This window comes from Blastomyces gilchristii (genome assembly GCF_000003855.2).
Source record: "Blastomyces gilchristii SLH14081 genomic scaffold supercont1.13, whole genome shotgun sequence".
In the NCBI taxonomy this organism is placed as follows: Eukaryota; Fungi; Ascomycota; class Eurotiomycetes; order Onygenales; family Ajellomycetaceae; genus Blastomyces; species Blastomyces gilchristii.
This window is the reverse complement of record NW_003101670.1, coordinates 637,681-773,348: the sequence shown is the minus strand read 5'-3', so window position 1 is coordinate 773,348 and position 135,668 is coordinate 637,681. Positions and strand designations below refer to the sequence as shown.

Sequence of the window (135,668 nt, the reverse complement as noted above, 5' to 3'; positions counted from 1 at the left end):
TTGTTTTCATATTATAAAGATAAGTTATTCTTATTTCTTTCTTCTCTCTTTTCTCTTCTTCTTCAACTCATCACTAAGTTCAAGCTGATATAAAAACTATTAAAACACTCTTAGAAACTCTCAAATTGAAGAGTATAGACTAATTAAATTTTAAATATAGAAGAATTAAATTATATTTAATATTATTAATTATTCATTCTCTCTTAATAAAATTACAGTCACATCTTTTCTTCTTTCTCTCTCAAATAAAACATGACCTATGAAAAGTGAGTATCATGTCAGATTATAATGATCAACACAGCCTCAGTATGCAGAGCTGTATATACACAGTGTGTACTGAACTGAGAGACTGTGTGAGTTACAAATCAGTGCCAGCATCTCAGAGAGAGCTATGCAGTGTGAAAAAGCTGCAACTCTCAGTCACAGAGAGTGAATCATCACAGTAAGTGCATGTGCATTGTATGAAAGTAATACTTTTTAATAATACTCAGTCTCTGATATCATGAAAATAGAGTCTCTCTGTGAGAATCATTTTTATCAAAAGTCAGAGAATCTTATATTTCTCAAGATCATCTTCACTCATCTTGTCTGTGAAATCAATGAGAAGAATCATTGATTTCAGCATTCTGCTCTTAATGTTATTCAAGTGACAGCAGAGTTCATTCTGATCATACTTTTTAAGTGTATATTTTCTAAATATTCACATTTATACAGATATATACTGATTATTTATTAGATAATATTAAGACAATGACTCATCACAGCTGTGTTATTCTCACTGTGAGAAATACACAGTTGATAATGAATATTATAAAGACTCTGAGAAGTAAGTATTTTAAAAGTACTGTGACTCTGCAATCTTGATTTTTTTTTTTTTCTTTTTTCTTTTTTTCTTTTTCTTTTCTTTTTTTTTTTCTTTCTCTTTTTTTTTTTATTCATTCTGATTTTTTCTTGTTTTTGTTTTGTTTTTTATTTTTTGTTTTTTTTTTTTATATTTTATATTTTTTTTATAATTAAAATTATATAAATTATGATCTGTGTTTAGAAAAGTAATAATATTTAGTAACACTCTCTGTTGAATTTTCAACAAATGAGTACTATGTTATGATATTATGTAAGTGAGAAGTGATTTTATAATTTCATTTGATATCATTCTCAATAATGAGATCAGAATGAAAATGTGACTAAGAATTCAAATATATTCTTTATTCAGAACTAGATTTTTATTTGAAAAGTGAATCTGAGATCTTTAATATTTGAAATAACATGATTTGAGATCAATGTGATGAATATAAACCATGATCAGAAGTAATGCTTTTAGGCAATATGACAACTGTAAAGTTTGATCCTGATCTCAGACACGGTTATACGGTCAGTCTACTGCCTGCTTCAAAGAGCTCATGACAGAATATATTAATGAATTTCATAGTTAATCTGCTGAAGTTAACAAGTGATAAAGAATATAACTCAATTTTAATTATTATTAATCACTTTATTAAGATAATATAATATATCTCTACTTATAAGAAAGTTAAAGCCTCTAAATCAACTGATCTGTTTCTAGACATTATAATTTATAATCACAGTACTCTGAAATTATTAATAACAGATTAAGAATTTCTCTTTATCAGTAAACATTGATCTGTTTTTTACTATTATCTTAAAATAAAATGTCTTCTTAGCACTGTATTTCATTCTCAGACAAATAATCAGACTGAATATTAGAATCAGATATTAAAACAGTATCTTTAAGCATTTTATTTATATTATTACAATGACTAACTTAAATATCTTCTAATTTCTGAATTTATATATAATAATGCAAAGAATACAATCTTAAAAGTATCTTCTTTCTATACTTATTATGAATATAATTCTTTATTACTCAGTGACATTACAGATAATGTTTTAAAGAGAAGAATAGATAGTCAGAATATTAAATAGAAGCAGAGAACAGAGTATCTCTTAATATCAGAAGTAAAAGCTAGATTGAAACTTTTAAATAAAATTTATAAGAAGACAGTGATAAGTATTCACTACACTCAGAAGTAACAGATAAAATACTATAATTAAAAACATCTTTCAATGAAGTTATTAATAGAGAATCAAGTACTACTTTCAGTAAAGAATATCAAGATAATAAAATTATAAAAGAAGCTCAGTGAGTGATAACTAAAACATTTTTCAGTAATAAGAATAATAAGTAAACAGATATATATGTTGAAATTAATCTCAGAATTGAAATCAACTTATTCTATTTTTCACATTTTCTATTTAAAGCTTTATAAGTAATATCTCAGAGCAGAGTCATCTTAGTCAGATAATATCAAGATTAAGAGTGATAGTAAATATCTTATGCAGAAAATATTGAATAAGTGAATGTATTACAGCAAGCTTTAATATCTCATTAAATGAAAAGATTATTTATTATCAGAGAATTCATGAGAACTGATTAAGCATTTGAAAAATACTGAGAAAGAGATTATAAGCTATAAGACAGCTAGTAGAGATCATCTTACTATAAGATATTAAGTAAGAAATACTGCTTAAGACTTCTTATTTTTCTCAAAGAGTTTTTTAAAGATAATCTTACAGTGATAAACTGATATCTTGTAAACTCTGTAGCACTCTTCTTGTATTTTCTTTCAAAGAGTTTTTTAGAAGTTTAATAAGACTATATAAGTATAAAATTCCTGAAGTAGTTTCTGAACTCACTACACACTATAGTATAAGCTCTTTAATTACTCTACTATTATTATGACCTCTACACATCTAGATCTATTATAAAGATAGAGAGATTAAGATCAGAGATTCTTTAAATTATAAGAGAAATATATTATCTGAATTTTACAACTTTATCTATATTCTTGAACAGAAATTTCATCTTAATCTAAGCCAGTTTAATTCTCATAAGATATAAGTAATATATATTATGAACCTTCTTGAAGACATATCTGTAACTACTTAAGTCATTAAGAAGAAAAAGCTTGAGTGTATTAACACTAAAATATCTTAATGCACACGAGTCTCTGTGTGCAAAGACATTGCAGAGCTAAGCTCAAAATAGAAGGCCTCATAAGATTGATTTTACAGCTTATTATTAATAATAATAGAAGAGATAAAACTGTAAAAACATATAGAGATTCATTTTTCAGTGTAAAAGAATTATCTAACTAAGCAAGGAAAAAAACAAAAAACACTCTGCTCTGCCCTGTCTCACTGACTTATATGTCATTCTCAAGAACAGTTTGAGTGATCTGAAGAAGGCTTATAATAGTTCTGAATTTAGTCTTCAGAGCTGTATTCTTATTGCACAGAGTCTCATTTTCAATACAAAGAGTTAAAATCTCAATATTATAATCATCAACTGACTCAGCACTTACTATCTGTTTTTTCAAGACTCTAGCCTCTGTATTCTCAGCTGCAGAGTGCTTCTTGAATGAGCTCTTCTTCTTAACTTTCTTTCTCTTATCATTCTTCTACTTCTTTTCTTTCACTTTATCATTCTTCTTACTGACATTGACTATGTATAAATATTAGTTAATTGTATTAAAATTGACATATTTCATGTTGAAAAGTGACTTATTTCTATGATAAGAGCAGTAAGTTTCAGTGTCATTGTAATAACAACTAATACAAGCTTTATAACACTGATTCAGAGCACTGATACAGATGATAAAAGAGTCTTCTTCTCTGACACAGTGACTGCAGAGAACTGTAAAAACAGTATTACAGAATTGCAGAAGAAGAGCTTTATAATTTGTATTAATTTTTATATTAATCTGACAACTCTTCCGCAAGACTGACTTCTGAGTATAGAGTAATTTAATGAGAGTCTGTAGCTTCGTTGACAGCTTCTCAAGCATTCTTTCAGTCAAATGAGTCAATGATTGACTTGATGACCTAGAACCGGCAGACACAGCAGAGGCAGAGACAGGCGCAGGCACAGATGCAGAACTGGAAATGAGATTAGCAGCTCACAGCTAGACTGGCCGGCGGGACCATGAATTTCACATTTGGTCCCATTTGGTCTGGTCCCATACATTTCTTGGCGTGAGTCCCACCAGGACCAAGCCTCAAAAAAATCTGAAAATGGACCATTTCTGAGAGAAATGGTGTGAAAAATGACCAGATTTAATTCAAGAACAGTGAAATGAGAGTAATTTCTCAGGATAAACTGTGAAAGATGATCATTCTTTCAAAATCAGAATGAGACTGAGACTGAAGATCAAAATCAGTCTCATTCAGTTCATTCAGTGATTGCTTATATAATCAGAATTTGATAATGATTATTGATAACACTCATGAAACAACTAAATACATTCTTGTGCAAGTTTATTCTTCACTTTCTCATGAAAACTACACTTCTCTGATATACTGTGATCAGAGGTATTAAACTGTCTGATAATTCCATGTTTTATAATCATGAGTTTCTTAATTGTTTCTTCTTATAATTGTTCTCAGTGATAGTAACAAATATCTCAACTTGAGTTGAACTTTCACTTCATTCTCATCTCTGTCAATGAAATTGTCAGAATATCACACATCATCAGTACAACAGTTGAATATATACTCTCAACAATTTTTCATAACTCTAGAATTGATTTGATGTGTAAATTTGTTGAATTATCTTGAAGATAGCAGTCAAATTCAGTTTTACAAGCATGTAGTTTTGCCTGATTTTCAGTTGTAATCAATGTATACAAGTTCTGTTTCAAAGTTAGTATTATAGTTCTATGAGATATAAAGTGTTATCAAAGATTGTTACTTACTAGAGAATTGTATTTCACTGTCTTCACATCTTAAACATCTGCTCATTTAAATCTCTGATAGTTGGCATTGTAGTAGTCTCAGACTAATTTAATATATAAGTCTTATTTCTCCTCTGTTCAATCTTGAGAAGTGTAGATATTAACTCAATGAGAGAAATCTAGTAGAGCTGCTACAGCATAGTACTCTGCAAAAGATTGTTCAGTTTTACTGTAATAATATGCCAGTTTATTCCTTACAGTAATAATAGCCTGTGCTATAGCATCATTCCAGACTGAATTTCTTTTTAAGTGATTCAACTGCTTCTCAAAATAAGTAAATAAACTGTTATACACTCATCAGACTGACTGCAGCATTGATGTATAAGTGATTGAGACTGTCTTTATTATCTTATAAAACTGAAACAGTAAATCAATTACATATTTCAACTGAGTTCACTTCATATCAGAAAGTTTCAATATCTGAATCTTTTTCTGATCAGAGTGTTGCACTCAATGATCAATCATCTGATACAATTGAAGAGTCTGAACAGTTATCTTATATATTGAACTTCATCATATTCTAACATTCTGTATCATATTCAGTGATGTGACTGATTTATTTATTTATTAAATATCATGAAATTGTTGTTATTGTTTAGAGAAGGTACAAATTGTATTAGCAATGTTTTCAATCTGTGATATTTAAATTATTAGCTAATCTATTCAAAATTAACAGTAGTGTTATCAAAAAGCATTATTAAAAAGCAATATTAAAAAGTGTTGTTAAAAAACATTATCTTTTACAAAGTGAATGTAAAAGTTACTTGAGTAATCACTTTCATCTTATTCTCATCTCAAGAATCAGTCATCTCATTATTCTTTGTCTCAATATTAAGATTCTTTATCAGTGTTTGCATCACAAGTTGAACCATATAAGCAATACAGAGAATATGACCTTGTTTATCATTTCAGAAATACAAAGCCAATTTTTGCTTCAAGCTGTTCATCATAGTGTAGTTATTCACAGTATTATCAGTTGTAATTATAAGAAGACTGAGACTAATATCTCAATAGTCATTTTTAATCACAGTCATTAATATCTCTGTTATATAATTCTCAGTATGACTACTGATCAATGATTCAAATTCAATTAATGTCTCTTAATAAGTTCAGTTCTCATCAATGTAATAACATGTAACTCTCATAAATGTAAGATTGTTTATACTAGTTTATGCATTCACTGTGAGAGACACTCTTTGATGATTCTTCAACTCTGATTCTAGATGTTGTATATTGACTTTGTAGTGTGTCTTGAGATTGAACTGAAGACAGAATCAATGTAAAATATGAAGATTTGAATTAAGTATTTGAAGAAGTGTTCAGAATTCGGGGTTTTCAATTGATTGAAGAGAAAGATTCAGAGATATACATATACAAAGTAATTATTCACAGAAGTTATCAGATAAGAGTTGTGAAATCAGAGTACTGATATATGATTGTTTTCACATGATTTTCTTCAAATTAGAAAGTTAATGTTATCAAAAATCATTATCTGATAGAGTAACTTACCAGCTCAGTAGTAATTTTCTGATTATTTTTCTTTTGTTATCTGCATTCTGATGACTTCAGATATTGAGAAATTTCTTCAGAGTCATGATCAGTTTATGATGAATGTTTCTGAATGAAGTTACAGTGATTGCAGCAGAGAGATGACTCTTCAGTAATCTGTAATACAATCTGTTGATAATTATTTCATAGTTTATCTTGATATTTATATTGAGCTTTTCATAAATTTCATGACCTGAAATCAGATATGAAGAATGAAGTGATTATTCATCATAATTAAAAGAGAGCATTCTGTATTGAATTGTAAATAATATAGACTTTGTGATTCACAGTGATTTCTTGAAGAGTTTGTGAATCTTCAATAGAAGTAAAAGAAGTGAAAGAAGTGAATTCAGAAGATATGATAATAATTTGAGAAAGATGATAATTTATTTTCAATAACTGATCACTGATGTGTGTAAGAAGAATTAATATAAGAGAAAATAATCTTCTTTCTTAGCTTAGTTATAATTTTAGTACTAACTCAGATTGAATATCATTAATATATAAAAGTAAACAAATAATCTTGATTAATCTCTGTCATATTTCTTGAAATATATTAATATTATGAAAGAGAGTGTTATCAAATTATGTTATCAGATGATATCATTAAAAATATATTAATATTATGAATATCAATGTTGAAAAAATGTTGATACTTATACATTATAGTGACATGATAGTTGAATATATATATATATATTATTCCTGACATTGATAATTGATTACAACTTGTACAATAATTTTTGAGAACTCAAAATTAATTTCAATTATTAACTAATAGTTATGAACTTATAATTAACTAATATAAAAAGAAAAAACTTTTTCTACTTATTATCTTTCTTCTCTTTCTCATTCTTCTCATCATTCTTTACAATTCACTTCTCATTCTCATCCTCCTTCTTCTCCTTCTCATCTGAGGTGATAATCACCTCAAAATCTCCCTCTACTGCCTTCTCAGAGAAGGGTTCTCACTGCTCCCCTTCAGCCAGGTCAATCTATGCCTCAAAATCCCGCATTTCCTGGTCTGCTGTCTCGGGTTCCATTCCAGCAGCAAGCAGATTGACATACTCAGAGAGCAGGGCTGCCTTCTCAATGTTCTGAATCATGGAGTGTATTCAAGACCTGAACAAGGCCTCAATCCCCTTCTCTGCCAGCTTCTGCTAATCAATTAGAGAACAGAAGTATTATCAAAAATCATTATCTCTCAATAAAAAACTTATCAGTTTTGACTTCTTTGTCTTCTGCTTTAATATCTTCTCAATCTTCTTCTACTATCACTTATTTATAGTAATACTCTTCTTCTCTCTCTCTCTCTTTATCTTAGTCTTAAATCATTCTCAGAACTTCTTCTGATCTCACTGCTGCTGTATGAGACTCTTCACTGTCTTCTTTTCTAATCTCTCACAGGCAGCATCATTCACATTATTTCTATACTTAGTTCAGTCTAAATCTATCAGAAGTGTTACTTAAAATCATTATCATTCTACTCTTTTATAAAGCCTCTTCAAGATATTATAACATGCCTTGTAATCTATCTCTCTGCACTTGAATGCCTTCTTCTTCTCTCTCTTCAATCTGTGACAGTGCTCACGCGCCTTGGTGGTCCGCAGGACCACAGAATATTTGAAGAGAGATAACATGATTGGTTTTGATAAGTGTTGAGAAGAGAGTGAAGGCAGGCAATGATATGATAATAATAATAATAATGATGATGATAATGATAGTGATGATAGTGATGATAATAATGATGATGATAATAATGATGATAGTGATAGTGATGATGATGATGATGATGATGATAATAATGATGAAATGAAGAGTGCATCAGAATATATTATTAACTTATTAAATATAAAGAGATAAAGAAACTATTAACAGCTTTCAGAGATGTACAGAAACAGCTACAGTGTTGTATAGCAACATTATCTTCATTTAATACATACACTATTGGTATTCTTTGTATACATTTATCATATAATCTATATCAGAGATACATGCAGAAAACAGATCTTTGTTGTTAGAGAGAATGATTGCAGCAATTCTCTGTTTTCATATTATAAAGATAAGTTATTCTTATTTCTTTCTTCTCTCTTTTCTCTTCTTCTTCAACTCATCACTAAGTTCAAGCTAGTATGAAAACTATTAAAACACTCATAGAAACTCTCAAATTGAAGAGTATAGACTAATCAAATTTTAAATGCAGATGAATCAAATTACATTTAATAATACTAATTATTCATTTCTCTTTCAATAAAACAACAGTTACATCTTCCCCTTTTCCCCCCTTCAAATGAAACATGACTCATGAAAAGTGAGTATCACGCCAGGTCATAATGACCAACACAGCCCCAGCACGCAGGGCTGCATACATGTAGCGCATGCTGGACTGAGAGACTGCATAGGTTGCAAACTGATGACAGCATCCCAGAGAGAGCTGTGCAGTGTGAGAAAGCCATAACTCTCAGCCACATGCACAGAGAGTGAATTACTGCAGTAAGTGCATATGCATTGCATGAAAGTAATGCTTTTTGATAACACTCAGTCTCTGATATCATAAAAATAGAGTCTCTTTATGAGATCTGTTTTTACCAGAAGTTGAGAGATCTTATATTTCTCAAGATCATCTTCACACACCTTGTCTGTGAAATCAATGAAAGGAATCATCAATTTCAGCATTCTATTCTTGATGTCATTCAAGTGACAGCAGAGTCCACCCTGGCCACACTTTTTAAGTGTATATTTTCTAATTATTCACATTTATACAGATATATACTGATTATTTGTTAGATAATGTTAAGACAATAACTCATCATAGCTGTGTTACTCTCACTGTGAGAGATACACAGTTAATAATAAACATTGTAAAGACTCTGAGAAGTGAGTATTTTAAAGATACTGTGACTCTGCAATCTTGATTTTTTTTTGTTTTTATTTTTTGTTTTTTTCTTTTCCTTTTCTTTTTTTTTTTTTATTGTGATTTTTTCTTGTGTTTGTTTTGTTTTTTGTTTTTTATTTTTTTTTATATTTTATGTTTTTTTTATAATTAAAATTATATAAATTATGATCTGTGTTCAGAAAAGTAATGATATTTAATAACACTCTCTGTTGAATTTTCAACAAATAAGCACTATGTTATGATATTATGTAAGTGAGAAATGATTTTATAATCTTATTTAATGCCATTCTCAATAATGAGATCAGAATGAAAATGTGACTAAGAATTCAAACATATTCTTTATCTGAGACTAGATTTTTATTTGAAAAGTGAATCTGAGACCTTTAATATTTGAAATAATGTGATTTGGGATCAATGTGATGAACACAAACCATGACCAGAAGTAATGCTTTTAGGCAATGTGACAACTGTAAAGTTTGATCCTGGTCCCAGACACGGTCACACGGTCAGTCTACTCACAGCTCAGCAGGTCAGACAAGGTTGTTAAGAACTATACTGACTGTCAGAATTGCAATTTTCATCATTTTAAAGAATCTTACTTACAATGAACATGTTTCAAGACATTGTTTTCAGCTATAATAATAGTATTGATGATTTTTTGAACTTCTGATGAATTAATAGAGATAAATGACATGATTTCTGAAAAAAAAAAAAACAGCTGACAGAGATAGAAGATGAGAGATAAGATGAATTCTTTAAAGAGAAAAGAAACACTCTGAAATTCATTCACTTCTTCTCATACATGTGTTGACAGCTGCAAGAATTCAATATCTCTTATCATATAATACAACACAGGTCTCAATAACACAGGTCTCAGAAGATTCTCAATCTCTCAGATCAAAGATATTATTATATTAAATCTGAGCTGTATAGATTAATATTCAGATTGTTTCAATATCTTCTATAGATTACTAACTACTCATTCTTAGATTCAGTGATTATAATAAAATTGACTGTAATAGGTTTATTAAGTTCAATAATTGAATTCAGTGAATCTGTAAGTAGAACAGATGAAGAGAATGATAGAATAGAGAATGAAGAACTTACAGTAATAAAGAATGAGCAAATGAGCAAATTAAATATAAACTATGAAAAAGATGAAATAAAGAGTGAATAAATCTATATAGAATATAGATTAGCAGAGACCTATAAAAAGAAAAGAAATATAACTTAGTTATCTATTAACTTTAATATCTTGTATAATCAATCTCATGCATCTACATGCTTCTGCTTACTCTGTCATCAGGCTGATGAAATCTAAAGTAATTAAAGAGTTACTTAAACAGAAAATCTTGATATATTTTAACCTGTGAAACTATAACATATGTGAGACCAGTCTGAAATTCAGTCTCAGAAATATCAAGAACAGCCTGATGAAGTGATAATTCTTGAAATTTATGAAGTGTAATAGTATATACAACTGTAATAGAGAACTGCATGCAGCTGCAGAAGATAGACACAAGTTTAAGATTCTCTCATTTTAAACAAGCAGAGTCATTATATTTATCACAATTGATTAACAGTGTAAATGAAGAATCTTGACAGAGATTCTTCATATCTGAACTTTATACAATATCATGAAGAGTTTCAAGAGCATTATTAATAATATCACAGTCTGTTCAAATATTCTGTAAAAGCATGATCCAGCAGCTAATAAAGAGAGAAATTATTATTATTATTATTCTTTAATTATAGATATATGCAGTCAGAGACTATGACATCTACCTGAGAACTTTTAGTTCTCAGGGTTTTTCCTATATCTGTAAAGTTAACTATTATACATTCATCAATTTCAGATATGCAAAATCAGAAAATTCCAGCTCAGAATACAAAAACTGTTTACAAATTGCAGTGTTTTAACATCTTCTGATACTTTGAAATCATTTGACAATATCATGACAAAGGAAAAGAGAAAGAGAATACAGTCTTAAAGATAGACACATTAAATAGATAGATAGAAAGGAATTGAAAGGAAAAGATAAAGTAAAGAGAGACTGTAACAAAACAAATTATTAAAAGATAGTATATAGCTGTTTTAACAGACTATATCTGATTGATTTCCTCCTCTTCATATTCAGAAAATTCTGAATTTAGCCATTTTCTTGTAGCTGCTTGAGTTTCTGATAGAAAGTCTATTAAGTATTTAATTCCTGTCTCAGTTGAGAATAAGAATCTCATATTTAATTGATTTAGATCATACTTCTCTTTCAATCTGGCTCTGAGACTATTATATAATGCACAGTGCATTACAATATGCTCAGAATTCTCATTTGCATTGCAGAATGAGGATTCTATTGAGTCAAATCTATCATCAAATCTTTGTATATAAGATTTGAAATAGCCATGTCCTAGTTTCAGCTGTATTATAGATGAGAATATTTTCTTTTTACATTTAATTGAACAAGATTTTCACTTGGATTTTGTTTCAAATCTTGAATAATGTATACTCTTCTTTTGTTTCTGCCAGCTTTCATTTCACTTGTCTAGACAAGATTCTTTTATTTTTCTCTTTATAAAAGACCAGAACACAATTTTTTGAATAGATCTGCTTAATTCTGCACTCTTTTTTGCAGCTGAATCAGCCAATTCATTGCCATGAATATTCATATGAGCAGAAACTCAGTGCAGATGAATTATCAGCTTTGATGTTCTTCTCTTTTGAATTTTCAAAACAGAGTTTAAGATCAGTTCAAGATTCATTTGATCATTATAAATCTGACTATTTCTAAGTCTTTTTAAAGCAGCTTGACTATCAGAGAATATTCATGCCTCTTTCAAACTATTTCCTCTTTTATGAGATTTTATTTCTATGAGTTTGAAAGCTTTCACTATTGCAAATAGTTCAGCATCAAAGACCTCAGATTCACAGCCTAGATTCCAGAAATCTGAGATAAAACTGATATTATCTTCAGTATAAGCAATGCCTGCGCCTAATCTATTCAAATTCTCATTTTTTGAGCCATCTGAATAAATCAGAATAGAGTCTTTTATATTGATTGTAGAAATTCTCTTCAAATGCTGTTCATATTCTTTCTCTTTTGATAGTTCACTTATTTGTAAGTTTATAAGAGATTCAAGCTTTTCTCTTCAGAGAGATAACTTCTCATGATCAACTTTTTCAATATTTAAAGAAGGAAATTGATTTTTAATCAGAGAGCATAGTCTGTACAGTTGAGAAGGCATTTTCTTTGAAGAATTATTTTCATTTCAATCAAGAAATCTATTCCAATCCAGTTCATTTCCAGAGTTAATTGATGAAAATGAAGAAGAGACTCTTTCTCTGATTATATGATTTGAGCTCATCTTTATAACTCTCAGAGCATAGTTCATACAGGCCTTTTCAAATCTAATAGCAGGAGGAGGAATTGAAGCTTCAATTTTCATTGCTTTAATAGAAGATGATTTGAATGCTTTCAGAATTCTTCTCAAGGCTCTGTTTTACAGACTTTGAAAGAGTTCAGTGAAATTCCCTTGATTATTTCATCAAACTTGAACCTCATAATCAGCTACTGATGTGATACAGACTATATATAACTGTCTCATAGCCTGGAAGGATAGACCTCTCTCTGTATTTGATAGTCTGATTATGTTGTTCAATAGTCTTTCTGCCTTGACAGTTCTTTGTTGAATGTGATATTTAAAATTCAACTTGGAATTTAACCATACTTCTAATCATTTGACATTTACACTGGGTTTAATCTCTCTATTTAAAAGAGTTAGAGATAGTTCTTTCTCATTGAATTTAGAAAAGAAATGAATTAACTCAGTTTTATTCATATTAAATTGAATTTGATTGATATCTGCTCTAACAAAGATTTCCTCTGCAGCTTCTTCAATCACTTTCAAATTCTCTTTGATAGTTTTTGAGCTGTAGACTAGATCAATATCATTCACATAACTCGGAGATTGCACTATTCTCATATTTCTATTTTTGAATAGATATGCAGTGTATATTGCAAATAAAATGAGTGAGATTGAAGATCCTTGTGATACTTCTATTTTTATCTCAGTCTTGTCTTGTTTTATTCCATCAAAGAAAAGTTGTATAATTCTTTTAGACATAAAACAGTTAACTCATTTTGTTAGAGAAAGTGGCAGTTTTAACATCTTCAATGTCTGAATTAACTTTAACTTTGAAACATGATCAAATGCTTCTTTTATATCAATAAAAACTGCAGTTGAGACCAGACCTTCATGCTTTGCTATTGATAAAGAGAGAAAGATTCTGATAAAGATTGTCAGTCTTATTAGAATCTAACTGCGAAGTGTCTATACTAACATTTATAACCTGAATATTAATAACAGATTGTTTACAGCTTTGAATGATATCATCATTATAGACATGAATATGACACTTCTTGATATAAATGTGAATTGCATTCTCAAAGACCAGGGCTTCATGAGGGATAAGAGCCTGCACATGCTTTGAAAGAAACTCTCAATCACTCAGAGTTAACTGATCAAGCTGAAGATTTTTCAAGGTCTTATGAAACTAGCAGCTGATGATATCTTCACTCACTTGTCATTGAATCACAGTAAGTTGAATAATTTTACTAAAAGCTAAGTAGATTTAACAGCTCTGAATGTCTTCTTTATAATCAATACACTTGTTATAATAGAGTAAGATTTGAAAAACAGATGAGAGCTGATAGAAATCTTTACTGAGAATGACACTGAGATTATTAAAATAAGTATTCTTATGAGAGAATATGTAATAACAGGCCTGATCAATTCATGAAAGTTATTATAAATTAATCATTGACTTTTCATCAATTAACAGATAGTGAACATTCTTAAAAAGAGTCTGCAAAGATTGAAGATTTTGAAAATTGAGCAGTTTATATAACATGTTCTTGTATATAAGAAGCTGAAATAACATATGCAAGGTTCAAGTATTAATGAAGTGAGCAGCTACACTAGTTGACATGACTCAAATGATTGAGATTGAAAGATCTTGAGCCTCTGCAAGATTTTGAAGAGTTGTGAATAAAATCATAATCAGATAAGTTTTATCAGTGTCATCTTCATCATTTAAATTAATTAGTAAAGAATTCAGAGACTTATCATTAAAAATCTCAGTATAATGATAGAGAATAGTATTATGAAGAAGATGTTAATCAGAGTCTAGAGTCTTGAGTGAGTTATGTTTATAAAGAGTAGTATCTGCAGAGAAGTCAGTCTTCATATTATGATAAAATTCTGTGTCAAGATTGATATAAGTGTCAACATGAGAGCTTCAATCATAGTTGAAATCTAAGAACTGATGATGAAGCTGTTCACAGTTTCAGATATCAATGAGGTCATCATTATCACACTGTGAGTTTTGACAGATGAGTAATATCTAAGAGAGATTAAGCTTCTCTTCATTATTCTGATCATCTTCAAACTCAGGTTCTGATTCTGGCATGTCTTCATCATAGACATCAACTGAGTGATTATGAGAAAGACAGCAATAATTAAAGATCTCTATAAAAGAGAACTAAGAAGTGAAGAGATTAACAATCTTAAGATCTTCAATTTGATAAAAAGAGTGATGAAGAAGAAGTTTAATACAAGCATAGTTCTCTGAATCAGTTTCAAACTGATAACCAGAAAAGTAGATCAATACTCAGAGTTTTATACAGAGATATCTCTTAATTTAATAACTGTGAGAAAAGATTCAAAGAAATTCAAAATATAAAAGATCTTTAAATTAGTTAACTGCTACTTATATTTTTTCAAAAAGAATGAATCATATTGTAATTCATTAGATTCAAGAATATAGCTATAATAATGTTGAGATTCAGATCAACAATTAATTATAATTGACTTACAAGAACTCATTTGTAAAGAAAGATTTAAAAGAAGATAATAAATCTTCTAAGCAGATCAATCATACTCATCAATGAGTCAATTTATAAGTTTAACAATCATAGAGAGCAGTGAGTGACTTGAACTAACTCTTGAAATCACTTATTGAACAATCTGATGATAGAATTCTGTGTCTGTTTCAGCCTTGGCAATGTACTTAGACAGATAATTAAGAACAGCACAGCTGTCAGTGTAGGAAACAATGTCAGTATTTACTAGTCAGCTAACTGTAATCAATCTGTTATAGTTATTAAGAATTGAGTCATTATAACAGAGATACAGCTGATAATATCTACTACTTAAAGATTTGAGAATAACACAGTCAGTTCAGCATTCATGCAGAAAGTGAAATTGATAATATACATTATCAGTTACTCAGTGTTTATAAATACAGTACTTTTCACTACAGTGATGATATTGAACACAGTTAAGAAATGTAGATAAATGTTCAATAACATTTATCTGATTAGAATGACTGAGAGAAAGAAGTGACTGTGTATCTTCAGACTGAGTGCAATTAGGCTCAGAATTCTCAGTCATAATAATGAGGTTTTAGTAGTCAGCAAAGGCTTGATAGAAGTCTTCATTCATATCAAGTTCAGAATTCAGTGTATTCTTACACTAAAATACACTATGTGAGTGCACTGATTCACAGTCTTATCATTTGTAATAAGTTCAGTGATCTAGAATTTTGAATTTCAGATCTAGAATCTTTTTCTTGAAGATTGTAAGTTGTAGATGAAAGTAATATGCAACTATAGTAGAATAGTTATGAATACTATCTCTTATAAACATCAATCTCTCAAGATCAGTGCCGTGCTTTCAAATAATATAGTCAGAGAAGTGATACATCAGATCATTTCAGTGATGATCTGCAGCTGAGAGAGTAAGAAATAGATATAAAGATCTGATATTTTAAATATAGACTTATAGCTGACAACATTTTACACCTTAAAAAGAACAGATTTTATGAAGACTCTCTACAAACTGTGTAAGTGAATTCAAAATTGTAGCAGATTATAAAGTATCAGCAGTAAAAGCAGTCTGCAGCTTCTCTAGAGTGAGATTCTTAATAAGAGAGTCAGTTTAATTATAGAAAAAGCAGCTCTGATTATTAATCTATCTGCAGAATAGAGAATTGAAAAGAATAAATTAAAAACAGCTAGAACAGGCAAAGCAGTTATCATGATATTTAAGAAGAAACTATGTATAATCTGTAAGACTAATTATTCTTTATCTAGAAAGAATGAATTCAGTCAACCAGCATTATCAACCGCTCCACCACGAACTCGCTCGATTTTTCGAATAAGAACCCGCCGATAGATTCATCGAAAGGCCCTCGATCATACGAGCATTTTGACCCCATCGCCGACTGCATACCCCGTGTGGTGGTGGAGATATCCAGCCAAACGTGAACCATACATTGTTCAAAACTCCTGTGTGGGATTATCCCCTGTTCACCCCTACCACATCACAACCCCGGGCCAAATTGCCACACAAATTGTAAGGTGAAGAGACCTAGTCATATGCATCAATCTTCTTGATTTTGGAATATCTCTAATCTGTAATTGTGAAGATATCTGAGAAGTGATCTTCATGAAAACCCTGTTCATCTTTGATGTTTCAAAACATCAATACTAAGTCTCACCCTCACACCGCCCTTCTCAATCTGGCTCATTCTCAGTAAAAAAATATAAAAAGATATCTCAGTAATAGACTGGCCGCCGGGACCATGAATTTCATATTTGGTTTCATTTGATCTGGTCTCATACATTTCTTGGCATGAATCCCGCTGGGACTGGCTATTAAAAAAACATGTAAAGTGACTATATATCAGATCTTAAAATGGAACCATGACTTGAAAAAAATGAGAAAGTGATTTCATTTGATCTCATTTAGTCTCATTCTTGGCATAAAGTTAGTATTTTTAGACATTTTAAGGTTTTTTTTAGACTATTTTTAATTTTTTAAAAAGTAACGCTTTTTGATAATGCTCAAATGAGATTTAAAGTCATTTAAAGCAATAAAAATAATTTAAATTGAGAAGTGAAAATCATGGTCTCATTTGGAAAATGTGATAAGAGTAGACAGTAAGTCTCACTGAGACAGTATGAGACTACTATTTAATGTTAAAACCGTGTAATGAGATCAGTCGAATTGGTAATAAAACTATCAAACAATCTGGTCCTGGTCTCAGACACAGTCACACGGTCAGTCTACTCAGTAACATCATTCAATATATAATCAGTGAACAACAAGTTAACAGTATATTAATAACTATAAAATCAGTATACTTCAAGATCTGACTGAGCCTTTGATCCCTGCACAGTGAGATATATTAAATCTAGTTTTAATATCTCAATATTTAATAGATTCTGTAAGAGATTGTTAGAATAAGTACTTGCAGGCGATTATTCAGGTGTTTGCAGCTTGGCGTGATATGTACTGTTAACTACTAGAAGTATTCATGATAGAAAGATAAAATATAGAGATCAAATGTATAATAGCATTCAAGCTGAGTTATGAATAGTATTCACAAACTTCAGTCTATATAGTTGTATGTAGTCAAGAGCTGCTAGCTCTATTAATTATATAAGAGATAGAAATAGAGATAAAGAATCTGTAAGAAGTAAGATTTCTTACATATCTCTCCCTCTCTAAGGCTTTGTTCATGAAGTCTTTCACTAAGTAACTTCATAGAATCAGCTCAGCACTGCAGTGATACTCACTAAAAACTCTTCACATCTATAAAAAATCTCAGTGAGGAAAAATCCCTTATTACTGTGAAGAGAAAAGAGTCTGTTACTTAGTTTCTTATTCTGTAAGATTCTTTATAATCTACAGATTCTTCTCTGACTATTATACAGATTTATCTTGCATCTTTTATACAGAAGAGTTCTGATTGACTCTCAATCATTTTCATGAGATTCTTATATAATCATTACATAAATCTATCTCACAGATGAATCACTCTCTGTGAGATTATTCTCATCAAAGAGAAGCATTTATAAGTTAATCTTTCACTTATTCTCACAAATCATTGTTCTTTGACACTGTAGAATTGTGAGGAATTTTTCATTCTTTCATTAATTCTGTAGAATTGTAGAATCAAGATATCTGCAGTCTGCAATCACTCTTTATAGTTATATAGAAAGATTCAGGTCTGTGATTCATAATTACTCTTATTTACTAGAGTAATCTGACTGTTCTGTGAAATCACTTATAGTGTAAGCAAACCTCTCTAGAGTAGTATAAATATCTCAGATCTGTTTATAGAATCTCATCTTCTTTTTTCTTTTTCTGTAACAGCTCTCATTCTTATAAACTGTGAGTATTCTTATTCATCTGTGAAGTGTTTTCACTTAGATAACAGAGAGAGAGTATTTCTGACAATATCTGTATATTAATTTAAGAACTTCTCAAGAATAAAAATTTTTTTCAATTTTAATATCTTCATAATAATGTCTGACTGCTACTGAGCTTCTTGTAAGTGTTCTCATGACTTCTCTGATCACTTTTTGTCAGCTGATAAAGCAGGAATATCACTGCTCATGACAGTATCTTCATCTCTTTCAGTCTCATCATCACATCTGATCTTCAGATCAGCAGTCAATCTCATGTCTCTCTCAGATCAGCTTCTGACTCTAAGCAGTGCAGTCTCTCTCTTTACTGTAAGTCTTCTTATAAGTAATTTCTTACAGACTCTAGCTGATAGTTCTTACAAAGCTCTCAGTGTTGCCAGTGTCTTCTGCAGCTCTGCAGGTCTACAATCACCTTCTCTCTGCTCACACAATCTCTGATCAGATATATATGAATATGTCTAGGTTTTCTATCAATGATTCTCGCGCTGCAGCGCATTTCTGCAATTTCATTGTCAATGAGAGATAAGTCTTCAGATACCTGCAAAATCTGAGTAATTAAGACAATGTGAATATCATGAATTCATGACAGAAGTTAATCTGAACAGATGAGCTCTCTCTCTGTGTCTTAATTATTTTCAGACTGAATACTTCAGCACAACTGAAGAAGCAGATACAGCTTTATAAGAAGTATCTGATTATATATACAGATAATCAGTCTTCAAGATTCTGTTATAATTATATATACTCTGATGTTCAGCTTCTCTGAAGTCTGTGCATTTCTGATAGTCTTTGTGTCAAATGTAATAATTATCTGTACTGCAGATATGATACTCTCTGCTTCTTTAAAGAGAAAAATTGATAGTTATGAGAGAATTGAGTGTTATAAATATTAAGAGTGTGAGTATAAGTTTTCTTTATTTTTTCTTTATTAATCTCTAAATTGTGTTTACAGTTCTGTTTATTTTCTTGTTTTTTAGCTTTAATAAGAGTATGATTTCTTCTTCTCTTTATATATGCTGCAGACTGTTCATCTCAGTAGAAACTTATTATCTTATAGACTAGAATTTATAAATAACAGTGTTAATATCTTTATTATAATCAGATTCTTAGTAAAGACTGCATTATTCTGACTTATCAGAATTCACAGTATAAAAGTCATGTCTCAGCTTCTGCAGATATCTTATCTACTCAGATAATTCTCAAGTGAACTTATTCATCTTATCAGAATACTCTTATCACTGAATTCTAAATCAGAGCTCATGATCTTGCTTCTCTGAGTTAATAATTTCTTTAATCTGATATTCTCTTTTACTCTCTAGTACTTTACAGACAGAGTGATGAGTCACAGAGTTCTCTTCTAAGAATTTCTTATATTCATAGAGTAAAGAGATATAAAAAACATTATATATCTACAACTCAGATAACAGTTTCAATCTATAGAACTGTAAACTAACTTTCTTCATAATCTTACAAGACTCTGTCTGCAAGAGATTCAGCTTCTTACTAGATCTCTATATAATAATGTTTTCTAGACTCAGTCAGACTCTATCATCTTTCTTGAAACTCTTTATAATATACTTAAAGTCATAGTATCTCTTCTGATACTCTTGAGTCTTTCTCAAGAATTTATAAGCTTTCTCTCAGATCTTCTGAATTCTCTCAGTCTGTTCACAGATATTATCACACTCTATAGTGTACTCTCACAGATTCATCAAGATTATTCATAGATAAGTCTCAGTGAGCATCTTAAAGAGAGTTTTATCTGTGCTGATATACTTTGAGTTGTTGTATACAAACTCTGTAAGTAATAATTAATACACTCAGTTATTCTGATTATAATTGACAAAGTATTACAGATACTATTTTAATATACTCATTAGATATTCTATCTGATTATCTATCTATTAATGAAAAGTCATACTTAAATCTTATAAGATCTTCAGTATAGTTATCAGATTAAATCAGAACTCTTCTACAAAGATTGATTCTCTGTCTGAGACAATATTCACAGATAATTCATATAACTGAATCACATCATGAATAAAGATATAAGTCAAATTCTTTAACTTCAAGTTCTTGTAGATGAGTATAAAGTGTATTATCTTGATAAAGCAATTCACTATCATCAGCACACTGTCAAAGCAGGTATTATATATGTTCTTGCTTTCAGAGAGACTTATAAGAGTATTCATTTCTAGCTGTTCTCAAGGTTTCTGTAGAATGAGTAGAGAAGTAAGTTCTTTATATAATCTGAATCATACTACTCACAAATCCTGATAAATAGTATAAGAATTCACTATCTTCTTCATAAGTTCTTACATCTTCAGTTAGAAGTATTTTCTTATAAGTAACTTATGAGTTCTAGTATCTGTAAAATGACTTACTAGAGAAGAGTCATGATATCTTTTGATAAGTTCTATGCATAGAAACTTATTCATAGATATATAAATTCAGTTCTCTCTTTATAAGAGATTATTTAAGTCTCTTTAATTCTTTATTTCTGCAGAGTTGATCTCTGCTGTGAGCAGTTTCTGAATATACTGAGTATATTTATTCTTCAGTTATAATTCAGATAATCTGAATAGAAGATCTTACAAAGACTTATACTCTGTTTTCTCTTATATCAGATCTTTCACAGTACTTCTCAAAGCTCATAAATTCTTCAGATTATAGATACTCTTTTCAAGAATTCTTACAGAGATTCTCAGAGTATTGACTCTCAGTATTATAGAGAGTAGTTATACAGACTTCTTTTCTCTCTCTTTTCTCTTCTCTTATAGAGAATTAAGAGACTCTTCAGTCAATCTCTTTACAACACTCAGTCTAAGCATCTTATAAAGCTTTTCTGCCTTCTCTAGTCTCTCTATATCTGTTATTCTGATCTTCTTAATATAGTCTGATCTGTGAGAGAGTTTGTTCACTGAGTTCTTAATTCTTCTGATATGTTCTATCTTGAATCAGAACTTACTTAGTCTCTGAGCTCAGTGAATCTACTACTGTAAGAGTTTCTTAATTGAAGTAAACTGTTGTAAGCTATCATGATCAGTTCTAACAGTAATCACTGTCATAAGATTCTTAAAGTAGTGATATCAGTGATGAAAGAATTTCACTATTATAAGAAGCTTCTAATTATGAATATTATAGTTAATCTTCATAAGTTATATCTTCTATGAGAAAAAGATCACTGAAACTCAGTTCTCATTTAACTGTAGTTATGAGACTATTTCTGAAATTATAAAGAAGAAGATATCTGTCTTCAATCTGATTAAGAGTAAGAGATTAAAGTGAAACAGTATCACTGTATCTGTAAATATCTATTTCAATCTTATAAAGACTCTGTGAGCTTCTGAGATAAGAAAGTTCTTACAGTTCTTTCTTCTTAACAATCTTTTTATTCTCTGTTTATAAGATGACTTCTTCTTATTTTCACTCTTCAGCATGTCTGTAAGAGTCAAGAAGATTCTCATGAATATAAAGATAAATTATCTATAGAAATTCACAAAGCTCAGAAAGATCTGAATCTCATGAATACTAGTTAACTTCAGTCATGATAGAATAGTCTCAATCTGTGAAGATTTCATCTGAATATTATCTGCAGTGATTACATATTCTAGGAAATTAATCTGACAGATACTGAAGTTATACTTTATAAGTTTAATATACAGTTCTATCTTATCTAAGATCTTCAATACACTTTATACATGCTCAGTGTGTTCTTTCTTCTTTATAAAGTATATTATTACATTATTCAGATATATTACTATAAAGACATTCAGATATATATAAAGTGTTTTATTAATAAAAGACTGGAATATCACAGAGATATTAATCAGATTAAAAGACATCACTAGATATTCAAATAATCTCAGTGCAGTTCTAAAGACAGTCTTTCATTCATTCTTAGACTATATTCACAGCTATGTATATATATTGATTATATTCAGTTGTGTGAATATAACAGCTTCTGTGAGACAGTTAATTACATTCTTAATCAGAGACAGAGAGTAGCAGCTCTTTATTATCTTGAAGTTCAGATTATAGTAGTCTATATATAATCTGAGATCTTTATTCTTCTTCTTCATGAATATCACAGAGACTCTCACAGAGATCTGTAAAGATTAGATAAAGTCATTCTTCAGATTCTTCTTCACATAGATCTGCAAGACCTCTGTCTTATAATAAAAGAGCTTATAGATTGATTCTCAGAAGAGTTTCTACTCTTCTATCAAATCTATTATCAGATTCTTCTTACAGTGAGAAGAAAGCTCAGCTATCTTTGCTGAGCTGAATATCTCTATAAGATCTCAGTATTTCTCTGATATCTGAAGCTCAGTTTTCATAACTGCAAGATTCTCAGACACTTGTAAAGTTATTATATAGATAAGCTTATCTTCTCTAATTAACTCTGCAGCATTAACTGATTCTATCTCTGTAAGTAAGTCTGTTAACACTGATCAGAAGTATAAACCTGACTTACAGACAGCTATGTATAAATTATGTCTTTAAAGTTATATAAGTTTTAAATACATGTTATCTGTGATGTCTGCAATGATTACAGTTTCTGCAAATTTTCTTCAGATTTCAGAGAGATCTTGCAATTCAAAGATGATTCTTATAAGTTTCTCAGCTCTTAGATCTGAGTTCTCACATTCTACTTATTATAAGAGCAGATTCTCAGTTTTCATCTTTCAGCTCATTTACTTTATGAGCTTTAGAAACACTACAGTGACCTGAGATTCTGAGTTTATTAATACTTTTCATACTTACAGAGTAGTAGTACTATGATATGATCTCTTCTCATAAGTAAGCATTTTCATCAGAGAAGTAACAGATTCAGATATCAGTTTTAAAACTCTTAAGAAGGCTGTTGCTGACTCTATCTATAACTTCTCAAATTTCTATTTTAATTTATGCAGACAGTTTGTACAGAGATGTTCTGATTTAGAATAGATAAAGCAGAGTCTCTTTTTCTTAATCTCTCTGTTATATACTCTATTCATAGAAGCTTATAAAGCTCTTTCTCTCTGCTCAGCAGTCAGATATAAATCTCTCTATATCTTATTATCTTTTTCTAACAAATCTGTTCTCTGTTGTTCTAGCTCTTGCAGAGTCAGTCAGTGATTCACTCTTTATAAGTCTGTGACTCTCACAGTGATCTGTAAGTGATAAATAAGAGTTATCAGTTTCTTCAGAGTCAAGAACTTAGAGTCTTACTTAATGAGCTTGTTCTGTATATTTTTATTCAGTCTCTTTATAAATATGATTATTCAGATCTTGTTTCAGAGCTCTGTTTTCACAGATCTCAATTTACATCATAATTTTATAAAGCACTGTAAGTAGTCTTTATCAGATTTCTTGCCTCTTTTTCTAATATTGATAATTACAGTTCAGGTGTTCTCTGTTCAGCTCACAGAGTTTCTCAACTTATTCTCTAAATAAGTCTTGAGAACAGATCAGCAGAATCTCTTATAATCATTCTCTAGATAATTCAGCCAGTCCTTGACTTCAGTGTAATAGAGGCCTGTCATTATATAAATGACAGCTTCTTCATCTTTCATGTCACACAGTCAGACTTATAAGTTAATTTCAAATACAAACTCACAAAAGCTTTTATAGATTGTGATTCAATAAGTGATCTTAAGTGATCATGACTTAAGAAAGTTTTCTTTCAGTTTGTGAGTGTCTCTGAAGATCATGTCTAGAGACTCAGTTTGAGAGTGTTTACAGACAGTAAGCATTTCTTATAGAAAAATAGCTTGATTCTGTGAGAGGTGCTCAAGAATGTTCTTCACTGAGATTGATTTGTTCATGAGTTCGAAGGGTTCCCCTGTCACAGATGCAGAGAATGGTGTCCCGCGAGTGATTGATAAGTTCTCTGAGACTTCTTTCATGATTCGGGTGGCTGCTCCTGAGTGCCTGCAGTAGGATTCGCAGGGATTGAAGCATGCGAGTTTCTAGTTCTTCCAGTCATAACAGGCAGTTGCTGACTGACTGAGCTTGAAATGTAAGAATAAGTGCTTGCAGGTGATTATTCAGGTGTTTGCAGCTTGATGTGATATGTACTATTAACTACTAGAAGTATTCACAGTAGAAAGATAAAATGTAGAAGTTAAATATATAATAGCATTCAAGCTGAGTTATGAATAGTATTCACAAACTCCAGTCTATATAGTTGTGTGTAGCCAAGGGCCGCTAGCCCTATTGATTATGTGAGAGATAGGAATAGAGGTAAAGAATCCGCGAGAAGCGGGATTTCTTACAGAGATTGAGAACAGCAATACTAGATTTCTATTGAATTTGAGAATTAACTCTATATTAATATAATCATTGACAAAGTCTTCTATTTTGAGATATAAATAATCAGTTTCTCTACATTCTGCTGACAATATTTATATTATTATATAGAAACAGACTTATATTCTCTATAATATCAAGACTCTGAAGAGAGAAAGTCTTGATAGAGAGTATATAGTAGTGTATATCTTAGTAGTTTCTATCTCATTCTTCTGCAGCAGTTAATACAAAAAAAAAGATCTTAGAAATAGTTTTTTACTTCTCTTGAAAAAGTAAGATGTTTTTCTCTGAATTTTATATAATATTCTTACAAAGAATTAAAAATAGAGCTGTTTTCTGTCATAATTTCATATTCTTTTAAATAAGAATTACTTTTTCAGTGGCTGAAGAGCTTTTATTAATATTTAATTCTTTTTTACACTCTTTATTAACTGATTTAAGTTGCACATCTGTTCTGTGAGAAGAATTGAATGATTTAGAATAAATTGAATAGTTTTAATCAATTTCTCTGTAAAAAATTAATTTATTTTTTATCAGTTTTTCTCTCAAAAACTGTCATATCATCTGATTTATTATTAATTGATATCATACTTTTTCTCACTATATCTCAAGAAAGAGATTGTAAAGATTTTATTAATTTATCTTAAAAATCAATTTTAGTTTATTAGATTCTCTTCAAAAATCTAATCTAGTTACTGAACTAGTGTGAAAAAAATCAGGTATTTTATATATAAAAGTCTTTTATTCTTCTTTTGAAACAGTCTGATCAACTTTTCAATTGAAAACAGACTTAGAAATCTCTTAATTGAAACAGTTTGATCAACTTTTCAAAAGAGTTCAATAAATATCTCAATTGAAACAGTCTGATCAACTTTTCATTGAGTGAGAATAATGAGTTTAAAAATACACTCAGTTAATATAGAAAAAGATGCTTTCTCAAATACTATTTCTGAGATTGAAATTCTGAAGAGAAGAAAGAAAGAAGAAATAGAGAAATAACAAGTTCTTGAAATACAGAAACTTGAAAAAGTAAGCAAGATTCTTGAAAAGCAGTATCTGAGTGAGATGAATGAAGAAGTTCTGTTAATTCTTCATACTCAGGCTAGATAACTACAGGAGATGATCAAGTTCAAACTTGGAATTTCAAACACAGTTCAAAAAACATTGAAAATTCCTAGTATAATCACTAACTCTTTATCTTACTCTTCTTCTTTTTTTTCTACTTCTTCTTCTTCTTTAAATTAGAAGAAAATATATACTCAAGCAGCTGAATCTATTGTCTCTAAACATACTGTCTCAAAATCTGCTTAAAATTCTGAGAAAACTGAGAAGAATACTGCTCATACTTCTATTCATAGAAAAGTAAAGAAAAAAATGTAGAAAGAGAAAAACTTTCAAATCTTCAGAAATAAAAGACTTATTCTCAAAGTCTCAAACTAGGATATTCTGTAAAGAAATAAGCTAAGCTCAAATCTCATTTTCAGAATCAGAAATGAAATTAATCAGCAGTTCTTTTCTCAGTTAATAACTGATATTGAAGTTTAAAAATCAGGTATAACTTCAATTGAGTCATTCTTCTTTGAAAACTTCATTATTCTGACTATAATGTCTGAATTCAGTGCAGAATTTCTTATTCAGAATGAGAATCTCTGAAAATCAGTAGTAGAATCTTTATTAAATACAATAATTCTATCTGAGAGTGATGAAAAGTAAGATAAATTCATTCTTTATAATATTTCAGTTGAAATTTTTGACTGTGAAGAAGAAATACTACTTCTCAAAAATGAATTAGAAGAATACAACTCTATTCAACTAAGAAAAGAGTCTGTATAACTAAATTCAATTGAGTTCAGATAAAGTAGAAGAAATGTCTCTGTTCTAGTATATATAAAGACACTTGAACAGTTAAAGATCTCTGAAGTAAGAGTGACAGGTTTGAAAATAAGAGTTCATGAATACAAAGACTCAAGAATGAACCTTAAAACTCAAACACAGTGTTCAAACTATCAAAGATATGAATACTTTGCAATCTCTTGTTTTAAAGACTTAAAATATGCATTCTGTGCCAGAGATCATAAAATTAGTGAGTATAAATGTGAAACATGCTTAAAAAGAGGTGAAATATGTTAATACACTCTGCTTAAATACTCTAATTGCAAAGAAAAACATGCATCTAGCTCAAAAGAATGTATATTTACTTTAAGAACTCAAAAGAACTGAAGAAAAGATGAAACTCAAAGTAAATCTAGAACTGAAGAGAATAGTCAAGTCAGTAAACTCACAACTGTAAGCTTAAAAAGAAGAAACTCTCAACTATCTAAATTCTCAAACTTCAATTCTTTAGCTAAATGTAAATAGAATTTAAATTCTCAAACTTCTGTTAAGATTAGAGAATTGAGAAATGACTCTGATAATAAACTAGATATAATACAAGCAGTTGAGATTTCTACTTTTCAAAATAGTTATAATCTACTATCTAATGATAGTGATTAGATTCTACTCTACTCTCTTTTAGTATGAATATACAATAAAAACAATAAAAAAAGTTTAAAAATCCTTCAAAAATCACATTTATTCAAAATAATGTGAATAGAAACTTAAATTATATTTATTCTTGTCTTTAAATTGTATTTGAATAAAAAGTGAATTTTATACTGTTTCACAAGCTGAATTTTAATACTGAGTAAAAATATGTTATTTCTTATTCAAGCTACTACTACTTTCTATCTCAAAAGTCTGAGATAAAGTCAAGAGTAGTGATCTATGAAAGAAAGAGATCAAGATATCAATTTAATCTAAGATTTGATATTATGTCTGACTCTGATATTCTGATGAGTGATATTATAGATAAAGAGAATGAGTTTGATACTATACAGCTCATAAATATCTATAATGAAAAGTCATTGCAGAAAAATAACAATATCTGAACAATTAATACAGAATTTCTGAACATAACTTCATTAAGAAACTCTATAATTGTAGAAGATTTCAATGCACATCATCTCTGATAAAATTCAGAATATAAAAGAGTAGTAAGAGCTGATAATCTGATTGAATGAATCTTTGAGTATTTAATAGATTTGATTAACAAGTCTGATCAACAAACATTCTTTAGAAAAGATATGAAACAGAAATTGATTATAGATCTAATCTTCATGTCATAAAATCTAATGAAAAAAAGACTTATAAACTGGTTTATTGATTCAAATGAGATATTGAGATCAGGTTATGAGATTATTCAATTTGATATTGAACTGAGTGAAGAATAAATGAGTGAAAATCCTCTTCTCTCTAATCAGTTTAACTTTGAAAAAGCTGATTGAAAGACAGTTGAAGAAAGTATAAAACTGTTAAAATCTGAAAGACAGAGTGAGCTATATTGAAATTCTGGTCAAGATATCTCAAATGAAATGCTTGAGAATAGAGTGAAGCTCATTACATCTATTATTCTAACAAGTGTTAAAGATAATATTTCAAAGAGAAAGTCTACTGAGTATTCAAAATCTTGATGAAATGAGAATATCACATTTAAAAGAAAACAATTAGCTACTGCTAGAAGAGATTGAAAGAATGATGTAATTTCTGATAAAGAGTTCAAAACTGTCAGAAATGAATATTTTTCAGATATTAAAAGAGCTAAAACAGACTGCTGGAATAAATTTCTTAAATAAGTATAAGAAAAGAAAGTTTTTAAAGCTTTTAACTATACTAAAACAAGAAGTGTAGCAAAACTTTCAGTTCTAGAATATGAGTTTCAGAATGAATCATATACAGCAAACTCTTTTAAGAAAGAATATCAAGCTTTTATAAGAACTCTATTTCAAAACTCATCAGATTCAGATTCAGAGAAAGAGAATATATTACTTCTCAACTATATTGATGAAAATAACTGAGAATAATCTGATCTTATACAAGATGAATTAGAGTCAGCTATCTTCTCAAGTTCAGTTAAAACTGCTGCAGGGCCTGATTCAATTAATCACTTAATTATTCAGAATATATACTTCTACTTAAAGAATGAGTATTTTGAGCTCTTATTCAATCTCTTGAAACATGAATATTATTCTGAATACTGAAGAGAAGTCACTGAAGTGATTCTTGTAAAATCTAATAGAAAAACTTTAATTTCTAAGTCATATAGAGTAATATCTCTATTGAACTATCTAGAAAAGGTTTTAGAAAAGATAATAGCTACTTAACTATCTTTTATAAACTCTATTAGTAATTCTCTTTTATTCAGTAAATAAATAAGAGATAGAAAACAATGTTCTGCAATTGACACTGTTCTCTCAGTTATTCATAATATTCAAATAGCAAAGCATGAAGATCTGATCTCAACTGCAGTTTTCATTGATATAAAAGAAGTATTTAATTATGTTTCAAAGTCAAAGTTAATTCAGACTTTGAAGATGTTAAAACTGTCACTTTCTCTAATAAAATAAGTTAACTGTTTTATATCTAAAAGAATCATATAACTTTTTTTTGATGAAATGAAATAAGACAAGACTGAGATAAAAATAGAAGTACTGTAAGAATCTTCAATCTCACTCATTTTATTTGCAATATACACTGTATATCTATTCAAAAATAGAAATATGAGAATAGTGTGATATCTGAGTTATATAAATGATATTGATCTAGTCTACAGCTTAAAAACTATCAAAGAGAATTTGAAAGTAATTAAAAAAGCTGTAAAGAAAATCTTTGTTAGAGCAGATATCAATCAAATTTAATTTAATATAAATAAAACTGAGTTAATTCATTTCTTTTCTAGATTCAATGAGAAAGAACTATCTCTAACTCTTTTAAATAGAGAGATTAAACTCATTGTAAATATCAAATGATTAGAAGTATGATTAAACTTCAAGTTGAATTTTAAATATCACATTCAACAAAGAACTGTCAAGGCAGAAAGACTGTTAAATAATATAATCAGACTATCAAATACAGAGAGAGATCTATTCTTTCAGACTATGAGATAGTTATATATAGTCTGTATTATCTCAGTAGCTGATTATGAAGTTCAAGTTTAATGAAATAATTAAGAGAATTTCACTGAACTCTTTCAAAGTCTGTAAAACAGAGCTTTGAGAAGAATTCTGAAGACATTCAAATCATCTTCTATTAAAGCAATGAAAATTGAAGCTTTAATTCTTTCTTCTACTATTAGATTTGAAAAGACCTGTATGAACTATGCTCTGAGAGTTATAAAGATGAGCTTAAATTATATAATCAGAGAAAGAGTCTCTTCTTCATTTTCATCAATTAACTCTGAAAATGAACTGAATTGAAATAGATTTCTTGATTAAAATGAAAATAATTCTTCAAAGAAAATGCCTTCTCAACTGTACAGACTATGCTCACTGATTAAAAATCAATTTTCTTCTTTAAATATTGAAAAAGTTGATCATGAGAAGATATCTCTTTGAAGAGAAAAGCTTGAATCTCTTATAGACTTATAAATAAGTGAACTCTCTAAGAAGAAAGAATATAAACAGTATTTGAAGAGAATTTCTATAATCAATATAGAAGACTCTATTCTGATTTATTCAGATAACTTCAAAAATGAGAATTTAAATAGATTAGACACAGACATTGCTTATACTGAAGATAATATCAATTTTATCTCAGATTTCTGAAATTTAGACTGTGAATCTGAAGTTTTTGATACTGAACTATTTATAATAGTGAAAGCTTTCAAACTCATTGAAATAAAATCTCATAAAATAGAAAATAGTTTGAAAGAGGTATAAATATTCTCTGATAGTCAAGCTGCTTTAAAAAGACTTAGAAATAGTCAGATTCATAATGATCAAATGAATCTTGAACTGATCTTAAACTCTGTTTTAAAAATTCAAAAGAGAAGAATATCAAAGCTGATAATTCATCTGCACTGAGTTTCTACTTATATGAATATTCATAACAATGAAATAGCTGATTCAGCTGTAAAAAAGAGTTCAGAATTAAGCAGATTCATTCAAAAAATTATATTCTGATCTTTTATAAAGAGAAAACTAAAAGAATCTTGTTTAGATAAGTGAAATAAAAGCTGACAGAAACAAAAGAAGAGTATACATTATTCAAGATTTGAAATAAAATCCAAGTGAAAATCCTGTTCAATTAAATATAAAAAGAAAATATTCTCATCTATAATACAGCTGAAACTAGAACATGGCTATTTCAAATCTTATATACAAAGATTTGATGATAGATTTGATTCAATAGAATACTCATTCTGCAATACAAATGAGAATTCTGAGTATATTGTAATACACTGTGCATTATACAATAGTCTCAGAGTCAGATTGAAAGAGAAGTATAATCTAAATTAATTAAATATGAGGTTCTTATTCTCAACTGAGACAGGAATTAAATACTTAATAGACTTTCTATCAGAAACTCAAGCAGCTACAAGAAAATGACTAAATTCAGAAATATCTGAATATGAAGAGGAGGAAATCAATCAGATATAGTCTGTTAAAACAGCTATATACTATATTTTAAGAATTTGTTTTATTACAGTCTCTCTTTACTTTACTTTTTTCTTTCAATTCTTTTCTATCTATCTATTTAATGTGTCTATCTTTAAGACTGTGTTCTCTTTTCTTTTGTCAAGATATTGTCAAATGATTTCAAAGTATCAGAAGATGTTAAAATACTGCAATTTGTAAACAGTTTTTATATTCTGAGCTGAAATTTTCTGATTTTGCATATCTGAAATTGATGAATGTATAATAGTTAACTTTACAGATATAGGAAAAACCCTGAGAACTACAAGTTCTCAGGTAGATGTCATAGTCTCTCACTGCATACATCTATAATTGAAGAATAATAATAATAATAAGAATGAATTCAGCTTCACCTCATGGAAAAAGTGTTGAATAGATCTAAGAAAAGAGTGAGTGAGTGTTATTAAACTCACTAAGTAATGTATTACAGACTGAAGACAGAGTGAGATAATCAATCTATTCTCACTGTGACATTTCAAGTTCATAACAGAGTTACTCAACTTCAGACTGTGAGATCAAAAGATCTGAAACATCAGAGTATTCAGATGAGATATTCAAGTTATCAAGGTTCAAATGATTCTCATTCTCAATAACTGTCAATTCTTGCTTATCAAGCTTATAACAGTGATAAAGTAGTTAAAGAGCTTATACTAAAGTATGCAGTGAGTTCAGAAATCTCGGATTTCTATCAGAATAGAGATGTATATACTTTAGAGAATAATATGAAGTTTCTCTCAGAGAGTGAAATCAGATCAGTCTCAGCACAGATATATAAGATTATATTAGTTTATTAATAGAGCTCAACTGATTGAAACTTATAATCAGGTTCAGTAATTTAAATTGTAATATAATAGAATCAAAATAGTGACTAGTCAGTAGTATCATATAGAGACAGTTATTTAAAAAGCTGTAGAAGTGAGCTTGATTATTTTACTTGAATAGTGAGCTCATAAGCTACAGAGTTATTACAAATATATCTTAGATATAGTACTTACTATACTAAGAAGATTGTATGAGAAATGCAGTAACTTTTATATATATTATCAGTAGAAAATGAATCACTGACTTTTTTAATGAGAAGTCAGCATCTAGCTATTCTATATAGATAATAAGTGAATATCTCTCTTCTATTCTATGAGTAAGAATAGTCAGAGTAATATCTCAGCAGTGTCTCACTATTATGAAGAAGTAATCTGCTAATCTTATATAAAAGTAAGATTCTTATATTTATCAATCAGATCTTTCTATATTACATCTGAATAATATTATAAAGTGATTAAAAACCGGTTTAAACAGTCTGTGAGATGAATGAAATCATCCGCAGAGAAGTAATAAGCTATGTGAAACCGCAACAAGATCTTAACATGGCTGAGAACGTGATAATTACACTGCATATCTATTCAAGAATAGAGAGATGAAAATAATGAGATCTTTAAGTTATATAGATGATATTGATCTAGTCTACAGTTTAAAAACAATTAAAGAGAATTTAGAAGTAATTGAAAAAGCAGTAAAGAAAATCTTTGTTAGAGCAGGTATCAATCTAATTCAATTTAATATGAATAAAACTGAGTTAATTCACTTTTTTCTCAGATTCAATGAGAAAAAACTAAGTCTAACTCTTTTGAATAAAGAGATTAAACCCAGTTTGAATGTTAAATAACTAGAAGTATGATTAAACTTCAAGTTGAATTTTAAATATTATATTTAACAAAGAATTATCAAGACAGAGAGACTTTATTATTATTATTATTCTTCCATTATACTCATATGCAAGCGGAGCTTATGATGAGTCCTTGCGTGATGTTAAATACAGGTCAAGTGTTGATTATACAGGAGGAAATACAGGTGTTGAGACCACGTCAAGATAACAAGAATATAGGAAAATACAAAGGAGTGACAATTAGATACATGCGATAATAACTTCCCAGCCCAGGAACATAGAGCGATTCATTGAAGTGATTTGTACACCTCTGTATTTATTAGAAATCTGAGGTGCTTGAGTTCCGGATTTAATGTATCCCCTGCGGGTTTCAAACCCACGCGCCTTGGTTTCCCACACCAAGGTGCTACCAGGTGGCCGCATTTAACATTCGGCCACCGGGGCAAGACAGAGAGACTACTGAATAGTATAATTAAACTATTAAATACAGAGAGAGATCTATTCTTTCAGACTATAAGATAGTTATACATAGTTTGTATCATCTTTGTTACTAATTATAAAGTTTAAGTTTGATGAAATAATTAAGAAAATTTCACTGAACTCTTTTAAAGTCTGTAAAACAGAGCTTTAAGAAGAATTCTGAGAGTATTTAAATCATCTTTTATTAAAGTAATGAAAATTAAAGCTTCAATTTCTTCTTCTACTATTTAATTTGAAAAGATCTGTATGAACTATGCTCTGAGAGTCATGAAGATAAGCTTAAATTATATAATTTAAAAAAAAGTCTCTTTTTCATTTTCATTAATTAACTTAGAAAATGAACTGAATTGAAATAGATTTCTTAATTAAAATGAGAATAATTCTTCAAAGAAAATGCTCTCTTAACTATACAGACTATATTCACTGATTAAAAATTAATTTTCTTTATTAAATATTGAGAAAATTGATCATGAGAAGATATCTCTCTGAAGAAAAAAGCTGAAATCTTTTATAGACTTATAAATAACTGAATCATCTAAAGATAGAGAGTATAAACAGTATTTAAAGAAGATCTTTATAATTAATATAAAAGACTCTATTCTGGTTTACTCAGATGACTTAAAAAATGAGAGTTTAAACAGATTAGATACAGACATTATTTATACTGAAGATAATATCAATTTCATCTCAGATTTCTGAAATTTAGACTGTGAATCTGAAGTCTTTGATACTGAACTATTTATAAAAGTAAAAGCTTTCAAACTTATTAAGATAAAATCTTATAAAAGAGAAAATAGCTTGAAAGATATATAAATATTTTCTGATAGTTAAGCTACTTTGAAAAGACTTAGAAATAGTCAGATTTATAATAATTAAATAAATCTTAAACTGATTTTAAATTCTGTTATAAAGATTTAAAAGAGAAGAATATTAAAACTAATAATTTATCTACACTGAGTTTCTGCCTATATGAATATTCATGACAATGAATTGACTGATTCAGTGATAAAAAACAGTTCAGAACTAAGCAGATCTATTCAAAAAACAGTGTTCTGATCTTTTATAAAGAGAAAGATAAAAGAATCTTATTTAAATAAGTGAAATGAAAGCTGGCAGAAGCAAAAGAAGAGCATATATTATTCAAGATTTGAGATAAAACTCAAGTGAAAATCTTGTTCAATTAAATGTAGAAAGAAAATATTCTCATCTATAATTCAGCTGAAACTAGAACATGATTATTTCAAATCTTATATACAAAGATTTGATAATAGATTTGATTCAATAGAATGCTTATTCTGCAATACAAATGAAAATCCTGAGTATATTGTAATGCATTGTGCATTATACAATAGTCTCAGAGCCAGATTGAAGAAGAAGTATGATGTAAATCAATTAAATATGAGGTTCTTATTCTCAACTGAGACAGGAATTAAATACTTAATATCCCCGACCCCTGGCACTAGGTCTGAGTTCCATGTGACCCTATTCCACATTTTCATCAATGGGTGTGATAGCGCTTGATCTTTGTTGAGTACTTGGTCTCAATGGTTTCAACCTTATCATCGTCATCGACAAGGCGGTCGCTAGGAAGCATGACAGCGCGATCCAGTTGGGATGGTAAACCGCGATGGCGGCCGCGTAGTATCATAGCGCAGACCACTAATTTGCTAAAGACGCTGAACTGTCCGGATAGAGAGGTGTTGACGCTGGGATGACCTAAACTGAGGCCGACATTTCCACTTGAGAGGAATGTTAGTGGGAGAAACGGGGAATATACGTGGTGTTTTTCTCGAGAAGGGAGAATGATGAGAGAAGGGGGAGGGGTGGGGAATATACTTACTAGCCAGACGTCACTTCGAAAAAGATCGCGAAAACAGAGAATGCCTGTCATAGATTAGCTTGGAGCCGTTTCAAAGGAAGGAGGTCAATATGGGAAATGAGATATTGAGAAAGATTAAGGAGAAATTGAGAACTAGACAGGGGAAAAGCAAAATATATCTCACCGGCTCATTAGGATCCATGATCTTCTTCGATTCAGAAGCGCAGATGCAAAAGACACCAAGGAAAATATACCACAAATCAAACGTCAGTTGGTTCTTTATATGAGCCAAGATGTAAGTTTTGCCGTTATATTCGTCTAAGTCGCGACCCTGTGGGTATATCCCTAGCGCCCGCTGTTCATACGTATTGGACGCCCGTATTGAGAGTGCGATGGGAAGGATGGCGACATACATCATCACTAATATACTGACTTGAACAGCGGGGTTCACCTTCGCCAAGTTGAATGGCGAGGTTCCAGTATGTCGAGTGGATGCGGCTTGGAATAGTGAAGCCAGAATTCGCTTTCCAATTGGTAAATCGTTCACAGCTGGATTGTCGAGGTCCAGAGTAATGATCAGAACTATGTCCACGAAGTTAAGTACAAAAAGACCCGAAAAAAGAGCCCAGGTCGTCCCACTCGGGAAAAGGAGGGTGTAACATCTACGTGGATGCTTTAAAAGGAAATTGAGCGGCTCCTTCAGTGATGATGTTTTCGGGACTATTAATGACATCGTCCAGATAATAAAGCGGAGAAAACAGGGGTAAAATGTGTTTCCGACATAAGCAAGGAAGCTCATGAGTATCATAGGCCATTCCGCGTCCCGAAAGGAGACCATCGAGTCTGGAGTGAGTGTGAATCCAAGATTACTTATCATCGTCTGCGAGGAATAAAACGCCCTGGAATTATGTTAGGGGATCTGTTGAAATTTTGCACTTTCAATTGAGGAAGAGCACTCACCACCACACAGGGGACTGTCCACACTCTCTTAGATACTCCCGATATTTCGGGTCTGAATGTAGGATCCAGCCAAGCAGACATATCGCGCCAAAGAGGTGAAGGCCGAAAAAGTAAGCTTTGTTTTGGTCAGGTCGTTTCCTTAGCCAAGAAGAAGAGCGAGGATGGTTTGAGATTTACCAGTGACAATTTTGAGCAATAGTTTCAGGCTACGATACTCGATCCCGCCCAACTTTTCTCGGTCCTCAGCCGTTAAGTTGCGAAACTGAGAATTGCGCCCAAGGGTTGCATGAGAGGACAACGGTAGATCCAAATGCTGAGAAAGTGAAGGTTGAAGCGGAGGTTGTTTATTACTAGTACTTGGCCTCCCCTCCAGCACGAAGATGGATGAAGCGACCTTCTCAAGAGTGCTAGTACTGGCAATGCGAGAGCTACCCATTATCCGGCGACGAGCTGAGAGCGACCTTCTTCTGGCATTTGAATCGTTCGTCTTGGCGATTTCGTCGTCATCACTGAATATTTCATCGACTTCTACCATTGGTCTCCCTATTTTGACATGTCAGTACGTACTTTCTCATTCTTTCGACATTTCTGACGAATTGTCTTACCTCTGTCACGCTCCTGAGGAGGTGGCACATATAAAGCCTTCGATTTATCATAGCCTCTCACATCAGCTGCAAATGATATGCTCGCACCAGTAGGTTTGGTAGGCTGAGCCTGAGATTCATCTGTCTCGTTCGCATTGCCAGGAGTGCTTGTCCTAGATGGAACCGAGTTAACTTGGAACTGACAACAGCACATGCGATCACACGCGTTTTAACTTACGCAGTCGGAGTAGTAGTATCTGGGTTCGCATTGCTGCTAGTATATTTCCTCACATCTTTAGGGGTTTTGAATGCCTTGGCTTCTACATCGTCTCGATGTTGAACCTGAGAAGGAGCTATTCCCAGTTCAGCATTCCTGACAGGTTTTGACTCGGAAAACACCCAAAGTAACAATGGGTCACATTACCGAATTCGTTCAGCCGTTTTTTGAACCAATGTAAACGCACAAGGACTACTGCAATGTTTACGAATCCGAGGTGGGATATAATGGGAATGACATAAATGAACAGTTGCTGATAGGTTTTCAAATCCTTGACATCGTAGCTAGACATGCACATGCACAGTTAGTACTGTACATCAAACCGGGGCTAAATATTCCCGCTAATGACCAGGACAATGGGAGAAGGAGCCTTGTCTCACGTATTAAGTCCGGATTCTGTGCAACCGGAGGCTCCAAAGAAGTATGCGTCGATTGCTTTCAGATTCCCATAAGGATAAAGAACGATCAACGAGGAAATACTGAGGCTGATAATATAAGCGTCTAATCGCTCATCGACATTAGTCCATAAGTTCAGGTTATTTTCCAGTCCCAGGAAATAGGGTCAGTTAACAAACAATGTATGGTGATGAAGTTCAGCGGCGGTTTCCACATGGTGTCTAGGGATGGACGTTGTTCGTCCTCTCTATGCTTTTGGCTGGAGGAAATCGAAGAGAAGAATGGCTAAGACAACAAGGTACGGACGCAGACACAGGCAACGAGTGAAAGAGAGAGGATCCATCCTGGTAATCAGTGATTTATGTCCGCCATGATGGTTGCCCCCCTTGAGGCAGTGCTCTCATTGTATGAGGGATTTTTGGACGAATCGAAGAAAAGGCTAAAGATGATCAGGGGCTTTTTGAGCCGTATCAAATACACAAGGGGAGAGTCATCATAGAGAGCAGTCGAGACTGTGGAGCGCTCGCCTCCATTGACGACATAAGCTGCCCTGGTGTACAGGTGGTTATACCATTTCAAGCATCGCAGTTGATAGTGGCTGAAGGATGCACTGACTTTGCCCATAGCTTGCTACTCTAGTTTGGCAGCTACGTGGCTGCTAATTTTTCCTGTTTCAATATTAGTGGTTCCTGATCAGCACTGTTTTGAGAAGCATTCCTAAACCCATTACGTGGTGGTTCTCTTCACATGGGGTGTGGTAGACTTGTGTGTGTGGATAGGGGGATAAAATGCGACAGCTCCAGCCCTACTAGTGAGTTTTTGCGGGGTTGAAGTTCTTAGTGGCGGCGAGCAGCAGCAGGATAGTTAGGCGTGGTTGGCGGGCACGGTGCACCATGTGGTGTGGTAGCCACAGGATTCCTACCACCTTGCCCTGGTGTGGCTGAGCCATATATCAATCTTAGAAAATACTCCCCTGAAATGGTCAAAATGGGTCGTGAACTTACAGATTCAGCAGTGCGTGCAATTGCGTTTCCCCAAATACCGAAATCGGAGGATAGCAAAAATAATGTATATATATTAAAATTAGCACAGAGTATGAAGCATAAAAGTAAAATACAAAAAAAGAAAGAGAAAATGTCATTATTGCGCTTGCTCCCTCACCGAAACAAAATGGCCTTCTTGAGACGCCATTGCATATGAAACGAGAAAATGACAAGCTAAACCATCCACTCCACCCAGTCCGCCGAACTCCATATGCGAAGGAGGGAAAAAAAAACAAGCAAAGCCAGTCCCCACATCCCCCATTCTGATTTTGAAATATGGCGCTGCTCTCTTGTAATGGTCCAAATGACCTTAACCCAAGCAGCCTAGTGATGACAAACGGTATCTGAAAAAAGAATGTCCAATTAATTTTCATCTGTGACCCATTTTTTGTCATGGGTTCCACGAATAATTCAATTTCAACGGTGCTCTCAGCCCATCCTCCTTTTCGCTTCTCCACCGGCTTTTCCATTCCCACTCCCGGATGGCTGCTTCGCGGTATGCAACCTGGCATTCACGTGGCAGTTCTGCTAGTATATCAGGGCTGGTGCGAAATATGGGATTGTTCCTGCCAAGCGAAATACTAATTAACCCATTCGAGCCTATATCTTGTACGTCTCCATCTGGGCCAGGGAGACCCAACGATGATTCTGGTGGTGATTCATAGTGTATGTCTTGAATTTCAAAGGTGCGGCTGAAGACGGCAGGGACGGAAGGGAATATTGTGTTTGTGACTTTTGTGGATTCGTCTATTTTAGCCTGTATAGAGAGGTCGTTACGCGGTCGTTCTCTTCCATTGTCAGCTGGGCTTGCTGTTGTGCCATTCGCGACACCAAGGGCAGCTGTTGATGCGCTACTGATGAGCTGTGATCTGTCCGCCCGTGTCGATTCTGGGGGTGGGATGGTTTCCAATCGAACGTGGGTGGGTTGCATGATCTTGGGATACTGCATGGTGTTTGTGTGGATGTCGTATTGACCGTCAAGATTTTCGCGGCGTGCTGCGAGGATAGTAGAATTGAACCGGCTGTGAATGTATTGGTTAGAATCAATTTTGTAGAAGAACGAAATGGATAAATATGGAAGGGCAGCAATTCACCTTGCTTCTCTAGCATGTTCGATCATCCAATTATCCCCCGTTACTAGTACCTTTCGTTTCTTCTGATCTACGCTCTTCCCCATTGGCATGGGTACCGAAGGAGCGCCAGAATGATAAACACTACTTGCTCCATGCCAAGCCACATATCGATTCTTGTCATATGTCTCTCCGGGGCCCGGTAGTCTGTCCTCTGGCACAGCCAGTTCGCCCTCCACGTCGCCTCGTTCCCTGGCAGCTTGCGCCGAATAATCATCAATAACCTTGCGCCCCCCAATAATGATCTTGGCCCCAAACTCGCGGAACACTGATCGCGCCGTAACCACGCCGATCGCGCGCCCTTTGTAAGAATGCGGTATAAGCTCTCTCTCAATCAAATCCCGCTTCGCATCGTCATCAATGATGATCTTAAAAAGAAGCTTATGCTTCTGAAAAAACAGGTAAGAATCGCGAAACCCAATGCAACGCGCCGGCTCCGTCGACAACATGTAGAGTCTCTCCCCTTTATTAAGAATCGTAAACGTCCGCACGCGATATTCGCGACCACCCAGTAGATTGCCCAGCTTATCAACCTTCGTCTCCCCCTCGGGGTCTTCAGGGAGGTCAACCTCGTCGTTGATAACGTCCATCATGTTTCCTTCTTTATCAATTGGGACCTGGGTGACATGGGAGGGGCCTCCTTTGGCTCGTCCCCATCGCCCACCAGCAGACGGGCGACCACGTCCCCTTCGCCGTACGGGAGTGCTAACTTCCGACCGTGCTTCGCCAGTTCCGTCATCTGGGGGTCTTATTTTGGGCGGGCGACCAACTCGACCGCGCTTTCTAGGAATAGCAGATACTCGACCTGGGCGGATGGGTGTATCTGGAGTGGTAGGCGAAGGGCGTTCTGATTCTTCTGCTGGTCGCTCTGAGTTGCATTCCGCCTCCTGTACTTCCGTAACGGGAGTTTCATCCTTCTTCTTAGGGGTATCTCCATCGTCATCGCGAGGACTGGGTGCGTTGGACGGGGCATCTGGCATCTCTTCGTCGACTTGTTGCGGCGCGGCGGCTTCTGTAAAATATTGCAGTTGTGAGATGGCCATCATTCACAATCGATTTTTTTCTGTAAACTTTTGGGAAGGGGGGGGTAACTGACTCAGCGATTGTGCAGCTGCTTGGGCAGCTGCTCTCTGTTTTCGCGCCATAGTGTTGTTGAGCGCAAGGAGGTATGCTCAACTGTTCGATGTTCGTCCAGGGAGCTCTAATTATTTGCGCGACTGGACTGGAATCTCCGTAGCTTGTTCTCGTCTCAATGTTGGTGCTTCGGAGCTACCATTTCGCCGAGATAATAATAATCACGTGATCTATACATACAAGGAGTCAACCTCGCAAAGCCCCTTCTTCTACGCCTCCACACCCCTGGGCAGGCATACGAAATGATATGTGCATCCATAGATCTAGTTGATAAAAGTCATCTACATTTCAACTAAACTAATCCTCAATCCATGGAATGTCGTAAAAGTTAGATCATTCGGTAAAACGGTCCAGCGACGCCGAAATAACCTGTAAATGGCTATTATGATCCGCGGAACAGAAAAATGCAGCCAAGGAGAAGAGTCGATCATTGCTAGAATAAGCTTGGATTTAAGTTACAAATAGGTATATTTAAATAGCAATGACATCTACTTGAGTAGTTTGCGAAGACTCGAGTGCATGCGTGGTGTTTACGGCGCCAAAGGAAGGAGATGAGGGTCAGTACAATCAAGACGTGGACGGAGGGAAGAAAGCTTGAAGGTTCCTCTGCGGAGATCCCTTCCCTATCATTTCCCCCTTTCCCCATTTCCCCCCTCGCCGGCCACATCTTATACCTCCCTCGCAACACCACTGCCTTTACCTTCATAGTTTCACGCCGACAACACCGGTCTTAATGCTCGCATAACGAAAATGTGTAGCTCTCCATCGCCTGACCCTGCTCCACAACCACCGCCTTCCTTTCCTCCATAAGTTCCAATCGCAGCTCCTTCGCATCTTCCATCGATATCGGAAAGTCATCGAGATGAGACGCAACCTCATTGAACAGCTCAGGGGGGAGGCGACCCGTGATATTTTCCCAGGGCACCTGTTCCGCCCACCAATCACGCCTCTGGCACGGGACGTTGGCGGAGGAGATGATGCGGATGTTGGGGTCGACCAGGAACAACGCGAGGATTTTCCTGTGGCCGAGCTTGGACGGATCTTCGAGCTGGAATGGCGAAACGCGGTGCTGGACGATGTTAGGGAATGTTAGGAGTCGGCCTTGTTTGCAAACGACGTTGCCAATCTCCTGTATAGGGGCGTTGCCATTCTGGCAACCGAACACGAGTGGTAGCCATCCGTGTTGGTCTTGCTCGTACCCTATCTCACTAGCGCTGTCCACGTCAGCTAGCTGGCGGAAGGCAAGGCGGCTTTCAGTGATATTGTCGCTGTCATAGTAATATAACGCGGTAGCGCATATGTGTTCATTCTGAAACGGTGTCTCAGCGCCATACATTCATCGATGTAAAAAGAGGAAACGGTTGCTCCGATTCTTGCGGGGTAATACATACTAGTTGACCCTCAACATGCCACGTACCACCATTGTACCTGGGCTTTTCTGGTGTGAGATGAATGTTGGCAAGTTTTACAATAACTTGCAAGCCAGTACTTCCATAATCCCGCTGCAAGTCAACGAGAATATCTTCGTTCGGAGGCAAAAATTTAGCATCGGGCTCAGGGAGTCTAAATTTTTGGCTCTGTTCTTCCCATTCGTCTACGCGGTCGTAATAGTCATCTTCGTCTTCGTCGGATTCCAATTCAGGTCTTGGAATAGCTGCGACGAAGTCGTGGTCAACTTCCTTTTCGCAGAAATGGTATGTTATGCGAGTGTAGGTTTTGGACTTCGCGTACCCTAGCGTTCTATTCCATAACGGAACAGCGAGGGAGATAACTTGTTCGATCACTCCATATAATTCTCGGTGTTCCCTTGGGTGCAAGTTATTTATATAGCTGGTGATCTTGCAGCTATTAAGATTTTGATCCTTGTCGTGTCCGTCCGTTTCTGTTGAATCTGTTGAATCTGTTGTGAACGCGACGTCACAGGGAAGCCACTGGAACTTCTGACTGTAAGGAATCTGTAGTTCACCAGGTCGATCATGCCGGAATTTATGTGCTTTAAGTTCTTCTTTCGACGGAATTTCAAGAACCTCACCAGATCCAGCTCTAGCGATCCCCTCGTGAATTCCTAGAACGCCGTCTGTGATAATCCGAGTCCGACCATAGACCACCGGAAACAGAGAGGGATGCACGAGGTCAAGAACCTGGTTGTTCGATTGGGGATGATAATCCTTCTGGTCGTCTGGGACATCTTCTAAGCGGGCAGCAGCGGATTTGAGCGCATTCCGGAGAGTATCCGGGATTGCGGTGTCCGATTTCACAACACCCGCGTCATAGACCAAAATGTTTCCACTCTTTTCGAAGCCCTTTGATTTGAATTGCAGCTCGTTAATGACCCAATCCATCATTTTTTCTGACACATCCATGTCTTTATGCGCCATTACCTCCTCTCTCCATTTGTTTATGATGTCTGGTGAAAATATCTAGATATGAATGTAAAAAAAAAACCCAGTCAACTAGAAGTCAATCGAGGTTGGGGGAATAACCTCATAACGTGTCTAGCCAGAAATACAGTGCATATACAAATAAAACGGCTGATTAGGAGAATAAGGTGGGGAAGCTTAAAGAGGCGCTGGGGTTAGTTAGGGAGATGTCTAAGCACCTTCTTTTCCCAGCCGGGCTTGTCAGTTATGGTATTCATAATCTGAAGCATTGTGAACTCTCGGATGGGAGTGAAGTGTTGCCTTTTACCAGACATGTCAGTCTCGTGGTCAGATAGGGTGAGCAATAGTCAACTCGGGGTGATATATAAGTACATAGCTTGATATCCTTCCAAGGTCTGTAGGGCTAAGAGGGAGGGGAATATTCCAGGCTCTCCCTGCTTATTTGGCGTATTCGTGACATAACCTTTAGCAAGGGTTGCCCTCCATGATGCTGCGCGATTCAATTCGATTCCAAAGCCGGGAAGCACAAGAGGCGCAGGGTTGGGTTGAGCAGCCATGGTATCTGTTTGGCGGCGTTGGATTTTCTAGCGATCTGACTGTAAAAAGACTGTGGAGAAGTATGAGTGATTGATTCGATATCGAATGAAAGTCTAGAAATTTTAAAACTGGGAGGTCCGTCGCGATAAATATACGGAAAGTAGAATTATGGTGGTGTTGCCTGTGTCTGCGGGGAGCTTGCTTGGTCATGATCTAGGCAGCGAGCCAGGTACAAGATCCATGTTTTCTCGTTGTTTGAAGGCCAATCATGCGCGGGGTTGCCTACCTTGGCGTTAAACGTGGAGAATCAAAATCGTCCACAACTTCAAGCTCACAGCCATCATCAAAGCACGAAAGCTGGAGCTATCCGCATGGCTAGGAAAATCGAGAGCACAGTTATATTATCGTGATTCGTTAGCAAGATGGACCACCTCAAGAGACAGGAGAATTCAAGCTACCATCAACATTATATATGCTTCATCAGAGGTTGAGACACCTTTTAACCCAGAGAAATAAACCTCAATCCTTGACGTGGAGAATCTGAATCATATCATATGCTCATTAATTTTTTCTGCTGTCGTCTCTTTTTTGCTCTGTTCATTGCATTGCAGAGATATTTAATTGAACTGAGTCTCCTTCAAAGTCCAGGAATGTTGAACAAAAGAAAAAAAAAAAAAAAAAAACTGCCGGATTCACTGTATGATCCAAGCCGAGGTCTTCAATTTTAATGCTCGAATGAAACAGTATCAAATCCACATTTGGGGGATTTTTAATTACTCATGACCGAACATTGCAGCTCGCGAAACTTGCATTTGGCGTACGGCGAAACATATGCATAGTATTTGTGTGATTTGTGAAGGGCTGGAAGCCATATCTCCGCTCAACACCAAGAAGCTGCTAGGGAGCCTATACGTCACCCAATACATTTCCTGAAGTTCTGTGCTCCTGGGAATCAAGGATAGCGATTGCAGCTGCTTCTCCACTTATCGAGCTCCAGCAGCCAAATCTGTAGTCAGTGGCAAATCCTCTGTATATCGAAATCTTTCTTGTTAGAGCAGTGAGACTTTAAAATCCCGATTATTTTTTTTATTTTTTTTTTTATTTTTTTTTTTTTTTTGAAAAAGGGACCATCGACATCCGTAGACAAGCAGTGGTTGGAGGTGGCGTTGCTATAATTTGTACAGAAGGCCGAGCTGGCTGGCGGCTGAACCCTGACAGCGCGCGTTGTGGCGGGGCGGAGAATAAGACATTTCTGATCTGTTGCTCAACTACTCCGTCCAGAGCACAGAAGGAGCTGATGATTATTTCATGCAGAATTGGAATTTGGTCTTAGGCGAAAATATGGGCTTTGAAACGGTGCGTCCAGTCACAGAATGAGGGCAGTTGGCCTAATGATCACACATCCAATAAACCAGCGGCGCAATGCCCAGGCAGGGAAGGCGCCGCGAAAGGGGACAACACAATAAGGATTAATATTGGACGGGGGAAGCAGGCAAGAATCGGAAGGCCTTTTCTTGCAAGTTGCTGGCTGTAGGTCCGCTAAACCGTGGACTGGTAGCTAATCGCTCGATGAGACGAATAGTATCTCGAATACTAATCCCAAACTCCGCAGCCGAGCCAGACTGGTGGATGTGATAGTGCGAAGTTTGTTGGTGTTGCCCTGCACCAACCTCTCTGCTCCTCAGCAATTGATGGGGATTCATTCCTAGGAGAGGTGGCCACGAAATGTGATCTCAGGATGGGATGGGATGATATGGCTTTGTTAACTAATAATGGGTTAGCCAGTGCTAAGCCTGTGACAGAGACAAAAAGAAGGAAGACGGATGAGACAGAGAACAGCACTCTCTGGCGAGGAAGCGGAGGACGAGGCGGCGGACGACGACGACGAGGAGGAGGGGGAGGAGGAGGAGGCGAGACGCGGAACAGGACGAGGCTGGTGTTTGTCGCCTCCCCCTCTTTTTGCTTCCGCAGTCAACCTCACCCAGCCCGTAGTAGTCGGCTGTTGGTGGTAAAAGATAAAAGATAAAAAAAGACAAGACAGAACGTTGGGTTGGGGGTTTGGTCAGGATGTCCGTGTTGATGCTCTTGGAGACTTGAATGCAGCTGCTGTCTTGTCTTGGCTCCTCTTCTTCTTCTTGTTCTTCTTCTTCTTCTTCATCCTTCTTCATCCTCTTCCCCGTCTTCGTCTTCATTCTTTATTCGTCTTCATTCTTCTGTTCTCCTCTTTACCCGGTACCGTACCGTACCTCCTCTCCCTTCCCCATGCCCAAGCTTTTAGCTCCAAAGTTACTCTACATGTACATGTAAATACATACATGGCTCCCTCTGTCGCTGGATTCTCTCTGACTCCCTGATCTGATCTGATCTGATCTGATATCGCCGATCTCTGCCCACATGTTGTTGAACTGTCCGGTTCTCTCGAGTTGTAACTACTACGTACTTTTGACATATAGCCTCTTCTATTCAGCCGAAAGCTTTCTTGTTCCCCCTCAACTGTTCCCAGACGACAGCAACAGCCACTACAACAACCACAACAACAACAAGAACAAGAACAACAGCACCCTTCTACAACAAGAGCTCCTCTGCAATACTAGGGTCTTCTGCCCTATCTAGTCTCTTGTTATACTATAGGGTAGCTGAATAAGGTATCATCGACTCTCTAGCATCGTGTAAAAAGAAGGTTCTTTTGGGACAACGGTACCTAGGCACAGAGTACAGTGAGTACAGTACGTTTCTCTCTCTGTTTCTCTTGTCCTGAAATCCTAATCATAATCACCACGCCCTCACCGCTGCCCGCCCCCAACCATTTCCATCCTAACAATTCCTGGTCGGAGTCTGTTCCGCAAACTTTGCTAGCTCCCGGGACAAGGAATTTTTTTTCTTCTTTTATTTTCTATTTTTTTTTCCCCTTCCAATTTTTCCAATTTTTCCAATTTTTCCCCTTTATTGTTTTTAAATCAATTTCTGGTTTTGTTTTTCATGTTAAATATACTACGACTCGTTCATTTTTGTCTCTCTTTTCTTTTTACTTTTGCGGTCATAAAGTTAACATTTTCGAACTCTTATCTTCGAATCTAGGCAGGCCTCCTTCTGCGCGCATTCCAGGCCTCTCTCAAACCTACAATCGACCTCTGTTTCGCATACATCTATCTTTTTTGAGTGGGTACTACTACGGCTGTAGGTGACTGCTTTTAGGAGGAGGGTCAGCCTGTTGAATGAAACATGGCGGGACAACGGGTCCATGCGGATTTACTACGGGAGGCCATGCTGTAAGTCTTAGTGTTTTTTTGCGGAGGTGATGAGTGATTCCTCGCTGGGTATCGAAGTCTTGGAAGATAAACAAAAAAAAAAAAAAAAGAAAAGAAAAGAAAAAACACTTGGCTCCAATGCCCGCGGGCTAGCTCTGGCTCTTCTTTTGGGATCGCATCTCTCCCATCTTGAAACTCCGTCCTTTACAACCTTGCTATCACCCTTTGGCCCGGGCTCAAGAGGCTCCCCACAACATATCCATCCCCTCCACGACGTTCGTCCAACCTATTTTGGGCTCTTGTGGCTGATATTTAGCAGAGAAAACGATGACGATATAGGTTCTGTAACCCCTCCCGATGGTAGCTCTGCTACACCGCAACCAGAGTTTACCGACAAGCGCTTCCCGAGCATAATACCCAGCTATTTTCAGGTTCGTGGTTCCGATTATACTCAAGAATACGATTCTCTTGTACATCCTCAAGTTGATGTGGAGACGAAGGCTTCCTCTGATAATGCCTCGATGTCTGGCTCCATTGTAATGCTGGAGCGAGATCAGTCTTCTGATCCCGTTCCATCCCAATCTGAAAAAGAATCAGAACAGCGAGGAAAAGAGGAGGCACCTTCGGACATCAACTCGTTACCCACTCCTCCCTTATCCTGTTCCTGTTCGATTGTGCAAAAGGAAGCAGAGGAGGTAGAAAATGGCGCACCTGGGGTTGAGAGCGGAATGGGGTCTATCCGCCGCGCAATAAAGAACCTGCTTTCGCAGAATTCCTTAAAGATTGGACGGCATACATCAGAACCTGTTTCTAGCTGTCTCTCAAAGGATCCTGTCCTTGCATCTCACTTTTCTAACCCATCTTTACCTACTTGCCCTACCTTATCACCTTCCACTCACTCTTGCCCGCTTTCCAATTCTTCTGAGGAACTGGCAAAGCTGACTACCAATCAACCGCAAAAGAATACGCCACCTTTAACTCCGCGGGCCATGTCAACAAATGAAACTCCTCAACTAGATAAATCCTCTAGTTCCCCTGCGCATGAGCATCCTGAATCAACAAAGTCGAGCAAGCGAACACCTCAGCAGTCATCGTCTCGTTCTACTGGCATAACGGAAGCTCAAGGTATTCCGGTAGGGTCGCTAAAAGGGAAATTATCTGTCAAAATATCCGAGGGAAGGGGTTTACGACCAAGTTACGACCCTTACGTTGTGTGCGTCTTCGAATTGAATGAGTGCATTTCCAAGGGCGCTCAGGCGGAGGAGGGGGATGACGCTGGGACTACGAAGGGAGGGGAGGATTCGCTATCCTCTGTACCAATCCAACGGTCAAACAGTGATTCCGGGCGCCCAATGGCAATCCCAATGAAAAGTCGACAGAGCAGTAATAACAGTATGTTGGATAATCATGATCGTAAAGAGGCAGGTGTGGTAACGGATCCTCAGTGGAACCATGAAGCCGTTTTGTGCGTTTTGTTCCTGCTCCTCTTTCTAACATTATTTTTTCTGAAAAAAAAAAAGAAAAAAAATGAAAAATGAAAAATGAAAAATGAAAACCCCGGCAACACCAATAAATGCGTCCAAATTGCTGATTAATTTCTAGTGATGTCCTTGGAGACGAATCGGAAATTGAGGTTTCGGTTTATGACAGATCGAATCATGAAGCATTTCTAGGTCATGTAAAGTTGAGCGCCAGTTTCAAGGAAGATAATCAGTCTATAGAGGGTTGGTATCCTCTGGTGGCTCGTGGTCGGGGTGACGGCCATGTGTCTGGGGAAATACACTTGGAAATGAGTTTTCAGAAAACGGATAAGAAGCAGTTTGGGCCAAATGATTTCCAAATCCTCAAACTCATAGGGAAAGGGACGTTTGGGCAAGTATACCAAGTGAGGAAAAAGGACACCCAACGAATCTACGCAATGAAGGTCCTTTCCAAAAAGGTGATCATTCAGAAGAAGGAAGTCGCCCACACGCTTGGTGAAAGGAATATCTTGGTTCGAACGGCCATGACGAATTCTCCGTTTATCGTGGGTCTCAAATTCTCTTTCCAAACGCCCACTGATTTGTACCTTGTCACGGACTATATGTCGGGAGGGGAATTATTTTGGCATCTACAAAAAGAGGGCAGGTTCCAAGAAGCTAGGGCGAAGTTTTACATTGCAGAGTTGATATTGGCATTGCAACATCTACACGAACATGACATCGTTTATCGGGATCTCAAGCCCGAGAACATCCTACTTGATGCAAATGGTCACATTGCGCTTTGTGACTTTGGGCTATCCAAGGCAAACTTGACAAAAAATCAAACAACGAATACGTTTTGTGGCACAACGGAGTATCTTGCTCCTGAAGTTCTCCTGGATGAGCAAGGTTACACGAAGATGGTAGATTTCTGGTCCTTGGGTGTACTCGTCTTCGAAATGTGCTGTGGATGGAGTCCCTTCTACGCAGAGGATACGCAGCAGATGTATAAGAACATCGCCTTCGGGAAAGTGAGGTTTCCTCGTGACGCTCTTAGTACTGAGGGACGCAATTTCGTGAAAGGTCTACTTAATCGAAACCCAAAACACCGACTAGGAGCTACGGACGACGCGAAGGAGCTCATGGCCCATCCATTTTTCCATGATGTCGATTGGGACGCCTTGGCCAAAAAGAATGTGGCTCCTCCATTCAAACCAAAATTGAAGTCAGTGATGGATACGTCGTACTTCGACCCAGAGTTCACAACTGCACTGGACCAGGCCACTTCCCTAAATGCGCGCGCTGCTGCACTTGCCGCTGGCGCCATGCCAGCGTCAACACCCTTATCGCCAGGCATGCAAGCCAATTTCCGGGGTTTTACTTTTGTCAATGAGCGCTCCATGGACCAGCATATGAAGGATGTTTACATGGAGGACGGCACAAAGCCAGATGATACCTGGGTAAAACAAGCGCACCCCCCCGCGAGCGGAAGGGATCATCGAATGAGCGGGATCGTAAAAACCAGCGAACACTCTGAAGGCGGTATTTTCGGCGATGATGACTACCACTTTGATATGTGAACCTCTTGACGAAAGGGAAACGCAAAGAAGAATTAATAATGAATGAGATTCTTTTTTTTTTTCAATGCACATACTACCTTACCTGTCTCTGTCTCTGTACATCATCAGGACAACTTTCATTTCCCTCCGTTTCTTATCCCTTTAATTTAAAGAAAGAGAAAGAAAGAACAAAGAAAGAACAAAGAACGAAAAATCAAAGAGAGCATGTTTTCCTCCCGTTATCTTAGCCCTTTTTAACTTCTTTTTTTTAAAAAAAAAAATTATCTTTTATCATGTTAACGGATTGCATGCGGGGTGAGGTGTTGCTTGTTGCCTTTTTGCAAATGCGATTATTTATTCTCTTGTTTACTGGATGAACCCTGAAACGAAAAAAGATCTCAAACGCGTATACACACACCTGCCTAGTCGACGACGTGCCGCCTGCCCGTTGCGTTTAGCTATCATCTACGTCTCAATTTTTCTTTCCTTTTTTTTTCTATGTGTTATACTCCTTCTCTTTTACTCTTTTGTTTCGAGGGAACATATTCCTCAGTTTCTGTTTATTCGCATCGCGTTACATCATTCGATCGATACATCAATTTCCGTTGTGCGGGAGAAAAGGAGGGGGGAAAACCTTTCCCCCTTGTCTTGCTCACTATATATCTTACCTCCCCGCCCTCCTATGCTCCTTATTTCCCCCCTTTCCTTCTATTGTTTTTACTACTTAAACGATATCACTTTCCATTTTTTCTATTTTTTGCTCAAAACCTTCCTTCCTCCTTGAATCTGCGCGTTTTTTTCGCTCTATATTTTTTAGTCTCCTTTTCATTCAATCCTCAATCCAATCCTACTCTTTATTTTTATTTATATTTCTCTACTTGCATATTATGGGTCATAAAAAGAACATATTGGCATCACATATTCATATTTTATCCTGTGTTCTCGCTCTCTCTCTTCCTCCTCCCCTTTCTTCTCTTCTCATTCCTTCTTAGGATTTATCATATCATTTCACGATATCCTCTAGCGGGATTTTATCTATATCCTCTAGTTATACTGTCAAAAAAAAAGCATTTTTCTCCTCTCTTCAATTTTTTCGAGTGACATAACGGAACGTTGTGAGGATTCATGGGTTTTGATATCCCACGAGAATGTGGCATCGGTATATCAATTCCCCCTTCAACCCCTTCATCTTGATTCACCCAAATTTTAGTTCTCTACTTACATGTTTTTCATAGCACGCCTTTCTGTTCATGATTATTGCTCCAATCCCTAGCCAACACGGAGACGCAGGCGGGGACAGAAAAGTCGTCCAATATTAGTATGTCCGAATCCCCCTCAGCTTTCTCCCCTCTTTTGGCTCTCTCCACAGTATATCCTCTGTATCAGGATTTCTGGCCTTGGTGTAGTGAAGAAATAAGCACGAAGTAATAGTATTCTTTGATTGGAGAAGACGTCGAAAGCTTCGCTGCGAGGAGTGCGAGTATCGTGTCCAAAAAGGAAAGGAAAGAAAGAAAAAAACCTCTCAATGTCCCCTTGATTAAACTTCATTCTGTGTGCCTGTACAGAGTAGTATTTCGTTAACTAATGACATAACTTATGCATATATTTCTTGTCACGTAACAACACCCAGTAATATTCTCCATTAAAAATCCACGCAAAATTCAGTCATTATTATTTACTTTACTCACGAATTGGAACTCGTGAGGGTTTTTCTAGTAAATAGTGCACACTGCCCCTCCGCCCCGTATCTATGTAACTAGCTAGCCATCACCGCCAAATCCGACAGAGCACTCATCGTATGTACTGTACATGTACAGTACATAACTAGCACGCTCGATCTCGTTCTATCAAAAACAGCCCCTCTTCCAACCCCGGCGCAGTTACGCAGTTCCACCGTTACGCAGTGTTTAGTGGTGCGACACCGATGCGCCCAAGCTTTCCCTTCACTTCCCTTTTCCCCTGCGGATGGTAGCATGGAGGTGCCTAGGATCATTGTGCATAGACGGTGTCATAGATGATGACGGTTGTTTAAAACGGAGGCAGGAGTCAAAAATAATAAAGTTTTTGTTCGTAACTTATGTAGGATCGATCCATGTGTCCTGACTCCTGCGGGAATTTTCGGAGAGTCAAGTTACCTAGGCACTTCCCCAGGGTTTCTATACGGAGGCTCCAAGGTATTGTGCTTGTAATATACATGTCATATTATTTTTGTTATCATCACATGTTGACATGTTGCTACCTACCTAGTGGGGCAAGCCATCAGCCATTCGGTGCTTTTGGAATAGTTAACTCACACCAAAGCTACGCAGCAGGAAACTCTTTTAGCCGCAGTGGTCGTGGGAGAGGAAGGTCAAAAAAAAAAAGAAAGAAAACCATGTTTATGTTTATTTATATTAGGTCCCGCCCGGATTCGAACCGGGGTCAGTGGAAAATCGAGAAGAGCATCAAAATCCACCGTGATAACCACTACACTACGGGACCATCATCGCTCAAGATCTCCCACTCTAGCGAACTAACAATTAAAATGTAAATATCGAGTGTATTTATCGGTTTGCGACTTGAAGTGCTGATATCTGTAGATTCGAGGTGCACGACTTGCCACCACTGAGTCCCTTCCTAGATATGGACGCAGCTCCTCCTTCAATTCTCAAGTCTACGGAGATGTAGACGCTATTCCTATTTCTTGTGAAGTAAACGGTCGAGCGCGCGTACGAAGGGAATAGCCTCCTCGGAGAATAAACATGCCGTCGTGCAAAATTCCACCATAGGCTCTGATCAGCAGGAGATTGCCTCCCAAGGCTGAAGGAAATCTTCTCCCGTGTCTGAAGCGGGGCTAATTGCGTAGCAGCCGCATTGTGTTAAAGAAAAATGGAAGGTCGCTGAGGACGACTTCGAGGTTTCAAGGCCCTGCCATCTTCGCTGGACCTAAGTCTGCATAGGGGAGCTGCCACGCAGGATGCAATGCGTCACCCCGGCTACTTGAGCATCATCTCACTGTCGCCGCAGTAGGATACCAAGCGCATGCCGCCCCTGCCCAAAGTACGAGCAACGTGGAGGGGACGGCGGCTATATCCAATAACGTCAGGGCCTGACAACCCTGGGATCTTTCTGCAGGAAAATATGCAATCATTAACAACAATAATGATGACATGACACCATACGGAGTACACGAGGTCTAGCAACAGATTCGGAGGCCGGTGAAATCTAGCGGAAGACAGTAGAGAAAGACGGCATAGGGTGGTTAAGCCACAGGAGACGAGGAGTTTATAACCTCAATAGCGGCTCGTAATGCACGATACGGATGACTCGAAACTCAGATACGCGGCCGTTATTCCCATGTACTACTGAGTACATGTATGAGGGGCTTTCAGCAGAAACCCCGAAGGATCAATCAAGCAACGGAGGACCAATTCGATATTATTGGATCGTTCGCGCAAGAAACGCATGCAATTCACGGGCCAGGCGAGATATTGGCGGATACCAAGCTGAATGGATCAGCATGAACCATTATTATATATTTAATTCTCTCTGTCCTCACTTCTACTTCTTTCACGGCGCAACCGCAATGTGGTTCAGGGGAAAAGGCTTGTTAGTCAGCAGAATTTAACGCTAATCCTGATCCGACCAAGTCCCGAGTCGTAAGTAAACTAGTCCCGATATGTCCTAGATCGGAGCCACGGTTAAGCCTCTCCTCCCCGATCAGACTTCCAACCAAAGCTTCAGACTTAACAGACTCGCACCAGCTTTGGACGCTCTGGGGCTCTGCCCAAACACAAAAGGAGCTGAGAAGGAAAAACGCCCAAAAAGAGGGAAATGAAGTAGCAGCTATGCACTACTCCGTACATCAAACCGTGACGCTTGATGGGGAATCAAAACCCGCGTCGATGTGAGCGTTGATGGCATCATGGCAAGCTCAGCCACGGGCCACGGTCAACATCCTGTCGTTAACCCCTTTTCCCTCTTTCGATCCCACTGGCTATCAGTGGCTGGTGGCTCTTTTAACTTCGCGACCAAAGTGCAGCCAAAGCGCTAATGAGAAGCTATTTCTTCCTTGGCCCTGCAGTGGCCTATCGCGAGCCTGTCCAAATAAATTCGCCGGCTGGTACAGAAACGATCGATGGGCACGCGGACGATCGAATGAGGGTGCCACAAGTCAGTTTGCTGTTCACTGCTGAAGATATTTTTTTCCTAACTATTTCTATTTCCTTATAACTATTTCGGATTCCTTTGGTTGCTTGCTAAACAATATAATTATTTGAGAATGGTAGAAAGAATTTCACTTAAAAGATCGTCCGTTTTGTGGGGTTGATCGTCAAGGCTTGTCAGATTCGTACAGCGCTCGTCACCAGAAACCGAAACTAGAGCTGTTGCTCCTCTTTAGAGTCTACACTGTTAGCTCGTGTCAATTCTGGCGGGCAAGCGTTTGTTTCTCTCCTGATTGTTTATGTTTCCAGTGATCAGTAAACAATCTACTTCCTTTGATGCCTCCCCAATCGCTTCGTCATCGCTCCATCTCCTCCCTTTCCGTGGTGTTGAATGAACGCAATGAACGCCGTTACGAGTAGACCATCCGCTTCCACGGCAATAGCCTACAATGGTGATCCATATCGAGGCGTGGTCCCCGGCCGTCAGGCATCGCCCGCTTTTCCTACCCCTGTGCATCCCAGGAGCCATTCTCCCAGAGCTCCCTCGATGCAATATGCGCGAAATAATAATTATCCCAATACGAACACTCCAAGAATATACTCTCCTACCGCCGCTGCCCCTTCTGGGAGCTTCATTTTCCGCTCGTTCAAGCCCGCTAATGCAGGCTCCAAAGAACAACTACCATTCTCAAGGCCGTTGCCGCAGGAAGTCTATGACTGTATCATCTCACATCTGCAATATTCTCACATGGCTCCCAATAACGAGGGGTGTATAACGTGTTACATGCGAGATTTATATTCTCTAGCATTGACTAGCAGAGCTTGGGAAAAAGCTGTGAGGGGTAAACTGTAAGACGGTCCAGCATATAACGGATCGACAATTACTAAATCGTTTTAGATATAACAAAATATATATCCAAGGCAACGATTCGCCGGCCCAACTCAAGAAATACAAATGGAAAAGAGGAAGTAGATTAAGGCTGTTGCGACGATCGCTGAGATCAAGAAAATTGCTGGCCAATGCAGTGTTTGAACTTAGGGTACCGGATCTGGAGACGGCAACGGGTGGAAATAGCAAACAAAGCATTACCGCGCAGGAATATCGCGACCTTGTGGCATCAGTAGTGATGGTGTGCCCGAACTTGGAACGCTTGGTTGGCCTTTCGCTGCCCTATAATCACGAGTTTGATCGCTTGACGCATGCTCTTTCAACGCGGAAGAAGCTTAAGGAACACGCGTGGATCATTGCGGAGAACCCTGAAATCGGCGAGCGGTTAAAAAACCAGTCTTCCGAACTTTTAGATAATGGACAAGTCTTCCAGTTCCTCAACTACCACGCTTCGTGGTCCAATCTCGAGACACTCATGGTACATTCTTTGGATGGAAGTGGTATGCTGGGACATGGCGTATTCTTACGCATGTTCAACTTCCTGCCATCCCTTCGTCACCTGACAGTTTGTGGTTTCCCTGCAGATGATTTTACCAACCGTACATTATTATTTTTGCCTCCGTTGACATCCCTCCGTCTTGAGAATCTACCAGGATTGACGGAAAATGGACTAGCGCATTATGCAACTCGCCCAGAGGCCCGCGCCCTAGAATCATTGGCGTTAATAGAACTAAATATCAGGTCTCTCCTGATCATTTCTAAGATCTTTGCGTCCTTGAGCAGACTGGAACGCTTCAGCATCTTCCAGACCAAGACTGCACCGACGTTCTCTGATGGAGGGATGGTATTCCAACCATTACTCGCTTCACCAGTCTTAAAGCATCTCCATTGGGACGTTCCATGTCCAGATACGAATGGTTCTCTAACCGATTTCCAATCCTTCCCGCGCCTCTCGTCACTCAGCAAGTTCAACACAGCCAACTCTCATCTGGCCCAGAGTATCTTGAATTCGGGGTTTCCATGTCTGAAATCTCTCCGTGCACCTCATGACATGGATCCCCTTGGGGCATTGCAGGCCGTTTGTCGGCCTACGCGAAACGGCCAGATCATGGTGCCTGCAGACCGCTATTCCCTTCCCCGAAGCTCGCATGGTCCAATTCCGAAGCGGCCCTTAGCACTTCCAAGTGGAAACAACTTGACGTCAGCGCGCATACGTGGCCAAACACTCATCGATATGGCTGCTAAAAGCAGTGAAACGGGCATCAAGATTGTTGTTAGTGACCACTCCGGAGCGCTCAAGCTACCAGACCTACTCGCATTCTCCGACCCGACCCCCGAACCAGGTCCGGATGATAGATATGACATATTAGGCCCGTTGGAAAAAAAAGGGGTTGTTCCTCCACCTAGACGAGATCCACGTGGTATCACGGTGCATGAATTTACTCTTCCATTGCGCGTGGGTCGAGTCTGCACATCATCTGGTACAGGTGCGGGTGCACCCCCCCGCTTTGCCCTGACCCCCGACATCCCCGGCTCAGACGCCGAAGGCGGTCTAATTAGCTGGCGCCATTTCCTCTCCTCAAATCAAACCCTAGCATACTTAGCAGCGGTAGGAGCTGGTGCAGTAGCATCATCGTCGCCTTTACTTATCGACAGAAGAAACACCGGCTCGAGCATGAATGATGACACGGCAACTGTTTCTTCCCCATCTTCATCTCTATTCGGCTCCTGGGGCGGCGGCGGCAGTGCCGGAAGCAGCAATTCTAATCATAGATCGAGTCAACCATTATCTCCGCGTACACCAGCACCCATGTCTCCAACGATGCAGATGGGTAACTCCCAAGCTGCCACTGGGTTCAGTGTCGGCTCTAGCGCTTGGCCGGGGCAGCCGTTTTGGACTGCTAGAGAGACTTGTGATGGGGCCTGGAACCGGGGATATAAACTGGGGAAGGACTGGTGGTCGCATGTCGAACGGGAGAGGGCTCAAACTGGGAGTACCTCGATAGATGTAGTGAGGCAAGAGCAACTATTTTGAAGGAGAGATTATGTTAATGTTTAATGTTTAATTCTCTTTTTAGGAGAAAGCAAATTTTAAGATAGTAGATTAAAATGCCCTGCTTTTACCTAGGAAGGACCATTTCGTCCTGCATTTCGTGCCTATCCTTTATTTCTGTCTTCGATTAACCTTGAATACCGAATTGTTGTCAGGTATCCCTCTGTAACAAAGAGTCACCTATTCAGGAGCGAGGTTCATTCATCCTAGTTATCCATCCTAGTCTCCTAATTTCCCCTATTCACTTTTATCTGACTCTCATCTCAAAAGGCAACTATATAACCCCCCTTATATTTACTCCCTGTTTTACCTTTTCATTTCCTCTTCTCCATTCCTCCCTTCCCCTTCGAAACTAAGCCAGCCTTGATCCTTTGGACTTTCGATATTACGCTCTCTCTCTCTTTTTTTCTTTTTTACTATTTCATCTGCTGTCCTTCGAGAATATGATCCTCCTTCTGCGCCCACCCACGTAAACATGCCCAATAGCTGAGCATATGCTGGGAAAGAGCATATACATATTCATCTCTAGATTACTGGTGAAAATACCAGGTGGCCTTTAATTCTGTTACAGAAATTATCACACTCATCGCAGAACGTAAAAAATATTGAAACCGTTGCTGAAAAAGCTAACACCAGGATTTGATCCAACCCGGTCTAAAAATATGTGGTTTCAATGCTGTATTTATTTTTGCTATTCGCATACACGCATGATACAAATTTAAACGCACCACCGAAAAGAGAGAAAGTGCGCGAGCAGGCTTTTGCTCACAGCAAGGGAATAATGAGAAATTGGAGGTAAAGAGGGGGGGTTAAAATAATTAGACGTAAATCCCGGTGCTAGTATCTTTCTTCTTCGCCATCACCTCCGCAATCGCGTCGACGTAATGTTCATGACCAACCTTATTCATCCCCTTGCGCAATGCAATCATTCCAGCTTCCACACACACAGCCTTCAACTGCGCTCCGCCAAACTCGTCCGTACTCCGCGCCAGTTCGGCCCAGTTGACACCGTCGTCGACAGCCATTTTACGCGAGTGGATACGTAAGATCTGGGCACGCGCTTCTTCATTCGGGAGGGGGAATTCGATCTTGCGATCCAGGCGCCCGGACCGCAAGAGAGCGGGATCAAGTACGTCCACACGATTAGTAGCAGCAAGGACCTTGACGCGGTCGTCGGAGGCGAAGCCGTCCAGTTGGTTGAGGAGTTCAAGCATGGTTCGTTGGACTTCGCGGTCACCGGACTTTTCCGAGTCGAAACGTTTCGTGCCTATGGCGTCAAGTTCGTCGATGAAGATGATCGAGGGGGCCTTCTCCTTGGCCAGAGCAAAGCAGTCACGGACAAGTTTTGCGCCGTCTCCGATGAACATCTGGACGAGCTGGGGACCGGCGAGTTTGAGGAAGGTTGCGTTTGTTTGGGCGGCACAGGCACGGGCAAGAAGAGTTTTGCCGGTACCGGGAGGCCGTACATGAGAGCTCCTGTTCAGGACGAGCCAGTAGTTAGTAAAGAGCATATTGATGATGTGTTCGGCAAAACAAAAAAAATAAAAGATCGTTGATGGATGGCGAACCTTTTGGTGCTTTAATGCCGATCTTCTTAAACCGCTCAGCCTCTTTCATTGGCCATACCACTGCCTCAACAAGCTCCTCAATTTGTTTATCCAAGCCTCCAACATCGGTATACTTCTCTGTCGGCTTCTCGTCAACCTCCATGGCTTTCACCCGGCTGTCATATTCGGCTGGTAGAGTATCCAAAACGAGATATGAATCCTTATTAACACCAATGAGGTCGCCGGGTTTCAGTTTTTCATGGTCGACGAGGCCGATGAGAGGAAGGAAGATAGTTTGACGGGTCGAAGTCTTTATAACAGCAGATTTGCCAACCCGAGTGGCGTCCAGGTCAATATTGGCACCCTCCTCCGCAGCCTCTTTCTCAACGTCAAGATCAAGTAGCTCGACGACATTACCTACAAGATATGGTAGTTGTCTATAAAAGTAATGCAAAGATGATAGGTATTAGTCAAAGGAGCAGCTCGCTTTCGAATTTGAATGCAGGCGTGACAAAGGCAGACATACCGGTTATTCTCAATCTTATCCAAATTATCCTTTATCTTCTCCTGCATCGTAGTCTGCTCATGTGTCAAACGCTGGAACTCGCTCTTCATGATTCGCATGTCATTCTCCAGCAGTTTCCGTCTGTTGATGATATCTCTGGTACTTGATCGCAGGATTTCTTCATCTATTAGGTCTTCTTCCTCTTCCTTCTTCTTGTCCGCTCCTGCATCTTTCATTTCAGCATCGCCATCCTGGTCTTGTTTTTTTCCGTTATCATCGCCCTGGTCCTTCTTCTTGTCCTTGTCTTCGCGCTCGAGGTCATCAAGATCCTCTAGAGTTGACATGATGGCGGTTGGGGTATGGAAAGATCGGTTGCGTAGGGAAAAGTACAAATTTGTATCGGGTATAAAGGCGTTGCTACTGGGAAATTAGAGAACCGGAGAGGGTGTAGAAGATCTAGTCGTTGACAACAGAAGGGAGAGTTGGCTGTATGATGCTCAGTAATGTCCAGAGCTTAGGTTGCACAGGTGAGGTCAAGCTGGTTCCTAATCCGGACTAACTTCCTTGGTACGCAAGCTGCTTGCCTAACTAGGTCATGTGACGTGAAGCCTAGCGGAGCTTGGGGAGGGTGCGAATAGAAGTAATTTATTAACGTATTTCAATATCTTTGGTATTTGTTTCTAGGAAGACTCTATTTAAGAAAGATCCTATATATGTAATTCCGTATTGATCATAACCCACGAACTATATCCTATTCAATACTTTTTCTCGCCCATCCCTAAGCAACCAATATCGTGACATGAAATCGTCATGATTAACTATTAAAATGTATTAGTAGAGTGTCAATCGGTCAAGCATTCCGCTAGCGAAGGAAAGGCCATAAACTAAATCAGGAGACAAAAGAAGGACTCACTGTAGCCACCGCATATCCTCCGCTTTCCCGAAAAAGGAGCTCGTCCATGGAGCATTCTCCAGTTGTCGAATACTGGGTACCGGTTAGCGAATTATCTATGAGTGGAAAGATGTAATATTGAACACATGATATAGCTATAGAAGACTTACTCATTGGGGAGCCAGGATCCAGCTGGAACCAACGTTCCATATCTTTCCGCGTAATAATTTCATTCCATTTCCGTGCTGCGGCGTACCATTTGTTGACTTCCTCTGGAGACCCGTTAACAATGGGCCTCCTGTCCTCATTATTCCATCGCACCTGATACAATTCTCGCGTAACCGGGTGATGGTTAAGGACGGGGAACGGGCGCGCCGGTTGGATGCAGACATGTTCGTTGCCACTGGCATGGCCGCTGACGCCAAATTCCTTTAGTACCCCATATGCCTCTGGATCCTCCTTGTAGAGTGTCTTAGCAGCCTCAAAACCATCAACGAGCAGTGATTCACCACCAGAACCGTTGGTATGTGAGAGCATGTGGAACATCTGGAGGCCTGCCGGATCCGTAAAATAGGTGGTATCCGTATGGCCACCAAGACCTTCGGTTGTGTAGGCCATATCTTTCAGAGAAAGATCGGACGTGAAGTCCCAAAATCCGCCTGCCATGGTTGTTTTTAGTTTCACTTTTTACGCGTGGGAGTTGCTGGGTCGTAGAACATACCATAATGCGTAGGCCTGATGAATGCTATCCGCTTCAGGAGCTGCTCCGTAGCTTCAGGGGTTGCCGGGGATTCCTTGACAAAGGAAAACCCCCATCGATACTTTTAGGGTAGAGCGTTAGTATAAAAACCATTCGTGGGCGAGATAAGGTAGGCAAACAATTTGATCTGTCCATTTTCGAACGCCAGCTTCTGAGGACATCACCTCGTCATACAAGACAGTTGGATAGGTATTTGGGTCATTGGAAACGAATTGTCTCTCAGACCTGGCAAATGTGTTATTATTGAGGTTTCACCAAGAAACAAAAACAAAATGGTAGATGGGCTTCCCAATACCCGAACTTAACAGCGGCTAGTTCAGAGCTACCCTGGCTAAGATGGTGTTTTGATAACCAGTTATAGCTATACGTGCTAGTATGGCCATCATTTGCCCCTAGAAGGGAGGTAAGCATGGGAGAAGCATGTAGGAAATGAATATCATTGCCTTACATTCAATCTCCAAATGATTGTCCAACTTTCTCACCGATGATGGTTGAATATCCGCGGGTATCTAATGGTCCATACGGTTAGGCTGTTGCAGAACAAAATACAAACGTTCTTAACTAGAGGTTAGGTGCCGTTACCGAAAATGTGTCCACAAGCCGCTGTCTCGTGTCAGGGTGAATGCATTTCTTGCACTGGCAGTTGTCTCTGTGTGTTGGTGAGTATATAGTATTACATGCACACCCCTGATGTTACAGTATAGGGCACAAACCTCAACCATAGACTCGGCCTAGATAAATACCGTCCACAACCATCAATATAACGATTTTAACGAAGTGGAGTATGCCGGTTGAATGAAACGATAGCAAATGATCTGATCGGCTTACCACTTGCCCGTAACTCCTCCAGGAAGGTCAACAGAGACAGGAACATATCCCTGCTCGTTCACAGTGCTGGAACTTTTCTCAGTTCCGGCGAGCGCTGCCGGGTGATGGTTGACGGCCAAGGACGAAAACAGCGCAGCAGGCTCTTTGCGAGAACCAACTCGACCAGAAAAGTGAAGAGAATAGGGTCGAGCCTTACTGGCAGACCATGGTGCTAGTTCCTTAAAAGGAGCGTCAGCAGGAAAATTTATAGGTTGGCGGTGCTTTCTGCATTCCAGACCCTTTATTGGCCAGGTACGGCAGCCTATCCAGGGCGTATCGGACGGATACAAACATGTAGGAAACGCATTCATGTGCACTTACTGGTTGTAGTCTCCCTGCTTGATATACAAAGCTACTGCCCGGAGCCCTTGATTTCCATTATTGTTAGCTTTCACTTCATTAGCATCTACTGCAGGGAAGAGGCTAAAAATAGATCCCACCTTTCGCGTACAACCTGAGCGGCTCTTTTGACAGATGCGAAAGGTGAAGATTTCATGGCTGATATCGTGTTACCAATGATTGCTTCCGTATGTAATAGATGGTGTATCTCACTCATTATTTGTTGAAGAGTGGTAACAGCAGATGGTGGTTTGCTTTGGGACACATTGGTTTTCGTTTTTGCCGAGGCTGGAAGTATTTAGTTCTCTTTGTGCTGTCAACTCCACATGGCGGGGAAAACTTTCAGAACAATATTAGGGGCATTGAAGCTGAAATATTTGTTTTATACAATTGATGGATACTTCAGGTACAATACATACATACACGTAGTACACATGTATTGTACTGTACTGCACAGAAACATTCACTAAGTCATGTGCTCAGAGTGACATCTGTGAAAAAATTAAAATTCAATTTCTCATTCATTATACATTTTTAAAATTTGTAAACTATTTTAGATTATAGCTATTAGCTATAGAGAAGAAGAATAGAAATATATATTTAATATTTTAAAAAACATGATATTTAATATAAATGTTTAAGTTACTGTTAAAAATAATTATATTTCATTCTCTTGTTATAAGTGTAAATCTACTTTGAAATGATACTTCATATATAAGAAATAGAGGAAAGGAAAAAATATGATTTCTCTAGATCTCAAGATAATATAGAAATAATAAATAGATAAAGTTAAGTTACTATTCTCACTCATGATTGAGATATAGAGCAAATCATTCCTGTGTTGCTAACAAACTGAAACTGTTCTTTCTCAGACACTGTAACTTACAGCAGATTTGTATTTTTGATCTATTTGGGTTTAGCTGTGAGAGTGACTAATTATTAAATGTTAAAACTGTGGGAGCCCTAGGCTTCCTAGTACAGACTAGCGCCCCGCACCAAGCATATAGCCCACACTAGATAGCAACCAATACAACCACTCAGACGTCCAACAGGTTATGGCCCGGATTGCTTGTTTTGTTTTTAATAACCTTCCACTACTACTACTTTTTCATTTATCTGAGGTATAAAACATCTCCTGAGCTGCATCGCTGAACTGCAGAAGGGTCCTGATGAGAGGCCAAGGGAGCTTCGATCGCGGGGAAAACGAAAAGATTCAACAAGGGGTCCCGACGAAGGGCAAAGGAAGCCCTGATCACGGGAAAAGGAGTGGCATCTCCTATATCACTGCTGGATCCTGATGAGAGGCCAAGGGAGCTTTGATCGCGGGGAAAACAAAAGATTCAACAAGGGGTCCCGACGAAGGGCAAAGGAAGCCCTGATCACGGGAAAAGGAGTGGCATCTCCTATATCACTGCTGGATCCTGATGAGAGGCCAAGGGAGCTTTGATCGCGGGGAAAACAAAAGATTCAAAAAGGAATCCTGACGAGGAGCCAAGGGAGCTTTGATCGCGGGGGAAAAGATTGAAAACAACTGATTCAAGGGGGGGTACGACTCCAAGAACACAAGCAATATGAACAACAATGAGAACGAGAGCGAATATGGGCAAGAAACGCCTACCCCTGGGCCTAGGGGTCAACTAGGTCAAATGAATGAATTGATGATGAGAATGATGGCATACATGAAGAAACAGGATAGATTGATGGAAATACTCATCCAAAAGTTGGGTGGAAACTCTCATTCTCTGTCAACACAACTGTCATTACACCTAGCTGAATTGATATGACGGATACAACAGATATGAAAGGATATGAATGACATGATAGATATGATATGACGGATGAATACGATTGACACGATGGATATGAATAATGAGGGATACAACGGATATGACAAATGATACGATGGAAATAATGATACAAGGGATACAAGGGATTTTATGGATTTGAGCATGACTTTGCGGTATATTCATGTATCAGGCCTAGTCCTGATAAGGAAACTAGGTGCTGCTTTTTGGAATTAATTTTTATTGCGGATTTGAATGATTTGAGAAGGATAGAAGGATATAAGCCAGTACGGTAGCTAGTCCGAGGGGGTGTGGGAGCCCTAGGCTTCCTAGTACGGACTAGCGCCCCGCGCCAAGCATATAGCCCACACTAGATAGCAACCAATTGCTGAGATAAATCGTTGCCCGTCTGGCTGAATCATGGATAGACACCCAACCAATAGCTTAATCAAAATAATACATAGGGACAGCAGGGAGTTTCCTGATATATCTGACAAACAGCCGGCCTTTGAGTCACATGCTAAACCTCATAGCTTACTCTTCCCACCAACAACATTGACCAGCGCCCGGCCATTGCTCAATACAACCTTGCCCTTATCATTCTTGACCACAAACACAACTTCTTCAAATCCACCTTCAAGCTTCCCGGTCCTCCAAATCTCAGTGATCAGCTTAACACCGGGGATCACTGGGGACGCAAATCGGGCCTGGAACTCTTTGAGATTCTTAGGGTCGCTACCGCCCAATGTCTTCAGGATAGCGTGCGCTGCCATGTTCCAGCTGAAAAGGCCGTGGATAATGACACCGCCGAAACCCATTTTCTGTCCCGGCTCCGGTGTGGCGTGCAAAGGGTTATAGTCTCCATTCAGTCTATGCATTTAAAAAAAATAAAAATCGCAGAGTTAGGAATTGTCACGATACAGGCGATCTCCTTCCCAGGAGAGAAATATCAAGAGGTAATTATTGGACGTAGCTTACCGGTAGAGCAACGCTGTATTGTCATCTGTCTGATATTCATAGACGACATCTGGCTTCTTTCCCTGTGGAGGGGGATAGTTCACCGTAGACGGACCTGTACCAGTGCCAAAGACACGAATTATTAGCCATCAGCTCACGAGTTGTACATATTCATGCAACCTCAAGTCCCTTTTAACATCCCTCCGGCCTCCGGCGCGTTACCAAAGTCAAAGAGGCGGGGGATTTAATTTATTCACCTTTTGGCCCACCCCAATTCCCCTGTCCAACGAAAAACCCACTCCCAACAGCCTTGGTATAGATCTCCCCGGTCTCTTTATCGACAATTTGCTGCTCCGTCTCGACAACGGAGCCTGCCTTGCCCTTATCATAGACACCAACAACCGAGCTTCGCAGTTCAAACTTGCGCCCCTCGCTGGAGACAGGTAGGGGCTTGAGGAAAGTCATTTTGCGCTGTCCGTCGACGACGCGGCGGGTGTCGAAGGTGGGCACGCCGGGGATGACATTGCCGGTTTTTTGGGCGTAGAAGTCGGTTACCTCTTGGTTTGTGAGTTTGAAAGCTGTAGTTAATTATTATATTAGTTATTCATTTTTCAAAGTCCGCTGGGAGCGCCCTTGCCGCTTTTTTTCTTTTCTTTTCTTTTTTTTTTTTGGGTGGCATTGAGACATACGGAGGATAATAGGGTATGTTGGGAACACGGTAAAGTTTGGATGTAGCTCCTATTGGAAAGAGAGATGTTAGTAACAAACCAGGGCAAACCCTCTTCATCTCTTGTTTCTTTCTTCCGACAAGAATTATATGGATAGACACAAACATACGTAGAGGAAATGAAGTTCGTCCGCTGTCGCTCCAATACTATTTGCGAAGAGCAGGACATCTCTCTTCGTCCAGCTCACATCCTGGCTCGGGAACTTATGGCCTGCTCCGGGTCCGCTCATTATGATGTTTAGGATATGAATATTTGCTCGTAATAATATGAAAAGTGGGCGACTAATAATCAATAATAGGCGGTGGATTTGCGATTTATAATAATAGTATTACAACCAAAAGGAAGAGAATCTACGAGGTCTCTATTCAGGCCTTTTATTAAATAGGTAATGTTGAGCTCTTCGGCAAGCCGTGGCTTAGAAATTATGCCGAGGTTGTGGAGAGGTGCGTCTCGACATCGGTTACTTTTACTGCCTCACGAACCATCAAAAAATGACAAAGTAAAAAGGAAGAAGATTCCCGACAGGGACATCTACAAGACCAAAGTTGCTGAATGAAGTAGTGAGATTAAGCATCAACTCGGGGTATCTCTAACAAATCGAGGAGCTTTAGAAATCGTATCCTATATATATCATTTGTTCCATATAATCGGACGCCACATTATGCCATTTCCCCCAAAACGCCTGCAGCCCTTTTTCTCTGGTTCTTTCTATCTTTCCTGTTTCTTATAAAAGTTTACCTCTCTTGGCAATCTCGCCAGATCATAGAGACACGCATGCAACGTGGCGTTACGCTGTCTGCTGCAATCCATTCCATATTCAGGGCTGAGCGGATAATAGAGCAAGGAAAGAGGAAGAGGAAAAGCGGGAAAAGTTTCAGAAAAATTAAACGAAAAAAAAGAAAACAACGCAAGATGATATGCAGAGCATAAATTCTTAGAATGGCAGAAACTTAGGTTGTGAGTCTTCGTGGTAAGTACGTCGTATGTTTAACACCTGAGACCAGAATTAGTATCCTGATTGGCTCATAATTTCTGTTTGATAGATGGGGGCGAAAGAGAAATGTGGGATGCGATACATTTTATACTCACAGCTGCCCTGGGCAGCACGTGTCTCATCCTCCGTCTCAAAAGTGTACGAGATCTTAATATCGAGATCCCGCTTGTTTTTCTCGTTAGGTTTATTCTCTAGGAATCCTGCAACTGTTTCATTTTCCTCAATGGTGAGGACTTCGCGAATGTAGAACACGGTTTGCTTCCAGTGGGTGTACTTCGCATGAGGTCCGGTGGAGAAGCGAATCTTTTTGTGGCAAGCGGTGAAATCGATATCGAACCAGGCAATGATGGCGTGGATGAAATCGTTGCGTTTTGCGGTGAGTCTGAAGGGAACAGTGAATGCAAGATCGGCTGTGGTGACTGTGTATAGATCAATGGTGAGGACCGGGCAGGGATCGGTGACAAGAGCCTTTAGCTCGACAGTGTCCACAAGAGGCTCAGTCAGCGCCACATCTTTCATAGGTGAGTAATTGAATCCCCAGACATTGTCCCAAACTACAAGAAAATTAGCAATTGACCTGTGATGTGCATGAAAGGGGAGGGGGGTAGGAACTAGGGACTCAGTGCAGGGCTTTTGAGGGGAAAACGTACATCCGATTTTATCGTCCTTGTATTCGCCATCCTCAATTCCGGCGAGGTAGACAGTAGCTTTGTCCGGGAAAATCTTGCCATCGGGGACAAGATAGTTGTCACGAGCATAGAGAACGGTGTCAAGCATGGACTCGTACAGAAGGAAATATCCCATCCATTCGGATATAATGATATCAACTTTTGGGTAGGGAAGTTGCACTTCTTCCATCTTGCCCTGAAGAAGGGTAATCTTGTCTGCCATGCCATTTACTGCCACGATCTGGCGGGCCTTTTCAATGATGGAAGACATGTCCACGCCGATAACGTGTTTGGCTCCTGCACGAACGGCAAACCTAGGGGAAAGAGGACGTATTAGAATTCATTTTCTGAACGGTATTGCGTTGGACGGTTTTTTTTCTTTTTTCTTTTTTCTTTTCTTTTCCTTTCTTTTCTTTTCTTTTCTTTTCTTTTTTTTTTTTTAAACAACATACATGCTGAGAATCCCGGTTCCGCATCCGACATCAAGCACTACCTTATCTTTAAAAAGATGACGGTTTTGGTAAATGGCATCTCTGTATGATCGTGTGCGAACCTCGTCTTTCTATATATAAGGAAATACAAGATTAGTATCTGTTCCCATTTCGTTGTCTTTAAAAAACCAATAGCAGCACACATATTTATTTATTGGAGCATAATATCACTTACAAGCATCTCCTCGTGAATACCTATCCCGTTGGTTTTGTTTTGTCAGCTGTGCATTCGAGAAGAGGGGTGATGCAGACAGTTAGGTCAATTTACCATGGTGGTCGTAACTAGCATAGAATAGATTAGATTAACGCTCGTGAGAAATGAATTCAGGACTAGGAATATATATACCTCGTAAAATAGCGAACCTCTGCGTGGTCCATGCCAGCCATTCTGTCCGCGCTGGACGATGGCTGAGGGGTTGAGGATGTGATGTCCATTTGATTCGAAGCTCCGTTCATGATATACTGTAGGATAGAGGGTAGTTTAAAAGAAAAAAAATGCTCCAAAGGTAAAAAAAAAGAAGCTTAAGGAGGCGAAGTATAAGGAAGTCAGGCAGAGGGAGCCTGATAGAAGTCGAGGCAAGAAAACTCGCTAGATGCCCAAGGAATAAATACGGGAGACTGCCAAGGTTTTTGGATTTTCAGAAGAGGCTCACTGCGATCTCTAGACTAGAACAGACTAGCGTGATGAATGAGGCTTGGCAAACGGGTCTGATTCGTCAGAGAGGACAGGGATTAGGTTTAGGGTTAGATCCGGATAGCCCTATGCCCTGGGTACATGTACAAAGCTCTTTATGGTCAAAATGACTGGTGGTCATTCCCATCTGCTGGGCAATTAGCTCAGTTGGTAGAGCGTTCGCTTTGCACTTAGACCCGCATGCGAAAGGTCGTGATTTCGATTATCACATTGTCCATACCACGAAACTTTTTTTTCTTATCTTTTTATTTTCTTCCCTTCGGATTCTCAAAAGCTGGTGAGTTTGAATAGTATTTTATGGTCTTAATTTAATGCAGCTCGTCGTGCCTGTCTTCCCTTCCGGCTGACACATTTGGCTCCAGGGACATCGCCCGCCAATCTGCCCCAACTGGCCGCCTATGGAGCTTGCCTCATTACCCACCCGCGACACAGGCAGTACGTGTAACAAACATGGCTTCCACGATGAGTGGGAGGCCATTGTACTGGCGATTCCTTGTATTTACAATTTTGGCATTTTTAATTAGCCGGTCTACCGCGTCTTTGGGGGATATGCTCCCAGATTTCAAGGAATGCGTAATGGTAAGCCGTTTTCCATCCAGGAGACACACCTGAAACGGGAATTGGACCATAAACAATTGACGGTTGATGCGCGAAGTAGATATGCAAGACTGAAAATTGCGGTAGTGGAAAGACATCTATACGTAAGAATAGGCTCCTTTTCGCGCACCTTAACAATCTTCATTCTCTGTGCCAACCCTGACTTTGGTGTTTTCAAGCCCTCCACCTCCGCCTCTTACTCTGGGACTGTCCAGCGGAATGTGACTACACATGTCAACACATCATTACGGACCGACGCGTTAACCGCGACCCTCCGATGCTGGACCCCGTTGTCCAATTCCACGGAAAATGGCCCTTCTACCGAACACTAGGCATGCAGGAAGCTTTCTCCGTTATCTTCTCCTTCATGAATCTCCTCGCCCATCACCATGGTATGTCGCGGGTTCGAGAGTCGATACCACCATCGTATCCGTTGCGCAGGTTCTACCTCGCCTTTGGATACTTCGGCTTGGCCAGCTGGGTATTCAGCATGGTTTTCCATACCCGTGATCTGCCCCTGACTGAAAAGCTCGATTACTACGGTGCGGGTGCAAGTGTGATGTATGGGTTATATCTGTCTGTTGTTCGAATACTCCGCCTCGACCAGACACGTCCCCGTTACAAGCCGACGCTGCTCCGGTACTGGACGCTCATCTGTACGGGATTGTACATTGCGCATGTCTCCTACCTGAGCTTCTGGTCGTGGAATTATACGTATAACATGGCGGCAAATGTGGCAGTGGGGATTGTGCAGAATTTCCTGTGGACGTGGTTTAGTATCTCGCGATACCGGAAATACATGAAATCGTGGACGGCATGGCCAGGTATGATAGTTGCGTGGATTATCGTAGCTATGAGTCTGGAGCTGTTGGACTTTCCGCCTTTGTATGGACTTATCGACGCGCATAGTCTGTGGCATTTAGGGACTGTAGTGCCTACTGCTTGGTGGTATTCGTAAGTTTGTCAACATCCTCTTTTTAGTACTTGGCAAGTTTGTATTGCGTTCCCTAATCAGTTGATTATTTTAAAACCTAGGTTCCTTGTCAGGGATGCTCAGGATGACATTGCTGGAGAGCGGGTTAAAGCTTGAATTATATCCATATTCAACTTCTGATGTAAGCTCTATTTGGGTTAGGAAATATTACTGGAGGCATATAGATTTTTATATTGGGGGATATATGAATATATTTTCAGCGGACTCTAGTTATTACATTAGATATATCATTCTTTTGGAAGTTCAATTGGACTGGATTTCGACCTTTTACTTTTATACTTACCCCTCAAGAAGGCTCCCAAGGTTGCTGCACAGTTTTATCTCCTAAGGTCTCACATCCTGGCGCACAGCCAAACAAAGCAAACTGCGTCCTTGGCGCCAACGCAACATCTGACATCGGTCTTGGCAGCCCAAGCGTTCCTCAGCAGCCGTATCGCACCAACCCAACGACTCACGAGCCCACTAGTAACTCTCACTAAGTCATGCCCGCATCCCTCCTCCCCTCCCTTGCTGGCCCTATAAAGCCCCTCGTTCCCACCCACCAGCCGCCAGCTACGGTGGCCTAGCATATCACTCTTTATCCTTCAGTCACCATGGCGTCTTCAATGGTCAAACAAGCAATTGTCGATGCTGCTGCTGCGTACACCAAGCCTGACGGCAAGGTGTTCGAGTATGGCACAGCTGGGGTAAGTTGCCGGTTTCAGCCTTGCAGCAGCTTCTATGGAGATGGTATTCTGACTGGAAATTCCCCTTATAGTTCCGGATGAAAGCGTAAGAGCCCCCGATGGTCTATAATTGTTCACTTTCGAGTCACTTTCGACTCACTTTTGACTCTCCCTAATTTTAAATTTTTAAACTTCCTTTCGTATTTTCTATCTCTCCGCAGCGCAGATGGGCAAGTTAGAACGCTTCTCACATTACTGTGACGATTCAGGGATATCCTCAACACCGTTGTTTTCGCCGTCGGGCTTTTAGCTGGACTTCGCTCAAGAAAATTGAATGGCCAATATATTGGCGTTATGATCACCGCTAGTCACAACCCCGCGGAGGACAATGGCATCAAACTTGTAGATCCAATGGTACGTCGTCGTTCATCTCATGTTTTAAAGGCGGTCCAGAAATACTGACAAATTCATGTTTTCAGGGCGAGATGCTGGAGGTAGGTGTTGTACCCAATTACGTTTCCTTGTAGAGCTGTCGGCTTATTCATTATTTATCCACTGCTTTTTAGGCTGATTGGGAAAAATACGCAACCCGATTGGCAAATTCACCCCTCGAGACTTTGGGAGACGTGTACAACAGCCTTATCAGCGAGATTGAAATTAAGATGGAGAACCCTGCTCGCGTGGTCTTCGCCCGGGATACTCGTGCTTCAGGCTCCCGCCTCGTGGGGGTGATGTCTGCTGCTCTTAGAGCATCCGAAGTCGAGTTTGAAGATTTCAAATATCTGACCACTCCCCAGCTTCATTATATTGTCCGCTGCAAGAATACCTTGGGGACGCCCTATGAATATGGCGAACCTACCGAGCAGGGATATTACCAGAAACTCAGCGGGGCATTCAAAAAAGTGATGAAGGGACGAACCATTAACGGGCCAGTGACTGTTGACTGCGCTAATGGCGTTGGAGGCCCTAAACTTAGAGAGCTGATGAAGTATTTGCCCAATGGTCAGCAAGGCGGGGTGGATATCAATATTGTTAACGACAATGTGATCAATCCTGATAGCCTGAATCATGAGGTAAAATATACATCCCAAATCCCGCCTTTTCGTTTGTACTTTTGGCTGACGATGAGAATTCATGCAGTGCGGCGCAGATTATGTGAAAACAAAACAACGTGCCCCACCATCTTCTAAAGCATCAATCCATGACCGCTGCGCTTCATTTGATGGTGACGCAGATCGACTAGTTTACTATTATCTTGACACTGGCAATGTTTTCAAACTCCTTGACGGTGACCGAATCGCAACACTCGCAGCTTCCTTTATTGGAGACTTAACAAAGAGTGCCGGAATAGGACATAAACTCAAGATTGGCGTTGTTCAAACGGCCTATGCAAACGGCTCGAGTACAGACTATATAGAGAAAGTCCTCAAACTACCAGTCATTTGCACCCCAACCGGCGTAAAGCATCTCCACCATGCCGCGTTGAGGTTTGACGTGGGAGTCTACTTTGAAGCCAACGGACACGGAACCGTAACTTTCTCAGAACATGCGCTCAAGACCATCAGATCCGCTGAACCCCAGTCCCCGGCACAACAGTACGCTCTGGAAAGCCTTATTGGTCTAACCGACTTGATAAACCAAGCAGTCGGCGATGCGTTAGCGGACTTACTCCTTGTCGAAGTGATCCTTGCCCACAAAAGTTGGGGCCTTAAGGAATGGATATCAACATACACTGACCTCCCATCACGCCTCGTTCGCATTGAGGTGGCTAATCGGTCAATATTCAAAACCGTCGATGCGGAGCGGAAGCTTGAATCGCCAGCTGGCCTGCAAGCGCGGATCGACGCTCTCCAATCACGATATAACAGGGGTCGGAGTTTTGCCCGTGCTAGTGGAACCGAGGATGCAGTTCGAGTGTATGCTGAAGCTGCGACTCGGTCTGAGGCTGACGATCTGGCTACCCGGGTCGCAAGCTCTGTGCAAGATGCTGGGAAGATAGTCTAAACCCCACAATAGAAAAAGAGGGATTAAAAAGACTATTTGTAAAGGAGACAAAAACCTTCGCAAAAGCCAAAATCGCATCTAACCTTACACATAGACAGTTGAGCGATACCACACTTTGTTCCGTACTTCGAATGTGTGTTACTGCCAATTAGAGTCGACATGAGGAAATCGAGAGAAATGCTGGAAAAATTACCCAGCACATTCTTGGATGTCTTGGGGCCTGGATTGAATATTTATGGCGACTGTTCTTTTCGTTTCTTTTCTTTTTTCTTCTGTATCTTAAAATCAGACTCCTAATCTACAGCTACCCCTGACGAATTGATTATTTTAATTAGGTTTAATTCAAACGCTCTGGATTCGATGAATCCATGTCTCCTATTCAGACATTTTTTCCCCCATACTGTTGTCGAGCTATTTACTTACGGGAGATAAAACATTTGACAAAGGATTCAAGACAAAAATTGAGAACGAAAATTGAAGATGGAATAAACCAGACGGAGTCTCAGGCATCAATTTTACCGAGCCATACTGCGCCTGTGGCCAGTCAAGGTTGATTTTTCGTCTAGGTCACCTGCGAATCGAAATTTTAAGCATTACTCCACCAAAAAGATATCGAACACAAGGAAAGCTACACAATGACCTAGCAATAACAAGGAATAGAGACTGTATAGGCATCACATAGGATATTCATTTTCATTATAATGATTACCATAAATCTAAATCTCACACTCCCTACCCTTCCTCGCGATCCATTTCATCCCTTCCTCTCTTGGCGCCCTTCGCCGGCCTTCTTCCCCTCAATGTAGCACCCCTCGACCCCCTCTTCTCATGTAAATCCTTCATCTCCGTAATCGCATGTCGCTGCGCCTCGCCCACCCTATCACTCAGCACCATCACCTCCTCTTTCTCAACTTTATACTCCTCCAATTTCTTGCCCAGCGCATTTTCAATCCGCAGCCACACCTCAAGGTCGTACTGCGTCACAATGTTAAAGGCATGTCCGCTCTTGCCCGCTCGCGCGGTCCGGCCTACGCGATGGATATACGTCTTGCTGTCCGGGGGTAGGTCGAAGTTGAGAACCACGTCGACGGAGGGGATGTCAAGGCCGCGCGCGGCGACGTCCGTGGCGACAAGGATATCGCGACTGCGCGAGCGGAATTTGCTAAGAGCGCCTAGGCGGGAGGACTGGGAGAGCTGGCCGTGGAGCGGGATGGCGCCGAAGCCGAGAGCGCGGAGTAGGATAGCGAGGCGTTGGGTTTCATTGACGGTCCGTGTGAAGACGATGGCGGATTGGCCGGCGTATTCGTTGAGAGATAGACGAGGTAGAGTCTTTATATTTGTGGGAATGAAGGAGGGTAACTTTGGGAGCAGGGTGGAGACGGTTTTGTTATTTTGCTGCTGGAGATGGAGACGCGGAGCCCACTGGAGAGGGAGGCGCGCTGGAGGGATTCGACTTTTGAGCTCATGGTTGCGGAGAAGAGGTATGTGCGGCGTTCGCGAGGGAGTACTTTGAGGATTTTGTCGAGTATAGGGCCGAAGTCGAGGTCGAGGAGCCTGTCGGCTTCGTCCATCACGAGATATTTGAGGTTGCGGAGGGAGAAGCCCTTAGTGTTTTCGAGGTGGTCAAGGAGACGGCCTGGTGTCGCGACGACGATGTGAGGTTTCTTCCCCAGCGCGATTGCTTGAGGAACCATGTCCATTCCGCCAACTATGACAGCGCACCGGACCGAGATCAGAGAGCCAAGCGCCTCGAAGGCTCCTGATATTTGGTAGGCTAGTTCTCGTGTGGGTGCCAGTATGAGACCGAATAGGGATTGTGGCTTCTCCATTAGAGCTATTGTACGGGGGAGGTAATTAGCCAGAGTTCTGTCACTGTGAGGGCGCGCGTAGCTCATTGAGCTGTTCTCTTTTATTTACCTTGTAGAATTGGCAAGGCAAATGCGGCCGTCTTCCCGCTTCCCGTCTCCGCCAGGCCGATAAGATCCCGCCCCTGGAGGGCGAGCGGGATTGACTCTGCTTGGATGGGAGTAGGTGATTTGTAGCCTAAAGTTTCACATGCTTCACATAATGAATCAATAATGCCTAGATCTTTGAAAGACTTCGTCACAGCCTCATCTTGCTGTTCCTGTGGGATTTTGTCATCTTGTTCATGGACTCCTGATGCTTGCGATTGTTGCGAGGTTGCTGAACTGGAGGATTCGGGGTCGCTCTCAGTGGGATCTGGCCGAGCTGCGTGAGCCAGCTTCCGCTTCTTCAAAGCCGACATTTTGGACAATAAATAATAATCCCTAGATAAATACGGATATATGTAACTAGAGCCAATCCTCGCTGGTGGTTATTAAAAAAGCCGGTTTTCTTGATTCTCCGCACAAAATATTTTTTGATATCCCGCAAAATCATTGTTCCGGACTAGCAGAATTTCGAAAAGAAATATCTTTCGAAACACAAACAAACTGGGCTCTAGTCACATTACATTAAAGAACGAGTTTTAGTCATGGCGAAAAGACGCATGAAGAAGCGGACTCACCTCCGCGCTGCAAATGCAAGCAATGTCACTCCTAGAAGTGCCTCTGCGTCGATGCAAAAGACCCCAAGAAGTATGGTGATTCGGGTCGGTGCTGGGGAGATCGGACCGAGTGTTAGCCAGCTGGTGAAAGATGTGCGGGCCATGATGGAGCCAGATACAGCCAGTCGACTGAAGGTAAGAGCAGTTTTTTAAATTATCAGATATGAATACATATGTGGTTTTTATTCCTGCTAACATGCTCTATTCGCCGCAATGGTAGGAACGGAAATCGAACAAACTGAAGGACTACACTGTCATGACAGGGCCTCTGGGGGTAACACATCTACTTTTATTCTCAAGGTCCAGTACAGGAAATACAAACTTTCGCCTTGCCCTTGCTCCCCGAGGACCTACCCTTCACTTCAGAGTTGAAAATTATTCGCTGTGCAAAGACGTGATCAAGGCGTTAAAACATCCAAAGGGATCGGACAAGCTCCATTTAACTCCTCCATTACTAGTAATGAATAACTTCATGTCTTCGAAAACAGACGATGAAAATCCCTCCTCGAAGGCTGTCCCTAAACACCTCGAATCTCTTACGACAACTGTTTTCCAGTCTCTCTTCCCCCCAATCTCTCCCCAAACCACCCCATTATCCTCAATACGTCGCATCATGTTGTTAAATAGAGAGCTGTCCCCAGAGCAAACAGAGGACGGCTCGTATATCATAAATCTCCGCCATTATGCCATCACCACCAAGAGGACTGGCATACCGAAACGGATACGGCGCCTTGATCCGAAGGAACAACGACGTAGGGATCGAAAGGCCGGAGCTCTCCCAAACCTTGGAAAATTAGATGATGTGGCAGATTATCTCCTAGACCCATCAGCCGCCGGTTATACGTCTGCTAGTGAAACTGAGCTCGACACCGACGCTGAAGTTGAAGTAATGGAGGCCACAGCCAAAAAAGTCCTGAATAAGCGTGAATTACAACGAATGAAGGCGGGAGAAAGGAAGTCATCGACACAATCGGATCCAAGCGTCGAAAAGAGGGCGGTAAAACTAGTGGAATTGGGTCCGCGGATGAAATTGAAACTGACCAAAGTCGAAGAGGGATTGTGTGGCGGCAAAGTCTTATGGCATCATGTTCTCACCAAGACAGAGGCAGAGACTAAACAGTTGGATGAGGCCTGGGAGAAGAAACGCAGAGAGAAGGAACAGAGACGAAAAGAACAAAAGGAAAATGTTGAAAGGAAGCGGAAAGAAAGGGGCAAGGGCGCAAAGGATGCAGATAAAGATGGCGGGGTTGAGGGGGAGGATGAGGATATCGATGAGGATTGGGATAGCGAGGATTTCGATGATCTTGATGAAGAGATGGAAGACGCACCTGCCGATGATTAGAAGTCTATGTGTCTCGCTTTATGGGGCCTCTGCTGCCTATTTTAAATACGCCTTTTTGCTCTCTTTCTTTGCATTCACATTTTAGGACTTATAGGGGGAAATATTAGGAGTTCCAAGGGAGGTCTTCAATAAAGTTGCGGGCTTTTTACCCGAAATAGACAAAATAATGTTGCTCTGATTAATTTTCATGATCTTGATTGATTGACATATCTTAGTATTAACTCGATCCATTTTCCCTTCTGGTCTTGCACTTCAATTCAGGCACTGTTCAAATTTGTTCAATGCTGGGTATGGTGAAATTTCAATGTTACCTGATGCGACAGATTTACGCAAGTACACGAGTGGATATAACTTTTCATAGTATGGTCAAGATCATACCATCCTAAGATGTTGAAGCCCGTAGCTTTTCTTCCACCAGCCTCCCTACCATCTTCTCCAATATAGCAGAGTTGCTCCCACCTCCCTGTCCTTCAAAGTAGCATTGAACGCTCTTCTCAACGTACTTACCAACGATATCAATTTCAACATTAACATCCTCCCCCGGCTGCTTCTTAGCTGTCACAATCTTCTCTTGGGTATAAGCAATCAACATAATCTCAAACCATCCCTCTTCACCATCCACCACTTTGGTCACCGTTAAACTTGCGCCGTCCAATGTAACATATCCCTTCTCAACAATATATCTCAACACGCTCTTGTCCCGTGGCTGAAGGCGGAAGGTCAGCGCATTGCCATCTGGAGTGACAGATAGAATTTTTGCGATGGTGTCGACATGGCCTTGGACGAAGTGGCCGCCCATGCGTGTTGAGGCAGTGACAGAACGTTCAAGATTGACGCCAGAGCCCTTTGTGAGAGAGCCCAGATTCGTGCGGCGCAAGGTTTCAGGAGCGACGCCGACCATAAAGGAAGATTTGTCGAAGGCGGTTACGGTGAGGCATGTTCCTGTGAACTTTTAGGGAAGGCTCCACTGTAGCTATTTTTATGAAGCGGGGTCACTAAATGTGCAACATACCGTTGACGCATATGCTGTCGCCCAGATGGCAGTCCGTAAGTATTTCCTCGCAATTGGAAATGGTCAGAGACGTCCCCCCGCCTCCCCTAGCTGTCTCATCCTGAGCTTCTAGCGACGTGACCGCTGTTGGGGGAGTGTTAGCGGTGTGCAAGATGGCCGCAGCGGGGTGGCATCAAATAGCAGCTTACTTACAGCCGATCTTCTCAACCAAGCCGGTAAACATGGCAATATGCTTTAATTAATATCTTCACAAATGAATCAAGCCCCGTTTGGATTTTTGGCGTGCCGTAGTATCGCCTGGCAGGTCTCTGCTATTTATTTCGGCTGTTGTTGATTTTACCGGCAATACCGAGTCCGCTGCCAATTGCTGGGCTTAGCCTTTCACGGGACAATCGGTTCGGTTCGGCACCGAGTTTACTTGGGCCCCCCTACGCAGCATGCAATGTTGGTGCTCCGCTATACCGAAAGGACAAAGTAGTTTAGAAAAGCAGAAACCTTGCGCCATGAACTTCTACCAACTCAGGTTTTCTTGTGGGTTGATCTGCACGCTCCCTATACTTACACGATGAAGTCGTATCTGACTTTGAGAAGCATTGTGACGAGATCCAACCCTTTGCCCTCAAGGAGCCATACCTTGGCTACTGCCCCGGCTAAATGGCGGAGCTTCGCAACCACCGCGACGGCATCCACCCAGAATGCCGAAAACCTCCCACTTGCCGGAATCCGCGTTCTGGATATGTCAAGAGTTCTTGCGGGCGTAAGTCGATGTTTCCAGTTGTTTATGAGTTATCTGGAGATTTTCGGCGGGCTGACAGCTTCTCTGACGCTCTCGTTTGCTAGCCATACTGCACTCAAATTCTTGGGGATTTAGGGTACGTAACTACACCTCCGGAGCAAGAATCTGGCGGAGTAATTTCAGTTTGACATTCTCAGGACTGTCAATACATTATTGGCTGTAACGTGTTAACACATTACTATACATGTAGTGCGGAAATCATCAAGATTGAGCATCCAGTCCGCGGCGATGACACCAGGGCTTGGGGACCCCCTTTCGCCAAATATAAGGACGGCACCAAAGAGGGACCGGGAGAGAGCGCATATTATCTATCGGTATTGCTAAAAAAAAGCTCATAGCCACAGACTGTTTTGAACAAATGGAAACCAATATGTTCGGTCCGACTGACCCACCCGGCATATAGGTAAACCGCAACAAGAAATCTCTCGGACTATCCTTCGCCCATCCTTCCGGCGTCGAAATCCTCCATAAGCTTGTAAAAGAGTGTGACGTTCTGGTGGAGAACTATATCCCCGGATCACTGAAGAAATACAAAATGGACTACGATACTGTGAAAGCTATTAACCCGAAGTTGATATACGCAAGTATTACCGGGTATGGGCAGACTGGTCCCTATAGCCAACGGGCAGGATACGACGTCATGGTTGAGGCTGAGATGGGCTTGATGCATATCACTGGTTCTCGCGACGGACCTCCAGTGAAAGTTGGTGTCGCCGTTACGGATCTAACCACGGGACTTTATACATCTAATGCTATTATGGCAGCATTGCTGGGCCGAGCGAGAACTGGGAAAGGCCAACATATCGATGCGTGTTTGAGTGATTGTCAGGTCGCCACGTTATCGAATCTGGCAAGTTCTGCATTAATCAGCGGTGAAAAAGATTCTGGCCGATGGGGAACTGCTCATCGTAAGTACTATTTTATACTTCCCCCGCTTTGTTAACCACACATCCATACTGAGGCTGAGATTTACCCTTGTAGCTTCTATCGTACCGTATCGTGCATATAAAACGAAAGACGGTGATATTCTTCTTGGAGGCGGAAATGACAAGCTCTTTGGTGTGTTATGTGACAGACTAGGCCAGCCAGAATGGAAGGCAGACGAGCGTTTTGTCAGAAACAACCTTCGAGTTAAGAATAGAGATGTCTTGGATAAGATGATCGAAGACAGAACAAGGCAGAGGACTACTCAGGAGTGGCTTGAGATACTCGAAGGTAGCGGCATGCCATACTCCGCTATCAATGATATCCAGGGGACCCTTAACCATTCACATGGTATGTTTTCAGCACCTCGGCTTTTCTTTCCTTTACTTAATAAAATGAAAACTATTATGATATCCGGTCGCTAATTCTTGATATGAATAAACAGTGCTGGCCCGAGATATGGTTGTAGAGGTAGACCATCCAACCTGCGGACCTATGAAACTTGTCAACACGCCCATCAAGTATTCTGATGCCAAGCCTGGTGTTAGAACACCCCCCCCGACCCTGGGCCAGCATAGCGACGAGGTCCTTCGAGATCTCGTGGATCTTGGGGAGAACGAGATTGCGCAACTGAAGAAGGATGGAGTTGTTGCTTAGATACATAGATAAAATAGATATTAATCGTGCCGCTGCTTACTCACTCACCTCTAGTGAGTGTGTCACACCAAAACAATAAAAACACTGAAATGATAAAAATCTTGTAAATTCTTAATCTTCATTAATTTAATTTAATTAATAATTATCACAATGTTGAATAAAGATGAAAATATTGAAGAGTGTATTCAACAAGTCATAACTGTCTATTAAAAAAATTCAAAACTTAAAATATTATCTCTTTTATAAGAATTTAATGTCTTCTATCAACATTTTCAAGCACATATCAATGAAAGAAATTCAAATACTGTGAAGATATTAGTTAATAAAAGATGAAATAAGAGTTAGAAGAATATGATTAAATAATAAATTAAGCTGCTAGATGAAAAAATTACTTCTTCACAGTTAAACATATTTAAGATTTCATGAATTTAATTCTTAAATATTATTATGTAGATTTTACTATCTCTCTTTTAAAAGTCAGTAAAATATAAATATACAGATTTATTAAACATTTATTTAAGTATAAAAAAATAAAGCAGAAGTCAATAAATTTGAAATAACTATTAAATAAAAATATTAAAAATATTAAAATCTGATTTAACTATTTTTACATGCTATTTAAGTAGTATAAGTTTCATATCTGTGATGTTTACAACTTTGATGAAATTAAATTTTAAGAAAAATAAAAAAGAGAAGAATAACTTATAACTAGACTGGCCGGTGAGATCATGAATTTCACATTTAATCTCATTTAGTCTGATCTTATACATTTCTTGACATGAGTCTCACCAGAATCAAGCCTTAAAAAAATCTGAAAATGAATCATTTCTGAGTGAAATGATATGAAAAATGACTAGATTTAATTCAAGAACAGTGAAATGAGAGTAATTTCTCAGAATAAACTATGAAAGATGATTATTCTTTCAAAATCAGAATGAGACTGAGACTGAAGATTAAAATCAGTCTTATTCAGTTTATTCAGTGATTACTTATATAATCAGAATTTAGTAACAATTATTGATAACACTCATGAAACAACTAAATATATTCTTGTGCAAGTTTATTCTTCACTTTCTTATGAAAACTATACTTCTCTAATATACTGTGATCAGAGATATTAAACTATCTGATAATTTCATGTTTTATAATTATGAGTTTCTTAATTATTTCTTCTTATAATTGTTTTCAGTGATAGTGATAAATATCTTAACTTAAGTTGAACTTTCACTTCATTCTTATCTCTATTAATGAAATTATCAGAATATCATATATCATCAGTGCAACAGTTGAATATATACTCTTAATAATTTTTTATAACTCTAGAATTGATTTAATGTGTAAATTCATCAGATTATCTTGAAGATAGCAGTTAAATTCAGTTTTATAAGTATATAGTTTTGCCTGATTTTCAGTTATAATTAATATATATAAGTTCTGTTTCAAAGTTAGTATTATAGTTCTATATAATATAAAGTATTATCAAAGATCATTACTTACTAGGGAATTATATTTCACTGTCTTTATATCTTGAATATCTACTTATTCAAATCTCTGATAGTTGACATTGTAGTAGTCTCAGATTAATTTAATATATAAGTCTTATTTCTTCTCTGTTCAATCTTGAGAAGTGTAGATATTAACTTGATAGAAGAGATCTAGTAAAGCTACTATAGTATAATACTCTGTAAAAGATTGTTCAGTTTTACTGTAGTAATATATTAGTTTATTTCTTACAGTAATAATAGTCTGCACTATAGTATTATTTCAGACTGAATTTCTTTTTAAGTGATTCAACTGCTTCTTAAGATAAGTAAATAAACTATTATATATTTATCAGACTGACTACAGCATTGATGTATAAGTGATTAAGACTGTCTTTATTATCTTATAAAACTGAAATAGTAAATCAATTATATATTTTAACTGAGTTCACTTTATATTAGAAAGTTTCAATATCTGAATCTTTTTCTGATCAGAGTGTTGCACTCAATGATTAATTATCTGATATAATTGAAGAGTCTGAACAGTTATCTTATATATTGAACTTTATCATATTCTAATATTCTGTATCATATTCAGTGATACAACTGATTTATTTATTTATTGAATATCATGAAATCATTATTATTATTTAGAGAAGATATAAATCACATTAATAATGTTTTGAATCTGTGATATTTAAATTATTAGTCAATCTATTCAAAATTAATAGTAGTGTTATTAAAAAGCATTATTAAAAAGTAATATTAAAAAGTGTTATTAAAAAATATTATCTTTTATAAAGTAAATGTAAATATTACTTGAGTAATCACTTTCATCTCATTCTCATCTCAAGAATCAGTTATTTCATTATTCTTCATCTCAATGTTAAGATTCTTTATCAGTGTTTATATCACAAGTTGAATCACATGAGTAATATAGAGAATATGATCTTGTTTATTATTTCAGAAATACAAAGTCAATTTTTACTCTAAGCTCTTTATCATAGTATAGTTATTTACAGCATTATCAGTTGTAATTATAAGAAGACTGAGACTAATATCTCAATAGTCATTTTTAATCACAGTTATTAATATCTCTATTATATAATTCTCAGTATGACTACTGATCAATGATTCAAATTCAATTAATATCTCTTGATAAGTTCAGTTCTTATTAATATAATAATATATAACTCTTATAAATGCAAGATTGTTTATACTAGTTCATGCATTCACTGTGAGAGACACTCTTCAATGATTCTTCAACTCTGATTCTAGATATTGTATATTAACTTTGTAATGTATCTTAAGATTGAATTAAAGACAGAATCAATGTGAAATATGAAGATTTGAATTAAGTATTTGAAGAAGTGTTCAGAATTCAGAGTTTTCAATTGATTAAAGAGAAAGATTCAGAGATATACACATGTAAAGTAATTATTCATAAAAGTTATTAGATGAGAGTTATAAAATCAGAGTACTGATACATGATTGTTTTCATATAATTTTCTTCAAATTAGAAAGTTAGTATTATTAAAAATCATTATCTAGTAGAGTAACTTACCAGCTCAGTAGTAATCTCTTCTGATTATTTTTCTTTTATTATCTGCATTCTGATGACTTCAGATATCTGAAAATTTCTTCAGAGTTATGATCAGTTTATAATGAATATTTCTGAATGAAGTTACAGTGATTGTAGTAGAGAGATGACTCTTCAGTAATTTATAATATAATCTATTAATAATTATTTCATAGTTCATCTCAGTGTTTGTGTTAAGTTTTTCATAAATTTTATAACCTGGAATCAGATGTGAAGAATGAAGTTATTATTTATTATAATTGAAAGAGAGTATTCTGTGTTGAATTGTAAATAACATAGACTTTGTAATTCACAGTGATTTCTTGAAGAGTTTGTGAATCTTCAATAGAAGTAAAAGAAGTGAAAGAAGTGAATTCAGAAGACATGATAATAATTTGAAAAAGATAATAATTTATTTTCAATAACTGATCACTGATGTGTATAAGAAGAATTAATATAAGAGAAAATAATCTTATTTCTTAGCTTAGTTATAATTTTAGTACTAACTCAGATTGAATATCATCAATATATAAAAGTAAATAAACAATCTTGATTAATCTCTGTCATATTTCTTGAAATATATTAATATTGTGAAAGAGAGTGTTACTAAATTACATTATTAAATAATATCATTAAAAATATATTAATAATTATGAATATTAATGTTGAAAAAATGTTGATACTTATACATTATAGATATATATATATATATATATTATTTCTGACTTGATTACAACTTGTACAATAATTTTTAAAAACTTAAAATTAATTTCAATTATTAATAATTATGAACTTATAACTAACTAATATAAAAAGAAAAAAACTTTTTCTACTTATTATCTTTCTACTCTTTCTCATTCTTCTTATTATTCTTTATAATTCACTTCTTATTCTTCTTCTTCTTCTTCTTCTTCTCATCTGAAATGATAATTATCTTAAAATCTCTCTTCACTATCTTCTCAGAGAAGGGTTTCTGCTGCTCTCTCTCAGCCAGGTCAATCTATGTCTCAAAATCCTGCATTTCCTGGTCTGCTGTCTCAGATTTCATCTCAGTGATAAGCAGATTAACATGCTCAGAGAGCAGAACTGTCTTCTTAATATTCTGAATCATGAAGTGCATTCAAGACCTGAACAAGGTCTCAATTCTCTTCTTCTCTGTCAGCTTCTACTAATCAATTAGAGAATAGAAGTATTATCAAAAATTGTTATCTCTTAATAAATAAAACACTTATCAGTTTTAACTTCTTTATCTCTTACTTCAACATTCTCTTAATCTTCTTCTACTATTACTTATTTATTTATAGTAATACTCTTCTTCTCTCTTTCTCTCTTTATCTTGATCTTAAATTATTCTCAGAACTTCTTCTGATCTCACTGCTACTATATAAGACTCTTTACTATCTTCTTCTTTAATCTCTCACAGATGACATTATCTGCATTATTTCTATACTTAGTTCAGTCTAAATCTATTAGAAGTGTTACTTAAAATTGTTATCATTCTACTCTCTTACAGAGTCTCTTCAAGATATTATAATATATCTTATAATTTGTCTTCTCTTGCTTGAATGTCTTCTTCTTCTCTTTCTTCAATCTGTGATAGTACTCACGCGCCTTGATAATCCACAGGATCACAGAATATTTGAAGAGAAATGACATAATTGATTTCAGTAAGTGTTAAAGAGAGATAAAGATAGAAGAGATAGTTAGAAATGATATAATAATAGTAATAATAATGATAATGATAATGATAATGATGATAATAATAGTGATAATGATGATAGTAATGATAATAATAATAATGATAAAAGAAAGAGTGCATTGAAATATATTACTGACTTATCAAATATAAAGAGACTTAAAGAAAATATTAACAGCTTTCAGTGATGTATAGAAACAGCTACAGTGTTATATAGTAACATCATCTTCATTCAATACATACACTGTTGATATTCTTTGTATATAGTTATCATATAATCTGTATCAGAGATACATGCAGAAAACAGATCTTTATTACTAGAGTAAATAATTACAGCAATTCTCTGTTTTTATATTATAAAGATAAGTTATTCTCATTTCTTTCTTCTCTCTTTTCTCTTCTTCAATCAATCACTAATTTCAAGCTGATATGAAAACTATTAAAACACTCTCAGAAATTCTCAAATTAAAGAGTATAGACTAATCAAATTTTAAATACAGAAGAAATTAAATTATCTTCTACAGATTTAATTATTCATCTCTTCTCAAATAAAACAGCAGTCACATTCTCTTTCTCTCTCAATCAAACAAAACATGGCCTGTGAAAAGTGAGTATCATGTCAGGTCATAATGACCAACACAGCCTCAGCATGCAGAGCTGTATATACACAGTGTATACTGAACTGAGAGACTGCATGAGTTGTGAATCAGCAGCAGCATTTCAGAGAGAGTCATGCAACATAAGAAAGCTACAACTCTTAGTTATATGTACAGAGAGTGAATCACTGCAGTAAGTACATGTGCATTGAAGTAACACTTTTTAATAATACTCAGTCTCTGATATAATGAAAATAGAGTCTCTCTGTGAGATCTGTTTCTATCAGAAGTCAGAAGATCTTATATTTCTCAAGATTATCTTCACACATCTTATCTGTGAAATTAATGAGAGAAATTATTAATTTCAGTATTCTGTTCTTGATATCATTCAAGTGACAGCAGAGTTCACTCTGATCACACTTTTTAAGTGTATATTTTCTAATTATTCACATTTATATAGATATATACTGATTATTTATTAGATGATGTTAAGATAATGACTCATTACAGCTGTGTTACTCTCACTGTGAGAGATACACAGTTGATAATGAATATTGTAAAGACTTTGAAGAGTGAGTATTTTAAGAGTACTGTTGTGATTCAAAGGTTGCTTAAGCCAGCGTACGATTACAGGCGTACGCCGGCTTCTTATATATTGAATCTCGTACGCTAAATTAATTAGTGGCCGCTAGGGCCCCCTTTACATTCATACACTAGTAGTTTGGAAGTGGCCGCGTTATTATCCGACGGTCATACGTTCTCCCGAACCACATCCTCCCCCACCAGATTCAGTCACGCCCACGTGACCATGTCATACACCCTAGCTTCATGTGGATTAGCTCGCCACTAGCATTTCACAATCATGTGACCTATTCCTGATTCAGCTAGCATCCTGTGTACATTCTCACAAAGAAACTTCTACTATATTACATCACTCATTCACTAACTTTTCTCATTCTTTAATCATCTTCTTCATCATCATCATCATTGAACATTACTATCTCATTCAAGATTTCTATCTCTTCTTCTGTTCAACTCTTTTCATCTGTTTATCTATTACATTGTACACATTTCTGACAATGACTTCTTATTCTCATAACAAGTGTCATTGTAGTGCTCATATCAGGCAGTTCATTAGCAGTAAGTGTAACACATTGTGAAACATGATCAGAACTTATTTATCTTCTAACAATCACCAGAACAATGTATTATCATGAATGATGACACATCTTCTTCATCTTCTTATACACCTCTGATCATTTCCTTCTCAGCAGGTCTCTAATCATGTTTTCTAACACAATTTTGTATGAATGCAGATGCTGATATGTTTGTTTTTATTCATGTAGAATCTTCACATATTGACAGATCTGCATTCACTAATGATAGTGAACTCAGTGTTGAATCATTGATTGAGAACTTGAAGAATGCAATAATGAAGAAATTGTCTGTGCTATATGTAACTGAGTCTTCTGTGTCTCTTTCTACTCTCTCTGTTTCTTTCTCTGTCACTCTCTCTCAATCTTCTACATCTGCTTCTGTGTCTGGTTCCTCTCCCACTACCCCTGTTCCCGCAACTCTCACTTCTGCTACTTCTGGTTTTGCTGTCTCTGCTTTCATTATCAGCTCTCCTCATTTCAAGAAGATGTTGTATAGACTTAATAAATCATCTCTCTCAGTATGTACACTTTCACTCTTCTTACTGACTCTCAGAATGATTTATTGTACAAAGACTGTGTATAACATAACTATCTGAAGCTCAGTCACAGATACTGATTATTACATTCATTTTAAATATTTATGATGAGATAATCATCTATTCATCTCAGAGAATCACTCTCTCTCTTAACAGTGTTAAGATTATAAGTCTTTTTCTTTTTCATCTTTTCTTTCTGATGCTGATTTTTCTGTTCTTAGAAGAAATTATTATAAGTTTTACTGTGTATGAAGTTGTGATGTTCATAGATACTAAGAAACTTTTTACAATTATAAAGTTCAACATTGTAGAAACATCTGCTCTGATGAATTTCTTTGAAATAATAGATCTGTATCAGTCTATTTTCTGATATCTGTTATTCAACTTCATGATGCAGGCAAAAGATATCTGTGTTTTCAGAAACAGAAATGCAGATGTCATACTCTTTTACACCTGTGAGTGTGAGGCTCATATATCTTATCTGAGATGTTATTGTGGAAATAAGCTGTTCACATACTGCATTCTGCTTTCTGTATTTTCTTATGTCTCTCTCTCTCTTTCTGAGAAGCCTCATGCATGTTGTAATTACACATACAATTCTAAGATCAGTGAGTGTTTGTTCAGTAATTGTTACCTCTGTTTTTGCAGTTTCATACACTAATAATAGTTCTTAGTTGCTCCAGCACCAGAGGCCATTTTAATCAAAGATGATAATGCTGCTGAGACTACTCTCTCTCACTCTCAAGCTTCTTCTATCACTTTCTCTCCCTTCTCTGCAGGGAAGGTCATGCACACACTGAATTATAAGTGTTCAGCCCCAGGTAGCTTCTGTCATTTGTCCAGTCCTGTGCCTTCTTCTTTCATTTCTTCTGTCTTCATCTTCCCTGTTCTGACTTCTGGTCCTGCAGATCCTGTGCTCTTCTTCAATTTCTCTACACATACATGTATGCATTTCTATATTGGCATTTCAGCCAATCTTGTGATAAATGACATTAATGTTGTACACAGAGTGATAGAGGAATCAGAGACATGTACAGCATTATTGCAAGAGCAGCTTGTGACTCTTGAATTCCTTGCAGATCTCGAGTTTTGAGATTTTCTTTGTTTTTAGTGTTTTTCAGATGACATGATGTTGGAAATAGATTAAATATGTGACATATGAAAATGAATGAAGTGTGTATGATAACATTTGTCTTTTACAGCTGACTCTTACAGTTGATGATCAATTCATTATTTCTTTTCTTACACTTTTTCTTTATCTGCTAGTCACTACTCTTACACAATCTCTATATAGTATAGTGTTTAATGACTAGGTTCAACAGCTTTCATCTTTTATGATTCTGTCTCATGCATTATACTGTCTCTCTTCACCTGCTTAGATCACTACAGTGAACAGCTCATTGAAACTAATCTCATCTGATCTCTGAGCATTTTCAGGAGTTGAGATGACTTGATCTCACATATCTGCAGATGTTTCAGATAGTTCATCCTCTGTGATCTCTGCAATTAAACTGATATAAACAGTTGAATTCAACTCTGAATTCCTTTTTCTTCTGCAATCTGACTCATATGTAAGTCTGCTGCTTTGAGACTGCTCTTTACTACATTGCATCTGCTGTCTGCAGTGTGTTATTGTATGACTGGCTACAGTCTCATCACTTATTGAAGTGTAATATTTATCTGATTTCTTCATTTCTTCTCATTCTTTTCTTATAATTGTGAAAAGATTAGAATAAGTGAGATTATCTAATTTATAAGTATCTATAATTTCTCTTACTTCACAAGGCTTTTCAATTGTAAGTTTCTTCTTTTTCAACACTGATGATAGTGCTGCAGATGACTATAATCTGCTCAGATCTTATATCTTTGCTTTCATAAGTCATGAATCATTGATTAAGTTGTGTAAGACTCATTCCTCTGATTCTTTCAATGTGTACATTCCCAGAGAATGTGATTTGAGTATTTTATATAGCTTAAATCATCTAGATTGAAACTTCTCAGAACTCTCATTGTATACAAGAACTCACATTCTTATCTTGAGACTCAATTCTTTAACAAGTGAGTCTTGTATTCTTTTCAATTGAATTGCTCAGTTCAGGAGTAACTTATTAGCTTTTGCATGTGTGTGGCTGATCTCTTTCAATCTTGATTCTGTGTCTGCGACTGTTGTGTCTGCAACTGCTACTGCTGCATTCATAACTACTGTTCCTGCTGCATCTGCAACTGCTGTTCCTGCTGCATCTGCAACTGCTCCCTCTCTCACCTTTTCCAAAGCATTCTTCAGGATGCACGGATGCAATCCATACAACAGGTAGAATGGTGAATGCTTGGTGACTGCATGCTGTCAAATCCGCGTGGTCAGTAGCACCTGCCTGAGATATTCATCTCATAGTCTTGTAGGCTTGCTCACTAGATATTTTATCAGCATGTTGCTCAAGATTTCATTCAAGCATTTCATCTTCTCATTTATCTGTGAGTGATATGACATTGTTCTACAATGTCTTATCTGTAGCTGGTCTATGAAATGCCTCATCACTTCTTCTATGAGATTCACACTGTTATCAGTTAGAATCTCGCGCGGCATTTCATAGTTAACATAGATCTCATTATGTAGAAACTTTATCATCATCTTCTCTGTCATCTCTGAAACTGCTTTCACAACTGACCAGTCAGTAGTATAATTAATAACAGTGATTATTCATTGATTTCCATTTGATATTCACAGTAATATACCTATGAGATTCACTCTTCATTATTTAAACAGTTGTATTGTACATTTCATCTGATATTGTACTTTCTCACATTTCAACCCTTTCTTAGATTCTTTCATAATCTGGCAATTCAGACACTTGTGAGTGTATATCTGAATGTTCTCAGCCATGCTTAGCCAGTATACTCTTGATTTGAGTATGCTCATAAGTTCAGGGCTTTCTAAGTGACTGAATTCCTTATGCATATAAGTCATCAAGTCACATCTAAATGAAGATTCTAGATAGAGAGCTTCTGCATATTCTAGATCATGATAAAGTATAACATCATTTTTCAATTTTCTCAGCTTGAAGTTCAGAAGCATCTCTTCTACTACTTTCATAAGATACTTGTTATCTGACATCTTGTCATTCTTCAAGTGAGAGATCATGATATTCACTCATTCTGATTTCTTGCATTCTCTTAGCATATTTAATGTGAATGTTTCTTGTGTCTGATTCACAGAACTCTCATTCATGAAATTGAGTCTGTGACTGATTGTGTTCAGTATCACTGCATTCAATCTCTTTCAGTATTTGATATGAAGATTATACACTTGGAACTCTGAGATTCAATATACTAAGTGTTTAAAAGATTTTGTTATTAATTGTAGATAGATGAGACTTTCATGATCTGTGATCACTGTTATTGTATATCTGTTATTAATATATCTATTTCATAATACCAGCATGTGCTTGATCACTAGCAATTCCTTTTCATACACTGAGTAATTGAGCTCAGCGCCTGATAGTTTTCTATCATTATACATCATCAGATACAGCTTGTCATTCTTACTCATCTGTAGAAGAGTGTCTCTGATAGCTCATTCAAATGCATCTGTCTTAATGTAGAAAGGTTTATTACAATCTGATTGAATAAGTACTGAGAATGTTATTATATATTCTCTCAGTGTGAGAAAAGCCTCTTCACACACAGTATTTTAGATAATTGAATGAAACTTCTTCTTTCACAGATTTGCATTCATTTCTCTTAAGAGATCTGAGAGTGATGCAGATATTTGTGTAAAATCCTTGATGAATCTGCAGTAGTATGAGATTAACTCAAGAAACTGTTATATATAATGTATGTTTCTCAGCTGCAGCTAATTCACTATGACATTCAATTTCTTCAGAATGAGATATATACAGTTATCACTCACTATATGCTCTATAAACTTCAACTCTTCTATTTCAAACACATACTTGATTGATTTGATATAGAGCTTATACTCTGTCAGAGTTGTAAGCACTTCATTGAGATGCTTCAGATATTTATTATATAAGTTTGAAAAGACTAGAATATTATTGAGATATATAAGACATGAGATTTTATTCTGTTTATAAAGAATTGTATTCATTATTATTTAAAAGATGACAGGCATATTTGTCAGATTAAATGATATTATTAGAAATTCAAACTTTCTTCATTGTGTATTAAATACAGTTCACAGAACTGACAGTTCATCTACACAGATCTGTCAGTATTCTGAGAGAAGATTAATCTTTGATAGATATCAGATGTTTTCAACTGTATTCAACTGTTGTTGAATCTGTGACAGTGAATATTCATTCTTGATTATAAGCTTGTTAAGTGCTTAGTAATCAATACATATTCATCACTTCTCACTTATCTTTTTCATGAATAGAACTGAAAAGCCTCACATACTTAATGAGAATCATATAAGATCACATTCTAGAAGGTCAGTGATCTGACACTTCTGTTCTTCAAGATATGTTTGTGACAGAGAGTACACATTCTGATTGACTGATTTTGTATCCTCTGTGTCAATCTCATGTACAAATTCTCATTTCAGTGATAATTTCAGTGAAAAATCTGTTCAGAAGATCTTTTCATACTTCTTCAGAAGCTTCTTCATACACTTGTTCTTCTGCATATTCTTTATCTTGGTTTTCTCTGCTTCTGAGTCCTGTATGACATACAGAATGCTTTCAGATGAGATCTTATGAATTATTCTCTTTACTTATTAATGTATAAGCAGATTTAATCCTTCTATATCAGAGATGTGAAATGTCCTTCTCATATCAGTTAATAGAATTATATGAATTATTTTCTTCCTATCAGTCAATCACATATGATATGTATGCTATTGAATCTGTGAATTGAACCTTTGAAATCAATCAAGTCTAAGAATAAGGTCATATTCCATGTTCTGCAGCTCTCACACTCAAATATAGCAAGATCATTCTCTGAAGTGCAAGAGAACTCTTACTTTTACAGATAATATCAGATATCAGTTATCAGATAATCTTATATATCAGAGATTCTTCACTCAGTGAACCTCTTTCAATCTTCAGATTATATAATTATTAATATATTATATAGAAGCTTCTATGTCTGCTAACACTTTTACAGTCATCTCTCAATTCTTACTCAAGTGTCTCTTATACATTAACATTTCAGGTCTCAAGGTATTGAGATGAGTGTTCACTTCATTCTTGTCTGCATCTCAGTCAGAAGTCTGCTTTCTCTTAGTATTCACAGGATTCAGAGAGTCATCTAACACAGACATCTCTTTCACTTTAAAGACTTTTCATAGAATATCAGTAAGTGTCTCTGAACTCACTGATTCTGCTAGTTTTTTAACTCTCTTGCTTCTCTTGACTGTACACACTGAGTGCAATCTTTTATATCATGATTTTGACATTCACAGTTGAAGCAAGCTTGATGCTTATGATATCAAGATTTTCACTCAGAGAATTTCTTTTTCAGAGAATTCAGTGCTTTAGTGATAGCATTCAGATCTAGATTCATCATATTCAGATATATGACTTGTATTATAGAAGTCTGATTACTTATTCTTCACTAAGACATACTCAATTGCAGTATTTTCTGTTACAATTGACTCACTTATTCTCATATAATAAGAATATTATATGCTTTCTTCACTGTATCTGATTACAAGGTTAAGTATTTTCATTTCACTCTCAACTCAGGTGTAAGATCATGAATGAAGATCTGTAAACAGAAAGATGTTAAAAGCTCTTCATTTAATACAAGATAGTGTAAGCTGAAGTGTGTGAAGTATAATATAAGATTACTTATTTATCTACACTCAGTGAAGTATTTATAATACTTATCTTATATATTCACTTTCTCAAAGTTATACAAGATTCATTTGAAAAACTCATTTCATATTTATAAGAATGAATATCACTCTGAGTCTGTGAGATTCATCTTTTCATCAGTCATTTATAATGACTTTGCTTTTTCATGTAGAAATGCAGCAGATCTTAAGACTTGTTAAAATTTCATTAACTGTCTATCTGTGAGTTCACATTCAATTCAATAATATAATCATATCTGACTTAGTCAGCTGATTGCAGCATTATTTTTTCAGTCACTATTAAAGCTTAGTAGCTTCAGCAGATCTTCTGACTTGATATATTTCATGCTCAGATTCTCATTCTGCACAGCAGTCTCTGATGATGTATATACTTCTGAAGAGATCATGAACAATTGTGATGAGATCTTCAGATTCAGTGTAGTTATCTATCTGTGTAAATATTCAATCTTCTACTGCAGGCCTAAGATCTGGTTTTCTCTATTTTTATTGATGATGATGATTGCATCAGTGAAGCTCTTCATAGTGAATACTTGATCTGCAGCAAATGTCAATTATTGTTTAACTTCTGTCTCAGCCTGTCACTGTGTATGCAAGGCCTCAATCTTGTTTAGAATCCTCATATACATATGAAGCTTTGATTCCAGTTCAGCAGTCTCAGCTGCTTTTCTTACTGCTTTGAGTAAACTCTCTGAGAGGTTCTGCATATCTTCCAGTTCAGGTAGCAGAGAAGGATGTTGTTTGTATTAGCTAGAGAAGATATTCATTTCAGTGGTTTTCTCATTGATTGTACAATGTCTATTGTTATATCACTATATCACTGTATTATTATATCGCTATATCATTCTATCGCTATATCATTATATGATTTCTGTTATCATCATACGACTCCGGTAGTGGCCACCCCCCCTTTTATCCTTCTTTTGGGTAGGGAGCGGACTCCTTTGAATCTGGTTCACTGCTCTCATCCCCTTTCTCACACCTCATCTGTTCGCATACATGGCATTTGCCTGGGTGTGGAGTTTTTCCTTCAACAAGCAAAGCAGCATCAATCAGATGCTCTTCCACTCACTGCTCTTTGTATACTATCTTTTGAGGCATTTCTAGGACCACACTGGCATGATAACTACAAATCACTTTGTAGATGAAATTATCACATCCTGAAGGAGTCTGTGCTTCTCACCAGTTTTTAGACATGCTATCAGATGTGATTCAAAGGTTGCTTAAGCCAGTGTATGATTACAGGTGTACACCGGCTTCTTATATATTGAATCTCGTACACTAAATTAATTAGTGGCCGCTAGGGCCCCCTTTACATTCGTACGCTAGTAGTTCGGAAGCGGCCGCGTTATTATCCGACGGTTGTACGTTCTCCCGAACCACACTGTGACTCTGCAATCTTGATTTTTTTTTGTTTTTATTTTTTATATTTTTATTTTTCTTTTCTTTTATTTTTTTTTTTCTTTCTCTTTCTTTCTCTTTTTTTCTTTCTCTTTTTTTTTTTTTTTTTTGTTGTGATTTTTTCTTGTTGTTTTGTTTTTTATTTTTTTGATATTTTTTGTATTTTATATTTTTTTTTTTAATTAAAATGATATTAATTATGATCTGTGTTTAGAAAAGTAATGATATTTAATAATACTCTCTGTTGAATTTTCAACAAATGAGCACTATGTTATGATATTATGTAAGTGAGAAATGATTTCATAGTCTTATTTAATGTCATTTTCAATAATGAGATCAGAATGAAAATGTAACTAAGAATTCAAACATATTCTTTATCTGAGACTAGATTTTTATTTGAAAAGTGAATCTGAGATCTTTAATATGTGAAATAACAGGATTTGAAATCAATGTAATGAACACAAATCATGACTAGAAGTAATACTTTTAGACAATGTGACAACTGTAAAGTTTGATCCTGGTCTCAGACACGGTCACACGGTCAGTCTACTTATAACTATGACAGACTGTATCTGATTATAAGATTATTTTATTACACTTCATAGTGTAAGAGGCCTATGCTGAATATATCAGTATAATATTGATAGATCTTATATAACAAAGAGAAAAATGTTAGAGAAGAAAAAGAAAGAGAAAGTATGAGAATTAGTAATCAAAGTAAATATTTATACATGTATGTGATGACATATGCAGTGAGGCTTCAGAGTGAAAGAATCTATATATGTTTATAGCAGCTAAGAATCAGCAATTGAGAATGGCTGAGAATTGAAGCATACATATTCAAGAATGAAGCAGTTGAAATCTGTGAAGTGTAATGAAATAGTCTATATAATTGATCAGATGCAGCCTGTCATATTAGTCTCTCTCTTTCAGAAGTAGTTCTCATCAGTCAAGAATTACTATTTCAGATAACACAGAACTTAGAGTTCAGATCAGTTAATTATAGCTAACTCATTTTATAAGATATTATTAGCTACAGCTGTGAAGTCTTTTATTAAGAATATCTTCAATCTCTCACTCAAGTTCATTGTCTTCTTCTATGATCTCTTACAGCTGTCAATTAAAAGTCAGTTAAGAAGAGAACAGATTGATGATAGTATAGTAAAGTAAGCTTGTATAAAAAATATTATGAATCTCTGATAATATGTCAAGACAGTAGTTATAACTATCTAGAACTTCTATCACTTTATACCTGATATGATGATAATCTAGTGTACAAGATGAACATATAGTTCATATATTCTTGAGATTCAATTATACAAGGTCTTCTATCTTATACTGCTCTGCAGAATCTCATCAGATGTTAATTTAATCTTTTTAATCTTATTTCACAGTTATTATGAAGATCTCTGCTTAGTTACAGACATCTCAGAGCTTCATTATTATATTATCAGTGATTTCAATCAGACTGCAGAGATTCAGTGTGAACTGTATAGTCTTTAGAAGATTCAGTACTTTTATATAATATCTATATATAAGAAAGAACAGGCTTATATCTGTTGAAATAATATCTTGATCAGTAATAGCAATCTCTGTATATAAAAGAAGATCATGTCAATTGTCTTATAAGTGATTATAGAACTTATAAAGATAATTCTTCATAGTCTGAATTATTCATTCTGACATATTATCAGTCTCAGAGTGATAGACAGTTGACAGATAGTATATAATCTTGAGAACTTAACAGATTCTTATTCAGAGAGTACTTATAAATTAACAGCTCTGATCTGATACTATAAATCTCAGTAATTCATATATCTAATAAAATAGACTTTATAAAAAAGCTTCAGTAACTTATTCAGTATTCATTTTATTACAAGATTTCAATATTATATCTTTACTCAATTAATTTATAATGACTAGAATGTTTCTACAACTCTTACTCTCAGAGAGATTGATAGTGAAGTTAATTATCACATCTCACTAGATTCTATCAGAGATATCAAGCAGTTTCAGCAGATCTTTTCTACAGTTCTTTTACAAGATGATAGAAGAATAATAGTTACAGTTTCAGATAAAGTATCTGATACTATTTAATATCTCAGATCAGTAGAATTCTCAGAAGATCATTCTATACAGTTATTCATAGTCTGAATAATCAGTTATATATAAATCATGCATCTCTTACATTATTCAAGTGTATAAGAGTTCAGAGTGAGAGACTCAGTATCATTCACAGAATTATAGAATATTATTATTATTAATTGAACATTCTAAGATGTCAGTTCTTATACATAGTTCTGAGAGAAATCAGAGTGCTTCTTATCATACTGCTTTAGTGAGTGCTTAAAGAAGTTCATCAGTTTAAGCTGTTACATGTTATAATTCATCTAGTATAGATTCAGAAGAAGTTGAGATATCAGTGTTAATATCAGTATCAGTGTTAGTTTGAAGAGAAAGTATTCTAATCAGAGAAGTGTATACAATGTCATGAGTTGTTCTATCTTGATCAACTAATATCTTCAGATCTAGAAGTTAGTGTTCTCAGTTTATTAAATAAGTGTCTGCTACATCAGAAGGTATATCTTACTCTCATTATAAGAGAGTATCTGTCATTGAGTTCTAGCTGCTGAGATAGTAGTGTATTATAAAATAAAAGCAGCTTAAGAACTCAGATCATCATATCTATTATTCAGTAAGTTTATAAGTAGTTATAAAGTATTTAAGATTCTTATAATCTGTGATTATCTTAAATTCAGAGATACTTCAGAGTTCAGAGTCTCATTCTTCTAAACAGTATATAATTGTAAGAAGTTGCTTATCATAGATCTCATAATTACATTCATTGAGACTCAGTTTCTTAAATATGAAGACATATAATTATAGAATATCTTTATCATTATATTATAATATCACTTCTTCTATTATATAGTCAGAGAAATCAGTCTCAACAACTATCTTATAATCAGAATCAAATATTATCAGTAGAGAGATATTAATAAACATCTTCTTCATCTGTGTAAATACAGCTTCAGTATTCACTGATTATTGAAATACTGAGTCTTTCTTAGTAAGATCTGTAAGTGATCTTACAATATCTGAGAAGTTTTATATAAATCATTAATAGAAGTTAGTGAATTCAATAAAGCTTCATACATCTTTCACAGTATGTGAAGCTTCTCATTCAAAGATAACAGAGATCTTCTCAGAATTCATTCAAATCTTCTTATCAGCTTCTATGATGAAATCTAAGTATTTAGTACTCTTAACTTTGAAATTACACTTATTAATATCAATTGATAGTTCTGCTTCTCATAGTTATTATAATATTCTTCACACATGCTCTTAATACTCTTTTCTGAATTTATTAGTGAAGATGAGAATGTTATCTAGATAAGTAGATACAAACTTATCAAGAAAATCTCAGAGTGCTCAGTTAATATACTTCTGAAATATACTGAAAGTATTAGTCAGTTCAAAGAGTGTGACTATTCATTCAAAGAGGTTATAATATGTTCAGAATACTGTAAGTTATTCATCTTCTTCAGTAATACAAATCTTATAAAACACAGTGATGACATCTAGCTTTATAAATCATTGAGCTCACTCAATCTATGCTAGAGTTTCATTGATGAGAGATAAGAGATATCAATCTTTCTTTGTTAATCTGTTCAGATCTCAGTAGTTCACACAGAATTGAAGTTCTTCATCTAGCTTCTTTACAAAGAGAATAGAAGCTGCAGTAAAAGAGTTGTTAATATATATAAATCTCTTATTCAACAGATTATTAAGTGTCTTCTGAAGAAGAAGAAGTTCATCTCAAGACATATTATAAAGAGAGTCTTATAATGACTCACAGTTCTTATCATTCTTCTTTTCTAACTTAATACTATGATTCACTTCTGAGTCTTGTAAAGAAGATATATTTATAATATTATCTTGTTAAAAGATATCTAGATATTCATGATATTATTGAGAGAGTTTTGTGTGAGAATCTGTTATTATAGTACAGAATAACTTTTCTAGAGCTTTCTTGATATTAGTCAGACTGATAGAATAGATTGATATATAATTCTACTATCAGTGACTTTATCAGCAGTTTTAATAACTTCTTTTTCAGAGCATTTCATAAGTATTGACAGAGATCTATGTTAGGTTTATAGTCTTATGAATATCATCTTCATGAATTCTATTATTATTAGAGAATATTAAACTCCTGTTTCAAATGTTCAATAAGATGTCTTGTTCAGATAATCAGATAAGTTCTAACATTAGATTATAATCAAGATTATCAACTTTATATATATAGACATCTTTATACTGATATTCTTTAATATCTATATTTAGTTTTATCATGTAACAGATGTAAACATCTTTTAGACTATTAAATTCTGCAAGAAGTTGAGATTTTGATAAGAGAATACAATGAAGGTTATAACATCTTACAACTGAAGATTTTATCATTGCATAGTGACATAGACTGCTGTCTATCATGGCTTTCATATTATATATATTATCAATCACAGTAGATACAAGAATTACATTCATTATTATTTTCTTTTCAAATTATTGTTATCTGATCTCTTCAAGCTTCTGTTTATAAATTTGAACAGAAGCTAATCTTTTCCCTGTTTCATCAGAGCATCTTTATAGTTATCTTTCAAATCTTTCTTCACTGCAATGTGATTGACATAGACAGACACTGATTCATTCTTTGAATGAGAAGATACTAATCTTTCTCTCAAGTGTGAAGACATATAGGTTAATCAGCAGTTGAAAGCAATGTGTTCTAATCAGTTATAGTTAATGTATACTTCATATTAACATTGATCAGCAACTTGTTCAGAAGTGATCTCAGAAACTTGAAAGTCTATTTAAATGACAGAAACTCTTGCTTATGCATAGACATTTGAATCTATTCAGTTTATAGCATCTGCATCATTACTGTTCTTCAGTGTAAATATATAAGTGACTGAAGTGTAATATCTTCTATCACTGTTCTATATACTCTTGAGCTTGATAAGACAGTCATTCATTGTCTGAAGCTGTGTGCAGAAGTCTTTATAAGTCTGGTCTTTATTTACACTTATAAGAGTCTGTAAGAGTTCAAAAGTCAATGTCTTCTTAAGCATGCTAATCTTCATTCAATCTTCTCAAGACTGATCACCTGCTTCTAGAATCTTAATATTGAAGTCAGAGATGAATGTTATAAGAGAAGTATTTCTCTATCAGATACTCTGTAATCAATCTAACATGTTCTGTTATATAGCAGTGTCTCAGAACAGAATATTAAAATATTTAATAATATTATCAGATATTCACAACACTGATTCATATGCTTTTATTCATGAATAAAACTTCTGTTTCATGTGATTCTTCAATTATTCATTAATATATTAATCTTGATTGATTAATGAACTGATGACATCTTCATCTACACTCAGTTTTGCAAGCATTTTCATTCTTCATGATGAGTAGAGAGTGAGATCAGAAGTATTGAAATATATAAGAGCATCTAAGTATTTCTTCAGTGCTTTTACATTTAATTCTGTAGATGTTGAAATTGCATGAGTTAATTATTAAATCTCTTCATATTGAAGTTACTGAGTTGTGTGTATATCTGCTATCTGTTATTGTTGTAATTTCAATATTGCTCAGAGTCACTGTGACATCACATCTATACTCATGTTCAAGAGTTTCATATTATTATTAGAGATGGTTATATTAATCATCAGAGATGTAATTATATAAATATCTTATAAATCTGAGTATTAGAACTCTCAGATCTTTCACTGACATTCACTTTATAAGATCTTATTACAGGGTCAGAGTGACTGATGAGTAAGCTTCTATCTAAGAACTCAGTGTTCACTTTAACTAATTGTTTCTCTTTCTTACATATTGTTATGCATTTAAATATCTCTTGATGAATAATCATTTCTAATGAGAAGATGATGTGTGTATAATCATTTCTAATAAGAAGATGATGAACATTTTTCTAGTGTAAGAGATCTACACTGAATAGATTGATATAATATTAATAGATCTTATATAATAAAGAGAAAAACATTAGAGAAGGAAAAGAAAGAGAAAGTGCAAGAATCAGCAATCAAAGTGAATATTTATACATGCATGTGATAGTGTATGCAGTGAGGCTTCAGGGCGGAAGAATCTATATGCATTCATGACGGCCGAGGATTGGTGATCAAGAATGGCCGAGAATCAGAGTGTACGCGTTCGAGAATGAAGCGGTTGGAATCTGTGGAGTGTAATGGAATAGTCTATATGATTGATCAGGCGCAGCCCGCCACACATAGATTTCTACTGAAAGCTCTGATTCTCAGTCATCAATTCTCAGCTGAAGAACTCACAGAGTTTCTATTCTTTCACTCTGAAGCTTTATCTTATACACATTTCTTTTACTCTGAAGCTTTATCTCATATGTGTATAAATATCTACTCTGATTGCTAATTCTCATACTTTCTCTTTTATTTTACTTCTCTAATGTTTGTCACTTTCGTTATATAAAATCTATATATTAATACTGATCTTTTCAGTGTAGGCCTATCATCTCTTATACTTGGAAAACATTCATTATCTTCTCATTAGAAATAATTATTTATTGAGAAGATATTCAAACATATAACAATATGTAAGAAATAAGAAAACTGTGACAGGCTGCGTCTGATTATTATATAGACTATTTCTTTACACTTCATAGATTCTGCTAAAAGCTTTAATTCTTAGTCATTCTCAATTGCTGATTCTTCTAATTATTATATAGACTATTTCTTTACACTTCATAGATTTCACTGAAAGCTCCGATTCTCAGTCATTCTCAATTATCAATTCTCAGCTGAAAAACTCACAGAATTTCTATTCTTCTGCTCTGAAGCTTTATCATATACACACTGTGTATATGTATAAATATTCACTTCAATCACTGATTCTTGTACTTTCTCTTTCTTTTTCTTCTTTAACATTTTTTACTTTGTTATATAAGATCTATAAATATTATACTGATCTATTCAGCATAGGCTTCTTACACTTGAAAAACATTCATTATCTTCTTATTAGAAATGATTATTCATCAAAAAGATATCTGAACATATAACAATGTATAAGAAATAGAGAAATGATTAAATAGTTAAGCAGACACTGAGTTCTTAGATAGAAGCTTACTTATCAGTTACTCTGACTCTGTAACAAGATCTTATGAAGAGAACAAGATCTTACAAAGAGAATGTCAATAAAAGATCTGAGAGTTCTGATACAGATATATAAGATATTTATATAATTACACACATCTGATGAATAATACAGCTATGTCTACTGATAATATGAGAGAACTCTTAAATATAAGCATAGATGCAGTGTCACAGTGACTCTGAGTAATGTTAAAATTATAACAGTAATAGATAGCTGATATACATGTAACTTAACAATGTTAATATGAAGAGATTCAGTAATTATCTTAATAAGAAACCTCTGTATAGATAATCTCAACATCAACAAAATCAAATATAAATATAATATAAATACTGAAGAAATACTTAAATGCTTCTATATATTTTAATACTTCTGATCTCACTCTCTACTCATCATAAAGATTAAAAATGCTTGTGAAACTAAGTGTAGATGAACATGTTATCAGTTTACTAATTAATCATGATTGATATATCAATGAACAATTGAAGAATCATGTGAAACAGAAGTTTCATTTATGAATCAAAGCATATGAATCAGTGTTATAAATATCTGATAATATTATCAAATATCTTGATATTCTGTTTCAAGACACTGCTATGCAATAGAAAGTATTAGATTGATTACAGAGTATCTGACAGAGAAATACTTCTCTTATAACATTCATTTCTGACTTCAATATCAAGATTCTAGAAGCAGGTGATCAATCTTGAAAGAACTGAATAAAGATTAGTATACTTAAGAAGATATTATTCTTTAAACTCTTACAGATTCTTATAAGTGTAAATGAAGACTAGACTTATGAAGATTTCTGTATACAACTCTGAACATTGAATGATTATCTTATCAAGCTTAAGAGTATATAGAATAGTGACTGAAGATGTTACATCTCAGTCACATATACATCTGTACTGAGAAATAACAACAATGATGCAGATGTTATGAACTGAGTAGACTTGAATATCTATGTATAGGTAAGAGTCTCTGTTATCTGAACAGGCTTCTGAGTTTCTAGAATCACTTCTGAAGAAGTCACTGATTAATGTCAATGAAAAGTATATATCAACTGTAACTGATCAGAATATATTACTCTTAACTGCTGATCAGTCTATATACCTTCTCACTTAAAGAATGAATCAATGTCTGTTCACATCAATCACATTGTATTGAAGAAAGATTCAGAAGATAACTATGAGAATGTTCTGATAAAACAGAGAAAAGATTAGCTTCTGTTCAAATTTGTAAACAGAAGCTTGAAGAGATCAGATGATAATAATTTGAAGAGAAAATAACAATGAATATAATTCTTGTATTTACTGTGATTGATAATATGTATAATATAAAAGCCATGATAGACAGCAGTCTATGTGGCGGGCTGCGCCCGATCAATCATATAGACTATTCCGTTACACTTCATAGATTCTTCCGCTCCACTCTCGAACGCGTACACTCCGATTCTTGGCCATTCTCGATCGCCGATCCTCGGCCGCCACGAATGTGTACACTCCGATTCTCAGTCATTCTCAATTGCTGATCCTCAGCCGCCATGAATGTGTATAGATTCTTCCGCCCTGAAGCTCCACTGCATACATCATTATATATGTGTATAAATATTCATTCTGATCACTGATTCTCACACTTTCTCTTTCTTTTCTTCTCTAACATTTTTCTCTTTATTATATAAGATCTATCAATATTATACTGATCTATTCAGCATAGACTTCTTACACTAGAAAAACATTTATCATCTTCTTATTAGAAATGATTATTCACATATTATCTTCTCATTAGAAACAATTATTCATTGACAGATATTTAAACATATAATAACATGTAAGAAAGAGAAACAGTTAAGCAGACACTGAGTTCTCAGATAGAAGCTTACTCATCAGTCACTCTGACTCTGTAATAAGATTTTACAAGAAAATGTCAGTGAAAGATCTGAGAGTTCTGACACTCAGATATATGAGATATTCATATAATTACACTTCTTCAGATTTCACAGATATCACATATTCAATAAAACAATATAATCATACCTAATAATAATATGAAACTAGACTGGCCGCCGGGACCATGAATTTCACATTTGGTCCCATTTGGTCTGGTCCCATACATTTCTTGGCGTGAATCCCGCTGGGACTGGCTATCAAAAAAACATGTAAAGTGACTATATATCAGATCTTAAAATGGAACCATGACTTGAAAAAAATGAGAAAGTGGTTCCATTTGGTCCCATTTAGTCCCATTCTTAGCATAAAGTTACTATTTTTAGACATTTTAAGGTTTTTTTTAGACTATTTTTAATTTTTTAAAAAGTAACGCTTTTTGATAATGCTCAAATGAGATTTAAAGTCATTTAAAGCAATAAAAATAATTTAAATTGAGAAGTGGAAATCATGGTCTCATTTGGAAAATGTGACAAGAGTAGACAGTAAGTCTCACTGAGACAGTATGAGACTACTATCTAATGTTAAAACTGTGTAATGGGATCAGTCGAATTGGTAATGAGACTATCAAAAAATCTGGTCCTGGTCCCAGACACGGTCACACGGTCAGTCTATATGAAACTCTTGAATATGAGCATAGATGCGATGCCACAATGAGTTCAATCAATATTGAAATTACAACAGTAACAGATAGCAGACATGCATGCAACTCAATAACTTTAATATAAAGAGATTCAATGATTAACTCATGTGATTTCAACATCTACAGAATTGAATACAAAAGTGCTGAAAGAATGCTTAGATACTCTCACATATTTTAATACTTCTGATCTCACTCTCTACTCATCATGAAGAATGAAAATGCTTACAAAACTAAGTGTAGATGAAGATGTCATCAGTTCATTAATCAATCAAGATTGATATATCAATGAATGATTGAAGAATCATATAAAACAGAAGTTTCATTCATGAATGAAAGCATGTGAATCAGTGTTACAACCACCTGATAATATCATGAAATATCTTGATGTTCTGTTTCAAGACACTGCTATGCAACAGAAGATGTTAGATTGATTACAGAGTGTCTGACAGAGAAACACTTCTCTTATAACATTCATTTCTGATTTTGACACTAATATTTTAGAAGCAGGTGATCAATCTTGAGAGAATCAAATGAAGATTAGCATGCTTAAGAAGACATTAACTTTTGAACTCTTACAGACTCTTATAAGTGTAAATAAAGACTCAACTTATGAAGGCTTCTGCACACAGCTCTGAAGATTGAATGATCATCTTATCAAGCTCAAGAGTAAATAGAATAGTGATAGAAGACATTACATCTCAGTCACTTATACACCTGTGCTGAAGAGAAGTAACAGCAATGATGCAGATGCCATGAATTGAATAGATTCAAATATCTATGCATAAGCAAGAGTTTTCACTGTTTCAACAGACTTTCAAGTCCCTGGAATCACTTCTGAGAAAGTCACTAATCAATGTTAACATGAAGTATGTATTAACTGTAACTGATTAGAACACATCACTTTCAACTATCAATTATTATTATTATTATATTATTATTATTCTTCAATTATAGATGTATGCAGTCAGAGACTATGACATCTACCTGAGAACTTTTAGTTCTCAGGGTTTTTCCTATAGCTGTAAAGTTAACTATTATACATTCATCAATTTCGGATATGTAAAATCAGAAAATTCCAGCTCAGAATACAAAAACTGTTTATAAATTACAGTGTTTTAACATCTTCTGATACTTTGAAACAATTTGACAATATCATGACAAAGGAAAAGCAAACACAGTCTTAAAGACAGACACATTAAATAGATAGATAGAAAGAAATTGAAAGAAAAAGATAAAGTAAAGAGAGACTGTAATAAAACAAATTATTAAAAGATAGTATATAGCTGTTTTAACAGACTATATTTGATCAATTTCCTTCTCTTCATATTCAGATATTTCTGAATTTAGTCATTTTCTTGTAGCTGCTTGAGTTTCTGATAGAAAGTCTATTAAGTATTTAATTCCTGTCTCAGTTGAGAATAAGAATCTCATATTTAATTGATTTAGATCATACTTCTCTTTCAATCTGGCTCTGAGACTATTGTATAATGCACAGTGTATTATAATATACTCAGGATTCTCATTTGCATTGCAGAATGAGCATTCTATTGAGTCAAATCTATCATCAAATCTTTGTATATAAGATTTGAAATAGCCATGTCCTAGTTTCAGCTGTATTATAGATGAGAATATTTTCTTTTTACATTTAATTGAATAAGATTTTCACTTGGGTTTTATTTCAAATCTTGAATAATGTATACTCTTCTTTTATTTCTGCCAGCTTTCATTTCACTTATCTAAACAAGATTCTTTTATTTTTCTCCTTATAAAAGATCAGAACATAATTTTTTGAATAGATCTGCTTAATTCTGCACTCTTTTTTGCAGCTGAATCAGCTAATTTATTATCATGAATATTCATATAAGCAGGAACTCAGTGTAGATGAATTATCAGCTTTGATATTCTTCTCTTTTAAATTTTCAAAACAGAGTTTAAGATCAGTTCAAGATTCATTTGATTATTATGAATCTAACTATTTCTAAGTCTTTTTAAAGCAGCTTGACTATCAGAGAATATTCATGTCTCTTTCAAACTATTTCCTCTTTTATGAGATTTTATTTTAATGAGTTTGAAAGCTTTCACTATTACAAATAGTTCAGCATTAAAGACTTCAGATTCACAGTCTAAATTCCAGAAATCTGAGATAAAATTGATATTATCTTTAGTATAAGCAATGTCTGTATCTAATCTATTCAAATTCTCATTTTTTGAGTCATCTGAATAAATCAGAATAGAGTCTTTTATATTGATTGTAGAAATTCTCTTCAAATACTGTTTATACTCTTTCTCTTTAGATAGTTCACTTATTTGTAAGTTTATAAGAGATTCAAGCTTTTCTCTTCAGAGAGATAACTTCTCATGATCAATTTTTTCAATATTTAAAGAAGAAAATTGATTTTTAATCAGAGAGCATAGTCTGTACAGTTAAGAAGACATTTTCTTTAAAGAATTATTTTCATTTCAATCAAGAAATCTATTTCAATTCAGTTCATTTTCAGAGTTAATTGATGAAAATGAAGAAGAGACTCTTTCTCTGATTATATGATTTAAGTTCATCTTTATAACTCTCAGAGCATAGTTCATACAGATCTTTTCAAATCTAATAGCAGAAGAAGGAATTGAAGCTTCAATTTTCATTGCTTTAATAGAAGATGATTTGAATGCTTTTAGAATTCTTCTCAAGGCTCTGTTTTACAGACTTTGAAAGAGTTCAGTGAAATTCTCTTGATTATTTCATCAAACTTGAACTCTATAATCAGCTACTGATGTAATACAGGCTATATATAACTGTCTCATAGCCTGAAAGAATAGACCTCTCTCTGTATTTAATAGTCTGATTATGTTATTCAATAGTCTTTCTGTCTTGACAGTTCTTTGTTGAATGTGATATTTAAAATTCAACTTGAAGTTTAATCATACTTCTAATCATTTGATATTTACACTGAGTTTAATCTCTCTATTTAAAAGAGTTAGAGATAGTTCTTTCTCATTGAATCTAGAAAAGAAATGAATTAACTCAGTTTTATTCATATCAAATTGAATTTAATTAATATCTACTCTAACAAAGATTTTCTTTGTAGCTTCTTCAATCACTTTCAAATTCTCTTTGATAGTTTTTGAGCTATAGACTAGATCAATATCATTCATATAACTCAGAGATTGCACTATTCTCATATTTCTATTCTTGAATAGATATGCAGTGTATATTACAAATAAAATGAGTGAGATTGAAGATTCTTACAGTACTTCTATTTTTATCTCAGTTTTATCTTATTTCATTTCATCAAAGAAAAGTTGTATAATTCTTTTAGATATAAAATAGTTAACTCATTTTATTAGAGAAAGTGACAGTTTTAACATCCTCAAAGTCTGAATTAACTTTGACTTTGAAACATGATCAAATGCTTCTTTTATATCAATAAAAACTGCAGTTGAGACCAGATCTTCACACTTTGCTATTTAAATATCATGAACAACTGAGAGAACAGTGTCAATTGCAGAACACTGTTTTCTATGTCTCATTTATTCACTGAATAAAAGAGAATTACTGATAGAGCTTATAAAAGATAGTTAAGTAGCTATTATCTTTTCTAAAACCTTTTCTAGACAGTTCAATAGAGATATTACTCTATATAACTTGAGAATTGAAGTTTTTCTATTAGATTTTGTAAGAATCACTTCAGTGGCTTCTCTTCAGCATTCAGAATGATATTCATTTTTCCAGAGATTGAAAAAGAGCTTAAAATATTCATTCTTTAAGTAGAAGTATGTATTTTGAATAATTAAGTGATTAATTGAATCAGGCCCTGCAGCAGTTTTAACTGAACTTGAGAAGATAGCTGACTCTAATTCATCTTAAGTAAGATCAGGCCATTCTCAGTCATTTTCATTAATATAGTTGAGAAGTGACATATTCTCTTCCTCTGAATCTGAATCTGATGAGTTTTGAAAGAGAGTTCTTATAAAAGCTTGACATTTTTTCTCAAAAGAGTTTGCTGTATATAATTCATTCTGAAACTCATATTCTAAGATTGAAAGTTTTGCTACACTTCTTGTTTTAGTATAGTTAAAAGCTTTAAAAACTTTCTTTTCTTATGCTTCTTCAAGAAATTTATTCCAGCAGTCTGTTTTAGCTCTTTTAATATCTGAAAAATATTTATTTCTGACAGCTTTGAACTCTTTATCAGAAATTATATCATTCTTTCAATCTCTTCTAGTAGTAGTCAATTGTTTTCTTTTAGATATGATATTCTCATTTCATCAAGATTTTGAATACTCAGAAGACTTTCTCTTTGAAATATTATCTTTAACACTTACTAGAATAATAGATGTAATGAGCTTCACTCTATTCTTAAGCATTTCATTTGAGATATCTTGATCAGAATTTTAATATAGCTCACTCTGTCTTTCAGATTTTAACAGTTTTATGCTTTCTTCAACTGCCTTTCAGTTAGCTTTTTCAAAGTTAAACTGATTAGAGAGAAGAGGATTTTTACTCATTTATTTCTCACTCAGTTCAATATTAAATTGAATAATCTCATGATCTGATTCTGATGTCTCATTTGAATTAATAAATCAGTTTACAAGTCTTTTTTTCATTAGATTTTATGACATGAAGATTAGATCTATAATAGATTTCTGTTTTATGTCTTTTCTAAAGAATGTTTGTTGATCAGACTTGTTAACTAAATCTATTAAATGTTTAAAGATTTATTTAATCAGATTATCAGCTCTTACTGCTCTTTTACATTCTGAATTTTATCAGAAATAATGTGTATTGAAATCTTCTGCAATTATAGAGTTTCTTGATAAAGTTATGTTCAGAAACTCTCTATTAATTGTTCAGATATTATTATTTTTCTTCAATGACTTTTCATTATAGATATTTATGAGCTGTATAGTATCAAACTCATTCTCTTTATCTATAATATCACTCACCAGAATATCAGGGTCAGATATGATATTAAATCTTAGATTAAATTGATATCTTGATCTCTTTCTTTCATAGATCACTACTCTTGACTTTATCTCAGACTTTTGAGATATAAAGTAGTAGTAGCTTAAATGAGAAATAACATATTTTTACTCAGTATCAAAATTCGGCTTCTGAAGCAGTATAAAATTAACTTTTTATTCAAATACAATTTGAAGACAAGAATAAATACAATTTGAGTTTCTATTCACATTATTTTGAATAAATGTGATTTTTGAAGAGTTTTTAAACTTTTTTTATTGTTTTTGTTATATATTCATACTAAAAGAGAGTAGAGTAGAATCTAATCACTATCATCAGATAGTAGATTATAACTATTCTGAAAAGTGAGAATCTCAACTACTTGCATTATATCTAGTTTATCATCAAAGTCATTTCTCAATTCTCTAATCTTAACAGAAGTTTGAGAATTCAAATTCTGTTTACATTCAGCTGAAGAATTGAAGTTTGAAGATTTAGATAGTTGAGAGTTTCTTCTTTTTGAGCTTATAGTTATGAGTTTACTGACTTGACTATTCTCTTCAGTTCTAGATTTGCTTTGAGCTTTATCTTTTCTTCAGTTCTTTTGAGTTCTTGAAGCAAACATACATTCTTTTGAGCTAGATACATGTTTTTCTTTGCAATTAGAGCATTTAAGCAGAGTGTATTGATATATTTCATCTCTTTTTAAGCATGTTTCACATTTATACTCACTAGCTTTGTGATCTCTGATACAGAATGCACATTTTGAGTTTCTAAAATAGAAGATTACAAAGTGTTCATATCTTTGACAGTTTGAACACTGTGTTTGAGCTTTGAGATTCATTCTTGAGTCTTTGTATTCATGAACTCTCATTTTCAAATCTGCTACTCTTACTTCAGAGATCTTTGACTGTTCAAGTGTCTTTATATATACTAGAACAGAGGCATTTCTTCTGCTTTATCTGAACTTAATTGAATTTAGTTATACAGACTCTTTTCTCAGTTGAATAGAGTTGTATTCTTCTAATTCATTTTTGAGAAGTAGCATTTCTTCTTCACAGTCAAAAATTTCAACTGAAATATTATAAAGAATGAATTTATCTCACTTTTCATCTCTCTCAGATAGAATTGTTGTATTTAACAAAGATTCTATTACTGATTTTCAGAGATTCTCATTCTGAATAAGAAACTCTGCACTGAATTCAGACATTGTAGTCAGAATAATAGAGTTTTCAAAGAAGAATGACTCAATTGAAGCTATAACTTATTTTTAAACTTTAATATCAGTTATTAACTGAGAAAAGAACTGCTGATTAATTTCATTTCTGATTCTGAAAATGAGATTTGAGTTTAGCTTGTTTCTTTGTAAGATGTTCTGATTTAAGACTTTGAGAATAAGTCTTCTATTTCTGAAGATTTGAAAGTTTTTCTTCTTTTACATTTTTTTCTTCACTTTTCTATGAATAGAAGCATGAGCATTATTCTTCTCAGTTTTCTCAGGATTTTGAGCATGTTTTGAGATAGCAGGTTTAGAGACAGCAGATTCAGCTGCTTGAGCATATGTTTTCTTCTGATTCAAAGAAGAAGAAGAAGTAGAAAAAGAGAAAGAAGAGCAAGATGAGAAGTCAGTGATTATACTAGGAATTTTCAATGTTTTTTGAACTGTGTTTGAAATTCCAAGTTTGAACTTGATCATCTTCTGTAGTTGTCTAGTCTAAGTATGAAGAATTAACAGAACTTCTTCATTCATCTCATTCAGACACTGCTTTTCAAGAATCTTGCTTACTTTTTCAAGTTTCTGTATTTCAAGAACTTGTTATTTCTCTATTTCTTCTTTCTTTCTTCTCTTCAGAATTTCAATCTCAGGAATAGTATTTGAGAAAGCATCTTTTTCCACATCAACTAAGTGTATTTTTGAACTTATTATTCTCACTCAATGAAAAGTTGATCAGACTGTTTCAATTGAGATATGTATTAAACTCTTTTGAAAAGTTGATCAGACTGTTTCAATTAAGAGGTTTCTAAGTCTGTTTTTAATTGAAAAGTGAATTAGACTGTTTTAAAAGAAGAATAAAAGACTTTTATGTATAAAACACCTGATTATTTTCACACTAGTTCAGTAACTAGATTAGATTTTTGAAGAGAATCTAATAAACTAAAATTGATTTTTAAGATAAATCAATAAAATCTTTACAATCTCTTTCATAAGATACAGTGAGAAAAAGTATGATATCAATTGATAATAAATCAGATAATATGACAGTTTTTGAGAGAAAAACTGATAAAAAATAAATCAATTTTTTGCAGAGAAATTGATTAAAACTATTCACTTTTATTCTAAATCATTCAATTCTTCTCACACAACAAGTGTGCAACTCAAATCAGTTAATAAAGAGTGTAAAAAAGAAATAAGTATTAATAAAAGCTCTTCAGTCACTGAAAAAGTAATTCTTACTTAAAAGAATATGAAATTATAACAGAAAACAGCTCTGTTTTTAATTCTTTATAAGAATATTATATAAAACCCAGAGAAAAACACCTTACTTTTTCAAGAGAAGTAAAAAACTATTTCTAAGATCTTTTTTTTTTTTTGCATTAACTGCTGCAGAAGAATGAGATAGAAACTACTAAGATATACACTACTGTATACTCTCTATCAAGACTTTCCCTCTTCAGAGTCTTGATATTATAGAGAATATAAGTCTATTTCTATATAATAATATAAATATTGTCAGCGAGATGTAGAGAAACTGGTTATTTATATCTTAAAATAGAAGACTTTGTCAATGATTATATCAATACAGAGTTAATTCTCAAATTCAATAGAAATCTAGTGTTGCTGTTCTCAATCTCTTGCAGAATCTATTGAATATTGAGATATTAAAACTAGATTTAATATATCTCACTGTGCAGGGATCAAAGGCTCAGTCAGACCTTGAGATATACTGATTTTATAGTTGTTGTGTCTGCCAATTATGTATCAAATACAGTTGCTGAGGTATCTTTTTGTACTTTTCTGCTGGGGATGGGGCAGATCAGAAGGTGCGGTACAAGGGTGGGACTTGGTGTAAAGACAGAGAGGGTTTTTCGCGGGGGATGCGCTTCAGATGTGTCCGTTGATTATGTGCTTGATACTATTGCCGAGGTATCTTTTTGTATTTTTCTGCCAGACGTGGGCCAGATTGAGAAGGGCGGTACGTGGGTGGGACTTGGCGTTGATGTTTTGAAACATCAAAGATAGACAGGGTTTTCATGGAAGTTGCTTCTCAGATATCTCCACAATTACAGGTCGGGGATCTTCCAAAATCAAGAAGATTGGCGCATACGGCTAGGTCTCTTTGCCTTACAATTTGTATGGCAATTTGGCCCGGGGTTGTGGTGTGGTAGGGGTGAACGGGGGATAATCCCACTCAGGAGTTTCGAACAACGTCTGGTTCACGTTTGGCTGGATAACTCCACCACCACACGGGGTATGCGGTCGGCGATGGGGTCAAAATGCTCGTATGATCAAGGGCTTTTCGATGGATCTATCGGCGGGTTCTTATTCGAAAAATTGAGCGAGTTCGTGGTGGAGCGGTTGCAATGTCTCTGCTATAATAGCCTGTTTCAACTATCAATTGACCTATGTGTCTTCATATTCAAGAGAAAGACCAGTATCTCCTCAATTGAGAGAAAGATCAGTGTCTTCTCATTCAAAGAATAAATCAGTATCTGTTCATGTCAACCACATTGCAGTGAAGAAAGATTCAGAAAATAACTACAAGAATACTCTGATGAAACAGAGAAAAGATTAACTTCTATTCAAATTTGTAAACAGAAGCTTGAAGAGGTCAGATGATAATGATTTGAAGAGAAAATAACAATGAATGCAATTCTTGTATCTACTGTGATTGATAATATATATAATATAAAAGTCATGATAGACAGCAGTCTATGTCACTATGCAATGATTAAATCTTCAGTCATAAGATATCATAATCTTCAGCATATTCCCTTATCAAAACCCTGACTTCTCATAGAATTCAATAATTCAAAAGATGTTTACACTCATTACATGGTAAAACTAAACATAGATATCAGAGAACATCAGTATGAAGACATCTATATATATGAAGTTGATAATCTTGATTATAATCTTATGTTAGAACTTGTCTGATTATCTGAACAAGGCATCTTATTAAATGCCTGAAACAGAAGCTTGATATTCTCTAACAATGATAGAATTCATAAAGATGATATTCATAAGACTATGAATCTTACACAGATCTCTGTCAATGCTTATGAAATACTCTGAAAAAGAAGTCATTATCAAAATCACTGACAGAGTTGCTGACAGCAGAATCATGTGTCAATCTATTTTACCAGTCTGGTCAATATTAAAAAGGCTCTGGAAAAGTTATCCTGTGTTATAATAACAGATTCTCATACAAAACTCTCTCAACAATATCATGAATATCTAGATGTCTTTTAACAAGATAATAATATTATAAATCTACCTTTCTTACAAGGTTCAGAAGTGAATCACAGTATCAAGTTGAAAAAGAGAGATAGTAAGAACTCTGAATCATCATGAGACTCTCTTTATAATATATTCTGAGATGAACTTCTTCTTCTTTAAAAGACACTCAATGATCTGTTGAATAAAGAATTTATACATATGAGCAACTCTTCTGCTGCAGTCTCTATTCTCTTTACAAAGAAGTCAGATGAAGAACTTCAGTTCTGTGTGAATTATTGAGAATTGAACAGATTAACAAAGAAGGACTGTTATTCTTTATCTCTTATCAATGAAACTCTAGCTCACATTGAACAAGCTCAATAATTTACAAAGTTAGATGTTATTGCTGCATTTCATAAGATCTGTATCACTGAAGAAGATGAGTGACTTACAGTATTCTGAACTTGATATGATCTCTTTGAATAAGTAGTCACAATCTTTGAACTGACTAATACTCTCAGTACATTTCAGAAGTATATCAACTGAGCACTCTGAGACTTTCTTGATAAATTTATATCTATATATCTTGATGACATTCTCATCTTCACTGATGAATTCAGAAAAGAATATCAAGAATATGTGCAAAAGATATTACAATAACTATAGAAAGCAGAACTGCTGATAGATATAGATAAATATGATTTTAAGATTAAAAGTACAAAATATCTAGACTTTATCATAGAAGCTGGCAAGAGAATTCAAATGAATTCTGAGAAGATCTCTGCTATTCTTGAATAAGAGATCTCACACACTGTGAAAGATGTATAAAGCTTCATTGAATTTACTAACTTCTATCAGTGATTTATACAAAACTTCTCAGATATTATGAGATTATTTACAGAACTCACTAAGAAAGACTCAGTATTTCAATAATCAGCAGATATCAAAGCTGTATTTACACAGATGAAGAAGATATTCATTAATACTTCTCTGCTAATAATATTCAATTCTGACTGTGAAACAGTTGTTGAAGCTGATTTCTCTGACTATGTCACAGAAGAAGCTATATTGCAATATGATGATAAAGATATCTTATAATTATACATCTTTATGTCTAAGAAACTGAGTCTCACTGAATGCAACTATGAGATCTATGATAAGAAACTTCTCACAATTATACACTGTTTAGAAGAATGAGACTCTGAACTCTGAAGTGTCTCTGAATTTGAGATAATCACAGATTATAAGAATCTCAAATACTTTACAACTATCTGTAAACTCACTGAATAATAGATATGATGATCTGAGTTCTTAAGTCACTTTCATTTTACAATACACTACTGCTCTGACAGCCAGAACTCAATGACAGATACTCTCTTATAATAAGAGCAAGATATATCATCTGATGTAACAGATACTCACTGAATGAATTGAGAGCATCAGCTCTTGAATCTGAAGATACTAGTTGATCAAGATAGAACAGCTCATGACACTATATATACTTTCTCAATTAGAACTATACATGCTTCTCTGACTAGAACTGTCACTGATATCTCAACTTCTTCTGAACCTACATTAGATAAGCTATGATATACAGCAGCTTAAATTAATAAACTTCTTCAGACACTCACTGAAGCAGTATAACAAGAAGCATCTTAATTTTTCTCAGAACTACATGTAAGAATCAACATCTCAGAATATTCAATCAATAATAAAAACACTCTACAATTTCACAAATAATGCTGAGTCTCACACTTCAAACTCTTACACATCTGAATAATGCAAGAGATGCATAATTCATATATAACTGATTATTCAGACTATGAATAACTGTATAGAATAATCTTCTAAGAGTTCTATTAATCTGAGATATTAAATAGTATTAGATACTTTATTCAGAACTGTAACTACTATTCTTTCATTATTTTATAAAAGAACTGTAGAAAAGATCTACTGAAATCACTCAATATCTCTAATAGAATCTAGTAAGATATAGTAATTAACTTCACTGTTAATCTATCTGAGAGTAAGAATTATAAAAACATTCTGATTATCATTGACTGACTAAGTAAAGATATAATATTGAAATCTTATAATAAGATGAATATTAAATAAGTCACTGAAGTCTTCTTACAGAGTTCATTCTATCAGATATATAAGTTACTGAGATCTATAATATCAGATCAGAGTCATCAATTCATGAGCACTCTCTGAACAAGAATCTGTCAAGTTCTCAAGATTATATACTATCTATTAACTGTCTATCACTCTGAGATCAATGATGCATCAGAACAGATAATTCAGACTGTAAAGAATTATCTTTATAAGTTCTGTAATTACTTATAAGATGACTGACATGATCTTCTTCTACACATAGAAGTCACTATTAATGATTGAGATGCTGTTTCAATAGATATAAGCTTATTCTTTCTTACATATAGTTATTATATGAAGATGTTAAATCTTCTAGAGATTACACAGTTCATACTGAATCTCTGCAGTCTGATTCAGATCACTGATAATATAGTAATAAAACTCTGAGATACCTGTGATTGAGCAGAAGTCTTTATAACAAGTGCTAAATAAAATTAAGAAGATTAAATCAATATTCACTGAGATCTCACTGAATAATATAAGATGAGAGATCTGATATGATTGAATCTTAAGAATATATGAATTACATATTCATCTTATATACTAGATTACTGTTATATCAGATATAAAGTGATAGAAGTTCTGAATAGTTATAACTACTGTCTTGACACATCATCAGAGATCTATGATATCTTTTATACAAGCTTGCTTCATTATACTGTCACTAATCTATTCTCTTCTCAACTGACTTTCAACTGACAGCTGCCAGGGATCATAGAAGAAGATAATAAGCTTGAGTGAGAGATTAATAATATTCTCAATAAGAGATCACACAGCTGCAGCTGACAATATCTTATGAAATAAGTCAGCTATAATCAATCAACCTGAACTCTGAGTTTCACATTATTTAAAACAGCAGTTCTTAACTGATGAGAACTGCTTCTGGAAGAAGAGGACTAATATGGCAGACTGTGCCTGATCAATTATATAGACTATTTCATTACACTTCATAGATTCTTCTGCTTCACTCTCAAATGCATATGCTCTGATTCTCAGTCATTCTCAATCACCGATTCTCAGCTGCCACAAATATGTACACTCTGATTCTCAGTCATTCTCAATCACCGATCCTCGGCCGTTATGAACATGTATAGATTCTTCCACTCTGAAGCTTCACTGTGTATATCACTACATATGTGTATAAATATTCACTCTGATCACTGATTCTCATACTTTCTCTTTCTTTCCTTCTCTAACATTTTTCTCTTTGTTATATAAGACCTATCAATATTATACTGATCTATTCGGCGTAGGCCTCTTACAGTCTATATTATTATACAATGATTAAATCTTCAGTTGTAAGATATTATAATCTTCAGTGTATTCTCTTATTAAAACCCTGACTTCTTGCAGAATTTAATAACTTAAAAGACATTTATATCTGTTACATGATGAAGTTGAACATAGATATTAAAGAATATCAATATGAAGATGTCTATATATATGAAGTTGATAATCTCAATTATAATCTTATATTAGAACCTGTCTAGCTATCTGAATAAGATATCTTATTAAATGCTTAAAACAGAAGCTTAATATTCTCTAACAATGATAGTGTGATTCAAAGGTTGCTTGAGCCAGCATACGATTACAGGCGTACGCCGGCTTCCTATATAGTTACTGTACGCTAAATTAATTGATGGCTGCTATGACTTCTTTACATTCATAAGCAAGTTCAGAAGCAGCTGTGTTATTATCTGACAGTTATACATTCTTCTAAATCACATTCTTTCTCATCAGATTCAGTCACACTCATGTGATCATAATGTCTGTTCTAGCTTCATGCAGATTAGCGCGCTACTAGTATTTCATAATTATGTGATCTATTTCTGATTCAGCTAGTGTTCTGTGTATACTCTTATAAAGAAACTTTTACTATATTACACTTTTTATTCACTAACTTTTCTCATTCTTTAATCATCTTCTTCATTATTATCATCATCAAATGTCATTATCTTCTTCAAGATTTCTGTCTCTTCTTCTGTTTAATATCTTCTATTCATTTATCTATCATATTATATGTGTTTCTGACAATGACCTCTTATTTCTATAACAAGTGTTATTATAGTGCTTATACTGAGCAGTTCATTAGCAGTAAGTGTAATGCATTATGAAACATGATCAGAACTTGTTTATCTTCTAATAATTATCAGAATATACTATTATAAATAATATATCTTCTTCATCTTCTTATACATCTCTGACTCTCTTTTCTTCAGTAAGTATCTAATCATGTTTTTCTAATTATGTTTTCTAATTGTTTTGCATGACTGCAGATACTGATATCTTTATTTTAATTTATATAGAATCTTTACACATTGACAGATCTGTATCTGCTGATAATCATAATCTCAATATTAAATCATTGATTGAGAACTTAAGAAATGTGATAATAAAGAAATTATCTGTATTATATATAATCAGGTCTTCTGTATTCTTCTCTGCTTTCTCTGTTTCTTTCTCTGCTGCTTCTTCTCAATCTTCTACATCTATCTCTATGTCTGATTCTCACACTTCTGCTATCTCTGTTTCTGTGACTCTCACTCTCACTACTTCTACTTTCTCTGCTTCTATTATCTCTGCTTTCATTATCAGCTCTTCTCATTTCAAGAAGATATTGTATAGGCTTAATAAATTATGTTTCTCAGTATATACACTCTCACTCTTCTTACTAACTTCTAGAATAATTTATTATATAAAGACTGCATATAATACAACTATCTGAAGCTCAGTCACAGACACTGATTATTACATTTATTTTAAATATTTATAATGAAATAATTATTTATTCATATCAGAGAATTACTTCTCTTCTTAACAGTATTAAGATTATAAGTCTTTTTCTTTTTCATCTTTTCTTTCTGATACTGATTTTTCTGTTCTTAGAAGAAATTATTATGAGTTTTATTATATATAAAGTTATAATATTCACAGATATTAAGAAACTTTTTATAACTGTAAAGTTCAATATTATGAGTATATCTACTCTAATAAATTTTTTTAAGATAATAGATCTGTATCAGTCTATTCTCTGACATCTATTATCTGACTTTGTAATACAGGCAAAAGATATTCATGTTTTCAGAAACAGAAACATGAATATCATACTCTTTTACACTCACAGATGTAAGACTTATACATCTTATCTGAGATATCATCATGAAAATGAGCTGTTTATATACTGTGTTCTGCTTTCTGCATTTCTCTATGTTCTTCTCTCTCTTTCTGAGAAGCCTCATGCATGTTGTAATTACATGTATAACTCTAAGATTAGTGAGTGTTCATTCAGTAACTGTTCTTATCTCTGATTTTGCAGTTTTTATACACTAATAATGTTTCTTAGTTGCTTCAGTATCAGAGATCATTCTAATTGAAGATGATTATATTACTGAGACTATTCTCTCTCACTCTTAAGCTTCTCTTATCACTTTCTCTTTCTCTTCTGCAGAGAAGATTGTGTATATATCAGATTATAAGTATTCAGCTCTGAGTAACTCTCATCATTATTTATTCAGTTCTGTATCTTCTTCTTCTTTCATTTCTTCTATCTCTATTCTCTCTGCTCTAACTTCTGATTCTGCAGATTCTGTGCTCTTCTTTAATTTTTCTACATGCATGTGTACACATTTCTATATTAGCATTTCAGTCAATCTTGCAATAAATAATATTAATGTTGTACACAGAGTGATAGAGAAATCAGAGACATGTACAATGTTATTATAAGAGTGACTTACAGCTCTTAAATTTCTTATAAATCTCAAGTTTTGAGATTTTCTTTGTTTTTAGCATTTTTCTTTTCAGATGATGTGGTATTGAAAATAGATTAAATATATAATATATGAAAATGAATGAGATGTATGATAACATTTGTCTTTTACAGTCAATTCTTATGATTAATAATTAATTTATTATCTCTTGAGTTATTCTCTTTTCTTTTCTTACACTTTTTCTTTGTCTGCTAGTCACTACTTTTACATAATCTCTATATAATACAGTATTCAGTGACTAGATTCAGCAGCTTTCATCTTGTGATTCTGTCTTATATATTATACTGTCTCTCTTCACTCACTCAGATCACTACAGTGAATAGCTCATTGAAACTAATCTCATCTGATCTCTGAGCATTTTCAGAGATTAAGATAACTTGATTTCATATGTTCACAGATGTTTCAGATGCTTTATTCTCTATTATCTCTGCAATTGAACTGATGTAAACAGTTAAATTCAACTCTGAATTTCTTTTTCTTCTGCAATCTGACTTATATACAAGTCTGCTGCTTTAAAATCACTCTTTATCATATTACATCTACTGTCTGTGATATGTTATTATAAACTGACTACAGTCTCATCACTTATTAAAGTATGATATTTATCTGATTTCTTCATTTCTTCTCATTCTTTTCTTATAATTGTGAAAAGATCAGAATAAGTGAGATTGTCTGATTTATAAGTATCTATGATTTCTCTTACTTCATAAGACTTTTTAATTATAAGTCTCTTCTTTTTCAACACTGATAATAGTGCTGTAAATAATCATAATTCACTTGAGTCTTGCATCTTCATCATTATAAGATGTGAATTATTTATCAAGTTATATAAGATCTGTTTCTCTGATTTCTTCAATATGTAAGTTCTCAGAGAATGTGATTTGAGTATTTTATAGAGCTTAAATCATCTAGATTGAAACTTCTCAGAACTCTCATTGTATATAAGAACTCATATTTTCATCTTGAGACTTGATATCTTAACTAGTGAGTCTTGTATTCTTTTTGATTGAATTGCTCAATTCAGAAGTAACTTATTAGCTTTTACACATGTGTGGCTGATCTCTTTCAATCTTGATTCTGTGTCTGCAACTGTTGCATCTGTAACTGCTGTTCTCTTTCTCATCTCTTCTGAAACATTCTCTGAAATGCACAGATGCAATTCATATAACAGGTACAATGATAAATACTTAAAGACTACATACTGCTGAATTCACATGACTAATAGTGTCTGACTGAGATATTCATCTTATAATCATATTAACTTATTCACTAGATATTTCATCAGCATGTTGTTCAAGATTTTATTCAAGTATTTCATCTTCTCATTTATCTGCAGATAATATGATGTTGTTCTACAATATCTTGTCTGTAACTGACTCATGAAATGCCTCACTACTTCTTCTACAAGGTTTGCACTGTTATCAGTTAGAATCTTATACAGCATTTCATAGTTGATATAAATCTTATTATATAGAAACTTCATTACTATCTCTTCTATTATCTATGAAACTGCTTTTATAACTGATCAGTCAGTAGTGTAGTCAATAGCAGTGATTATTTAACAATTTTCATTTGATATTTATGACAGTATGTCTATGAGATTCATCTTTCATTATTTGAATAATTGTATCATATATTTTATCTGATGTTGCACTTTCTCACATTCTAATCCTTTCTTAGATTCTTTCATAATCTGATAATTCAGACACTTATAAGCATATATCTAAATGTTCTCAGTCATGCTTAGTCAGCACACTCTTGATTTAAGTATACTTATAAGTTCAGAGCTTTCTAAGTAACTGAATTCCTTGTACATGTAAGTTACTAAGTCATATCTAAATAAATGTTCTAGATAGAGAGCTTTTACATATTCTAGATCATAATAAAGTATAACATTATTTTTCAATTTTCTCAACTTGAAGTTCAGAAGTATCTCTTCTACTACTTTTACAAGATGTTTATCATTCAATATCTTATCATTTTTTAAGTGAGAGATTATTGTATTCACTTATTCTAATTCCTTGCACTTTCTCAGTATATTTAATATGAACTTTTCTTATATCTGATTCAGAGAACTCTTACTTATGAAATCAAGTCAGTGACTGATTACATCAGATATTACAGTATTCAATTTCTTTCAGTATTTAATATGAAGATTATACACTTGAAACTCTGAGATTTAATATACTAAGTGTTTGAAAGATTTTATCATTAATTGTAGATAGATGAGACTTTCATAATTTATAATCATCATTATTGTATACTTGTTGTTAATATATCTATCTTATAATATTAGCATGTGCTTGATTACTAGTAATTTCTTTTCATACACTGAGTAATTGAGCTCAGTGTCTGATAGTTTTCTATCATTGTATATCACTGAGTGCAGCTTGTCATTCTTACTTATCTGTAGAAGAGTATCTCTGATAGCTCATTCAGATGCATCTATCTCAATATTGAAAGATTTATTGTAATCTGATTGAATAAGCACTGAGAATATTATTATACATTCTCTCAGTGTGAGAAAAGTCTTCTCACACAAAGTATTTCAGATAATTGAATGAAACTTCTTCTTTCACAGATTTGTATTCATTTCTCTTAAGAGATCTGAGAGTGATACAGATATTCATATGAAATTCTTAATAAATCTGCAGTAATATGAGATCAACTCAAGAAACTGTTATATATAATGTACATTTCTCAGCTACGATCAATTCACTATGACATTCAATTTCTTCAGAATGAGATATATACAGTTATCACTCACTACATATTCTATAAACTTCAACTCTTTTATTTCAAACACATACTTTGTTAATTTGATATAGAGCTTATACTCTGCTAGAGTTATAAGCACTTTATGAAGATACTTCAGATGTTTATTATATAAGTTTAAGAAGACTAGAATGTTATTCAGATATATAAGATATGAGATTTTATTCTATTTATAAAGAATTGTATTTATTATTATTTGAAAGATAATAGATGCATTTGTCAGACTGAATGATATTATCAGAAATTCAAACTTCTCTTATTTTATATTAAATGCAGTTTACAGAACTGACAGTTTATCTACACAGATCTGTCAGTATTCTAAGAGAAGATTAATCTTTGATAGATATTAAATGTTTTCAACTGTATTCAACTGTTATTGAATTCATAGCAGTGAATATTCATTCTTGATTATAAGCTTATTAAATACTCAATAATTAATATACATCTGTTACTTCTCATCTGTCTTTTTCATGAATAGAACTGAAAAGTCTCACATGCTTAATAAGAATTATATGAGATCATATTCTAGAAGATCTGTGATCTGACACTTCTATTCTTCAAGATATGTTTATAATAGAGAGTATATATTCTGATTGACTGATTTCATATTCTCTGTGTTAATCTAATGTACAAATTCTCATTTCAGTAGTAATTTCAGTGAAAGATCTGTTTAAAAGATCTTTTTATACTTCTTCAGAAGCTTCTTCATACACTTGTCCTTCTATATATTCTTTATCTTGATTTTCTTCACTTTCAGATTCTGTATGATATACAGAATGCTTTCAGATAAGATCTTATAAATCATTCTCTTTACTTATTAATATATAAGCAGATTTAATCCTTCTATATCAGAGACATGAAATATTCTTCTCATATCAGTTAGTAAAATTGTATGAATCATTTTCTTCTTATCAGTCAACTGTATATAACATGTATATCATTGAATCTGTGAATTGAACCTTTGAAACTAATTAAGTCTGAGAATAAGATCATATTTCACATTCTGTAGCTCTCACACTCAAATATAACAAGATTATTCTCTGAAGTATAAGAGAACTCTTACTCTTACAGATAATATTAAATATTAGTTATCAGACAATCTTATACATCAGAGATTCTTTACTCAGCAGACTTCTTTTAGTCTTCAGATTATATAATTATTAATATATTATATAGAAGCTTCTGTATTCACTAACACTTTTGCAGTTATCTCTCAATTCTTACTCAAGTATCTTTTATACATTAGCATTTCAGATCTTAAGATATTAAGATGAGTATCTGTTTCATTCTTACTCACATCTCAGTCAGAAGCCTGCTTTCTCTTAATATTTACAGAATTCAGAGAATTATCTAACACAGACATCTCTTTCACTTTAAAGACTTTTTATAAAATATCAGTGAGTGTTTCTGAGCTCACTGATTCTGCTAGTTTTTTAACTCTCTTACTTCTCTTGACTGTGTATACTGTGTGTAATTCTTTATATCATGATTCTGATATCTGCAGTTAAAGCAAGCTTAATACTTATAATATCAAGATTTTCACTTAGAGAATTTCTTTTTCAGAGAATTCAGTGATTTAGCAATGATATTCAGATCTAGATTCATTACATTCAGATATATAACTTATATTATAGAAGTCTGATTACTCATTCTTTATTAAGATATACTCAATTACAGTATTTTCTGTTATAATTAACTTACTTATTTCTGTATAATGAGAATGTTATATACTTTCTTCACTGTATCTGATTATAAGATTAAGTATTTTCATTTCACTCTTAACTCAGATATAAGACTATGAATAAAGATCTGTAAACAGAAAGATGTTAAAAGCTCTTCATTTAATATAAGATAGTGTAAACTGAAGTATGTAAAGTATGATATAAAATCACTTACTTCTCTACATCTTATAAAGTATTTATAACACTTATCTTATATATTCACTTTCTCAAAGTTGTATAAGATTCATTTGAAAAACTTATTTTATATTTATAAGAATGAATATCACTTCAGATCTGTGAGATTCATCTTTTCACTAGTCATTTATAATGACTTTACTTTTTCATGTAGAAACACAGTAAATCTTAAGACTTGTTAAAATTTCATTAGCTGTCTGTCTGTGAGTTCATATTCAATTCAATAATATAATCACATTTGACTTAGCTAGCTGATTACAGCATCATTTTTTCAGTTGTTATTAAGGCTTGATAACTTCAGCAGATTTTCTGACTTAATGTATTTCATGTTCAGATTCTTATTCTGCACAGCAGTCTCAGATAATATGTATACTTTCAATGATATTATAAATAATTATGATAAGATCTTCAAGTTCAGTATAGTCATCTATCTGTGTAAATATTCAATCTCTCACTGCAGATCTAAGACCTAGTTTTCTCTATTCTTATTAATAATGATGATTGTGTCAGTGAAGCTCTTTATAGTGAATGCTTGATTCACAGTGAATATTAATTATTGCTTAACTTCTGTCTCAGCCTGCTACTGTGTATACAAGGTCTTAATCTCATTTAAAATTCTCATATATATACAGAGCTTTAATTTCAGTTCAGTAGTCTCAGCTGTTTTTCTTACTGCTTTGAGTAAATTCTCTAAAAGGTTCTATATATCTTCTGATTCAGGTAGCAGAGAAGAGTGTTATTCATATTAACTAGAGAAGATATTCATTTCAGTGATTTCTCATTAATTATACAATGTCTATTATTATATCACTATATTATTATATTACTATATAATTTCTGTTATCATTATATAACTCTGATGATAATCATCTTTCTTTTATTCTTCTGAGTAGAGAGCAGTCTTCTTTGAATCTGATTCATCACTCTCATCTCTTTTTCTCACATCTCATTCATTCACATATGTGATATTTATCTGAGTGTGAAGTTTTTCTCTAATAAGCAAAACAGTATCAATCAGATACTCTTTCACTCACTGCTCTTTGTACACTATCTTTTAAGATGTTTTCAGAACCACACTGACATAATAACTATAAATTACTTTGTAGATGGAATTATCACATTCTGAAGAAGTCTGCACTTCTCACCAGTTTTTAGACATGCTATCAGATGTGATTCAAAGGTTGCTTGAGTCAGTGTACAATTACAGGTGTATGCCGGCTTCTTATATACTGTATACTAAATTAATTGGTGGCTGCTATGACCCCTTTACATTCGTAAGCAAGTTCGGAAGCGGCCGCGTTATTATCCGACGGTCGTACGTTCTTCCGAACCACAATAGAATTCACAAAGATAATATTTATAAGATTATGAATCTGACACAGATCTCTATCAACATCTATAAAATACTCTGAAAAGAAAGTCACTGAAAAGATCACTGATAGCAGAATTATATAATAATTTATTTCATTAGTCTGACTGATATTAAGAAAGCTCTAGAGAAGTTATTCTATACTATAATAATAGATTCTTATATAAAACTCTCTTAATAATATTATAAATATCTAGATATCTTCTGATAAGATAAAATTACAAATATATTTCTCTTATAAGACTCAGAAGTAGATCATAGTATTAAGTTAGAAAAGAAGAATGATAAGAATCTTAAGTCATCATAAGACTCTCTTTATAATATGTCTTAAGATAAACTTCTTCTTCTTCAGAAGATACTCAATGATCTGTTGAATAAGAAATTTATATATATTAATAACTCTTTCACTGCACCAGTTAACTCAGGAAATGAACTGAATTGAAATAGATTTCTTGATTGAAATGAGAATGATGCTTTAAAGAAAATGCCCTCTTAACTGTATAGACTATGTTCACTTATTAAGAATCAATTTTCTTCATTAAATGTTGAGAAAATTGATCATGAGAAGATATCTCTCTGGTGAGAAAAGCTGGAATCTCTCATAGACTTACAAATAAGTGAACTATCTAAAGAGAGAGAATATGAACAGCATTTGAAGAAGATCTCTACAATCAATATAAAAGGCTCTATTCTGATTTACTCAGATGACTCAAAAAATGAGAATTTGAATAGATTAGACGCAGGCATTGCTTATACTGAAGATAATATCAATTTTATCTCAGATTTCTGAAATTTAGGCTGTGAATCTAAAGTCTTTGATGCTGAACTATTTGTAATAGTGAAAGGTTTCAAACTCATTGAAATAAAATCTCATAAAAGAGGAAATAGTTTGAAAGAGGCATGAATACTCTCTGATAGTCAAGCTGCTTTAAAAAGACTTAGAAATAGTCAGATTCATAATGATCAAATGAATCTTGAACTGATTTTAAACTCTGTTTTGAAAATTCAAAAGAGAAGAACATCAAAACTGATAATTCATCTGCATTGAGTTCCTGCTCATATGAATATTCATGACAATGAATTGGCTGATTCAGCTGCAAAAAAGAGTTCAGAATTAAGCAGATCTATTTAAAAAACAGTGTTCTGATCTTTCATAAAGAGAAAGATAAAAGAATCTTGCTTAAACAAGTGAAATGAAAGCTGGCAGAAACAAAAGAAGAGTATACATTATTCAAGATTTGAAACAAAACCCAAGTGAAAATCTTGTTTAATTAAATGTAAAAAGAAAATATTCTCATCTATAATACAGCTGAAACTAGGACATGACTATTTCAAATCTTATATACAAAGATTTGATGATAGATTTGACTCAATAGAATGCTCATTCTGCAATGCAAATAAGAATCCTGAGCATATTGTAATGCACTGTGCATTATACAACAGTCTCAGAGTCAGATTGAAAGAGAAGTATAATCTAAATCAATTAAATATGAGATTCTTATTCTCAACTGAGACAGGAATTAAATACTTAATAGATGTTCTATCAGAAACTCAAGCAGCTACAAGAAAATGGCTGAATTCCGAAGTATCTGCATATGAAGAGGTGGAAATTGATTAGATATAGGCTGTTAAAACAGCTATACACTATCTTTTAATAATTTTATTTTATTATAGTCTCTCTTTACTGTACTTGTTTCTTTCTGTTCTTTTCTATCTATCTATTTAATGTGTCTATCTTTAAGACTATGTTCTCTTTTCCTTTGTCATGATATTTTCAAATGATTTCAAAGTATCAGAAGATGTTGAAATACTGCAATTTGTAAACAGTTTTTGTATTCTGAGCTGGAATTTTCTGATTTTGCATATCTGAAATTGATAAATGTATAATAGTTGACTCTATAGATATAGGAAAAACCCTGAGAACTAAAGGTTCTCAGGTAGATATCATAGTCTCTGACTGCATACATCTATAATTGAAGAATAATAATAATAATAATAATTAAAAAGAATACAAGACTCACTAGTTAAGAAATTAAGTCTTAAGATGAGAACATGAGTTCTCATATGCAATGAGAGTTCTGAGAAGTTTCAATCTAGGTGATTTAAGCTCTATAAAATAATCAAATCACATTCTCTGAGAACTTACACATTGAAGGAATCAGAGAGACAGATCTTATACAACTTAATAAATAATTCATATCTTATAAAGATGAAGATGCAAGATCTGAGCAGATTATAATTATCTGCAGCACTATCATCACTATTGAAAAAGAAGAGACTTATAATTGAAAAGTCTTATGAAGTAAGAGAAATCATAAATGCTTATGAATCAGATAATCTTACTTATTCTGATCTTTTCATAATTATAAGAAAAGAATAAGAAGTAATGAAGAAATCAGATGAATATCACACTTCAATAAGTAATAAGACTGTAGTCAGTTATATGATAATGCACTGCAGATGGTGAATACAATATAGTAAAGAGTAGTCTCAAAGTAGCAGACTTGCATATGAGTCAGGTCACAGAAGAAAAAGAAATTCAGAGTTAAATTTAACTGTTTATATCAGTTCAATTGCAGAGATGACAGAGAATGAATTATCTGAAACATTCATAGACATGTGAGACTAAGTCATCTCAACCTCTGAGAATACTCAGAGATCAGATGAGATTAGTTTTAATGAGCTGTTCACTGTAGTAATCTGAGCAGGTGAAGAGAGACAGTATAATATGTGAGACAGAATTATAAAAGATGAAAGCTGCTGAATCTAGTCACTGAACACTGTATTATATAGAGATTGTGTAAGAGTGATGACTAGCAGACAAAGAAAAAGTGTAGAAAAAGAGAAGAGATAATGAATTGATTATCAACTGTAAAAATCAGCTGCAAAAGACATATGTTATTATACATACTTCATTTATTTTCATACATCATACATTTAATCTATTTTCAACATCACACTACTTGAAAAATATTAAAAACAAAGGAAATCTCAAAACTCAAGATCTGTATGAAATTCAAGGAATGCAAGCTGCTTTTATAACAATATTACACATATTTCTGATTTCTCTACTGCTCTGTGTATAATATTAAGTTCATTTATCATAAGATTGACTGAAATGCCAATATAGAAATGTGTACATGTATGTATAGAAAAATTGAAGAAGAGCACAGAACTTACAGAATCAGAAGTCAGAGCAGAGAGAACAGAGATGAAAGAAATAGAAGAAGAAGAAGATATAGAACTGAATAAATAATAACAGAAGTCATCTGAGACTGAACACTTATAATCTGATATATGCACAATCTTTTCTGTAGAAGAGAGAGAGAAAGTACTGAAAGAAGCTTAAAGATGAAAGAGAGTAGTCTCAGTAACATTGTTATCTTTAATTAAAATAATCTCTGATGCTGAAGCAACTAAGAACAATTATTAGTGTATAAAATCATAAAAACAGAGATAATAATTACTGAATGAACACTCACTGATCTTAGAATTATATATGTAATTACAACACACACAAGACTTCTCAGAAAGAGAGAGAGAGATATGAAGAAATACAGAAAGCAGAACACAGTATATAAACAGCTCATTCTCATAATAACATCTCAGATAAGATATATAAGTCTCATGCTTATAAGTGTAAAAGAGTACAATATCTGTATTACTGTTTCTGAAAACATGAATATCTTTTGTCTGTATCATAAAGTCAGATAACAGATACTAGAGAATAGACTGATATAGATTTATTATTCTAAAGAAATTTATCAGAATGAATATTTCTATAATATTAAACTTTACAGTTATAAAAAGTTTCTTAATATCTATGAACATTATAACTTTGTATATAATAAAACTTATAACAATTTTCTTCTAAGAATAGGAAAATCAGTGTTAGAAAGAAAAGATGAAAAAGAAAAAGACTTATAATCTTGATACTATTGAGAAAGAGAGTGATTCTCTGATATAAATAAATAATTATCTTATTATAAATATTTAAAATGAATATAATAATCAGTATCTGTGACTGAGCTCTAGATAGTTGTGTTATACACTGTCTTTATACAATAAATTGTTCTAGAGATCAGTAAGAAGAGTGAGAGTGTATATGTTAAAAAATGTAACTTACTGAGTCTATGCAATATCTTCTTGAAACAGAGAGAGCTAGTAATGAAGACAGCAGCAGAAGCAGAAGTAGTGAGAGTAAAGGTTACAGAAACAGAGGTAGCAGAAGCAGAAGAATCAGACACAGAGATAGATGTAGAAGATTGAAGAGAAGTAGCAGAGAAAGAAACAGAGAGAGCAGAGAGAAATATAAGAGACTCAGTTATATATAGCATAGATAATTTCTTCATTATTATGTTCTCTAAGTTTTTGATCAATGATTCAATATTGAGACATTCACTATCATTAGCAGACATGAATCTGTTAACACATGAAGATTCTATGTAAATAAAAACAAACATCAGCATCTGTATCTATGCAAAATTATGTCAGAAAACATGATCAGAAGCTCACTGAGAAGAAAAACAGTTGAGAGTGTATAAGAAGTTGAAGAAGATATATTATTTATAATAGTATATTCTGATAATTGTTAGAAGATAAATAAGTTCTAATTATATTTTATAACATATTACACTCACTGCTAATAAACTGCTTAGTATGAGTACTATAATAATACTTGTTATGAGAATAGAAGACTATTGCCAGAAACACATATAATATAATAGATGAACAGATAGAAAGTGTTCAATAGAAGAAGAGATGAAAATCTGAGATGAAATAATAGTATTTAATGATGATAATGATGATGAAGATGATTGAAGAATGAAAAAAGTTAGTAAATAAGTGATGTAATATAGTGAAAGTTTCTTTGTAAGAGTATACACAGAATGCTAGCTGAATCAGAAATAGACTATACTAATGTAAATGCTAGTAGCACGCTAATCTGCATGAAGCTAGAGTGTACATTATAATCACATGAGCGTGACTGAATCTGATGAGAGAGGATGTGATTCAGAAGAATGTATGACTGCTGAATAATAACGCGGCTGCTTCTGAACACGCTTTCTAACACACTTACAAATGTAAAGAGGCCATAGCGGCCACCAATTAATTTAGCGTACAATATATAAGAAGCCTGCGTACGTCTGTAATCGTATGCTGGCTCAAGCAACCTTTGAATCACATTATTATAGAAGCTGGTAAGGAGATTTGAATAAATCCTGAGAAAGTCTCTGTTATTCTTGAATGAGAAGCTTTATATACTGTGAAAGATATACAAAGCTTCATCAGATTTACTAACTTCTATTAGTGATTTATACAAAACTTCTCAGATATTGTAAGATCACTTACAGAACTTATCAAGAGAAACTCAGTATTTCAGTAATTAGTGAACACTGAAGCTGCATTTATACAGATGAAGAAGATGTTCATTAATATCTCTCTACTAATAATATTTAACTCTGATTACAAAACAGTTATTAAAGCTGATTTCTCTGACTATATAATAGAAGAAGTGATATTATAATATAATGATGAAGATATTCTATAATTATATGTCTTTATATCTAAGAAACTGAGTTCTGCTGAATGCAATTATGAGATCTATAATAAGAAACTTCTCATAGTTATACACTGTCTAGAAGAATAAGACTCTGAACTCTGAAGTATTTCTGAATTTGAGATAATCACAGATTATAAGAATCTTAAGTACTTTATAATTATCTGTAAACTTACTGAATAATAGATATAATGATCTGAATTTCTAAGCTGCTTTCATTTCATAATACACTACTGTCTCAGCAGTCAGAACTCAATGACAGATACTCTCTTATAATGAGAACAAGATATACTGTTTAATATAACAGATACACACTGAATGAACTGAGAGTATCAGCTCTTAGATCTGAAGATATTGATTGATCAAGATAAAACAACTCATGACACTATACATACTTCTTCAATTAGAACACTTCCTCTTCAAACTGATACTGATATCAATATTTTCACTTTCTCTACACTGAATAAACTATGACATATAGCAGCTCAGACTGATGAACTTCTTCAGACTCTTACTGAAGCAGTATATTAAGAAGCACTCTGATTTTCTCTAGAACTATGTATAAGAATCAATATCTCAGAATATTCAATCAATGATAATAACACTCTACAATTCTGTGAATAATACTAAGTCTCTTACTTCAAACTCTTACATATCTGAATAATGTAAGAGATGAATGATTTGTATATAACTAATTATTCAGACTATGAATAACTGTATAGAATGATCTTCTGAGAGTTCTACTGATCTGAGATATTAAACAGTATCAGACACTTTGTCTGAAACTGTAATCACTGTTCTTCTATTATCTTATAAAAGAACTGTAGAAAAGATCTACTGAAATCACTCAATATCTCTGATAGAATCTGATAAGATGTAGTAATTGACTTTGCTGTTGATTTATCTAAGAGTAAGAGTTATAGAAACATTCTGATTATTATGAATTGATTGAGCAAAGATATAATATTGAAATCTTATAATAAGATGAATACTGAACAAGTTATCAAAGCTTTTCTACAGAGCTCATTCTATCAGATGTATGAATTACTGAGATCTATAATATCAGATCAGAGTTCGTATATTTGTAAGTACTCTGTGAATAAGAATCTATCAAGTTCTCATAATTATATGTCATCTGTTAACTGTCTATCATCTCAAGATCAATAATGCATCAAAATAAATAATTCAGACTGTGAAGAATTATCTTTATAAGTTCTGTAATCACTTATAAAATGATTAACATAATCTTCTTCTACATGCAGAGATTACTATCAATAATTGAGATGCTGTTTCAACAGATATAAGCTCATTCTTTCTTATATATGAATATTATATGAAAGTGTTGAATCTTCTAGAGATCACATACTTCACACTGAATCTTTACAGTTCAATTCAGATTACTGATAATATAGTAACAAAGCTCTGAGACATCTGTAACTGAGCAGAGGCCTTTATAATGACTGTAAAACAAGATCAAGAGAATTAAATCAATATTCAATAAGATCTTACAGAGCAGTATAAGATAGAAGATCTTGTGTGATTAAATCTTAAAAATATATGAATCACATGTTCATCTTGTACACTAGATTACTACTATGTCAGGTATAAAGTGATAGAAGTTCTAGGTAGTTATAACTATTATCTTGACATATTATCAGAGATTCATGATGTCTTTCATACAAAGCTTGCTCTGCTGTGCTGCTACTGACTCATTCTCTCTACAACTGATTTCTGACTGACAGCTCCAGAGATCATAGAAGAAAATAATAAACTTAAGTGAGAAATTGAAGATATTCTCACTAAGAGACTCTGTGACTGCAGCTGATAATATCTTGTGAAATGAGTCAGCTATAATCACCTGATCTGAACTCTGAGTTCTGCATTGTCTGATACCACGGCCCTTGATCAATGAGAAGAGAGAGGCTAATGTGACAGGCTGCGCCTGATCAATTATATAGACTATTTCATTACACTTCACAGATTTCTATCACTTCATTCTCAATTGCTGATCCTCAGCTGCTTCATTCTCAATTGCTGATTCTCAGCTGTCACAAACATGTACAAATTCTCTCACTCCGAAGCTTCACTGTGTACATCATTATATACGCGTATAAATATTCACTTTAGTCACTGACTCTCGCACTTTCTCTTTCTTTTCCTTCTTTAATGTTTTTCTCTTTATTATATAAGACCTATATATTATACCGATCTATTCAGCGTAGACCTTCTACATCTTGATCTTTTTCTCCTGTAAATCACTACTCTTGATTTTATCTCAGATTTTTCAGGTAGAAAGCAGTATTAGCTTGAATAAGAAATGATGTACTTTTACTCAGCATCAAAGTTTGATTCTTAAAGAAGTACAAAGTCAACTTTTTATTCAAATGCAATCTGAAGACAAGAATAAATACAATTTGAGTTTCTATTCACATTGTTTTGAATAAATGTGATTTTTGAAGAATTTTTAAACTTTTTTTGTTATTTTTGTTGTATATTCATACTAAAAGAGAGTAGAAATTAAGCAGAATCTAATCACTATCATCTGATAGTAGATTATAACTGTTTTGAAAAGCAGGAATTTTAACATCTTGCATTCTTTCTAGTTTATCAACAGAGTCATTTCTCAATTCTCTAATCTTAACAGATATTTGAGAATTCAAATTCTGTTTGTATTTAGCTGAAGAATTTGAGTTTGAGAATTTAGATAATTGAGAGCTTCTTCTCTTTGAGCTTGTAGTTGTAGATTTACTGACTTGACTATTATCTTCAGTTTTAAATTGACTTTGAGCTTTGTCTTTTCTTCAGTTCTTTTGAATTCTTGGAGTAAATGTGCATTCTTTTAAACTATATACATGCTTTTCTTTGCAGTTAGAGTATTTAAGCAGAGTATATTAACATATTTCATCCCTTTTTGAGCATATTTCACATTTATGCTCACTAGTTTTATAATCTTTGAAACAGAAACCGCATTTTGTATCTCTGGAACAAGAGATTGCAAAGTGTTCATATCTTTGACAGTTTGAACACTGTGTTTATGTTTTGAGATTCATTCTTGAGTCTTTGTATTCATGAACTCTCATTTTCAAACCTGCTACTCTCACTTCAGAGATTTTTGATTGTTCAGATATCTTTGTATAAACTAGAACAGAGGCATTTCTTCTGATTTATCTAAATTCAATTGAATTCAGTCATACAGACTTCTTTCTCTGTTGAATGGAATTGTATTCTTTCAACTCATTTTTGAGAAGTAGCATTTCTTTCTCACAGTCAAAAATTTCAACTGAAATATCATGAAGAATGAATTTGACTCACTTTTCATCTCTCTCAGATAGAATTGTTGTATTTAACAGAGATTCTAATACTGATTTTCAGATATTCTCATTTTTGATAAGAAATTCCGCACTGAATTCAGGCATTGTAGTTAGAATGATAGAGTTTTCAAAGAAAAATAGCTCAATTGAAGTTACAACTGATTTTTGAACTTTAATATCACATATTAACTGAGAAAAGAACTGCTGATTAACTTCATTTATATAATTCTCAGTATAACTACTAATCAATGATTCAAATTCAATTAATGTCTCTTAATAAGTTCAGTTCTCATCAATGTAATAACATGTAACTCTTATAAATGTAAGATTATTTATACTAGTTTATACATTCACTGTGAGAGACACTCTTCAATGATTCTTCAACTCTGATTCTAGATATTGTATATTAACTTTGTAATATATCTGAACATTAAACTGAAGGTAGAATTAATATGATATATAAAGATTTGAATTAAGTATTTAAAGAAGTGTTCAGAATTCAGAATTTTCAATTGATTAAAGAGAAACCTTCAGAGATATATATATATAAAGTAATTATTCACAGAAGTTATTAGATAAGAGTTGTGAAATCAGAGTACTAATACATGATTATTTTCATATAATTTTCTTTAAATTAGAAAGTTAGTATTATTAAAAATTATTATCTGATAGAGTAACTTATTCACTCAGTAGTAATTTTCTAATTATTTTTCTTTTATTATCTGTATTCTGATAACTTGAGATGTTGAAAAATTTCTTCAAGACTATAATCAGTTTATAATAAATGTTTCTGAATAAAGTTACAGTAATTATAGCAGAGAGATAGCTCTTCAGTAATCTGTAATACAATCTATTAATAATTATTTCATAATTCATCTCGATATTTATGTTAAGTTTTTCATAAATTTCATGATCTGAAATCAGATGTGAAGAATAAAGTGATTATTCATTATAATTCAAAGAGAGTATTCTCTATTAAATTATAAATAATATAGACTTTGTAATTCACAGTGATTTCTTGAAGAGTTTATAAATCTTCAATAGAAGTAAAAGAAGTAAAAGAAGTAAATTCAGAAAATATAATAAAGATTTAAGAAAGATAATAATTTATTTTCAATAACTAATCACTGATATGTGTAAGAAGAATTATTATAAGAGAAAATAATCTTCTTTCTTAACTTAGTTATAATTTTAATACTAACTCAGATTGAATATTATCTGTAAGAGATCTATATTAAATAGATTGATATTAGACTGACTGTGTGACCGTGTCTGAGATCAGAATCAGATTTTTTAATAGTCTCATTATCAATTCAACTAATTTCATTACATGATTTTAACATTAGATAGTAGTTTCATACTGTTTCAGTGAGACTTACTGTCTACTCTTATCACATTTTTCAAATAAGACCATGATTTTCACTTCTCAATTTAAATTATTTTTATTGCTTTAAATGACTTTAAATCTCATTTGAGTGT

At 35.0% G+C, this 135,668-nt stretch overlaps 15 protein-coding genes and 2 non-coding genes across 23 annotated transcripts; 7 read left to right on the top strand and 10 right to left on the bottom strand.

The window, feature by feature from the left end:
* Nucleotides 1-34,612: 34,612 nt before the first annotated feature.
* Nucleotides 34,613-38,257, bottom strand: BDBG_06338 (potassium uptake transporter). Its single transcript, XM_031722569.1, has 10 exons — nt 37,689-38,257; nt 37,494-37,614; nt 37,261-37,397; nt 37,075-37,189; nt 36,858-37,009; nt 36,430-36,795; nt 36,253-36,367; nt 35,477-36,191; nt 35,314-35,357; nt 34,613-35,212 (listed from the first exon to the last, which is right to left on the bottom strand). The coding sequence occupies exons 1-10, from the start codon at nt 37,723-37,725 to the stop codon at nt 34,972-34,974; spliced, it is 2,043 nt and encodes a 680-aa protein (XP_031579364.1). The 5' UTR covers nt 37,726-38,257; the 3' UTR covers nt 34,613-34,971.
* Nucleotides 38,258-38,401: 144 nt separating this feature from the next.
* On the bottom strand, nt 38,402-40,905 carry BDBG_06337 (nuclear localization protein NPL6). Its single transcript, XM_002623443.2, has 4 exons — nt 40,779-40,905; nt 39,647-40,694; nt 38,514-39,574; nt 38,402-38,449 (listed from the first exon to the last, which is right to left on the bottom strand). Exons 1-3 carry the CDS (start codon nt 40,825-40,827, stop codon nt 38,944-38,946), a joined length of 1,728 nt encoding a protein of 575 aa, XP_002623489.1. The 5' UTR covers nt 40,828-40,905; the 3' UTR covers nt 38,402-38,449; nt 38,514-38,943.
* Nucleotides 40,905-46,441, bottom strand: BDBG_06336. Of its 3 annotated transcripts, XM_031722567.1 has the most exons (5): nt 45,577-46,441; nt 43,570-45,500; nt 43,416-43,497; nt 42,208-43,236; nt 40,905-42,125 (listed from the first exon to the last, which is right to left on the bottom strand). In XM_031722567.1, the coding sequence occupies exons 2-5, from the start codon at nt 43,752-43,754 to the stop codon at nt 41,547-41,549; spliced, it is 1,875 nt and encodes a 624-aa protein (XP_031579362.1). In that variant the 5' UTR covers nt 43,755-45,500; nt 45,577-46,441; the 3' UTR covers nt 40,905-41,546. The 3 variants fall into 3 exon arrangements, with proteins under 3 accessions (XP_031579362.1, XP_002623488.1, XP_031579363.1); XM_002623442.2 differs by having other exon boundaries at nt 43,570-46,441; XM_031722568.1 differs by having other exon boundaries at nt 42,208-43,497; nt 43,570-46,021.
* Nucleotides 44,841-51,719, top strand: BDBG_06334 (AGC/AKT protein kinase). 3 transcript variants are annotated; one of them, XM_031722565.1, is made up of 6 exons: nt 44,841-46,460; nt 46,813-47,003; nt 47,302-47,413; nt 47,945-48,447; nt 48,585-51,160; nt 51,237-51,719. In XM_031722565.1, the coding sequence occupies exons 2-5, from the start codon at nt 46,957-46,959 to the stop codon at nt 50,020-50,022; spliced, it is 2,100 nt and encodes a 699-aa protein (XP_031579360.1). In that variant the 5' UTR covers nt 44,841-46,460; nt 46,813-46,956; the 3' UTR covers nt 50,023-51,160; nt 51,237-51,719. The 3 variants fall into 3 exon arrangements, with proteins under 3 accessions (XP_031579360.1, XP_031579361.1, XP_031579359.1); XM_031722566.1 differs by having other exon boundaries at nt 44,841-46,451; nt 51,237-51,634; XM_031722564.1 differs by having other exon boundaries at nt 44,841-47,003; nt 48,585-51,719.
* A 677-nt stretch (nt 51,720-52,396) lies between these two features.
* BDBG_17362 lies at nt 52,397-52,482 on the bottom strand. Its single transcript has one exon. It is a non-coding gene; the product is annotated as a tRNA-Gln (tRNA).
* Nucleotides 52,483-53,602: 1,120 nt separating this feature from the next.
* BDBG_06332 lies at nt 53,603-57,731 on the top strand. Of its 2 annotated transcripts, XM_031722563.1 has the most exons (3): nt 53,603-54,153; nt 54,270-54,995; nt 55,045-57,716. In XM_031722563.1, exons 2-3 carry the CDS (start codon nt 54,538-54,540, stop codon nt 57,068-57,070), a joined length of 2,484 nt encoding a protein of 827 aa, XP_031579358.1. In that variant the 5' UTR covers nt 53,603-54,153; nt 54,270-54,537; the 3' UTR covers nt 57,071-57,716. The 2 variants fall into 2 exon arrangements, with proteins under 2 accessions (XP_031579358.1, XP_002623484.2); XM_002623438.2 differs by having other exon boundaries at nt 53,603-54,995; nt 55,045-57,731.
* On the bottom strand, nt 57,026-59,768 carry BDBG_06331 (26S proteasome regulatory subunit T5). The gene is made up of 3 exons (XM_031722562.1): nt 59,162-59,768; nt 58,657-59,072; nt 57,026-58,564 (listed from the first exon to the last, which is right to left on the bottom strand). The coding sequence occupies exons 1-3, from the start codon at nt 59,482-59,484 to the stop codon at nt 58,356-58,358; spliced, it is 948 nt and encodes a 315-aa protein (XP_031579357.1). The 5' UTR covers nt 59,485-59,768; the 3' UTR covers nt 57,026-58,355.
* A 20-nt stretch (nt 59,769-59,788) lies between these two features.
* Nucleotides 59,789-62,333, bottom strand: BDBG_06330 (trimethyllysine dioxygenase TmlH). The gene is made up of 12 exons (XM_002623436.2): nt 62,100-62,333; nt 61,981-62,026; nt 61,621-61,838; nt 61,506-61,523; nt 61,375-61,441; nt 61,241-61,301; nt 61,088-61,184; nt 60,912-61,017; nt 60,754-60,853; nt 60,203-60,691; nt 60,054-60,125; nt 59,789-59,958 (listed from the first exon to the last, which is right to left on the bottom strand). Exons 1-12 carry the CDS (start codon nt 62,213-62,215, stop codon nt 59,885-59,887), a joined length of 1,464 nt encoding a protein of 487 aa, XP_002623482.2. The 5' UTR covers nt 62,216-62,333; the 3' UTR covers nt 59,789-59,884.
* Nucleotides 62,334-64,309: 1,976 nt separating this feature from the next.
* Nucleotides 64,310-65,696, bottom strand: BDBG_06329 (peroxisomal dehydratase; the record flags this gene model as incomplete). Its single annotated transcript, XM_002623435.2, has 5 exons — nt 64,310-64,652; nt 64,761-64,854; nt 64,997-65,317; nt 65,429-65,477; nt 65,577-65,696. The coding sequence occupies 5 exons, from the start codon at nt 65,694-65,696 to the stop codon at nt 64,310-64,312; spliced, it is 927 nt and encodes a 308-aa protein (XP_002623481.1).
* Nucleotides 65,697-66,417: 721 nt separating this feature from the next.
* BDBG_06328 (protein arginine N-methyltransferase 1) lies at nt 66,418-68,087 on the bottom strand (the record flags this gene model as incomplete). Its single annotated transcript, XM_031722561.1, has 7 exons — nt 67,967-68,087; nt 67,889-67,902; nt 67,796-67,815; nt 67,582-67,691; nt 67,112-67,443; nt 66,557-67,015; nt 66,418-66,461 (listed from the first exon to the last, which is right to left on the bottom strand). The coding sequence occupies exons 1-7, from the start codon at nt 68,074-68,076 to the stop codon at nt 66,418-66,420; spliced, it is 1,089 nt and encodes a 362-aa protein (XP_031579356.1). The 5' UTR covers nt 68,077-68,087.
* A 359-nt stretch (nt 68,088-68,446) lies between these two features.
* Nucleotides 68,447-68,531, top strand: BDBG_17361. Its single transcript has one exon. It is a non-coding gene; the product is annotated as a tRNA-Ala (tRNA).
* Nucleotides 68,472-70,306, top strand: BDBG_06327 (Mn2+ homeostasis protein). The gene is made up of 4 exons (XM_002623433.2): nt 68,472-68,893; nt 68,973-69,015; nt 69,091-69,865; nt 69,947-70,306. The coding sequence occupies exons 1-4, from the start codon at nt 68,765-68,767 to the stop codon at nt 69,999-70,001; spliced, it is 1,002 nt and encodes a 333-aa protein (XP_002623479.1). The 5' UTR covers nt 68,472-68,764; the 3' UTR covers nt 70,002-70,306.
* Nucleotides 70,307-70,320: 14 nt separating this feature from the next.
* On the top strand, nt 70,321-74,988 carry BDBG_06326 (phosphoacetylglucosamine mutase). Its single transcript, XM_002623432.2, has 6 exons — nt 70,321-70,591; nt 70,663-70,676; nt 70,840-70,984; nt 71,050-71,064; nt 71,137-71,643; nt 71,711-74,988. The coding sequence occupies exons 1-6, from the start codon at nt 70,499-70,501 to the stop codon at nt 72,572-72,574; spliced, it is 1,638 nt and encodes a 545-aa protein (XP_002623478.1). The 5' UTR covers nt 70,321-70,498; the 3' UTR covers nt 72,575-74,988.
* BDBG_06325 (ATP-dependent rRNA helicase RRP3) lies at nt 73,307-74,840 on the bottom strand (the record flags this gene model as incomplete). Its single annotated transcript, XM_031722560.1, has 3 exons — nt 73,307-73,903; nt 73,987-74,408; nt 74,492-74,840. The coding sequence occupies 3 exons, from the start codon at nt 74,838-74,840 to the stop codon at nt 73,307-73,309; spliced, it is 1,368 nt and encodes a 455-aa protein (XP_031579355.1).
* An 11-nt stretch (nt 74,989-74,999) lies between the features above and the next one.
* On the top strand, nt 75,000-77,345 carry BDBG_06324 (ribosome biogenesis protein Ssf2). The gene is made up of 2 exons (XM_002623430.2): nt 75,000-75,275; nt 75,361-77,345. The coding sequence occupies exons 1-2, from the start codon at nt 75,069-75,071 to the stop codon at nt 76,480-76,482; spliced, it is 1,329 nt and encodes a 442-aa protein (XP_002623476.1). The 5' UTR covers nt 75,000-75,068; the 3' UTR covers nt 76,483-77,345.
* BDBG_06323 (riboflavin synthase, alpha subunit) lies at nt 76,582-78,047 on the bottom strand. The gene is made up of 3 exons (XM_002623429.2): nt 77,687-78,047; nt 77,495-77,617; nt 76,582-77,424 (listed from the first exon to the last, which is right to left on the bottom strand). The coding sequence occupies exons 1-3, from the start codon at nt 77,715-77,717 to the stop codon at nt 76,865-76,867; spliced, it is 714 nt and encodes a 237-aa protein (XP_002623475.1). The 5' UTR covers nt 77,718-78,047; the 3' UTR covers nt 76,582-76,864.
* On the top strand, nt 77,814-80,075 carry BDBG_06322. Of its 2 annotated transcripts, XM_031722559.1 has the most exons (7): nt 77,938-78,025; nt 78,086-78,251; nt 78,335-78,366; nt 78,481-78,604; nt 78,694-79,198; nt 79,272-79,565; nt 79,660-80,059. In XM_031722559.1, the coding sequence occupies exons 2-7, from the start codon at nt 78,231-78,233 to the stop codon at nt 79,869-79,871; spliced, it is 1,188 nt and encodes a 395-aa protein (XP_031579354.1). In that variant the 5' UTR covers nt 77,938-78,025; nt 78,086-78,230; the 3' UTR covers nt 79,872-80,059. The 2 variants fall into 2 exon arrangements, with proteins under 2 accessions (XP_031579353.1, XP_031579354.1); XM_031722558.1 differs by having other exon boundaries at nt 77,814-78,251; nt 79,660-80,075.
* Nucleotides 80,076-135,668: the final 55,593 nt, after the last annotated feature.

Excerpts from the sequence above, each read along its gene's own strand:
- BDBG_06338 (XM_031722569.1), bottom strand. The coding sequence starts at position 37,725 with ATGTGGAAACCGCCGCTGAACTTCATCACCATACATT. Across the intron at positions 35,358-35,476 it reads TCATGGATCCTAATGAGCCG|GCATTCTCTGTTTTCGCGAT; the intron begins GTGAGATATATT and ends AATCTATGACAG. Across the intron at positions 35,213-35,313 it reads TTCGAAGTGACGTCTGGCTA|TGGAAATGTCGGCCTCAGTT; the intron begins GTAAGTATATTC and ends ATTCCTCTCAAG.
- BDBG_06337 (XM_002623443.2), bottom strand. The coding sequence starts at position 40,827 with ATGGCGCGAAAACAGAGAGCAGCTGCCCAAGCAGCTGCACAATCGCTG. Across the intron at positions 40,695-40,778 it reads AGCAGCTGCACAATCGCTGA|AAGCCGCCGCGCCGCAACAA; the intron begins GTCAGTTACCCC and ends AATATTTTACAG. Across the intron at positions 39,575-39,646 it reads GAACATGCTAGAGAAGCAAG|CCGGTTCAATTCTACTATCC; the intron begins GTGAATTGCTGC and ends ATACATTCACAG.
- BDBG_06336 (XM_002623442.2), bottom strand. The coding sequence starts at position 43,754 with ATGGCTGCTCAACCCAACCCTGCGCCTCTTGTGCTTCCCGGCTTTGGA. Across the intron at positions 43,498-43,569 it reads TTGGAAGGATATCAAGCTAT|GCAACACTTCACTCCCATCC; the intron begins GTACTTATATAT and ends GTCTGGTAAAAG. Across the intron at positions 43,237-43,415 it reads AGCCCGGCTGGGAAAAGAAG|ATATTTTCACCAGACATCAT; the intron begins GTGCTTAGACAT and ends ATTCATATCTAG.
- BDBG_06334 (XM_031722565.1), top strand. The coding sequence starts at position 46,957 with ATGGCGGGACAACGGGTCCATGCGGATTTACTACGGGAGGCCATGCT. Across the intron at positions 47,414-47,944 it reads TAATACCCAGCTATTTTCAG|AATACGCCACCTTTAACTCC; the intron begins GTTCGTGGTTCC and ends CAACCGCAAAAG. Across the intron at positions 48,448-48,584 it reads TGGAACCATGAAGCCGTTTT|TGATGTCCTTGGAGACGAAT; the intron begins GTGCGTTTTGTT and ends ATTAATTTCTAG.
- BDBG_06332 (XM_002623438.2), top strand. The coding sequence starts at position 54,538 with ATGAACGCAATGAACGCCGTTACGAGTAGACCATCCGCTTCCACGGCA. Across the intron at positions 54,996-55,044 it reads AAAGCTGTGAGGGGTAAACT|ATATAACAAAATATATATCC; the intron begins GTAAGACGGTCC and ends AAATCGTTTTAG.
- BDBG_06331 (XM_031722562.1), bottom strand. The coding sequence starts at position 59,484 with ATGTCAACTCTAGAGGATCTTGATGACCTCGAGCGCGAAGACAAGGAC. Across the intron at positions 59,073-59,161 it reads GATAAGATTGAGAATAACCG|ACAACTACCATATCTTGTAG; the intron begins GTATGTCTGCCT and ends TTACTTTTATAG. Across the intron at positions 58,565-58,656 it reads CGGCATTAAAGCACCAAAAG|GAGCTCTCATGTACGGCCTC; the intron begins GTTCGCCATCCA and ends CGTCCTGAACAG.
- BDBG_06330 (XM_002623436.2), bottom strand. The coding sequence starts at position 62,215 with ATGAGTGAGATACACCATCTATTACATACGGAAGCAATCATTGGTAAC. Across the intron at positions 61,018-61,087 it reads CTAGCCGCTGTTAAGTTCGG|GTCTGAGAGACAATTCGTTT; the intron begins GTATTGGGAAGC and ends CACATTTGCCAG. Across the intron at positions 60,854-60,911 it reads GAAAATGGACAGATCAAATT|TATCGATGGGGGTTTTCCTT; the intron begins GTTTGCCTACCT and ends CTACCCTAAAAG.
- BDBG_06327 (XM_002623433.2), top strand. The coding sequence starts at position 68,765 with ATGGCTTCCACGATGAGTGGGAGGCCATTGTACTGGCGATTCCTTGTA. Across the intron at positions 68,894-68,972 it reads ATTTCAAGGAATGCGTAATG|ATATGCAAGACTGAAAATTG; the intron begins GTAAGCCGTTTT and ends TGCGCGAAGTAG. Across the intron at positions 69,866-69,946 it reads CCTACTGCTTGGTGGTATTC|GTTCCTTGTCAGGGATGCTC; the intron begins GTAAGTTTGTCA and ends TTTAAAACCTAG.
- BDBG_06326 (XM_002623432.2), top strand. The coding sequence starts at position 70,499 with ATGGCGTCTTCAATGGTCAAACAAGCAATTGTCGATGCTGCTGCTGCG. Across the intron at positions 71,644-71,710 it reads CTGATAGCCTGAATCATGAG|TGCGGCGCAGATTATGTGAA; the intron begins GTAAAATATACA and ends GAATTCATGCAG.
- BDBG_06324 (XM_002623430.2), top strand. The coding sequence starts at position 75,069 with ATGGCGAAAAGACGCATGAAGAAGCGGACTCACCTCCGCGCTGCAAAT. Across the intron at positions 75,276-75,360 it reads ATACAGCCAGTCGACTGAAG|GAACGGAAATCGAACAAACT; the intron begins GTAAGAGCAGTT and ends CCGCAATGGTAG.
- BDBG_06323 (XM_002623429.2), bottom strand. The coding sequence starts at position 77,717 with ATGTTTACCGGCTTGGTTGAGAAGATCGGCT. Across the intron at positions 77,618-77,686 it reads CTTGGTTGAGAAGATCGGCT|CGGTCACGTCGCTAGAAGCT; the intron begins GTAAGTAAGCTG and ends CTCCCCCAACAG. Across the intron at positions 77,425-77,494 it reads CGACAGCATATGCGTCAACG|GAACATGCCTCACCGTAACC; the intron begins GTATGTTGCACA and ends AAAAGTTCACAG.
- BDBG_06322 (XM_031722558.1), top strand. The coding sequence starts at position 78,060 with ATGAAGTCGTATCTGACTTTGAGAAGCATTGTGACGAGATCCAACCCT. Across the intron at positions 78,252-78,334 it reads TGTCAAGAGTTCTTGCGGGC|CCATACTGCACTCAAATTCT; the intron begins GTAAGTCGATGT and ends CTCGTTTGCTAG. Across the intron at positions 78,605-78,693 it reads AGAGCGCATATTATCTATCG|GTAAACCGCAACAAGAAATC; the intron begins GTATTGCTAAAA and ends CCCGGCATATAG.